At 40.5% G+C, this 144179-nt stretch overlaps 7 protein-coding genes and 3 long non-coding RNA genes across 14 annotated transcripts; 3 read left to right on the forward strand and 7 right to left on the reverse strand.

Annotated features, from left to right (window-relative positions):
- Nucleotides 1-7450: 7450 nt before the first annotated feature.
- On the reverse strand, nt 7451-11427 carry LOC145448101 (tetraspanin-8-like). The gene is made up of 8 exons (XM_080326417.1): nt 11186-11427; nt 11019-11109; nt 10813-10910; nt 10299-10373; nt 10128-10214; nt 9245-9370; nt 8735-8818; nt 7451-8052 (listed from the first exon to the last, which is right to left on the reverse strand). The coding sequence occupies exons 1-8, from the start codon at nt 11240-11242 to the stop codon at nt 7987-7989; spliced, it is 684 nt and encodes a 227-aa protein (XP_080182543.1). The 5' UTR covers nt 11243-11427; the 3' UTR covers nt 7451-7986.
- Nucleotides 11428-26233: 14806 nt separating this feature from the next.
- Nucleotides 26234-32613, reverse strand: LOC145448203 (CD82 antigen-like). The gene is made up of 8 exons (XM_080326554.1): nt 32474-32613; nt 32325-32415; nt 30539-30636; nt 29771-29845; nt 29617-29703; nt 28050-28184; nt 27467-27550; nt 26234-26825 (listed from the first exon to the last, which is right to left on the reverse strand). The coding sequence occupies exons 1-8, from the start codon at nt 32528-32530 to the stop codon at nt 26760-26762; spliced, it is 693 nt and encodes a 230-aa protein (XP_080182680.1). The 5' UTR covers nt 32531-32613; the 3' UTR covers nt 26234-26759.
- Nucleotides 32614-46363: 13750 nt separating this feature from the next.
- Nucleotides 46364-70569, forward strand: LOC145449159 (CREB-regulated transcription coactivator 1-like). 4 transcript variants are annotated; one of them, XM_080327630.1, is made up of 15 exons: nt 46364-46544; nt 50944-51057; nt 51485-51672; nt 53797-53915; nt 53971-54058; nt 54183-54292; nt 54894-54970; nt 55043-55151; nt 62112-62191; nt 62257-62296; nt 62921-63105; nt 63625-63717; nt 64130-64259; nt 65602-65715; nt 67762-70569. In XM_080327630.1, the coding sequence occupies exons 1-15, from the start codon at nt 46437-46439 to the stop codon at nt 67950-67952; spliced, it is 1746 nt and encodes a 581-aa protein (XP_080183756.1). In that variant the 5' UTR covers nt 46364-46436; the 3' UTR covers nt 67953-70569. The 4 variants fall into 4 exon arrangements, with proteins under 4 accessions (XP_080183756.1, XP_080183757.1, XP_080183754.1 ...); XM_080327628.1 differs by having other exon boundaries at nt 46365-46544; nt 53782-53915; XM_080327629.1 differs by having other exon boundaries at nt 46367-46544; nt 53782-53915; nt 65617-65715.
- Nucleotides 70570-76974: 6405 nt separating this feature from the next.
- LOC145449160 (guanylate kinase-like) lies at nt 76975-78917 on the reverse strand. The gene has a single exon (XM_080327632.1). It carries the CDS (start codon nt 78285-78287, stop codon nt 77580-77582), a length of 708 nt encoding a protein of 235 aa, XP_080183758.1. The 5' UTR covers nt 78288-78917; the 3' UTR covers nt 76975-77579.
- A 2321-nt stretch (nt 78918-81238) lies between these two features.
- LOC145448494 (uncharacterized) lies at nt 81239-86317 on the reverse strand. Its single transcript, XR_013917934.1, has 2 exons — nt 84814-86317; nt 81239-82501 (listed from the first exon to the last, which is right to left on the reverse strand). It is a non-coding gene; the product is annotated as an uncharacterized LOC145448494 (long non-coding RNA).
- A 152-nt stretch (nt 86318-86469) lies between these two features.
- On the reverse strand, nt 86470-92365 carry LOC145448493 (transcription factor A, mitochondrial-like). The gene is made up of 6 exons (XM_080326886.1): nt 92107-92365; nt 91694-91833; nt 91198-91256; nt 90352-90501; nt 90129-90290; nt 86470-86937 (listed from the first exon to the last, which is right to left on the reverse strand). Exons 1-6 carry the CDS (start codon nt 92163-92165, stop codon nt 86797-86799), a joined length of 711 nt encoding a protein of 236 aa, XP_080183012.1. The 5' UTR covers nt 92166-92365; the 3' UTR covers nt 86470-86796.
- A 4063-nt stretch (nt 92366-96428) lies between these two features.
- Nucleotides 96429-100251, reverse strand: LOC145448925 (uncharacterized). Of its 2 annotated transcripts, none has more exons than XM_080327380.1 (8): nt 99588-100251; nt 99266-99416; nt 99050-99208; nt 97863-98987; nt 97616-97801; nt 97303-97551; nt 96731-96880; nt 96429-96670 (listed from the first exon to the last, which is right to left on the reverse strand). In XM_080327380.1, the coding sequence occupies exons 6-8, from the start codon at nt 97475-97477 to the stop codon at nt 96471-96473; spliced, it is 525 nt and encodes a 174-aa protein (XP_080183506.1). In that variant the 5' UTR covers nt 97478-97551; nt 97616-97801; nt 97863-98987; nt 99050-99208; nt 99266-99416; nt 99588-100251; the 3' UTR covers nt 96429-96470. The 2 variants fall into 2 exon arrangements, with proteins under 2 accessions (XP_080183506.1, XP_080183507.1); XM_080327381.1 differs by adding an exon at nt 96966-97137 and having other exon boundaries at nt 97863-99208.
- Nucleotides 100252-114859: 14608 nt separating this feature from the next.
- Nucleotides 114860-116347, forward strand: LOC145448382 (uncharacterized). The gene is made up of 2 exons (XR_013917888.1): nt 114860-115060; nt 115184-116347. It is a non-coding gene; the product is annotated as an uncharacterized LOC145448382 (long non-coding RNA).
- An 11211-nt stretch (nt 116348-127558) lies between these two features.
- LOC145448411 (uncharacterized) lies at nt 127559-129411 on the reverse strand. The gene is made up of 2 exons (XR_013917899.1): nt 128846-129411; nt 127559-128722 (listed from the first exon to the last, which is right to left on the reverse strand). It is a non-coding gene; the product is annotated as an uncharacterized LOC145448411 (long non-coding RNA).
- A 3799-nt stretch (nt 129412-133210) lies between these two features.
- Nucleotides 133211-141779, forward strand: LOC145448410 (beta-1,4-galactosyltransferase 4-like). Its single transcript, XM_080326790.1, has 5 exons — nt 133211-134606; nt 136519-136683; nt 137016-137153; nt 138839-138989; nt 141273-141779. The coding sequence occupies exons 1-5, from the start codon at nt 134036-134038 to the stop codon at nt 141403-141405; spliced, it is 1158 nt and encodes a 385-aa protein (XP_080182916.1). The 5' UTR covers nt 133211-134035; the 3' UTR covers nt 141406-141779.
- The last annotated feature ends 2400 nt before the right edge of the window (nt 141780-144179 follow it).

The following is a 144179-nucleotide window of genomic DNA, read 5'->3' on the forward strand; positions in this document are numbered from 1 at the left end:
TATAAGCGAAAATTAAAAAATAAAATTTTTAAAATTTTTCTGCCAACCTCATGAAATTGTTGAGCTGTCTTCAAAGACGATGCAAAACAAATTTGACCCAATTCCAACCAGTAGAAGCGGAATTATTTCAGTTTTTCGTTGATAATCCTCGGATTATACACCAATCAATGATAATCCGAGAATTTTCAACGAAAAACTCAAATAGCTCCGCTTTTAATTGGATCTGCGGAGTCCTATACACTTGTTAGAATTGAACCAAATTTGGTGTGCAGCGTTTTTTACGGTAACCTGACAATTTAATCAGTGAACGGCTGGAATCCGAAAAAAAGAAGTTATTTTTGAACAGCCCTAGTGCACACTGCACTGTAGGGCAGTAAAGCATATTTCGATCAAAGAGATTAACTTGGTTCTTGATCACTATGTTGAGTGATCTTGACCAGTATGGATGCGGACCAGTAACAAACTCCTCCAGGACCGGCGCCGGTTCACTGACCACCTGTGGCCGACCACTGCATGATATAGCTGAGGCTACATCCGATTTGCTAAGCTCACCATGCACATTAAGATTTATCAAAGATTTATCGTCTAATCGTGGCGTCGTTTTCAAATGTGTCAGCTATACAGATCGAAAATCCATGTTAAGCGCAATTTTCATTACATTGGATGTGATGAATGTAATGCGTCGTTACAAATGAATGCGAAAGGGTAAACATTGTAGCCTAACCTACAACTCAACCCTAATCACCGAATACCGCGGAAATTGGCGATTTTCAATTTTGTCGAAACTTACCTTCTGGTTATGCATAGTATAATTATCGATAATTAACCGTAGTATAACTCGGCGGTTCTACTTGTATCCGCATTAGAGACTGTACTGTTCATTGTTATGTTCGTATACAATGCGACCCACAGGTGACATAAGACACATTGCGATGCAATGAACAATGAACATATAGCAGGGTGTCGAAACAATCATGTACGGTTTCTCAATCTAACATCCATCTCGGTATTGAGCAATCTTTTAGACGTCGTTCCTTGCTCTTGTATATTCGCTGTCTTCATATTCGTTCTTCGTTGGGTCTTTCTCTATTTTTCTTGGTAAAGACGCCGTAACAACAGCCACTTTGAGGAGCAGAAGACCAGATAAGCCATCGACACTTCGAGATGTACTAATGCCGAGACGCGGAACTGGGTTGTTCGCGCCGATGGCGGTGGATTTGGTGGTACACCAGCTTCCTCATTCATATGCGAAGAAAACATATGAATGTACATTGTACAACGTACATTGCTAAGTTCACAATTAAGGTCGTGCGCTGTCCTATAGCTTCAATACCTTCTTTGTGGTGTTTCGGGGTTTCGACTTATCGAGCCAGGACATTTAGTGCGTGGGTTGAGTATGGGTAGTCCCCGGACTTTACGGTTCTTCAACGATGTCAGAAAACTTGGTACATGGTGCCAGATGAACCTTACTATTCAGGAAGTTATCGTGAAGCAAGAGTAGGCGCGCAGAGCAATGGCTTTTGCGGTAAAGTCTAGCCATACAATGGCTTCTATTATCACCGGGAACAATAAGCTACAAACTTACGCACATTTAAAGTATTTTGCGACTGAATATAAAAGTATTTTTGGTGTCATAGCATAGCTACTATGCAGGACCAAGACAGCACTTTGTCTACTTGTGGGAGCTAGTTCTTATAGTCAGTGATCAGTGAGCTATGGCTGTCTGTCTATAGTCGCGCCATTCGCGATTTATTTTAATCCATGATTGAAGTTGTTCAATGATATTGGTAATTGCATAGATATTGCCATAAATATTTATCCACTCTCAGCCCACGTCAGATTTACCGGTAAAGATGGGGGATGCGGGGTTTCTGAAATTTTATACATTTTCGGGCAGGCCCGTTTTTACGAATTAATATGTTGACAGAAACTTCATATGTTTTGTTGTGTCGGGCGCGGTAATGGCCGATGCCGAAATGCCTATATATTTCTACATACAGTATACATCGTACGTATAGCCTATGATTTCTTGAGGGAGGTAGTGTACCCATATTAAAATTAAGTCATTTAGAGACATTAAATCTCGCGAAAATTTAAATAAAGTTGTATAAATCTTTAAAAAACAACTCTATAATTTATGTTGATTCACGAATTCAGTCCCTCCGGATTGGAGGATTTGGGTTGCGGCAGTTACGACCCTATAGCTATATGCGTGTGTACTGTGTATATCAGGGGGCGGTCACCTTTGTGTGCAGCGTGCCAAAATGTCAAAAATGTCAAATTATTACCAGCATGCGTGCCGAACATTCAATTTATTAATATTTAGTGTTTCAAGCAAGGAATATCATCAACCGTTTTTCTGCAGCTGGCAACGACATGCGTTACGTCGGTGATTCTTGAATTATTGGTCGCGAAGGGAATAAATTTTGGTCGTTACCGCACCCAATTTATCGCTCACATGTACGTAATATTTACATAATTTTTTTCAGTCGTGCAATGATCGCTCTTCTGTGGCTAATTTGGTCGTTTCCAAGTCCACTGTGTTCGGTACCATATCCAATAAGTGACAGTCCAATCAGTGTTGTTACGATGATATGGTCTGATGATGATGAAAAATGTGCCCACCCCTGTATCATTCAAGTCGGTTTGGTGTCACATTAAGGTTGGTCCGACACTGGATTTGTCTGCAAAGGTCGTGGTAAAGCGGTAAAGATTTTCGTTGCTCCGGATGTATTGGAATCGCTTGCACACCAGACGAAACTAAACGAATATCTCCTTCCGAGAGACGAACACGATTCCAAATTCGCATTTCGACAAGGCGATAATTTGATACGTATCATTTGATACGTGCGGCTCAAGCTGCGGGTGCTGGGCTATTCGGCGCTGGTCACTTCGGCGCCTTGACACTTGACAGTGGACATATCAATGCCGAACGTTTTGAACAGCATGCGGCGGTTATTTTGTTTCAAGGTTTTATCGCCGCCAATCAATTTGGCAACGCATACATCGAACGGGAGTCGCATGTTGCCCGAAACTTTATGTCGAGGTCGTGTCTTCTATAACGTGAAAATGTCCAACGCCGGAATGCCGGTTCATCAAGGGTGAGCATACCTGCTTCATGCGCGAGCCGAGGATAAAAAATCTTCAACTTTAAAAGAGCCACAACACAAAAATTCCAAAATACGAACTTATGACGTCACAATGGAATGTAGGCTATCGAATGAAGTTTGGTGCGTCTTTACCTAGGCTGTAAGGCAGGGCTGGCCAACCTTTTTAGCCAAAGGGCCACATTCGATTGACGAACTGTTGCGCGGGCCACTAGCCGCGCAATGCGCGAAATTTTTCTGAAGTTCACAGGTCAATAATATTGTCGCCTGACTATCTGCTGTATATCGCTGAGCTCAGTTTGCAAGGACTGGGCAATCGGCGTCTGGACATATCGATATCGAAAGTTTCGACCAACATGCGTCAATCATTTTGTGCCTAGGTTTCATAGTCGATGGTCTTTCTGCGAGTGCAAACGTAAAGTCGCATATGTTTAACGACACTCTGTCTCGTAATTGCGAATATAGTTAGATTCAATCTGATACATTAAGCGTTCTTTCATTTGCACGAAGGTGCAACAATATTAAAAGCAAGAAATCGAGTGACAACATGTTGCGCGAAGCGTGTAGAAATTTTTTTACTTTTGATAAATCTATCGCAAATCATTCTGATTTATTGTAGTGTACGAAGATCTACCAATATGTGACTGGCTCATGGATCTGCCAATGCGTCGGAGCTGATATATTTGTCATCACATCTCAAGTGTTGCGGCCAGACCAATCAAATGTTTGGTTGGCCTCACACGTTCACAATCTGTGCAATCCATTTTTGATAACATTAGGAATTTCGGAAATTACCTCGCGGGCCACTCAAAACCTTCTCGCGGGCCACGGGTTGGCCGGCCCTGCTGTAAGGTGTTTGAAATCGGACTGTTATGACCTCTCGAAATGCCGATGAGAATTTAGGCAAGATTTCAGCTCGGTAATCTCGACGACATTTTCGTGGCCAAACTCTGCAGTTATTGCTTGCCTTTACGATACAAATGAAAGAGTCGCATTCATCATTGCTAGTCCGGAAATGATTGTGACCTGACCGGCGTAATTAATTACCATTCAAGTTCATTGTTAAACACAATGATTTGTCATTGATTGATGGCCAGGCATCCATTGTTGCGGGTGAAACGTTTATGTGAACTCCATTCGAGAGTCCAATTGCAAATTTCTAACCCTGTAGTGCCACCTCCTATACCCCAAAATTTTACCAGTCTTGCATAAACAATGAGGAAAGAAACAACACGTTAGCAATACGCATATTGGTAATACGCGATAAAATGCATCATTTTATATTCAGGTTATCTAGGCCTATCTAGCAAAATAACGAAACGTACGTGGATTGTGGAATCATTAAAGAGCCGCAGTCAAAGGCGGTAAGAGCCGCAGTTTGGCCACCCGTGCACTAGATCTTATGTCGTTTTTGCACCTGCATGATCCCCTCATCATCAGCAGCCTACTGTAGTTTAGGGCTTTCCAGCAAATCTTCGGAGCCCATGCGGGTACAACTTTGCAGCTAGGGACTCAAATATCGTATACATCGGGTATATAAATTAGGTACACATACACACACAATCTACCTTCTGCCCGTTACCGTGACAGAAGCGTTCCGTTATCTTAATCATAGCCAGAATAGCGTGGATTTCGTGTGGAATTCTGGGAAACCAGTATAATATTTGACGATTCCCTCTTTTGCTGCCCCCGGGATGCAGCGAGTGATAAAGGAAATTAAAAAACAAGTTTTGATTGCAGATGTTGAGATTACTAGAAAACTCTGGTATTTCACAAATAAGGCTCACAGGGAGGAACCTATCTCACTGACTCGGATAGAGTAGCCTACATTTGTCGCTCGTCTGAACAATCTTCAATATGAGGAGACATTACTTGGGCTGAATAGGCTCACAAACGACCCCTGTAAGTAGAATAGGAACGTAGCATAGTTATAGTAGTCGTAATATGTTTGATCATGTAACACATGGCGTTATTTATTTGTGTTCTTGCTCGCACAAACCGGGATTTTTTTGGGGTTGACACTATCCCAATCGGCTTTGCGTCCCCAAAACGGTACCATGAAAACCACCTGATGCAAATTAAAGCTTACTATGCGCATTGCGCATGCTCACGGGCACAATAAGCCTGAGAGCATTGGCTTACGTCGTCCAATCTTGTATTATTTGCATCCAGTTAGCTTTCACAAAATAGTATCGGAACAGTCTTCAAAATTCGATAGGGTCAGAATTGCACCGTGATTTTTCTCGTTGAATTTGAATATTCGCCAAGCCAATGCGCTACTACCCTACGTAATGGAAACTGCTCGGGACCCACCAGAACAGTGGTTCTCAACCGGGGGTCCGCGAAGCATTTTCAGGGGGTCCGCGAAACCTCCAAATTTGCAAAATGGTTGATAACCTACTTTGTATTTTTTAAATTAGAGAAATGAACAGACAGTTTCGCTTCATAACCGGTAAAACTTCATAACTCACATAAACACAACGGTCGGCTGAGATGAAATTTTCTACTGTGCAAATTCGTTTTAATTTCCAAATCGCCAATAGCCTGCTAATACAAACATATTGCTGTTTAGAGGCGCTTTGTTGGGATTTTCGAAAAAAATAGTTTGCAGCAATCCACTTTCTCCTATGTGATATACATAACCGCTATTCCAGAATAACTTTTAGATGTGCGTCTAGATAGAAATGACTATATGCTGGACGTTATATGTTCACTAAAAGTAAGTTTCTCAATTGGAATGTCATATATGCTGCGATCACACCCGAAGGTGTCGACGGAAGCGTTGCGCGTTATTATTACATTCACCACCAGCTATATTTATGGAGATGGATTTGCGGCACACGTTCATATCAAATAGACGGGGCGCATTTTCAAGACACGTCCACGTTTCAAGAAATTTAACTACAGAATTTTAATTGAAATATTTATTGACATATTTTTTCACTGTTTATCAGTAGCCTACCTTTGATATTTGCACAGGACAGATGACGGTTGCACGATAATTGAGCTAAATTTGAACTTAAACTTTGGGGATCCACGGGGTCCGTCACGGTCCAAAAGGGATCCTCGAAGACAAAAAGGTTGAGAACCACTGCACCAGATTGATACAGCGTTTCCTAGGCTCTCAAAAAGTGAGATCAGTGTTACCTCAGATCGCATCACAGTAATGGATGTCGGCGAATAACCGCCAGATTCAACCTTTCGCCGCAACCGCAATCTATACCAAAAGTAAACTCGTAATTATTTTAGTGCGGACGAAGACTATATCTCGTCGTGAATCGTGAGTTGTTGATATTTATATATAGTATTCAGCATGATCCTTCGGCTATATTCGTGAATGGTCATAGGTCATGTTAATATTACACTATCCAGGGGCTCTCGACTTCCCATGTAGAACGGGATGCATTTTAACAGCAAAAGATTCTGTGGGCCGCAGAACATTATTACCATGTAGATAGGCCATTTTGTAGTCTAATATTGAATTCACTTTATTTATCAGTCGTATGCCGTACTGACGTTTAATACATTCCAATACAGTCTAAAACATTAATCGACAACATTCGAAAGTTTGCAGCTGCTGTTTTTTTTAATATTTCATCTTCCAGTGGCACAAGTGAATCACGCCGATTCTTACAGGTAGCAACTTCATGAAGCGTGCATATCATGCATTTTCCAAGATCAGATGGACCAGGTGGATATGTATTTTTAACTCCGGATGAAAATGTCAGTGGCGTCTTTTATAGGCTATTCCCTCGCTTCGTTGCGACAGCTGCTCTTCGGCAAATAATACATATCGGTTTTACAATTATCTCTGCGAAAGCAATCTCACTGTTCCACGCAGAGTTGAAAACCGAGTTTTCGGCGTTTAATTTCCCTTCCCTTGTAGCGATCTCTTTAAGCCAATCGTGGTGCGTGTAAAAATACTCATTAAAATTGTACTACACAGCGGGACCAATACCGATTTATCAATGCAATAACAAATTCAACACCAGCATATCAAGACACCAGAACACATCAAAGAATGAGTCACCTCATCAAGAAACAAAACTGATGCGGTTCGATGAGAGAGCTAAGTAGCTTATTCTGTAACAATACCATATCAGTAGTAATTGAGTTTAATCCAAGATGTTGCGGGCCACAAAATAAGTGCCTATGGGCCGCGTGTTGACAACCCCTGCACTATGCCGATATTATTTCCTATAATTACAGAATCGTGAGTTAACAAAAAAACATCTATCGCTTACCTGATCGCGGGGCTCATTGACAACTTCTCAAAAATCAAAATTCAATCAAAGCAATTATCGGTATGGAACTCATTTCGATTCGACATTGATTACAGTATGTATAATCGTGCAAGATGCAACTTTATTCGAGATATTCATCATAAACAATTTCATTTTCAAGCGTGCATGGAAATGCGGCAAAAGTATTTTCACATGATATGATGAATCATTTCTTGATGTTTTAGTTCTTGGATGCGGTGTGAAAATAATTCTAATCATCAAAACATATACAAATCAATCTCCTTTACTCAGAACGACCATACGTAGGTTTTGAAAAAATGAGCACATGTAGATGTTGACTGTGTTTTGATAGACATCATGTTTGTCAGTTTACACGAATATATTCGATTTATCCACGCCATGCGATCATCGACTACTAGCAGTATAGGTAGCTTAATGCTTGTGCTCCGTCTACCGTAAAGTGGCATTGACAAGTGACCGCAGGATTTAGAATAAAATATGCACCAATAATTCAATTACAATTAACGCGAACACTATATGAATACAAAATCAACTTCTCTACGCACGAGGGAATCAATTATTGCGAGTATTTCTCCCAAATGTGGTCTGATCAAACGCCTTTCATTTCACGACTCTTACGCGTATCCATTCTTCTCCTTGATAGATTGGCACATGCAGTATGAAAATATGAGACCCAGGATCTATCGAACAAGAAACAGTAATTCAAAACATTGATAGGTCAGCGTATGCATTATTTTCAAAGCAAGAAGTCAAATTGACAAAGCAGTCACTGATCATGTTCCAGAGGAATGGTCAAAGTACAGTTGTGAAATTTTAGGTACACGCACATGAAATGGTGTTCAACGTTCGCTACAACGGTCGTCCTATATACCTCTTGGTAGAGGGATCACGACGTCATATATTTCGAACGGTGGAAAATATCGAAAAAGAAAGTGGCCGCAAGACTGCTGTGCAATTCGTAAATATTCATTTATGCAAAATTATCGCTTCGCCCGCAAGTGGACCATGGGCAACTGTGTACGATAGAAATGTCATTGTTTCTATTTTTCCGACATCACGTCGCATTCCGACATCAATACGCATGCTATACTAGAATATCACTCCGACTGGAGACGGGTAGCTAGCTATACCTTGCTTGTCTCGCATAATTTTTGCGCAATCAGAGCGTGCGATTAATTCCAACAGCAGGCCAAAGCCTAGACATTATATGTCATAGCCTATGTTGATAAACTTTCAAGTAACATAATATTCAACTAAAACAGATATACATCTATACTCATAAAACTTTTAACGGGCCGCCGTTAACATTAGAAATTCGTTCAGTGAGATTATAAATATCCTTCCATAGCAAGAAACACTCACCTCAAGCAGTCCGATTCCAATACCAATACCGGCAATAATTTTCATGTTGTCATCGAGGGCATTAGTAATAGCGTCCGCGCATGTCTAGAAAAATGTGTTGGATACGAATAAATACGTCGCAGGCCCCAATTCGAGATGGTGTGATGTTAGTTTTGTGTCTTGGGAATGACGTTAGTGGCAGATGGTGGTCATAGTCAGTGTGGCAGAAGTAGGAGTAACGCCGTGCAGAAGTAGTAGAATCTACTACGTGTAGAAGAAGAGTATGAATATCTGAAAAGTACTCGGGCAAGTAGTTTCGTAAAGTACATTGGTCAATGTGTCGCATATACCCAGTAAGTAGTACAAATAGGCAAAACTTACTTGCGTATTCAAAATAACATCACAAGTGACCTATTTCGTTACTGAACACATCAGAGCTTAAGCAACAAGAAAAATAAAATCTATAAAAACTATTTGCCCTTCCGTGGCGACTTCGGCTAATCCGAATCATCAATTTGCACATTCCTATACCTGGTTATAAGTCAGAGCTACCGATGACCCAGCACATGAACCGCAAGTCGGGCCTGCCCTGTCGCATCTGCAATCCAGGTCGACTGTATTTCCGCAAGGGTCGTCTGTGTTGCCACAACACTTGAACTGAAAACAGACAAGTCAATCAATAATCACATTAGAAGAGTAAATTTCGCAACAATGCTGTGACCTGGGAAGATTGCCAATATTACTTATAGGTTCCATTACAGTACAATGATTTGGTTAGGTTAGAATTTGGGTTAGAATCACTGCATCATAGTTTTAAAGTTTGTTTAGTTAACAAAGTTAGGTTAACAAAGTTTAGTTAACAACGTCATGGCCCAGTAACGGCCCATGCCCCGTAGGTTTAGAATTTGAACCTACGGGGCATGGGCCGTTACTGGGCCATGACGTTGTTTTCAGTGGACCACAGAGCTTCTTTTGGTATGCAGCTGTGATTTTCAACATGATGGGTTCACGAATGAGTCGACCTTTTTTCTTTGTTTAATAATCAGCTTACCAAAAAGACCAGTGAATAGGTCTGAGCGACTAGCCCTCATTTCAGTGGCCAGTAATTCAATGGGCGTAGATACTAGTCTTTTTGTAGTATAATCAGTAGGTTTGGTCTCTCGAAAGTGCTGACCTTTTTTACTGGTTCAGAAGCATGATGGCGCAGAGGATTTTATACCCAATCTTTACAGCCGCATTTTACCGCTAGTGAATGATTAGGTGCAGCGATTCGCGATTGAAATGGGTTTGGTGATAAGGCCAACTCTTGGTCAATCAAAAAGTGTCACGATTCCATCATTAAAAAGTTATAACGTTACAACTTCCAAACTATGAATAATCACGCGACTAAAAAATAACTTCATGATCAGTGTACCTCTTCGGATAAGCTGTCAAGTGTATCTACGTCGTCGTCAGTAGTCACATCTAATAACGCCAACGAATCCTTCACGACACCTCCAACCTGAAGCGAATGAAACGCGACTTAACGTACAGATGCGAGATACATCCAAGTGAATCATAGGCGAATAAACTCGTACTATCTCACCGAATCATAGTTGACAGCTGCCCATATTCCGACGGCGATTTCCGCTATCACGATGATCAAAAGAAGGAAGAAATACTGAAACAAAATGTCGGAGAATAGGCATGGTCGCTATCAACATTTGGGTTACCATATGACCTCCATTAAAGCATAAACATAAAGCGTGTCGAACACCAACCCCCAAGATCTACAAACTTGACCCAAGGCATTGCAGAAAAACTCATTATTGCCGACTTTAACAAAATGAATAGTCTGAAAAGGTGACCCAGTGATAATGGAATTTTTGGCGATCTCGCCTGGGCGTCCGTCAAATGGGAAAGTAACTTAAATCTAAACGACAGTGAATCAATCAAGCGTCAGAAATTCCGGCACTGTCGTGCTGGCTACCCCATGAAATTGTTGGGTGATGATAAAAATTTGGCTATAGTCAAATAGGAGTATCAATATTCTTTTATTTGAAAAAAGGAGTATTAACTGTGGGAAATTCTGTCAATGCATAAGTTGTGAATTCACGTACCAATCCCAACAGGCCTGTATTTTCTTTTTTTGCACCGCAACAGCCCAAGAATCCCATGCCAAGTGTAATACCTCCCGTAATCATTAGTACGATTGCACCTGCAAGCAGCAAAAGATATTTACTCCGTATAGGATGCATGCATATGTATATTGTATATGCTGGGCTACAGCACTACGCTCCTTCAAGCCTTAAGATTTGTGACTAACCATGCTGCGATATCGTAACTCCAATTACTTCGACGGAGTCACTGGATTCGGAAATCCATATACCGACTCCAAGCGTTGCCGCTCCAGCAGCCTGAAATCGTAACAAAGCGAGATGAGCAACTTTCGTAATTTTTGCAGCTGTCGCATCGATTCGATAGTTCACTTACAAATAACGCAAAGTTGAATACGATCATGAAGAGTCTTGCCATCGAAAACCAGCACATATTGATTGTTTTGTTGTTATGATATATTACTTATATTATATACTCTGAAAGGAATCGCAGAAGGTCATTCCAACAATTTAGAAGTGACGTAAAACGAAAAGACAATCAAGCTGTGCTTACTGGGTAGGTATGTAAACTTCTATATAACGTACTGAGTTATTATGTTGCTCTCGGTTTACCTGAAAATATCATATATCTCTTATCTGCTGTTATGTTCTGTATACCTTACCTACCTCATCACCTCAACCATGAGAAACATAACATAACAGTAACAGTAACACCTAAGTGTTGGAGGTTTACCTAGGCTCCTCCTCGCCACCTCATCCGCGTCAGCGGTGTCTTACAAAAAGCCTAGAGGTGGGCCGTGCTGTAAGTCGGCAGTTACGGAAAATAAGAAGAATATCGGCCTGGTGTAAATGACCATAGTAGTCGACAAACACCATGAATACCCCAAAACAAACAAACAAATAACAGTAAAGGGTGCACACTGCAATGTAAGTCAGTAAAGCACATGGTTCGATTAAAGCAGTGGTTACCAACATTTTTTTTACCCACGTACCATTTCGAGGTTTTATGCAGTGCTCGCGTACCACCTGCATAAGATACGCGCGTTCAAGGCGGTCAAAAATGTTTCCGTGATTTATGACGTCATAATGACGTATTTGACCTATGCAGGGCGTAATAGCAAATACTATTAAACTAGGCATTATCAGCCAGGGTTGATGGGATGCATGGAATTGTTTTTCACCACCCGTCACAAGAAGAACAACACAATGAAATAACAGCAAACAACAAACGTCAATTTATAGAATGCAATGGCTGCATTTGTTTATTTTCCACTAACTCAGCGGTTCTCAAACTTTTTTAGACACGCCCCCATTTACGATAGTGAAAAATTTCGCGGCCACCCCTATCGTCATATCACCAAATGCAACCAGAATGCTAGCGATCCCAGCGAATAATTTGATGGCATGGACTTTTATGACGGTTGATAAGAGAATTCTCAATTATGCAATTAGGACTACACACAGAGCCAAAGAATGAAATGAAGGTAAATCGCGCGGAGCGCGAAAAAATTTTTCAGTTGGCCGCAGCTTCGCTCCCCCTTCAGATGCTTTCACACCCCCAATTTGAGAACCACTGCACAAGCTGGTCGATGCGTGGCATCTGTTTGCTCACAGCGCACCGAAAGTCATGCATGGGCGCAACAAGTCGGTTTCGTTTCTTCGACTTGAGTGATCGGAGATGAAAATCCTTGCTCCCACGTAGAAGGGAAAATTAGCAGCTATGGAATAGCATGAGAAGCTAGAGTCGAGTACGAGGAGGCCATGCTAAGCCAGAAGTTTATTGGAGAGCAATATTTGTGTTCAACGTCACCTGATCTAATAAACTCCCGTCGGTCGAAAAAAAAAGACTATATAATCGCGTACCACCTGGCAGACCTTCGCGTACCACTAGTGGTACGCGTACCACAGGTTGGGAACTATTGGATTAAAGAGATTAACTTACGGTGGACCAGTAACAAACCCATCGAGGATCGCCGCCGGTCCGATAAGTTCACCATGCAAGATTTATCACAGATTTATCGTCTAATCGTGGCGTCGTATTCAACTATGTCAGCTACAATTCTAAAACCAAGTTAAGCGTAGGCCTGATTCTTATAACATTCGATGTGATGAATGTAATGCGTCGGTACAGATGAATTCAAAAGGGTTAACATTGTAGCCTAACCTACAACTCTAACCTTAACCACCGAATACCGACAAAATTAGCGATCTACATCTTTGTCAAAAGTTACTTGTCGTTTGAAATGATGACGCTCTGCTTGTTATGTACGATATAATTATAGATAACTAACCATAGTGTAACAATAGTATAATACTCGGCGGTTCTACTTGTATCCGCTCAAGAGACACTGTAGGCTACTGTACACTATACAATGCGACCCACTGGTGACAAGACACAGTGCGATTAAGGTTGCATTTAAAACATAATGGTTGTATAAAACACTTTGTTTAAAACATGTTTTGAACAGTGTTTTAAACAGTGTTTTAAACAAAAGCGTTTAAAGAAAATTATTTTCAGTTGAATAATTATGCCATAATTATGTAAATACTTCGAAAAAACATGTTGTATGAGCCAACGGACGATTACCACCCGATATAGCCGATGTATACGATATTGGATGGTTGGAAGCCTCGAAATAGTTGGTTCAGCAGACAGGCCTGGGCAAAGTACGGCCCGCGGAGCGATTCTGTGCGGCCCGCCAAAGATTGCTTGAAATTTCAAATATAAAACCTACTTTTTAATGTTGCTGCGTGGACTAAAACCATAGAAAGTATAAACTGAACCGGAAATTCGTTTACTAACAAGCCAGCTGTGAATTAACATATCGTGATTACGCAGTCTATGCGTACCTCACATGCCTAATCCAGATTCAAAGTAAAGTCAATGTAGCAAATTATCCCGCTACAATTAAAGTCACAAGAAGTCACCAAACCTTCGTCGTTGCCATTGTCACATTATGCATTACACGGTCTGTGTTTTAAATTGTTACGTGATGTGTTTCCAAATCCATTATTCGTAAAACAAGTGAATCAGTGCTCATCATTTCTAGGAATATATCACCACCCATAAAGGATGTCCAAAAATAAAGCCGAAAGCTGAAATTCAAAGATGGTTAATAACTGCAACCTTGGCTAAACAACGAGACCATTTCGGCAAGCTGCCCAGTGCACACGTCTCGAAAGCCAGCTACCAAGACAAAAAGCTACATATTATCCTCGGGACCGTAACTCCCGCACCCCAAACCCAAAATTGGGTGGCGAGCTCGACGGGCGCCCAAAATTATTTCCTGAATGAACATAAATTATAGGGTATTTTTTTGAAAATCTAAGCAACTTCATTCAAAATTTTTTCGCGCTCGGCGCGATTTAGAGAATAATGGTTTTTAGAATCGCGCATTTCGGCGTTAGCCATTACCGCACCACCAGTCCACCACGCACCAAGATAAATTAACTTTAGGCCAACAGGAATTCCGAGAAGGCACTGCAATTGCAATTGCTGATCAAATTAACTAGGTAAAGGGAAAAAAGCTCGACAGCGAGAGAACCTTGGTCGAAAAGGACTACCCTTATGTTGACCGAAAACCACGATGTCCAATTGTCCACAGGCAATATCGGCCAGTGAAGAAATACCAATCGGGAATCGAGTGCGACTTTTTAGTTTGGTACGCTTTGGCGATTTCAATATCTTTTCACGTACCAGACGGGGGGTCACGAAATAACAACATGTAACGTACCGTAAGTAATTATACCAACGGGCCCTCCCGAATATTTCCGAGACAGTACCTCACTCAGCTCCAGCGGTAAAACTGAATAGGCCACTACGTGGGCTGAGAGAGGTTAAAAAATATAGCAATATATATGCAATTACCAATATTATTGACCGATTGAATCATGAATCATGAACAGATTCTGTGCTTCGCGCGATTAGGGCATAAACGTTGCCAATAGTGTATACAAGACATCTCGTGCATCGTGCATCTCGATGAGGGCTGATCTTGGTTTAGAACTCTATAGGGGGCCCAATAGCAACGTTTGGGGGGATGACGACGGGTTGTTTCGGACATACCAAATACATTTTAATGTATTCATAGAAAAACGCGGATAGGGGTTTAAAGAGACTTTAATATGTATCATGTTTAACATTGTTTCAAAATATGTCGGCAAATAAATAATTTTTGGGTAATTAACAGTCACTTTGTCGTTCCCCAATATCAACACATCCACTGCATGAGTACCAATTCGTGTAATTCACTGCTCCCAATTTAGATATAAAATTGATACGCTGGATATTCTAAAATATTTGACTCGGCCCGCTAACATATTTCTGCTTCTCATTTGGCCCGCGGAGAAAAACATTTGCCCACCCCTGGTATACAACATATAGATCAATGGTACGGGACGAATGTTCCGATGATGATGACCGCGCGCCAACAGTAAAAAATGCTGCATGACGATGTGATATTTTTGGTCCGTATATGACAGGGGTCGGAAGCCTATTTCGTCAAAGAAGCTATGGTTACCCTATATTCTCAAGTGTCAATATCAATCCAGTATGACGTCACAATTGGATATTATTGACGTCATGGCTTTAAAAAAATGTGTTAAACAATGGCTTGTTTTAAACATGTTTGCTTTAAATTGATTTTTGTTTTAAATGTAACCCTAAATGCGATGTCTTGAACATATAGAAGGGTGTCGAAAAATCAAGTACGGCTCTCAATCTAACATCCATCTCGGCCTAATGTCCGATGTAACCATGTAACAGTATTCGCTAGTGATCTTTCAGCTATCTTTTACACGCATTTTCTTGCTCTTGTATATTTGCTTTCTTCAAATACGTTCTTCGGCGGGTCTTTCTCTATTTTCTTGTTAAAGACGTTGTTAGAACAACCACTTTGTGGAGTAGGAGCCTAGATAAATCTCCGACACTTCGAAATGTAGGCTACTGCCGAGACGCGTAAGGGTCGTTCGCGTCGATGACGGTAAGTTTAGTGGCACGCCAATTTCCCATTCATATATGAGTAAAAACATGAATGTAAGTACATTGCTAAGTTCACAACGACGATCTAGCGCTATCCTATAATAAGTTCTTTGTGGTGTTTCGGGGTTTCGACTCATCCGGCCAGGACATTTAGTGCATACAGGTATTGGTGTTCCCCGGCCTCTTACGGTACTTCGACGATGTCAGAAATTTTGGTAAGTAGTACTACCGTAATGATCTTGCGGTAAAGTGTGGCGACACGGTAGCTTCTATTATTGTCAGAAACAATACGTTACGAGCTTACGCACATTTAAGGTATTTTGCCGATTGAATGTAAAGATATTTATGCCGGCAAAGCATACGGCAGTTAATAGCTATATGCAGGACCGAAAGAGCACTTTGTCAGCCCATTATAGAGTTTTGCCCCCCCCCTAAGGGTGACAAACCAAACGTACGGGTGAACATTTTAAGCACTACTTGTGAGCGCGAGTTCTTATACTGAGTGGTCAATGAGCTATGGCTGTCTAGTAGGGCTGTTCAAAAATAACCTTTTTTCCTGAATCTTTCTGGTTACTTGATTGAATCGTTATGTTGCCTTAAAAAATGACGCACACCAAATTTGAATTCATTCCAATCAATATTCGCGGGTTTCGAAGAGTTTGAAAATTTTGAATTTGCCTAAAAATGCAAAAAAAAATTTTTTTTTCAAGTTTCCTTCCAACGTTATGAAATTGTTGCGCTGTCTTCAAAAACGATGCAAAACAAATTTGACTCAATTCGAAGCCGCAGAAGTGGAGCTATTTCAGTTTTTCTTTGATAATTCTGGGATTATCCTTGATTGGTGGATCATCCCAGAATTATCATCAAAAAACTTGAATAACTCGGCTTCTGCACCTTGGAATTGAGTCAAATTTGTTTTGCATCGTTTTTGAAGACAGCGCAACAATTTCATAAGGTTGTGAGGAAAATTGGAAAAATTTTTTTTTTGCATTTTTAGGCAAATTCAAAATTTTCAAACTCTACGAAACCCGCGAATATTGATTGGAATGAATTCAAATTTGGTGTGCGTCATTTTTTAAGGCAACCTAACGATTTAATCAAGTAACCCGCAAGATTCAGGAAAAAAGGTTATTTTTGAACAGCCCTACTGTCTAGCAGTGTTGGGATGACTCGAGTCCTGACTGGAATCGAGTCAGACTCGAGTCACTTTTTCGAATGACTTGACTTGACTCGAGTCACTTTGCTAAAATGACTTGACTTGACTTGACTCGGGGTATCAGAAATGTGGATTGACTCGTGACTCGGAGCAAAATTCACGAGTCAATTTCAAGTCACCAAGTAATCAGTGTCGATAACTATCACTGTATCTGGCATCAGACATGGGGTAATCGTGATTAGTAATCGTAATCGATTACGGCGATTACAGCATTTTCAAGTAATCGTAATCGCAATCGATTACATTCGAAAAAATCCCGAAGTAATCGTAATCGTAATCGACTACTTCCAATATTTAATCGATTTCTTTGTTAAAGAACGATTACTTTTATTTGTACAAGAACTGTGACATAAACTGAACACTCGTTAACAAGGAAGATACATTACACCAGTTATTGAGAGCGTAAACGTCTGATTTTCAAAAGCCACTGGTCATTATTACGTCAGAGGTAGCCTATTAGCTTTGCTCATCTTTGCGTAAGAAGTGTCCACTAGGGCTGTTCAAAAATAACTTTTTTTTCCTGATTCCAGCCATTCACTGATTAAATTGTCAGGTTGCCATAACAAAGGCTGCACACCAAATTTGGTTCAATTCTAACAAGTATAGGGCTCCGCGGATCCAATTAAACTTATTAATTTATACAGGAAAATTGAAAAAAAAAATTTTTCAAATTTTTTTGTCAACCCCATGAAATTGTTGAGCTGTCTTCAGAGACGATGCAAAAAAAAATTGACTCAATTCGGACTAGTAGAAACGGAGTTATTCGAGTTTTTCGTTGATAATTCTCGGATTATCCCCAAATTAAGGATAATTGGAGAATTATCAACGAAAAACTCCAATAACTCCACTTCTACTAGTCCGAATTGAGTCAATTTTTTTTTGCATCGTCTCTGAAGACAGCTCAACAATTTCATGGGGTTGACAGAAAAATTAGAAAAAAATTTTTTTTCAATTTTCCTGTATAAATTAAAAATTTTAATTGGATCCGCGGAGCCCTATACTTGTTAGAATTGAACCAAATTTGGTGTGCAGCCTTTGTTGTGGCAACCTGACAATTTAAGCACTGAATGGCTGGAATCCGGAAAAAAAAGTTATTTTTGAACAGCCCTAGTGTCCACACATAGTAAATATATTTGATATATCTATAGATGTTCGATGTACATTAGTGTGATTGTAAGAAAACCCACCGTGCTGTATATCGGGTTATCAATACATTTCAGACAATACTTCCTCGCAACAGGATAATTAATCACCTCTCAGCCTAAGTTAAAATAGCATCTTTTGTATTGATGTTTGGTTCGGCTTAGTTCAACTATAGAATGTAATAGTTCTAATTCTATAGTTAAAATGCAGTTTCACCGTGCTGCTTGGCGAGCAGTAGGCCTATATGGTACGAACGTACACCAGACAAAGGTTTGAAATTTTGTACTCGTCAAATAAAACATTACGGTTTCCACAACAAAGCATTAAAATCAACAGCTGCTGATATATATCATAACCGAGCCGTTGTTTTGCCGTTTTCGTAATGGAAGCTTGCATTACATTATCTGCATCAAGTTGAAGGCAGAATTTTATGTTCACTTTCTCGTATTCTCATATTATTCTACTCAAAACGGGCGCCAATCGCTATAGCCATCGGATTATATACCATGTTAGCGTGGGTTGTAGCTAGAATCAGGATTAAAAAAGCAAAAGTTTCCCCACCAAAACATTGGTCTTGGGCCCCCATAGAGTAGTCAATTTTGAAGTTGAAGATTGAATTTAATCAATAATATTGGTAATTGCATTGTATTGCGTTTTTAATCCAATCTCAGCGCCCGATGGCCAGATTTACCTGAAGAGCAGGGGACGCGTAATTCATAATTATAACATCTGGTATCCTGGAATAATTACTTTATTGTATGTTGTTAATTCGTGACCCCCGGTCTGTTATATAGCCAAAAGATATTGATTGTAGGGGCCCGAACATAGCAGAATAAAAGAAAAACTTACGTGAGACGCACACACAAATAGTCATGTCTAATGCTCTGTGGGTGCCCGGGTGGAATTTGCATCGTGGGCTCAGATTGAAAGGAATAGACTGTTAGTCACGCCCACCCAGCGCGGCTATTGACAATGGACATATTATCTAAGTTTCGGCCAATAGTAGTCCACATCGTGGAGTCTCATGTTAGCCGAAACTGCACAAGTGCACATGTCTTTTGATGTGTCGAGGAGCGGTATTGACTGGCACCTAAATTCCTATTACTATGAATTTTACAAGCCTTATTTTTTTAGGGGGGAGACATATGCATTTTGAAATCAAGCTATCTAGAGATATTTAAATCGCAAAGCTCAAAGAGAATTTCCAAGTTAATGAAATGTATCGATAATACTCTTATAATTTATGTTGGTTTACGACAGGGGACGGCAACCTCTTGCTAGTCGCGGGCCAACTTTCGGGTGTACAACTTTTTGGCGGGCCGGAATTTTTCTTAGTACTATATTTTACGCTCACTTGGGTATATTATCCTACATTGCTGCAATCTCAATCATACAAATCAGAAGACATATGTATTTACACTTCAACAACACAGAATAAATGTGACAATTGACGCAGCTTGCTTGGTAAAAGGTTTTCAACTTCTGGTAACAAGTCAGATGAAACAAGAATCAGACCCTATTCAAAATGGACGTCCGAAATACGTGATCTTAGCTTGCTCTTCGTGAATTTCATTGTTCAAAACTATTGTTCACATGCGTACGTGCTTCCAAAAATCGATGCAATTTCTTTTGCATTGTTGGTCAAGCTGGGATAAAGACCAATTTCAAGAACGTACTCTTTGTCAAAGTCACGCAGCGATATGCTCTTTGTATGAAATTTGTCATTCAATTCAACTGCATCGCATTTCAGAAAGGCCCATTTGAAATTTTCAGGCAATGGTATTGGCATCCACATTAAACGGAGTACTGAACAGTGAGAATTCATTTTGTACAGAAGAAATGTCGGAAAAGCGGGTGAATATTCAGTAGTTAAATTTCGTATCACAGTTACAAATGTAGTGTTGGTACTAGGTTTCCTCTCCTCCAGTATATAGGAAAGTGAGCATAATTTTCTTTGTACTGTTGACATTTCCAGAGTCACAGATTTATTTTGAATGCGCCTCAACATTTATGTATTTAGTTGTTTTCCCCCTGAAGTTGCAAATTCAATTTCTTCAGATGTGACGGTAAATGCGCCAGGAAAGCAAAATAAGATACCCATTTTCAATTACAAGATTATGAGTCGGCTATATTTTTTTTTCGAGGAAAGTTGCTATTTCATTTCTCAGTTCATACACTCGTGTAAGCATAGCTGCTCGAACATGACAGATATAGGCCTACATGACATCGCCATATTGATTCTCTGCTCCTAGTAATATCTGGCGTAACTGATTCAGTTAATGAGACAAAAATCATATTAACAGTTTTCACCATTGTGGCCAAAACACTATTCAGGTTTGTTGTCTTGGCACACAATGCCTTCTGGATAATTAAACTATAAATAGACTAACTAATATACGGAAGCTAGTTATCTATAATTGAACAGTTTGAGATTCCGTCCTTGCGTCTGAGATGTTCCAAGCGTTTTTGAAGCAAAGGAAGGACACCTTTATTGTAACACCCCATTAGAGGGGTAAAGCCTTGAAAAAAGTATGGAACACCTTCGGTTGCGAGATACACCCGATTGGTAAGCACTGATCCAGTCTAGTCTATCTCCATCTCCTACTTCAACCAGCTTCGTTTTATTGCGTAACAATAGACTAATACGATGTAGGCTACTATTATATCGTAGCAATGCCGCATTTTTTTTTCATGCAGTGCTGCACTGCAAATTGAAACTCATTATGAAACGGCGGGCCGTATTCTTGTGATAACTAATTATTATGTCGCGGGCCGGACGATTTCGCTTGGCGGGCCGGATACGGCCCGCGGGCCGTAGGTTGCCGACCCTTGGTTTACGAAATATTTTTGAGTACCCTCCAACCACGCTCCCCACCCTATTAGGAAATTTGGGGTGCGGCAGTTATGGACCTGGCAAGAATGCAAAACGTTGTGTGCGATAAACCGTCTATAAAATGGGCAATGGGTACATTATGACGTAATAAGGAAATGTCCCGTCTTTTGTAAAGACAGTTGTTATATTATTAGGCCTTTTCAGCGCCAGCCATGTATTGTCTTTCAATATAACTGCTACGATGCAAAATGAATGTAATCGTGAGTAATCGTGATGACTTTTCCAATGTAATCGTAATCGTAATCGACTACTTCCTGATTTTGCTGTAATCGTAATCGTAATCGTAATCGCGTGATTCAGAAGTAATCGTAATCGCAATCGATTACATTCATGAAGTAATCACCCCATGTCTGTCTGGCATATGTTTTATTGTTCGCGCAACGCTGGTGTAACCCGTGAGAGCGACCAATCATTCAATTATCGTGCGTTTTACTGAGCCTCCATTGCTCTCTCACAAATATATTGATCGCAAACGAAGTGATCGAAGCTTACAGCCTACGTTGTCGTAAACTAGACTTTAGTAAAGTAGTTTAATGGCAAAATGTCCATTTCTGTTCTGTGTTAACCAAACCTCGTGTTTTATTAAAATTGAATTCGAAAATAGTTTATAGTCCTCAACCATTGGCGCAGGCTCGCATTCTATCATATCAAGTTGCAAAATGGTAATGCGTTGCATCTTACTAATTTGTTTCTCTATTCTCTATTTTGGCTGGTAACTATAAGCTGAGGCTGTGCAATTACTTACGTAGTTTATTAGTTCTACTTATATGTGAGCGATACAGCGTCTTACTTGCGTGTATATTTAACTCTATATTCCTTCATCAGTTCAAAATCAATGACCACTCAATCTGTGTATTTCAGACAGCTAGCAAAATACAATGACGTAACCACGCCTCATACCTCGAAAACGCAATTTGACTTGAATTGTGACTTGACTCGTGACTTGACTTTACTCTACTTGACTCGAGTCACCTCCAAAAATCGAGTGACTTGACCTGACTCGAGTCACCTTCGGAAATCGATTGACTTGACTTGACTCGAGTCAAAATGTGCAATGACTCGAAATGACTCGTGACTCGAAGGTAGTGACTTGATCCCAACACTGCTGTCTAGTCGCGTCATCCACGAATTTTTAATCCATGCTTGAAGTCGTTCAATGATATTGGTAATTTTATACATATTGCTATAAATATTTATCCACTCTCGGTCCACATACTCAGATTTACCGGTAGAGCAGAGGGATGCGGGGTTTTTGAAATTTTAGGGCACGTAAATTATACATTTTCGGGCAGGCCCCATGTTATTAATTATTTAGTTGACCGAAACTTCATATGTCTTGTTGTGTCGGGCGCGGTAATGGCCTGCGTCGAAATGCCCATATCTATACATCTTGCGTAGCCTATGTTTTCTTGGGGGAGGTGTACAACTGTACATTTATTAAAATCAAGACATTTAGCGACATTAAATCGCGCCAAAATTTGAAGAAAGTTTCATAAATCTAAAAAATTCATGTTCATTCACGAGTTAATTTTAGGCGCCCTTCGAACTCGGGAACCTGATTGGGGTATTTGGATTGCGGTAATTACGACCCTGGCTATATGCGTGTGTGCTGTGTATACAGGGCCGTAACAGCACTTCGTCAGCCCCCCCCCCAAAAAAAAACTTTGGTCTTGGGCCCCCCATAGGGTTATAGACCGAACGTCTGGGGGGCTTCGCCCCCCACAACCCCCCTCCGGCGATACACTGTTTACCACTATTCATCATGTTCATTGGGAGTTTCTTTAGTGAATCAGCTTTTGTCGCCTAAACGCGCGAAGGACGCAAAATTTCTAGAATTCATGACTGAATCGGTCAGTATGATCGGGAATTGCATACATTGTTATCAATTTTTATCTTCTCTCTGCTCACGTAATCAGATTTGCCGGTAGAGCTGATTGAGGTGTGTTTGAAAAGGTAGGACCACTCAATAATAATTAAACATCTTCGGGCGTATACCCGTTGGCAGAAACGAAACAGCACCTCGTCAGGCCCCCAAAAACGTGGGTCTTGGGCTCCCATAGGGTGATAAAACGACCCCCCTCCATCACGTTGTTCGCGTTTGTCACGAAATTACCTGTACTGTATTGTGAGCCAGCGCGAAGTGCGAAAATTTTCGATAATTTATGATAAAATCGGTCAATCAGATCAGCGATTGCATATATAATATGCTATCAATTTATTGTCCTCTCTACTCACGTAATTAGATTTACCGGTAGAGCTGAGTGAAGTGTCTTGAAAACGGGAGGGCCCGTAAATAATGATTAAACATCTTCGGGCGGGCGGAACCGTTGATATGACTTCGTTACATGATGTTATTTCGTGACTTCCAGTCTGCTATATCAAAAAATATAGAACCGCCCAAACGTAGGCTTCTGAACTAAGAGACGCACACGATTTCAAATTGGTATTTCTTCACTGGCATAAAATTTTTCCCAGCGGGATGGTATTTGTCTTGTGAGGTTCAGATTGCAAAGACAGGGACATTCGGCGCCAGTCATTTAGGCGCCTATGGACAATTAAACCTATATGTATTTTGTACATATAGCGAAGTCTTTGGTCTGCATAAGAGCATAGACCTTTTCGACCAAGCTTTTCTCGCTGCCAATCGTTCTGGCACACTTCTTGGAGTCGCATGTTATATGGCCTAAAACTTGATTGTATGTCTTGGTGGGTCGTGGCGCGGTAATGGCCCAATACCCAATAATAAAGATAAATGGCTTCTTGAATTCGCGCGCAGCGCGAAAAAATTTTGAAAAGTTGCATAAATTTTCAAAGAATACTCTATGATTTATGCTAATTCACGAAATAATTTTGGGCCCCCATTGAGCTCGCCCCCCCCCCAATTGGGGGGTTTGGGGTGCGGCAGTTACGGTGCTGTGTGTGTATATATATGTACGTTTGTATGGATGAAATATATATATATCATGTAGGCTTATTCCGTACATTTGCTGTACAAGTAGAACCACACTTACGACTAGAGCTTAGCACAATGATTCAAGTACTCGAATCTGAATCAAGTATTAATTTTAATGATTCGAGTCGAGTAGTAAAATATGATTGATGAGTACTGAAATTATACGCTACTTGCAACTGAAAGTTAATTTATCAACGAGAATTATAGTTTCGGCGTTAATTTTCACTGTTGAAGACTTGAAACCTTGATTGGCGCTATCGTAGCATACGAAACATAGAGTACAAAGCTACGAAGGTTACTGGACGTAGCACATTTCCGAAGTCATGATTATCCCACAACATTGACACCAAGTGGAATGAAATCAGTATGGTCGAAAAGATACCAAACTATCTTTAATGTGGCGGATAACAGGCATTATATTTTTCGTGGGGACATGAACGGTACATATTTGAACTTTGACTATTACATTCTGTTATGATGACGTCATAATGAGTGATACTCGAATACTCGACTCGAAGCATATTACGTGATTCAGAATCGAATCACTCAGGTACTCGATTTTGCCCAACCCTATATACTTACGACGTGCCGTGCAGAGCCTGTGATGTGATAGGTGCCACTATATATCACGATTTTAATAAATATAATAATAAGTTTGTATAAATTATGCCCAACAAATCATTATTTAGAGCGCCTTGGGATGGTAACATTCGTAATATGGCAAATTGTGACTTTTTGAGTCGTGACGATATAATTGGAGCGAAATGTCTCCCGATCATAGATAGGATCTCATTATCGAATGTTTACATTTGATAATCTCATTGTTGATCAAATTGCACTAGATCTTATGTCTCTTTTGCGCCTGCATGATCCCCTTATCATTTGCACCAAGTACCGTAGGGCTTGCCAGAAAATCTTCGGAGCCCAGGTACAACTTCGCAGCTTGGGACTCAAATATCGGATACATCAGGTATATACATTAGGTACACAATCTACCTCCTGCCGGTTTCCGTAACAGAAGCGTGCCGTTATCTTAATGATAGCCAGAATAGCGTGGATTTCGTGTAAAATTTTGCGAAACTGGCATAATATTTGACGATTCCCCCTTTTGTTGGCACCGTGATGCACCGAGTGATATAGGAAATATAAAAACGAGTTTTGATTGTAGATGTTAAGAATACTAGAAACCTCTGTTATTTCACAAATACGGTTCACGGGGTGGAACCTACCTCACCCCCCACACTGCACTGACTCGGATAGAGTACATTTGTCGCTCGTCTGAAACAATGTTCAATATGAGGAGACATTATTTGGCCGGAACGGGCTATCAGGGATTGTGCGAACGTTCTGTTAACGCCCGTGTTCGCAAACGAGCCCTGGACGGTTCTATAGGTATTCGGATGGCGCTCACGCCAAAAAAATCCAGGTTTGTGCGACCATGAACTCTTATATAAGTTCGCTGTGAACGCAAACATATACGCGATGTGGCATGTGATCAAAGATATTAAGACTACTGTCATATTATGCCATGTTACGAAATATTCCCGTGTATACAACTCGACAGCTACGGAATTAAAATGAAGCACATTGGTCATAGTAGTCGACAAACACTATGAATACCACAGAAAAACAGACTTCAAAATTCGCTAGGGTTCAAATTGGCTGCAATGGTTTGTCACGACAACTGACTTTCCTCTTTCGCAGTAAACTTTGCATTATCCTATATCCCTGTATGATGGAAAATAATAGGATTTTCTTTTAATGTGGCGGTGATTTTCTCGTTGAATATTAGCAAGCCATTGAGCTGCTACCTTACGCAACCGAAACTGCTCGAAACCCAATTATGGTACAGCGATCCCTAATCCCTCAATAGGCGATATCAGTGATGGATAATGATGGATGGATAAGAACCGCCCGATGCAGTCTTTCACCGCAACCACAGTCTACCAAAAGTAAAACTGGAATTATTTTTGTACCGGCGAAGACTATACCTCGTCTTGAATAGCGAATTTTTGATATTTATACATAGTATTCTGCATGATCAGTCGACTATTTACCAATGGTCGTAGGTCTTAGTCATTTTACACCAGGCCAATAGTGAGTTAACAACAACAACAAAAAAACATTTATCGCTTACCTGCTTGTGGGGCTCATTAACGATTCCTCACAAAATCAAAATTCGATCGAAGCAATTATTGATAAATCAGAAATCATTTCGACTCAACATTGATTACAGTATAATTGTGCAAGATGCAACTGTATTCGAGATAATTATCATAAACAGTGTCATTTTCAAGCGTGCATAGAAATGCGTTGACAGTCTTTTCACAACTGATGAATCAGTGAAAACAATTCTAATCATCAAAACGCATAGAAATCAAATTTTGCCACTCACAATCTCTTTTACTCAACGACCATAAGTAGATAATGTCTGAATGAGCACATCTGAATGTAACTTGTTTTTGATAGACATGATGTTTGAGAAGTTACACGAATATATTCATTTTTTTCACGCCATGCGATCATCGACTAATAATAGCAGCAGGTCAAGTAATGGAGTATGTTAATACTTGTGCTCTGTCTCCCGTAACGTGGTATTGAAAGGTTAAAACAGGAATTAGACTAAAATATACATCAATAATTCAATTACGATTAATGCGAACACTATGAATACAGAATCAACTTCTCGATGCATGAGGGAATCAATTATTGCGAGTATTTCTCGTCAATTTGGTCCGATCAAACTCCTTTCATTTCACGACTCTTACGCGTATCCATTCTTCTCCTTGATAGATTGGCACATGCAGCATGAAAATATGAGACCCAGGATCTATCGAACAATGAACAATAATTTAAAACGTTGATAGGCCTGCGTATGCATTATTTGCAAATTAAGAAGTCTTGACAAATGTTCTACGATTTAACCCGCCACTATGAAAGTAGCCATTGATTTTGTTGTTGACGGTAAAAGTATAGTTGTAAAATCTTACAAATGTACAAGTGAATGTATGTGACATTATTTTCAACAATCGCTAGAACTATGTAGAAGCAAAATGTTATGCGTTGAAAAACTAGTTCGGAGTTTTAATATGACGATGTACGGAAGATTCTCCATGTGAAGTAGAGGCAAGTTTCAAAAGACAGATTTAATTTTCTGGCTCAGAATGGCTACTTGTAATAAAGGAAGACTGTATAGCAAAAGGAATTGCTGTTGCGATACAGGCTGTAAATTCTGGCAGTAGTTATGAGATTGCTATATTAAATAATGGTATGGATACATTCATAGATAGTTATAACTGCATGAGGCATCAAAAGCCACGTCACAATCTCTGGACCGATATTTACGGGAATGTGCGAATAAGCTTGTAAACATTTTGTTATTGTTCCGTACACAAAAAATGGTAATCATAATCGCAATCTCGCAATATACATTTCACATTTCAATCATTGATGAAAAACTGTCTTGCTTACCTCGGCCAGACCAATGGCTATTCCTATGCCAGCGATAATTCTCAAATTGTCGGTGATGAAGTTGGTTACTGCGACGTCGCAAGGCTAAAATGTAATTAATTAAATTGTTTCATTGCGTCAGAGGCGTCGGGGCTGGTCAGTTATTCAAGTATTCGCTATAACGATGGCCTGTTGCTGTCAAACAGCAGTATAGGCTACATTTACGGAAGTAGTTCATTCCTATTGAATTACAGAGTTTCCACGTTGAGTATCTGATGTCGCTGCATTCAGTTATCCCGTAGATCGCAGATGGAGCCAAGTGAACTCGGTGTATTCAGAGAATGGAATTTGCAATAGTTTTACATTAAACTATAAGACCTCCACTGCCTTGGAAAAATGGATCTAACAGAAGCGGTTGCCATAAATTGTGGCGGATACTCTTTTTCTTCGTTGCCTTGGACGGTTCGATCCTTGATTGCCGCAAGCTTTTACAGCAAGTTATCACGGAATAATAAAATACAACAGCATATAAATTCGTCAAAAAATCTTGTTAAGCATGAGAATCTTCTTAATTCCGTCATTGTCCGTATAAATGATATTTCACCTGTTCGTATATTGGACCCGCTGCACACGAATCATCGCACGCATAGTTCGTGTTCACGCAGGCACAGCCCTCCGTTGTTTTGGACGTGTACAAGGCGCAAGCGTCATCGGTGCTATTGATACCGCAGCAGCCCAACTAATTTGAAATGACAAAATATAACTTCAATTACGGCGAGTCAACAAGTCTCCAATAGTAGAGGACACTCCAGTGGCGGCTCACCCCGTAGAGCATTTCCCCACCTATAATTCTGTGCTATAACAATATATTAACAACAATTTATTATTTATAGGCGCAGAGCACGGGAATAGCGAAACTGCGATGAAAATTGAGGTATTTTCTGTTTTTGCATGTAAATGCCTGGCCGGATCATAGTTATCTGCGAATAATTTTTGACGGTGATGTAGTCAACCGGCCCATAGTGTTTTGAATTGACAAGCTATGTAAGAGTAAGATACGGCATTAGTTCAGGTGCTCGTTCACATCGAGCTTTTTATAAATTTCGAGTTCAGGTGCGTGTTCACGTCGAGCTTTACATAAATTTGGAGTTCAGCTTCACACACTCGCGAATCGTCTGTGACTTTCATTATCTCTATACACTGTATAGACTATATAACTGGATACAGATAACAGGGATAACCAGCAACAAATGAAAGGAGGTGCGATTGCGTGATGGTAGCCAACCTGAGGCTGAGAACATCTCATGGTAAAGAGTTCATGGGACGAATCCCGCAAATTGTCCTGTTAGTTAACGTCAACTTTCGAAACAACATCGTTCACGTATCAAGCACGAACGTGAAAACAGATAGCTTGGCACTTATTTCTTATATTTCAATCGCCACAATGGAAATAGCAGATATCATAAAATTCCCACGATGTATTGATGTACTTATAGTGAGTTATACACGATGGTCTATTGTATAGTATTCACTATAGTTAGTCTATACAAGAGGTTCTTAATCAGGGGTCTGTGGACCCCTTGGGGTACGAAGCACTCCATCAGGGGGTACGATTTCACGTGAATATTCTTTTTCATTTTAATATAGGTACTATCGAAAGTTGCGTTGAAAATGGACAGGGAGTACGAGAAATTTTATTGAAAGCACAAGGGGTATGAGCGCTAAAAAGGTCAAAAAACACTGAGTCAATACTTATTACCTAAGCATTGACGGTCAACGTATAGTTAACGTTGCTATCTACGTAGAAGTAGAAGTAATTCCGTGCATTTTAGTCAATTACAAGTAGAAATGGCGATTCCCAATACATTTCAAAACTATTTCAAGTGGAAGTCGAAAATCGAAAGTCTGGAAGTACGAAATGGAGTAGCTACAAAAAGTCGATTTAGTCTACGGATAGCATGGTTCTAGTAGTATCACCTGAAAGTATTAGTCTAAAATCATAACCACTTGAATAAGTATCGCAAATAGGCTGAGCCAAATTGGGTATACTCCGAAAAAGTGCAAGTACTTCGGTACCGACCAGTTGGGACTGTATCAATAAGCACGATGCAGCTAAACCAGAAAAAATACGAGAAGATCGTAGGTTGGTATATGTATGATAAGTTGATCACCTGTTCCGAAATACTATTTAGCGTCTTCGCATCAGCTGTATCCGTAAGATCCAGAGCATCTAGCGACGTATCAACGGCTTCACCAACCTTGACGATATGTACAAAGTGGTTAATCGAAGTGCCCGGTTTCAATGTAATAATCGAATGTGCTTACCGAGTCGAAATTCACGGCGGCCCAAATTCCCACTGCTACTTGCATGATCACAAGAATCAGAAGTAGAGTGAAGTACTGAAAACAGACTTGGTGATTAATTCATTCATTTATATTATAATCCATTTCCGCTTGGTTATGGGTGGAAAATCCGGAGCAAGAAATATTTTTTATGTTGGTTCTTCCGGAGGAAAATAGCGTTTTAGCAACACTTTGAAAAGTCACAGTGTGAGATGAGCTCACAGAGATGAGCTACTTCAAACTATAATAGGGCAACCGGTTAACAACCACTGGGTTATATATCCGATGACTTTGACGACAAATCTACTTCGAATAATGCAACTGAACGTGTTTTGCGGTTTATTCTATAATTCTGTATTATCGTCCATACATGAAGTTTAATTTGTATTTTCTTACACAGTTTCATTTAGTCTGAAGTCCGCATAGTTCGCTGTAGGACCACACATTTCTAAGTTCATTTTATTTTAAGAGGTGGTTAGGCGGGATGACGCTACGTCGGGTTAGGTGCAGTTTCTTATTCGATCTCGAAGACTCAATCGGCATTGAGTTCCGTCTACTTTGTATTATATAGGCTATACTCAATATAAAAAGGTTTGAGAAAAGCTCAACTTCGTCATAGTATAATGGCTAAATTCATCATTAAATAAATAGTAACAAAACATGTTATCATTGCTGTTATTGTCCACGAAGCCGTACCATATAGTGGGAAAAAGTAACACTGTAAACGGATAGACCTTGAAAAATACCAACCAGGCCAAGTATTCCTGAATTTTCCTTCTTTGCTCCACAGCATCCTAAAAATCCCATGATACACGCAACGGAACCAGCAACTATCAGCACAATTGCACCTGTATACGAGATAAACAGTGATAATTTCTATTAAATAGGAAATTTATATAATCATTTTGAAATCTTTATATGGAAACAAAATAATATAAACACGTTCCTATCCTGTATGAGAGATTTTTCTATGAGCAATAAATGGTACGACTTCTGTGCGTTGGGAGTGACGAGTAATAATAAGGCCTTTACATATCTTATCGTCCTCTCCATTCAAATTTGTTTTTGACGAAGCAATAGATTGTCTGTCTGCTATGGTTCAAAAGCCACTTTTATATCGGTGAAGAGGGGGCATTATAGACCTTAACATGTGACGATATGGGTGCGCTTTTGGTGAGTATTGCAGCGCAAGTGCAATGCACAACCATTCATTTTGAATATAACTCAAATGATCAAACGAAGCTCAAAAGAATCTACTGAATTGCACTGAACTAACCTACAACTTTGTGAAGTGCTCATCAAACTATTTTTCAAGACTCTTTCTCTTCGTACTGAGTCAGTAGTGACGAAAGATCAGCGCCAGTCCCAAAATGCAATGCAGCACTTTGCCGATGGCACATGATCATTCTTACAATTCTAGACTGCATACCTGGCGGCAACCGTCCAGTTGAGTGACCAGGGACGCAGGGTTGTAATGACTCTTGTCATGACTCGACTCGAGTCGCGATTTTTTGGTGACTCGACTTGACTCGAGCCAATTTGTGTAATGACTCGAATTGTCATTGCGCATGGCTCGGACCAACTCATATGACTCAAAACTGGGTCTCCAAGACAGGCATTTCAGGTATTTCGAAGAATAGTTAAGTTATCACACTATTAATATTTCGTCTATCAGTACTGGTACTTTAGAATGCTACCAGAAACTGTTAAAAGTGAGGGAAATTAGCACATTATGAATGCTAAGCATCCGATATCATCGAGCAGAGTTGTGTAAAGTGGGTTTCACATGACTTTAACTCGGCAATGAACAGTCAACACAATGACTTGGACACAGTGACTTGGACACAGTGACTTGGACACAGTGACTTGGACTCGGACTTGACTCGGTGGTGAATTGAAAATGACTTGACTTGACTCGAGTCAAAGCTGTATAAATGAGATTGACTTGTGACTCGGAACCTTGTTACTTGGTTACAACCCTGTGGCTGGACCAGCCACAGGCTAACGCTTTACGGCAACAATTCGGGTGTGGCGAGATATCGCCGTGGTATAATGTACAGTTGTAGTACCAATGTGGATTCGAGTCCGATCGAGGTCGACTCCAGAATTGCTACCCAAGAGTTGAAGGTTTATTTAGGCTCCTCCTCGCCATCTCATTCGCGTAAGCGCTGTCTTTAAAAATCCTCTAGTAGTGGGCCGTGATACAAGTCAGCATATATGGAAACGTTGGCCCGGTGTAAATGGCCATAGTAGTTGATAAAAGCCATGAATACCACAAATAACTACAACAATAGCAGCAGCAGTAATCTGGAGAATTCTATCTAACGTTTCAAACATAGTATCTAAACAATTTAATATTCCGAAAACCAATTCTCGTTAATGGGCGAAGACTGAAGGGTTGCATGACAAATAGTCTACTTCCATTTTACAGATTCTATTATCAACTATGGAATGCAGCAGTGAGCTGGTGTGAAATTGTTGGCAAGGCTATACGACTGCTGGTGACTTGACAAGCTTTTTAATATGCCATTCTCACCATTCTCAGAAAAGCTCAAGTCTCCTAGTGTAACCTCTGAGGTGCTGTTCAAGATCCATATTCCAACTCCGAGCGTAGCTCCTCCGGCGAGCTAAAAGAATAATATCGTAACACATGAAACGATTGTCATTGCATGTGAGTGTACTTACGAACAGCGCCAAATTGAAGACATACATAAACAGTCGTGCCATTGAAAACCAACACATCTTGGATTTTTATTTCTGATATATTTCTCGGATAAACAATAATGGTTTAGTACCTGTAATTTTCATGAAATCAGGCCGTATTATTGAATAATAATAATGGTATACCATTCGAGCAAAGTCAGTGTTACCCAGCGGCAGTTCATTGTAGATGTATAGTACAATATTGTATCCACTGTTCACAAAATAAACTCGATATTAGGATATAAGAAAGATGAGTAGTGATTCCACTCAATTAAGCGAAGCACTTCTTGTGCGATCCAGGTATAACTAAAAATCCATGCACCGTGTAGTAGGAGAGAATAAAATATTTTCTCAAGTAATCAGGTCAAAAGGTCGAAAATTACCTGAAACGTTGAATCCTGGAAAGCATGGTGATATATATAGATATATCTTAAATGTGTCTTTAAATTCTCAAAATCATCTTCGGCGCTATTGCTACAATACAAGGTTCACCAAGGAGTTGCGGAAACTAGGACAATTACTTTGTGAAACGATTGCAACAATTGTAGCCATTAAAAAATGCAAATCTTTCTAACTCTTAAATAGGAACTGTATATCCAAAAAAATCTCTAAGTGGCGGTATAATAAGTAACAGTGCCAAATCAAAGCATCTTGGCTCTTGGTGGTATATTTGATATAATTTTCATATGTGCGCTCTGCACATTTGCAATATGAGCAATGAGCATTCAAAGTAGCAACATATCTTTTACAAACATAGTAACCACCTTCCTTATTTTCATCAAGCAGTCAATTTAATTAATTGATTGAAAATATAGAAGAATATACCCTGAATCTATTGCGTCATTCGTTGTACTTCCATACGTGAGGAAGATCAACAATAAACAGGTAACCTGTGTGAGTAGGCTACAATATCAAGTCACGTGGCCAGTTTGCTCCTCTTATATTTAGCAACACGCCCTCAGACCGAGTAGAAAGAATAGTATCCTTCCTGTAGATTTGTTGTGGGTTGTTTACATTATGAACCAATATTTGTATGCAGATCAATTTCTCGAAGAAAGCATTAGAGGCAGTTTGGCGAAACAGAACACCGGGAATGACGTTGTCGCTTAATATGTTAACCATTAAATATTTTTAGAACAAGGGAGCCTTTAGCTTGGCGATAAACAAAGGATGTTGTCCTAGCGACAGGCCACCGACTGTTGTCACAGCGGCGGTAGTTTCTAATTGCTCTGGATCGCTGCATTTGAGATTTACAATATCATGGCAAGCACTATAAAGCACGTTGCGTAATATCGTCAACAAGGTCTAGGGATTACTGTGACTTTTCCTGGATTCATTACGGCGCAGTTTTTCTGCTATGGTTATGATACCCTTGTTGCAAGTGGAAGTGATTCTTTTTAGTAGATACGATGTCGTATTGGAACTGAGACAACTATGTGCATATCGAGGTTTAAAATGTGTGTATAGATCCACATCTTTGCAATTTTAACAATGTAGTTATGTCGTGGATTCATTGTGGTGTAGCATTGTGCTCAAGCCGATCGTTTGGGGGGCTGAATGCGTATTTCCTCCTCGCTGCGCCACTCAGAACCAGATTTAGCCATGCATGCTAAAAGATGAGCGTGAAATCGGAATCTACTACTCCTGTGTATAGCCACAACATTTTGATGCCGACTTCATTAGATATCATCACGCTTAAAAACTTTGCGAAACATTGAAAGCCGCGATTGTGTGTCCTGCCGATCAAAAGGTGTTAATCTGTGTCACTTTACCTTCATCTTCAAAGTAAATCACTATGTAATATAATTTTCGACTTGGCCTATCATCATGTGAGTCATATCCCTTTATCACCAAGTAGTCTGTAAGATGAGCGTTTTCGACAACTGGCCCTATAGTTGACTATTTTTCCCTGTTATGTTTCACTTTGGGTGCATCACTACTGCTGCATCTCATCGGATCCATGTATACAAAGGTTACTGCAATTTGACACACCACTAAATGTCTCGCGGGATACCTCAATGCCCGCTAGATCAAACTGGAAAAATCTTTTCATTGTGTTACGTGGCTTAAATGAGACAATTTAGGTTGTGTTATGCGTTGCTGTGCGTGACTTGCAAAATTATGGCAGAATCTGATATAGTTTTATTGCGATACCAGGCAACTCAACAGTGGAAACGCCTGGTTCAAGTCATTATCGACATTTTGCTGTTGTGGCGTATCGCATTGCTAGTTTTCGTTGATCATGCCTTGCCCCACGAATAAGTCACTCATCAAATGACTCACCAAATATATCCACGCCCTTATACTATACTGAATTGGAGAAGATAGCCTATGACGATAGCGCAACCATATCCTCTTTTAAGAGGATTTTTTTCTCTTTCCAAAATATGGTAACCCTAATATCAGGTTCCATCTCTGTTATCAGAACACATCCATCATCGAATGCGCCACCAAATAACCGAATTAGACTAATTTTTGTCAAATTGCCAAGTATAATTGTCAGCGCTTCTTATAACTATACCTAAGGAGTCCAGTTTTACCTATCTCTTTTCTAAAATAAGATCAATTGATGGGCGATGTTTCGCGCATTTTTACTGGAATCAACTATCATATTCTGCTGTGCAGTGAACTGCAAATACGCATCAAACAATCCGTAGTCCGGTTTCCAGAATAGCATAACTAGAATTCAAATGGAAATTCCATGACAATGCGTTGATTATTACTAAAATTAACGCGCGAGCTCAATACGACCATCGAATTATCACATATAGGACTCACTGCTAGTCTAATCGTATGATGAAGCCGCTACCTCCATTCACTGAGCCACCATTTCTGATGTTGTCTGGCAATGCGCGCAAATCACACTCGAAGCAACGCTTTTACATCAACGCCTAACACTTAAAAACACAGTGAATGATTAACGAAAAACAATATTGAGCAATCATATAAGTGCATCGCAAAGAATGGCTATAATTAAAACAAGGCGGGAGGGAACAAAATTTCGATTACCAACGTCGATATCTTCGCAAATATTCGCACTGGGGTTCCTGGTGGTATTGGGGTTTTTTGAAGTGCGAACTTAGCATGCAACAAGTTGCGACCTGCATGCGTTGATCGACTTGTCTGTTTGGCAAGGTCGTAGCAACTACATAGGTAGGTACATTGTCAACTTTAACGATGTGGCTCCTCATTTGAAGAAACGTAGATTCTTTCAATTAATATCAGTTACAGCTTCAGTATGGATCGAAATACCAATAAGATCACGAGAACTTCTATTCCCATTCTTCAGCGATGTTTCCGTTGCATTACCTGATGTAGGGCCTACAATACACGTTTCTATATCGTCAGTCTATTGTCCATTAGACCGATAACGCTCACAGCCACAACCATCTAGTTCAGGGGTGGGCAACATACGGCCCGCGGGCCGGAACCGGCCCGCGAAGGGATTTTGTCCGGCCCGCGGACAGTTTTCCGTTTTACATGATAATGTGACCCGCGTCCCTAGTCTGCCGAGATTTCCCACTACTTGCTTACAACGTCAAATTTTAGTGACTGCATAGTGCATGTTATTATATACGTATATGCGCAGCGTGCTAGAGTGGAGCTTACGCGTAAGTTCGTCGAAGCGAGAAAACTTGCATTATCGGCATTTGGGATGTACTCAACCCTAATGTCGTTTGTGGTAATCATGGTGTTTGTCGACTACAATGATCAATTACACCAGGCTGATATTTCTTATTTTTCATTCTGTAACCGCCGACTTGTAGCACGGCACACTTCTAGGCTTTTGTAAGACGAATACACTGCTTATACCAGGGATCGTCAACTCACAACGGGTCGCGGGCCACTTTTCAAATTTCGTAGAGGTCGCGGACCGCATGAATTCATTATCGAGATTTCTCAGGCCACACAGTTGAACAACGATGCTATCTCGTCACCTACTCAACCCTAACGAATATATGTGTTGGTAAATTAGGGGTACCGGGGTTATCGAACTCCTTGAAATCTTAATTGAGGATTGCACCGTGTGTTAATTGATCAGATAGAAGCAGACATGGCGGAGCCTGTGTGACAATGCTATTCTCAAAGCCACATTGTCTTCGTCATTATCGGCGAGAAATGGCTTTGAAGTGACATTACTGTCGTTAAAATGTATTTATTAAATGCGATTTATTCCTTGTATATGTGGAATGTGGATAAATGGGCGAATATTGTATCGATTCAGCAATCCGGCCCGCCCAGTACTTAATTTTCCTATATCCGGCCCGCCGACTCGAGAAGTTGCCCGCCCCTGATCTAGTTGATTCGCTTTCATTTTATTATACGGGGCGAATACCAAACGAAGGTAATCACGATATCTGTATTTACCATCCTTGAACCGAGCCGAAATGATTTGTTAATCTTATAGTCCGCCACCGACGCGAGAGAACCCGATACGTATCTCCACAGTAGTTTTGGAATGCGTTTCGTCGGCGGTTCTACTCTTCTCCTCCATTATGTCGCTCATTCTTACGGATTCTTCACAAAAAAGCCAAAGAAGACCCGATCACAGACGTAAACAGGGAAACGAATGAAAAGAGCATGGAAAAGCGTCCACGGAAGGACAACCGAAGCATTGAGACCGAGCACTGTAGTCGGCCGTTTCGACACTCTCTATCAGTTCAATTAATTGCATTGTGTCTTGCTTGTCGCATCGTAAATTGTACGTCTTGAGATGGTGAAAATAACACAACCGCTGATTCTGATTATTGTTATGGATCAGTGTTTCTTAACCTCGTATCCGGCCCCGAGGGGCGATTTGGATTTTGAAGAGGGCAGAAACGTTCAAGGTGCAATTTTGGGGCGATGGGGTCAGGGGGTGATATGGGTGGCGTTGAAGAAAAGTGGCGTCGCGGTGGAGGGTGCAGCAAGGACATATATGATTATAATAGTAGAGCAATAGTTCTGTAAATCCCTGCAAATTAACATTCGACAATATCTGTCATACTTCAGAAAATCTCAAATCTTTACCGCTCTCTCAGTTGATTTACTAGTCCCACAAAGCAATAAATCAAAACCGGGATTGCCAGTCACAGAGGAATGTGTACAGAGGGCTCGAACCAGACGGTATATGAGTACGTATCCAATGGTTGCTATAACAACATTGATTTGATCCCGAACATAGCACATGCAATTACGGTTGCATTTAAAACAAACGGTGTTTTAAAACACTTTGTGTAAAACATCTATTAAACAGTGTTTTAAATAAATTCCCTTTTTACAAAAAGTAGTTTTTTTTTTTTCACACATTGTATAATTATGCCTTAATTGTGTAAATGCTTTCGAAAACATGTAGTATATAAGTATGAGAATACCGACGATTTGCACCCAGTACAGTCGACGTTAACGATATGGAGTGGCTGGAACCCTCGAGACCGTCCTTGATTCGACAGCTTTCGCGAGTAGCTGTAGATAATTGGTACGGAATGGGTGTTCTGATGATGATGACCGCAGGCCGTAAATGTGCTGCGTAACTGTTTTGACAGTGGTCGGAAGCACTTTACGTCGAAGGATCCATATTTACCCTATATTATCAATTGTTAATGTCAATCCCCTGTGACGTCACAAGTAAAGAATCGTGACGTAATGGTTAGAAGGAAACAAAAGAAAACAATAAAAACACGTCTTAAACAAGGGCCATGTTTTAAACATGCTCGATTTACATTGATTTTTGTTTTAAATCCAACCCTACATACCATTATTATAGCGTAAATTAATTGAGTGATCCTCGGGCGTGATTCAAGCTATTTCTGATAATATAGTCCTCTTGTAATGGGGTTTATTGATGATTATTTGATTGTTCTAGACAGCAACCTTTAGTGTTCCCCCTTTTCATTATATTCATCGTAGGCCGCGGTGCACGTGCTATTCTGCTATCGTCATCTTTCCTTGTTTATGCTGCTGCGAAAGGAATTCGCGTTCCTGCCTTGATAATAAACCAGCTCGCACTTAGTAGTTGGAGCGTATCTGCTGTTAAAATGCAACAAGTCCCGACCTGGCACTGCAGGAAAAAAGGTTATGAACTATTGGTATAGACGAAGTGAACTAAACAATCGATCAATGGACTTCGTTTGTACACTGCTTCCATTTCATACTTGAACAGTTTTTTACACAACACTATTTAGTTTTACACTTTGTAATTTGAAAAGTGCAAAGTAGATAAGTTGATATAAGTTTGCATTCATTTTATGTGAGAAATCGTCATGAGAACAGCGTGAAATAGGAATCACAGTAACTATGCTGAATATTTATTTTCGAGATTGTACTTATTTGCAGCGTCATATTGCTTTAGTCGCGAAAATGAATATTACAATTTCGAAAAAATCCGTCTGATTAGCTACTACTTACTTGAGTAGTTTTATACCTTTCATTTTCTAGTTCCACTTGACGTCATCATTTTGTGGTGTATTATGGTCTCGCTTTACTACTTGTATTGGAATAGAAATTCACGGCGGCACTTCTACTTCTACGTGGCAGCGCAACGCTGACTAGCGCATCTTTGTCTACACAACATTCATTGCCAAGACATCCCTAGTGTCGGGATATCAACCGGTTAGGGGTGTAAAGGGTATATTACATTTACTGAACATCCGAATTTTTTAATCGCACATATCACAGTACGTTTTAAGGCAGAAATAAATGCCGGTACCGTCATATGATAGGTTCAATCGGGCATCCCTAAAACGCCGCAGTAGCGCTAAGGTGGAAAGCGTAGCTTCCAGTCATTGTCTTTTGTGTACACTGTACATGTACAATGTACATGTACAATGTGTACAACTGTACATATATCATAGCAACTCTAAATGCGGGAATGGCGGAATATTAACATAAAATGAAAATGTGAGATAGCACAAACAAAGCCCAACAGGAAAAAGCGTATAGTTTAAGAAAGTAATAGCGGAAAAGTCAATCATGCAAGTTCAAGGTGAATACTGAATATGGCCGAATTGCCGATCGATGTAATTGTGAACTTAATTTGGCGGAGCGGAGCCAGTGGTCGGATTCAGCAAGTTCGTAGCGATTCTATAAAACAGTCTCACGACATTTTAAAGCCTAACAGATAACTAAAAATCATTTTTTATAACAGAACCGGATGAAATATTTGACTCTTGGATATTGAATTGCGGAATTGAAAAGATTTGAATCCGGCCACTGGGTGAAGCCCCTAAATCGGAATACGCGATGATCAATTCATCATATCATGCCATGAAATGGGTAAATTCAGGTTGCAAGTCGTAGGAAAAATTCTGATGCATGAATTTAGCTACTTCAAAAATACCTAAACATCGTCAAATTTCGAGATTTCGTGTTTCGGTAGAACAGGCATAGTTTGGCATGAAGTGGTAATTCCGGACATCAAACGCATGTTTCGGTCTTGCGAGTACAAATTTTAGAGCAATATGAGGTGGAAGCATTTTAAGAACACAAACAATCACATATTACAGTTTTACATAGTTGTCATGGAAATCTGCTTGTGATTGGTCAAACTGCCAATTTTTGATGCTGCGTCAGTTACAATATTTCTAAGCAGACACCGCGCATGTACAGTACATTGTACAACGTACATGTGTGTGCGTGCATTTGTGCACTGCTGCAGGTAGCACTGAAAGTGACGCAACAGAAATGTGCCGACGCCAGATTGCACATTTGGCTAGCTGTAGCAAACCACACGCATAAAGTCTCAATGCAAACACCTTGTCAGTCGGAAGTCGGTCGTCGAATTCGAATCATCGCCGAATGCATGCAGAGCATGTATTTCGGAGGAACGATGCCTACGACCCCAGAGGCCAGAGGAAGAAATATTCAATATTCGGTTGAGAGGTTACGGCTCACTCAAAAAAATTATGTTTTACTGAGCACAACATTTTGGTCCATGCAGCATTTCAGTCAGTAAACCTCGCTTATATTGAATTATACACTCATATGACGCGGTATTTCGTATGGTACCTCGCGAGCAGAGATATCGGCAACTTGGAAACATAACCTAAACCGTAACTCATATTGTCACAGTTGTTTAAAAATTGTCTGGAACCAAGTTTAACAGATGTAGAGATGTCTAGCTAATATACATCTGCAACGGCACATTGAACGGTGCTAACTGACAATATTTGATGACTTGCAATGAGCTCGAAATCGGAAAATTTGAGGTGACTTGACTTGACTCTGGTCAGTTCGAAAATTTGTGTCGCATTGCCTCTTGCGGTGACATTGAAAAGTGTTGGGATGACTCGATGTGTGTCGTGTAATAAATTAGGGTGACTCAAAATCGCAGGCGACTCGCAGTAGTAACTTGATCCGAAACTTGGCCTAAGGAGAATACATACATATTGTTTGGTATCCAACATGATGAAGCATATCGACAACACGTGTCTATATGAAGCGCACTGCCAGCATTATTTACTCTGTTATTAGTCACTCATTGTCTCATGTGACTGTTACGAGTACAAACACCGCGGACGAATCGCATGCTTACTGTTACAATCTCAACTTCATTCGAACTTTTCCGGTGAGCAAACTTGAGTCTCGTGACTTTTGACGTATATATGTGTGGTGTGTGCCCACTGCCCATGTATATTTATATCGTTAAGGCGAAACTTGTCGTCAATTGGATAACGCAGTATTGAGAACACGCTCCGTTGATAATAAACGACGAAGATGCTTTTCCAATTATAAGAAATGAGAAAGAGCTCCTCTATAGGTTACATATTAAGTCAATAGTATTCTGAAACTCTCCCCTCAGTAAAACACTGTCGCTAGATAACGGCGGCTGCGACTGCTACTATCCAATGCGACACGCTCGATGCGATGAAAATATGATTTTGTAATTTAACTGATCAATATGATGTCAAGCAGCATTATTCTTGTCAGACATATGATTACCACAGTTAGATCCACATATGAACAGGAACGGGATGGCACTCAGTCTTGCAGGGGTGGGCAACCCGCGGCCGTATAAGGAAATTTGTGCGGCCGTGGACGTGGACACGTAATTCAATTGGTATGTGTTGGCAGCCGTCGACGTGAAAATTGAATTTACGAATTGTCTCCCGAATTTTCGAGAGAATGATAAATCATTTAGAGATTTAATTGATCTTGAGAAATTTTCTTCGCGCGATGCGCGCTTCAATCGATTTTAATGTAGTAGCGCCCTTTGCAATCTGAGCCCCTAGAGTACAGATGCGAACAGCGGTGGAAAATGATCCACCCCATATAGGAATACCAACTTGAAATCGTTACGAAAGAAATTTATTACCGGTACGTTTGGGCGATCACAATATCTTACCACTATATACCGACAATTCTGTATCCTGGTGGAAGGTCAGGAAATAACAGCATGCAACAAAGTGACTAATGACATTGGCCAATCCGAATATGCATCATCATTAATAACTTGCCCTGAATTTTCGAAAACACTCCTTCTATAAACTCTACCGGTGAATCCGATCACATGGGCTAAGAAAGGATAAATATTTGATAGTGATATGTGAAACTACTAATATTAATGATTCTGAAAATATTTACGTGCTTCGCGCGACCATAATCACTCGCAGTAACTATCACTAGCGATTTCGATGCGTAGGCCTACTGTAAGACGGTATGAAAAAGTAGATTAGTTCGGAGTTCACCGGCGATGGACATGGACAGTTTAACATGGGTATTTGGTGCCCAGTTAGTTCATTGCGACTATGTCCCGGATGCGGACGTTGGCTACATAAGTAATCGACATGCGACCGTGAAAGGTTGCCTCCTCCTGATCTTTACACTCCATAAGGAAGTATTACGGTAATAGTAATAATAGTCCTATTTCCATCTGACCATGCAGGGTCCAGGACATACCGTGTACAATGCACACACAAATAACGTCGAAGTAGTCACCGTCGATACTCAAGTAGGATTAAAAGTAATGCCGCGAATTTCTACTCCAGTAAAAGTAGAAGTAATGGTTCACGAGTAAGTAAAATTGAAAGTATTCCAGGTCTAGTTTTGCCTCTAAACTGAAAACTGACAAAATCACACAGGGTAGGAGGAACCCAGAAAAACCACCAATGCTTCGGCTACTGGCGAGAATCGAACCATTTGGAAGATGCCATCACTATTACAACCTCTCTTTCGACATTTTCAAATCCGTTACTAGTACAATACGATATTTGGTAATGTACGATTGGATTTTGGCGAAAGGTACGGCACGGTACTCATATTTTTTCGTGAAGTGCCGTTCTTATTCAGTACTTCATGTTGCGCATTTGGAAATGTCGACCAATACTATAATACAGTTGTATCGCTTTCCGTGGCAACGCAATGTCTTCCACTGCGTTGTGCTGATATGCATGCACTGGCGCACCAGACCAATAAGGTGATAAGCGCCTCCATGCGTCGTTTTCTATATCTACGTTGCTCAATTGTCTATTGCCATCGAGAATTATCACTAAGTAGTTATAGTTATTATGGCCTAACGTCAATTGTGAAAGTGGCTGCGACGCAGACAACAAAGAAATAACGCGGTATATACTTTGCTGATTGCGTCACTGAATAAAACAATTGATGTGATGGGATCAGTGACGGTGTAGCGTATAGTGCCATGGTATTATAATCCACATCAGCTGTAAAACCAATCGTTTGCGGCTTCGAGTCCGACCGAGGTCGACTCCAGAATCCCTTTCCCAAGTGTTAGACGAGTTAAAGGTTCATTTAGGCTCATCCTCGACATCTGATCTGCGCAAGGGTAAACTACGGGATCATAACAAAGAATATCTGTTTGTTGCAAATGACCATGATATTTGTAGTCGGAAAACACCATAACAGGGTTGTAACCAAGTCATAAAGCTCCGAGTCACAAGTCAATCTCACTTTTATGGTTTTGACTCGAGTCAAGTCGAGTCACGTTCAATTCACCACCGAGTCAAGTCCGAGTCCAAGTCATCGAACAGAGGTTCGAGTCCGAGTCATGATATTATGACTCGAGTCCGAGTCCAAGTCATTGTGTTGACTGCTCACTGCTCACTGAGCTCAGTTTCCAGTTAAAGTATTGTTAAACCCACGTATATAACTCTGTAACTGTTTGATGATATCGAATGGTTCGCATTCATAATATATATATATTTTCCTCACTTTTAACAGTTTCTGGTCGCATTTTCAATCACAAGCACCAATATAGCCTACGAAATCCCAATAGGCTGGTTACTTTACTGTTCTTCGAAATGACAATGAAATGTCGGTCTTGACCGTCTGAGTCTCAAGTCATATGACTTGGTTCGAGTCATGGGAAATGACTCGAGTCCAAGTCGAGTCAATACACAGATTTATGGTGCAGGGTTGTAATGACTCGAGTCATGACTCGACTCGAGTCATTTCCGTATTTTGAGAAAACGACTCGAGTCAAGTCGAGTCATCAGAAAATCGTGACTCGATTCTGACTCGAGTCGAGTCATGACTCGAGTCATTACAACCCTGCACCATAAATACCACCAATGTTCCTTGTACTTTTTCACGGGATTACGCAAAAACACCACATCACCGCGTGGTCCCTTGGACAACATAGCGAAGTGGTGACGATAAGCGCCTGCCACCTGGGGGGGGGGGTATTTCAGGTGCAATTCGAATACGGTGGCATTCTGAAGAAAATGGCTGCTGCCAAAAATGTGTCACTTTATTGCTGCATGCTGTTATTCCTTGACCTATCATCAGGATTGTTGGAATAGTGGAAATATATTGCAATCGCCCAAACGTAGGCCTACAAATTTCTCTCATGACCAGCACACTATTACAAATTGGTATTTCTATGTAGGGTCTATCATTTTCCTCTGCTGTTTGTATGATGTTTCGACTAAAGTGGTCATTTTACACCAGGCCTACTTCATTCCGTATTTACAGACTTGTAGCACGGCCCACTTCTAGGCTTTTCACGACACCGCATTCGCGGATAAAATAGCGAGGATGAGACTCCAACACTTAGGAAGGAATTCTGAAGTCGACCTCGTTTGGACTCGAACCCGCAACCCATTCGTGTTGCAGCTGTGGAACTAGCCACTAACTACGCTATCTCGCCACCGTTCGCATCTGTACGGTGGGGCTAAGATTGCAAAGGGTGCTACTATATTAAAACCGAAAAAGAAGTCGCATTGAATCGCGCGTAGCGCGAAGGAAACCATCAGGATTAATTAAAATCGGGAGTCAATTCGTAAATTCAATTTCTGTGCGCGCAGACAGTGTCAGATGCAGCAGCGCTAGCGCACGCGCAGCTTGGAAGGAACAAACCACAAATAACAGCAGTAATGGGACGAAATACGCATATAGTTTTTGTGATGTTTAATTTTCTACGGCACGCTGAAAACTCCGTAGAAGTAAGGAAGTTAGTTTGAATCTATGTTATATCATATCGTCGCTGTGGAATTAAAGTACCTTATGTCCATTTTTCAAATTTCGAGGTCCATTAGCCTACTTTTTAAAGTCTGAGAAAATCAAGTTATAGCTAAATAGATATTGCGTGATGATCATCCAAGCAAAGCACAGGAAATGACTTCAAAGTTCAACAAATTGATATAAACACTCATGTAACTGCTACATTCACAGAGTCTACGATCTTAAAACGCCGCTGGGTTATTATTATATTCTTTATTCACAGTAAAACTGGCAAATACACACATAGTCCGGGGAACAACCTGCCTACAAAGGAAAATGGCGAGAATGAAGTAAATTTTTAAAATTTCAGTAATACAGTCAAATTGTTATTCCTTTGCAATAGATAGATGAAGAGGTCACATTGCAGAATTGCGGTAGATGAAGATTGGCAAGGGCTGCAGAGGCGAAGATGATTGAAAATGAAGAATCGAAATTACAGAAATTATGCTGTGATTTACTTACACAAGTGTAATTTTCTTAGTATTGTAAAAAGTAGCAGTGGTGCTTATCTCCCGAAAGGGTCTGGCGCGCCACGGTCTGTTATTATTTTCTGGTATAAGTTACTTTGAAACATATTTTATCTTCGACTATACGGATCAAAAATTAAAGGAGTCCGTGAGAAGAGTGATATATATAGCGTCGGTCTACCCCCTGTTACGCGACAGCGGTCGAATATCATTGGTTTTTATGATATTCCGATTGGAATGATTATCATTAATATTATGTTCCTTCATATGCTAGTTACTTAACCTTTTTGTCTTCAAATATGTATGTCGACCGGGGTGGGTGAGTCCGAGTCGTAACGAACTTGTCGGATCCAATGTATATATTGTATGGAATAGTATTTCGCCGGCTATACGTCAGTCATCGAGCTCTAGCATATCCACGTCCACATTCATGTCGCAATACAAGCAATTTCTACTGAATAACTACTAGTCATACGTCTACTTTACCGCACCACGACCTGATATATCTATATCTCGCCTACCATCACATGCCGCCTCATTTTGTCACTTTGCTTGTCTTTTTATATTACCTTCTCTTCCTTTTCCTTCAGTGTACAAGGACATGCGTCCTCTTTACATCACCTAGGCACAGCTCTCAAAGAGTACTCCAAGTCGTTTCGACACCTTCTTATCTTTTCATTGTATCGCAGTTTTGTGATGTTTTGAGATGATACCTGTCAAGTGTCAGTGAACGATTTTCTGAGATATGCAATCGATTTGACAAATCGAAAGTTGGATTATCGTCATGGGTATGGCAAAATGTCAAAGTATGAGTTCCCATACCATGCCCTGGCTCTCAACACCCCAGTAATTTTAGCAATTTGTAGCAACTACGCACTCTAGTGTCACTATATATCATTGGGATGATCACTAGAATATTTTTGGACGAAACACAAGCTTAGGTAAGATTTGCGAGTTTGCGGATCACGTGACCGAACAAAGAGCAGCGATTGGTTGCTTTGTCATTCTAGCCTTATTGCTCGCAAGTTGGCTTAGGAAACATGGCGAACCCGCGAAAATTTTCGGAAAAGATTGCTTTACACAATCAAAAGCAAGCCGAAGAGACGGCTGCTTTTGAAAGGATTATGCAAGAAGTATCAGTCACAAGAGTGAGTAACATATTATGCTCTTGCACTTGTGAATATAGTGAGCAAGTCGAATACTACGTTAACTGTGCTTGACTTGCAAAAGCTGTAGCATCACGTTGCATATTTATGCAGCCGTACGGTAAACCGTTTTTGCATTGCAACATTACGGGCAACCAGACACTGAATTCTATTTCATCAATGAAAGTTTCAGTACAATTTTAGCGACTGATTTCTTATTGTTATGCTACTTATTTCACAATTGAAATAACCTAATCCAAATAATGATTTGTGTCGCCTTTCGATAGGATATACCTAGTTATGTGTTGTGTAAATATATACTGTTTGAGATAATCCCTAAACATTTAGTGACTGGGCTAGGCGGAGCCTCACTATGCTACAAACTGTATATAACTAATCTCCTTATGCCTAACCTCTAAGATTGTGACAACTGATGAGGGGACGGGAGTGGAAACCCTTCCACCTGCTTCTGCAACTGTATTTTAGGCAAACTATTTGTGGATATGAATATATGATGGCCTGCAAAATGAAAATCATAGCCTACTATTGAACTGTTTTTTATGTTGCATTTTCAATGGTTACTTGCATAATGATATGCTTACAAATGTTGAAATGTTCGTTGCAGCAGCTCTCATTGCTGAACTGTGTATAAGTGTGTTTGCAATTGAACAATTGTTCTCCGTATAATGAGTACCATACAACATTCAACATCAAAAATGGGTTGACCCAATAATTCAATCACCATAATTTAGAAATCGCTTGCTGTGTAGCCTGAAAATTACGTGTGATTGCTCTGAAGTACTGCACTTGCAGCTGCGGGTCTCAAATTGGTTCAGGTCAACCTAGGGGGCTGTGTATAGCTCCACTTTTTGTTCAACAAATTTGCAATGTGCAGGTTTATCTGAGGAATATGTAGCATCAAGTAGAAAAGAGCTGTTTCGGGGTATGGTCAGCATTAGGACTGGGCATAATGATTCGAGTACTCGAATCTGAATCGAGTAGTAATTTTAATGATTCGAGTCGAGTAGTAAAATACGATTTTTTCGAGTACTGAAATTATACGCTCCTCGCCGCTGAAAGTTACTTTATCAACAAGAATTATAGTTTCGATACTAATTCTCACAGACGAAGCCCTGGGACCTTGACTGGTCGTACCGTAGCATACAATACATATAGTACAAAGCTACAAACGTTACTGGGAATAACGCATTTCTGAAGTCATTATCATTCCACGACATTGCCACCCAGTGAAATGAAATCAGTGAGGTCCAAAAAATACCTAGCTATCTTTAATATGATGGATAACGGACAGTATATTCTTTGTGGTGGAATAAAAGGTACACAATTGTACTTTGAAATACTATATTCGGTTATGACGTCATAATAAGGGATACTCGATTACTCGACTCGACTCGAAGCAGAATACGTGATTCAGAATCGAATCACCCGGGTACTCGATTTTGCCCAGCCCTAGTCAGCATGTGAAATCTTCATTAGCTAGTGAACCATATGTAGTCAGTGCCAGGGTTGTAGGTATCTAACTATAGCCTATAAATACACCTTAAACTTGGCTTGAACATTTTTTGTCATAAGTTGTTTTTTTTACTGTAAGGATAAGTGACTACCGAGGCACTTGTGAACCCGTTCCCAATAAACATATGTGCAACAGGATTTTCATTGCTAATTTGCCCAATCTTCATTACGTTGATTTGGAAACATGAACATAATGCCAACACAAATTGTTAGATTATATATCTTATTAGTTGTGTATTATTCGAGAGTCATCAAGATTAATGCTCATCAAATCTCATTGGCGGTACGACAAATCTCATTGAGTATTGCAAAAATATGCTTTTAGTCAATACTTACTTCACTGTTATAAAACTGGATTAAACCAATTCTGTATTCGTGTATTCAATGGCAAATGCAAAATTTAGATGCTGTCACGTTAATCAAGCCTCTACGCTTTTGAGTTTTGATTTTATTACTGCATTTACCTCATCATTTAATGAAGCACTGTTTTCCACAAAAGCTAATGAACCAGGTGAGGTATCCACCGACACAGAATCCAGGGTAGTCAGTGGTTATAATAATTGAATAGCAGTAGTGATTTTTTCGTATGTGTTAGGATCCTTGCTCTTTGAGAGACTACCAATTTGGTATAATAATTAGGCTGTTAATTCTCTTTCTTGGGTGTGACAAAGTGACTATTCACAATATTAAACTACTGTTTCATAGCTGTTTTTGAACTTTTACATTTTCTATTCGCTATCTAGCCCTGTCTTGAAATTCATCCAGTAATTTTTCATGGAATTAGACAGGCCATCCCCTAAAAGAAAAACATTTCTTCCTTTTGAGAGAGGCATCCACTGAAAGTGATGATTGTTTGGTAATTTTATAAATTTTGAATACAAGTCAGCGGCGACACTTGATTTATGTAACTGCTCATTAATTTAACCTCAAGTCCTTCACATGCATTACCAGTTGCCAAGGGACATGCTAGTTTTGTTATCAATTATATATAGTTCATCTGTCAATGGTATAGTTCATCTGTCAATGGTATTCCGTCATTAGCCGAGCTTGTTTATTTATTTGCTATATTCCTTACTTTATTCTCCCATCTTTTTTCTTACTATGTTGATTGGTGCTCCCCTATAAAATTACTCAATGACTCATAAAGTCAGTGTTCTGTAGTCATCGCCACCCTTGTATCACTTCCTTTCATTTGTCAGTGGTGTAGTCTCGCGCCTGGAGATCTGTGATTCGTAATAGACTGAATGGTGTGTTCTAGGGATCAGCTGCACCTGTATTGTTTTGGATATCAGCTGTTCGAGATTTGACCACTATTGTGTTGTGTTCAAGTTTTACATTTCCGCCCAAGCACAAGAATCTTAACAGCTGGTAATCGTTGGACGCTATTATTGTAGCTGTAGCAATTACATTCCAAATTAATCACTATATTATACTCAATCAAAACCAAATAGTGGGGGTTATTGTGTATGTAAATCGTATGCCATGAATCAGCTTAACATTTTTGATATCTTATTTTTGAAAGATGGAATATGTATGGTTTCTGATGTTTTACTCAAAGTATCAATTCAGCCACTTTCACTGCTATGGTGAAAAGCCAGACTACTAAAGATACTGTTTATCATGGATTCGTATTTTTTCAATTGTAGTGAAAATACAAATTGTAAGGTGGGTTCGTGGAATTTCAATATCTCATAAATAATATGCACATACCGGTAATAGTTATATTACTCTTATCTTTATTGATAATTATAGAATTTCATTTATCGTCAATTATGAGTTCATAATCCAAGCGTCTTCAATCTCAAATGTTCTCACTGTTAATTGGTTAAATTTTTTTGCGCTGTTTGTAGTTATCAGCCAAATATATCTTCTTGACTCGGAACTGACCACAGCACTTTCCTGCATTCCTCCAATTTGAATTTACATGACTGTTATGGTAAGCTTACCTTGGTGTGTTCATAAAACGCAGCAAAGCAGCCTTCCCAATAACATATGAATATTAAAATAGGCCTATTGGATAAAATTTTAGGTGAACGTTGTCCAATTAATAAAGTGATGAAATTTTGCAAATGACCCAACTTGTGGTTACTAGAAAATGGTCTGTACTGTCACTGATATCAGACATAGGATTTTTTAGGCTACAATAGTGTAACTCTGTGTACTACCATCATGCAGTTGAATGAAAAACGAGCCCTTTGAAGGAGTCGAAGCAATTTTGCATCATAGGGAGGGACTATTCCAAGTAGATGCAACTAATTTTATTGATTAATTCGCAGTCTTAACTTGGCTTTAAATAAAGTCAGAATCGCAACATCAGGTTTCAGCAATTTCATTTCACCACGTAGTCAATCCTTATTGTAGAACCGATATTGGTATTTATTAAAATAGAATAGGACGGACCCCGGACTTTGTGTTCTGTCATTCAATATCTGTGGATGCGGAGCTTAATTATCTCGTGACATTGCACGGAAGTTGTATCTGCCAAGCTTAGTTCTCTATGATATCTCGGTAATTGAGTGTTGTCCAGACTAAAATCACATAGTGTTTCGATGACCTTCTCGCTACTTCGAGTAACAAATTCTTTGCTGCACTTGAACTGTTTGTCGCACTTCTATTGCTGCTAGTTCAGACTGAACTTTTGAGCTCGATATTGAATTATTGATTAATTTTATAATTGAATTGCAGCGATCATTTTTTTCGGTTTGCATCATGTATGATCGCTAATTTATAAAAAGAAATCACAAGTCATTGCTGGAACTGTTGAATTCTGCTATCTTTATTAAACTATTCTTAGGCAATGCAGAAATAATTTTTGACTTTGTTATGTTATGCCATTCTTGCATGATTAATAACTCCTAAATTGTTTCAGCACCCGCAACAACGTATGCTCAGTCCCCACTCATTTCTGAGGCCATCTCTTGGCGGGTCGCTGCCCAATGTTAACCAGATGTCTGGACCTCCTATGGAAATGCCCATGAGACAGGTTTGAGCATGTTATTCTATAACAAACGTTTTCAATTGTTTGATTGTGTCTCTGCTGTAGCTGATAATCTTTCAATGTGCAAGCTACGAAGGCACCAAACGTACACAACATGTAGGGTACTTTGTTGATTTGTCAGCATTTGAGTGAGGATCTTTATTGTGCGGGAAAGTAAAATGATATCTTCGCTGTCATTGTTTCATTTGAAAGTGTAAATTTATTATTTCGATGATTTTTGATGGAAACACCTGTATGTTTATCAAGTTAGCGAAGTGCTTGGCCAAATCATGTTCCTTTATGTTTAAGTGTGATACCGTATTTGACTGAATAATGTCATGAAATCAGATGAAATAAATTGTTGACAACGTAATCAGCTACAGCTAGCTCATCGGCGGTTCCCGTTGTATATTGGACACTCAATTTTTCTCAGAGTCCATACGATGACTTCAAACCTCCACATTATCGTCACCAATTACGGTTTGACTCGCGACCTCGTCCTTATGACCCGAATCATCGAAGACAAGATATGCAAAATCGGCACCCCCGTCACATTGGATTATCGGGCAATCCTCACTGTGGTACATATCTATCGCCGCCACCTGACTCTAGCTGGAGAAGGTATGTTGATAAGAGACAAGAAATGAAGCTGTGCAGTGGAATATTCTTGTTTCAATTGTATATCTGGTGTTCTAAATTTGTGTTTTGCAAAATCATGAAACGATATCACTCAGGTTGGGTTGGTTCCCTCGTCCCGGTATATTGCTTTTTAGTTGACATTGAGCGCATGTTGATGTGACTGTTACAATGTTTATAGTAGCTGTCTTGCATGACTCAACAATGTCATCATGAGTAGGTGTTTGCATAGCATGGATGTATAATTTGCAGTGCAAGCAATGGAAGCTAGTCTCGGCTCATAAGTTGCTTGCAAATTCTAACGTTGTAATGACCCCATTACCTTTCCTTTTGATCTCCTGTTCCTAATGCTTTGGTACTGGGGCAAACAAATTGCTCAGGTTGATGCAGCTCTTGAGTTGGTTCAAATACTCCTGACTCCGACTCCCATTACTATGAAATCAACCCAAACACTCTCAAATGTGACAAGACAGGGCCAATTGTATCAAAATTGTATGGTAGAGTAGGCTAATTATGGTAATAGGGTTTTGTTAGCACCACAGAAACACTGCGCACCACAGAAACACTGCTGAAATATATTTCACTATCACTTATATAATTGTGGAATATGTTGAATTGTGCATACGGTATATTGTTTGCAATAACATTAACATAGAGAAACGTAGAAATGTTAAATAACTTGTCAGAGATGCCTATTTATGCACTCTTCAGCAAATATTTTGAAAAAAAAAGAATTTGACTCAACTCTAATATATACCCATACATTTTAAATATTACTTGCAGTTACAAAAGTTAACAATGTACTCAATTAGGTGAAGATATGTTGAAATTTCCTGCTGCTATGCCTGTTTGTCATTAGTGATATAGTCCAGGGATTTGTGCCCCTCTCTGTTAATGTTTACTGTGTATTGATTACTTAATCTGTCATCATCACTACACTTCTATTGCTTTTGGGCCACATTTATGTTGTTTGGCTACATAGCGGGACCTGGGGCAATAATTGTTTGTATTTTTACTTTCTGAATGTTATAGCAGATGAAACGAAGAAGCGTTTTCTAAGCACAATAAGAATAATGAGTGTACCTGCTTAATATAAATTTTAATTGTCATGGGAAAGACATGTTACTGCGACTTGCCGTTTTCTATATTGAAAGAGCTCTCAGCTCTGACCCAATTGATGCTGCAAGACCTGAAAAAAGGTTTTAGTTTAGACATCTCTACACTGTGTTTTGTGAAATCATGACCATACACTTCAATGGATGTAGGAGCCAGTAGAAACCCAGTAACGTGTACCGGTGTGTTGTAGCACATTGTTTTGCTTTTTCCAAGTTTACTATTGAAGTACCAGACGTCTTTACGACTCTGTCTTGGTTTTGCACATTTATCTGTAATATTGAATCAGTGCCGAAATCATACACTTTTGTTCAGTTGATATTCAATTTTTTTAGGAGTTTAGAATTCATGCAGCATGTCAATAAGTAAATTTAGACTACTAATCTATAGGACATATATTAGTTGATGTCTCATTAGCGTACTAATGTTTTTGTTGGACCAGTGGACGGAAGTATGCCGCCTGGCCTTTGCATTTTAGTACTGGTAGTTTGTAGTTGCATTCGTATAATGGTAATATTTCTGATGTTCGGATTGATCTCTGTAATCTGTCATTAATATGTTAAGGGATGTTGAATCCGCTATTTTCTTTCAAATTCTAGCATAAAGCATGTGAAATGTAGATTAGGTATTGTGTCGAGTCTAGTTGGCATAAGCTCATAGCCATTTTAGCGCCGACTGCCTGCGTGATTTTTCGCACAAACTTACAATTTGCTCTCTTTTTTTTTTGTTGCTTGCTGTCTGTCATATTCTATACCCCCTGCCTGTTACCCCTTACGCCCGCAAAATCCTACCCTCTTTCAATCACTTGCCCTGTTTGATACCGTTCGCTGGTGTTACCCAAACGACATTTGCTTGTGTATTGCTCGTCGGTAATTGTAATTGATGTGTTGGTGTTGTGTTCGGTCGTGCTCACCCTCGTCTGATGTCGTTGATGCTCTTGTGGGTCTGTCAATCCTTGTTGGCGGTGCTTCGTCACTATAGCTTTGGCCTCTCTAGGACCCATTCTGACTCTGCCCTACACCAGAGTGTTATGAACCCCGCCTCCCAGGAAACTTACGGCCAGATGGGTAATCAACCACACCTGAACCCGTTGATGCCTCCACCACACGCAAGAGGTATATTGCTTTGAGCTGTTTTATCTTGCGTACGTTATATGTAGTGACGTTTCAGATATGATGCCTTTAGTAAACCAGACGAAGCTACAGGAGCAATTAGCAGGGGTTACAAGGCCCAAGTCTTGTGAAGATACGCACATGAAGTAAGAGCCGCTATATTTTTGTAGCATATTCTCAGCCTGTTTGATCCTCGGCATTAGTTTTCTTCATTCACAAAGGTTGAAAAAATATCAGTTTCTATTCTCTGACAGCTAGTTTATTTTACAGCGTCATGTCCAATACAGAAGCCAACCATAGACTGGGAATGCTGCCTAATCCTACCAATCCCGGTTTGTCTCACGTCACACAAATTGGAAATAACACGGGATCCTTGCCAGGTAAATGGTCAGCCGAAGTGAGTTCCGGGGTGGGATTCATAGTTCTCTGCGCATCCTCGTATTGATCCCAGTTAATGGGCTGAAATTGATCTAAATGAGAGAGATATTGATTTTTTTACGACTATCCTCATATTTTACGTCCAACACCCTTAAAATAAGATCATGTTTAATGCATAAGCTGAAAATTAGCCCTATATTTCACCTGGTATTGATAAACGTGTTATTTGATGTCCTGGTGAGGGTGGGCTTTTTGGATGCTTGCAAGAACAGATGCGAGATTTGTATTTTTTTACGTTACTGGGAGTATCATGGCAACTGTGACTGAACGTAAATTCATGTATGATCAAGCGGGCCTCTTTGGACATGATTTAGTTACGTGCGCATCGCAGCACATTGATAAATCATAGACTTGTATCGTAGTCATTTGCATTACTATTACAAATTTGGCCATGGGCCAATCAAAGGTGAAGATCTGATCAACGAAACATCAGAGTTATCTTTTGAGAAACATTTTGTACAGCATGATAGGCCTACATTGTTTATCCCACTGTTATGGTTTGCAAAGCTTCGAATAATATCCTTCGAATAATATCCTTTTCAGACCTGACGAGTCTACATATTCCCTCGCCCTTATCAAACCCAATTGATTATGATGAGCATCAAAAGCAAGTGTCTCAGGTAAATGCCAGTCTGTCATTTGGTTCAACAAACTTAGTATGCTTGATAGGCATGTATTTGCCGTTCCGTTAGAATCATCATCCGAGTGGAAATTTACAATCCCCGGCCTCTATGCTCTTCAATCAGGCTAGGAGCACAGGAAATATTCCTGCAGAGTCGACCGTCAGCCCACACATTGGAGGTACGTCACTTAAATTTACTATGTCATTGCGGGAAGTTGTTGAATATCTTCTTCACTAGACAGTGACAAGTGCCTTCAGATATAATTCCTTTCTGTGGTCGCTAGTAAGATAGCAGTGTGTGTCGTTTAGCAAAACAAAATCTCGAATGTTATTAAACGAGGCCACTGTTATTGTAGGTAAATTGTAACAAACTTTTTTCCCTCGAAGCTCTCTGTACCCAAGAATTACATGCTACCCGTGATGTATTTGAGGAAGTGTGAGGCATTCTTAGGTACATAAGGAATTGAATTAACCATTTTATGGTATACTATTCAGTCTGATTATTTTGTAAGCCTTTTGCATGGAAGCATGAATTTTGTAGTAGAGTCAAGCGGTCAACAGTGTGTATGAACCATTCTTGATACATTTGATGGATCGAAACAGTTTGATAACTATTGCAGTTGTACACACTTACACACTACTCAGCATGGTTACAATGATGGAGTCTGTAGTTTATTTGTATATTGTTACCGAATAGTGTCGGCTTGTGTCATTTCTCTTCGATAATATTTTTGATTTATTGACTTTGTAAATACTAACATGTTTCCTATTTGTTGTGTAAGTTTTCAAGTTGATGCTTCCGCTCCTGTTTCCTTACCTTGCAATTTACCATGGTATAATCTGCACTGTTACTTTGCTCTTCAGGAAACTGTTATCCTTGCAATAGATATTATTTCCTTGGTCTTTAAAACGTGAAATTGGGCAATTGCGCTTGACTTGCGTTTGACATTCAGCTTGATTGTTGGTACAGTAGTTTAGACTTTTTAACCTTGCTCCTACTGGTGATGGCTCCCGGTGCTATTGTATTGCAAATAACAAACATCGAGTAAAAAGCAGAGGACCATTGTCGAACTATGACTTGTCTGAAACTTAGAAAGGCTGGATTACAAATCATACTTGTATCAGGATGAAATAATAACCAATGTCTCTTGTCCTTCACACGGTGGTTCCCAACCATCTCCACTGTTCTTACCCCGTTGAGATCTTTAACCAATTCTCATATTCCCATATACAAAACAACGAAAGCTATATTGTTCTTGTGTTTAACCGTTCTACTATGGATTATATTTTGTTATTGTTTTTAGGCATGCAGGAGAATATGTAGTAGTCGAGGAAGGCAGCCATATAATGATGATCTTTATTGGTTTTGTATGTGTTTCCAACTCAGATCATATACCACCACGTTCGTTGGTGATATTTGCATCGAATTTTCATAGTTTTATGTACTTGCATGTGCTAACGTGGTGCCTGCCATCTTTTATCAGGGAAGCACCCAAGAAGCATAAAACGGTATGAAATTCGTAAAACAGTTCACTGGTAGTGACTTTTACTAGAGACCAGTCAGAGCAGAGGTGTGATGTTTTTGACGTGCATGTATGCGGCGAGGTACCTTTGTACTGAATTCATGTTACTGAAACCGTGTTCTTGTAGTTTTTGTCGAGATACAGAGTCGGTACGTCACTTAACGCATGTAAGCATGGCATCACAAGAGAAACAACCGAATGCGAATTTTAAAGTAAAACAAGGCATGGAAGCATGCATCAGGAGGATTGTAGGGTCGGATTAGTGATAATAGTGAAGGCACTTTAAAAGTAAACCGTTGTTGAGTTTGCAACCTCGAAAACCCCGCGGCTCTTGATATATTTTAGTAAAGGCAGTCTGACTGATCTGGCATTGATTTTGACCCACCAGACTGGGTGATGTTATTTATTATAGTTAAGTATGCAAGGTAGACCATGTGTAGACAGTGCTCACAGATTTATCGTGCAAGTCTGCAAAAGTGTTAGATTTAGCCGTACATTTTGGAATAGATGCCTAGGAAATTCCGCTACCAGATACGAGCAATTAGTCCTGCCTGACTGCAAAATTTTGACTAATTCACAGTGTGTTGCTGTTGTTCAGATGGCTGTTTTCTGGAGTGTCTCCGGGCAAGATTCTATGGGATGCAATAGCAGATTGTGGCAGCGTGCGAAAGTTATTTGGGGTGTGCAAATTTGAGGTATTAGGATAATGTGTCATACGCTGGATCCCTTATGTTTCAGACAGGAAACGCGTGTGATACCTATGCGAGATTTTGTTTGTTGATAAGGACGGATATCGTATTAGCCACTGTGGTTTTCTGTAATGGAAGAAGTTGAGGAATTGCAGGAAGACACATGTTCTTCAAGATTGTATCAAGGTTCATGTCAGTTCGATATATATAAATTTACTAGTAATTTTGGAGACTTAGTCATGAATCATGGCAGAGCCGCTATTTACAGTTGGGATTATTTGATATCCCGCTCCCATAGTACCTTCAGGCGTCTTAAACACTGTAATATTCCTTTGTCGGTAAATTAGCAGTAAACTTTGCAGCAGTTGCATCTGGTGTTGATTCAGTCCAATGAGTAGATCATGCTTCAAGCATTCCCCTGAAATGGCCAATTGACGATGTTACTTGTAAAACTTTGTCCATTGTATAGCAATGCATATAAGAGAGAGTATTATCTCAGTCTTTTGAAATTGTCCAAATAGCTACAAAGCGAAATTGCCTTGTAATGTAAGGCTGATTTCAAGCAATCAAATAATTACTTGTGGTCATTTTAAAGACTGTCAGGCTCTTCTGCTAATCCTATTTGATTAGTAGAAGGCTAGAAGAGCGTATGACGTCTGGTTGGTTCGGTGACGTAATCTCGGCCGTAGTAGTAGTAGTCTGACCCAGTATCTGAATGTTGCCTGTGGAGCCGGCGTAATGTTGCCTTTTATCGATCCAGATTTAGGTACACTTCTATGTTTATTCATTTTGACTCATAGATATTGCTTTTCAATTTTTATTGCTCCAGGTCATTCGAAATATTACCCACACATATGATCAGGCGCGTATCCAGAGCGCGAAAAAGGGGGGGTTTTGCGTTACGAAATTTGCTATTGTGACGTCATCATTACGATCACTCGTCTCCACGCCCTGGCGAATATTTAATATATTATAGTTTAATAATAAACAGAGATTTGCGGTGAGTGGGAGATGTACGAATACGATACGGACATTGCCTGAAAATCGCGTTTCTTTTATGGTCTGATTGAAAGAAATTCGTAAATGCTCACATTTAGTCATGAGCCGGCAAACGCCGCCCGTCTTCAAGCGCCTAGTTCCGGTCAGAGATGCGCGATTTTGTTGGGTTTTGACGATATTATGCGCACGGTCGGTAGTATCGCAGCGGACGAGCAAGCGCGGAATAGGGCGGTAGCATAAACGAGGGCGATCGCCACAGAGAGGTGTGGTGTGAACAGTGTACGTCGTACACGAATGTGTGCTTTTCAATGGCTTTACTAGCCATACGGCTGAGCGTGTAGTACGCGCGAAGGCAATTAGACCTTAATTGCAAGCACGCAAGTCAGTCAACTAATACCGAGTACACACTGGAATAATAACTTGATCGACAGAGAAACTTGTCAGCCGATATAATTAGGCTTTACTACTATGCCTACTCAATTCTCCCGTTCAGCGACAACATAGGCCTGTATTTGGACGACAGCAAGCCACCTAACAATCGGGAACGTGGATTGCTAGGCTTGTATTTTGAAATGTGAATGTCAATCCTAGGCCATTTCTCGCCAATAATCGCGAATGCAATGTGGATTTGACAATAGCATTGTCGTACTGGTGCCGTCGTGTCTGCGTCTCGCTGATCAATCAACACGCCGCCACGTGCAATTCTTAATTAGGATTTCAAGGCGAGCAGGCGGAGCGGACTCGCGAGCGATGTTGATTGCCGACAACTTCGTCTTTGCAATTACGTATCGCGTCGGCCCATTAGATTAGATTTTCCTAAAATGAGTCTCTCGTTTTAGCAAGGCGAGAGAGAAATCGAGGGAAGAAAGTTGAGAACGTCGGCAATTGCCACAGCTGAAATGTAGCTGAACAAGTGCAGAATTCGTATGGAATTAGCGAATTATAATGACCTATTTTATCCTTTCGACTAATTTGGCGCATAATTCCAATATTTTGTAGGGGTGTTAGTCCCCTTAAATAACATTAAGACGCCATATTCGCCTTCTCATACGTAAAAACGAATATGTTAAACTAATAAATTAGCAAATGTTAGAGGCTATATTTGACATCAATTTTTAGGATTTTGAAAAGGGGGGGTTCCGACCCCCTAACCCCCCCCCCCTGGATACGCCACTGCATATGATGCACAAGCGCCAAGCCATTAGCTTTCTTTCTATAATTGACATAACATAATGTAATGTACTCTGTTGTCGTGTCATTCAATGGGTGTTGCTTTACTAACTGTTTTGCCGTTGTATGTTTGTGGTGGTGAGAATAACTTTTACTTTACCTGGCCCCCGCAGGATTGTCCCGCGGTAACCCAGCGAGCCCTAACCGACCGCGCAGACACACACACACAGACACACTCAGTCCGCTGATCGATCAGAGTAGAAGATTGAAATATCAGGGTGAGTATCGAGTCTACGGCATTGCGAATAGTCCTGACGTCGGCCATCCGATGTCAATGGAATCCATACTGGCTAGTGGTTTTGATTCAGTCCAGGCAACTAGACCGCTGTACCACATTCTATAGAGATAATCGCCGCTGTGATTCTATTCTTGCCCTGTTGTGTGATGACAATGAGCCAATGGTTGCTGAGTCTCCTCTCAATCATCTGAATTAGTCCCTTCATGGAAAAGTCATTTTCCAGCTGTCATCTCATTCTCAAGTCATTATAATGAAAGAGCCTTGTGCATTATGATTATTCAGTTGCTCAGAATCGGAGAGTCAGCGGCTGGGTGAATTTGCATTCAGCAAGTCTGCCATCTGGTTGGGTCTTGTACTTGAATTAAACTCAATAGAGCTTCATTGTACTGCTGAACAAGACCTAGCAGATTATGGACGTCCAATAACTGCCAGCTACTGTATTCCAGAACTGGTAGAATATCCATAACATGTCAAACGATATGGAATGCAACCTTCCTAGCCCGAGATATTGGTACCACGACATTTGGGAATCATCCTAGCATGGCTCTTAATTCAGTACTCAAGCAATACATGCACAATTCTGAACTAATAACATTCCCTGTACTCTCATTGATTACCTATTGCATCACACATGTCACCTCTGTATTACTCACTAGTTTGATGTACTGCATGGCTTACCGGTTTTGTATCATAATCCAGTGTATCAATGCTCGAGACTGTCGGTATGAAGCATGCTGAAATTTGTGTTGAAGTGTTATCTGTGTCCCAACACTAATTCACCGCTTAACTATATGTTGCATGGAGGAATAATACCGCCTCATTACAAAAGAACAATATCATCCCTCTAGCGCTTGGCAGTAAATCACTTGCAGTGCACTTGTGTTTTATTGATCACATCACAATACTTATGTTGATATGGTTTTGAGCTTATTTCAGTAATGATTGCACTAAGCTTTTTTTCTATTTGCTAAACGTCGCAAGTACGACACAAAAATTGTGAATTCATTATTCATACATTATTGAGAAGAGGATTCTAGAATGCCAGTCGACCTATTTGCCATTTGTTAATTCTAGTACAAGTGTCTGGGATAATACCAGTGTGCTAATGCCAGTGTTGCCGATATAGTTTATCAGTGTCTGCCAATATGTTTTGTTCTTTCTTGATAGGTTTTGATTTGTCAACCCAATCACGGCTGCTTGCTTTCTGTTAATGATTTGCGGTCTTACGATAGCAGCAGAGTACTCGTACCTAATAATTCTGAAATCCGACAGCTGTTGGGCGTGGTCTGTGGTGCTTTGTGAAATTGATTAATACCTTTCTGAGGACATTGTGTCGGTACTTGTGTAAAGATAAAGACCTGAATGGGTTCTGTCGATATCAGATTGGCATTTCACTAAGTGTACGGTCCCCATGTCGCGCTGTGTAAACAGCCGATGTCCAGACATGTTTCCTGGAAAAACTCGGCCCGGAACTGTTGGATTTTGAAGATTTTGTTGATTCAACTGCAGTCGGGTTGAAATCTGTTCAATATTCTCGAGTGTGTGTTTGCCTAATTCTACTGGGATAAAGTATGCATTCAAATTCATATATTCTCTCTTTGACATGCTGGGCACGATTGCTGTGGCACAAATTGTTTGGCTTTTATTTGGGATGATTGTATGATATCGATTCTCACTGCATCAGAATTAACCCACGACTGTGTGTCCGATCAAGCATAGGTAGACTACTCCTCGCGCAAGGCTGTCAAGCCACATAGACTTCTGTATTTGTAGCTTGATTTCCTCACTCCAACCGTGCTCTAAAGCTAGCCTAGCCCATGCTTATTACGATGATTCTATGTTTGGAAAAAATATGAAATTTAACCTTCGGATGTATAATTACTCAAGAAAAAGTCGAAATGTTGATTCTGTTTAGGTTGAAGTATGATATATCTGTTGACGACAATTCATTATTATGATTATGATATCTGCAAAATGTGACGGAAGAGCTGTAAATTCACGAAGGTTACTTACGGTACACTTGCTACAGCGCTACGACAGTACACACACACTCATCCGTTTTATTCACCTGTCGCAGGCTGTGTTCTTTCTTGTGCTTAATCGTTTGAGTGCTAGGAGGGGACGGAAACTGGTAAATTAAATTATCGAAACGATTGTAAACCGACTCTCAAATCCAACAAAGTTGCAGCTCTCTATCATTTCATCCCGGATACATCCAATTTACACTTCTGTTCATTTGGTGATGAAATCAACACCCTATGTACGGTTTGGGTCCTCAAACATTTTATGTAAACGCCCACCTGCACTGAAACTAGTTTCAGATATTTTGTACCAGTGTCTGCTCAGCGACTTCCGCATAAGGTCATGATGCTTTCAATGATAAGCCACATGGCTGGTCCCACCGCACATTATTCACAATATACAACTCATGTTTATTCTGCATTGCTTTGCTTTCAAAAGGTCTTCATTCGTCAAAGATGGGAGTGAAGTCGGAACTGAAAAGTCCTCCCATCGGCGGGCCGTATTCGTATCAATATCAGGTACGCGACCTTTCGCTCCATTCGTAATTCGCCGAGTAACGCATTTTGCGGCTGTTATTTTTTAGGGTCCGGTCCATCAAGAGATAAGACACCATCTACAACACAGTACGTATACCAATTGTGGGGGTGTACTCCAGCGGACATATGATCATGTGACACTTGAGCATATTGGTTGTAGTTGGGGTTTGGGTTATGGCAGTGATTCCCAAACACCGTGGCGCCTTGTTTTGGAATTTTGTAAGAACTGGATAAATAAACTGAAAACCTTTGAACATCTATATTGATTTACGAAACGAGCCGTTTTTAAAACGCTGTTCCCGCCAAAAACTTTTAATGAATGTGGCTCTCTGTTTCTAAACCCTATTCCATGATCGGTGCAAAAGTAATCAAATTATATCGCCATTTGCATCATGGCTATGGAGTTTCTGTTTTGACTGAAATTAAAAGTTATAAACGTGAGACGCTGCTTGGAATCGACAGCTGAAGAATGCGGATGTCTTTGTCAACAATGCAGCTTCGTTTTTAAAGCCACTGTTCTTCTCGTGTGTGTTTGCCGCAGTCATTTTATCCTTTTTCTTTCAAGCTGAACAAGTTTGGGAACACAGTGTTAGGGTAAGAGTTTTGGGGGGTGTTTGGGATCGCATCTCGAATGTAGTTTTTTTCATTGCGCCGCTCGCATGTCATGCGACCCATTTTGAATCTCTGCGCTAACATCTCGCTGTTTTTCAGCGCCAAATAATAATCATCAGATTTTACGGGTCGATGTCAATGCCGCGTCGAAAGTCGGGCAGTACTCGCAGAATCACCCGTTGCCGGGGCACAGGCAGTCCACCGGGCCTAACATGTCAAGTCCGATCACGTCACCGACGTCGCCTACTTCGCAAAATAGCTTTTCCCCCGGCGCCTCGCCACAGGTTAGTCCATTTTCTCACTGCTTTTTAAAAAATAATTGTCGAGCTTCTATTTTATTGCGATGCAGCGAATGATTGTGATATTCTGTGAGATTCAGATTGACCGAGTGTTAAGGTTACTTGGCCTTTTTGTAATTTTAGTCTTTTCACCTTTGAAATTACTCGTCAGTCAGCAGTGACAATCTTTATATCGTTTTTCCACTCGAAATTCAAACCACTTGCACCAAACGTGAGGGAATCTGCAAATTGTGAATCTCGAGAGATTTTGACAATCTGTTCTGACGCATTGTGAGATTCGGCTTGATATCGCGGTTAGTAATTCACACTCGGTGATTTTGCATCTCGTATTGAAGATTTGTAGAACATGACACGGTATTGGATAATCCTTACGACAATGCTATCCGCACCGGAAATTAATCATTGTGTGACAAGGTTACGTAACGACCTTTAATTGCTTACGGAGGCGGTTTCGCTTAGCTCGGTAATTTGCCTGACTCGTAATCGGTGAACGTGTTTCGACAGCATTTACCTGAGCTTACCACGTCTGGCAACCCGGCTCTGTCAGAAGCCTATTACAGAACGGAACCGCCGAACATGCAGCCCTTGCAACACGAGGTAACGGCGCCCGTGCATGCGTGATGGAAATATGTGCCGTATAGGCATCGTACTTTGCTGTTTTTGCACGTTTGGCTTAGATCTACGGGCAGTATGTTGAACAAGTTGGTATGATTCTGGTCATCAGCTCTCTACAGATCATCGAAGACAGAGAAAGCAAAAATTGATGTCTTTTGCTAATAATCACACTTGGCATTGATATTACCTAATAAAACTTGTAATTTAGTAGTAATTTCTTTCAATGTGATATACTGTAGGTGACGTCAGGCCTTGGAGTTTTCAAAGTGCGCTCTTCCGTTTATGGTCTGTGTAGATAAGGGCAGATTTTAGTTGCATAAATTGTGACCACGGACCCGGTGGGTGACTGTGACCTGCTGCTCTTCTGGCTGATCTAACCTTCTTTTTTCTCTAGTTTGAGCAATTTCACTTCGTGAGCGACGCGGGTATGTCTCAGACGTCGATGCTTCCATCGGGTTACAGCAATTTACAATTACTTGGCGATAGTTCGTTCCCGCAAAGTTCTCCATTTGGAAATCAGAGAAGTAAGAGCCTGCGTCTGGTGTGTGATATATTGTAAATGTAACTCGAATAGCCAACACGAATGCTCCGTCTGTTTTCTAATACCGAAGCTTACATTTTGCATCCTTGTTGTAATGTGACGGTCTTGATCAGTGATTCCCAACCGCGGCTCCAAGCTAGCCTTCTTGCCAATCTTGCTGCTCTGATTGACCTCCGAATATAGCACAAAAATATAATAGACAGTTGTTGCTTGTTTCTATGCATAGTTATAGTCTGTATGTGAAAGTGAATGCTAAAATAGGGATATTTATTATGTCTAAAGCCGCCCAAAGACGCTTCTGAGAACGGGAAAAGAATTCTTGCAGACGAATGCATGGATGAATTCCTGTCAGACGATGATATATCTTCGAGTTCTGGTCATAGACCTTTATTGATCGTCTCCCGCAGAGTGAATTTCGACACAATTTCACTGACATCAAAGTGACGACTCAAGTCCAGTATAAATTGCAATATTATCATCATATAATTCGCATCAAACTTGTGCATTTAAGTGCTGAAATGTATGAAGAGCTATCACATAAACGACATATATAGTATGCTGTAGTAATGATATGCATTTTCAGTTTGTTCCAACGTAGAGCAGTCGCCCATCTGCGTCTATCAATGCTAAAATAACTGATGTAGAATCTGTAGAAGTCTATGTGCAATGTACTTGCTTTTGAATTATCTGGATGGTGAGATCCAAAGGTAGGCTAGACGCCTTTAAATTTTCGTTAAAAGTATACTCAGGTGTTTTCATGCGGCTCCATAAGTAGTCTGAAGTTTGCAATGCAGCTCCGACATCCAAAAAGGTTGGGAATCACTGGTCTTGATAGTCGTTCTCGTTTACATCCCAAATTCTTGCTCACAAAACTACGTTGTAAAAGGTGCTACTGTCTCACACCAAAAATGCTAACCCAGCATTTATAAACTTCTGCGTAGCTGAATAATGATTTTATTTCCGTCTATTCCAGAGTTCACCCTTTCATACTGTGTTTTATTATCTTGTGCATTGAGATGTATTTTAAGTATCACTGGACCGTGCGACTAAATCACTGCGTCATTGTAAATAGTGTGGCTAATTTTGATGTGGAGTAGTCGTCTTTGCGTCTTTTTTCTGTCATAAAGACCAGCGAGTTGAAAGATGATATTGCCAATTATTGTTTTGGTGTATTTGGATTTGAACCTGGTTTGAGTCTAGAAGACGGCGGATAGTTAACTTGATGTTCATATTCAACGTGGAGATCTATAGCGAATAGATCTGTTTTATTCCAATGCGGTTGCCTTTTATTAAAGCCAATGTTATTATAGGCATTATTTTTATAGACTGTGGCTTCCTAGGTTCAGACAGCAGCATCTACGCGTACAACAACGGAAGCAATCTATTATATAAGAACCTGATTTCACCAACCGCAAAGATACCCGACATCGTATTCACGGGTATGTGTCTCGCTTTATCTTTGTCACTGTACGACTGATGTATATCTGAGCGACAGTTTTTTTGCATTGTGTGTCTTGAGTGCGATGTAAGAACGTTCACGACCGTCAACTCTATTCAATCGCTGACAGCGGCATCACAGTAGTATTTGCTTAGCACTTAAATGTGCCACTTAAAAGCAGTGTTGTTAGCAGGGAACAGGCAATGCGGCACACCCCGTTTGACAATCAATCCCAGTTAATATGCTGGCCTTATTGCTTTTCCTGTTGCGACTGGCGTGTTAATGCGATCTGGAAAGGAACTTGTCGCAATGTGTCATTATAGTAACAGTTGTAATGAGGATTTTCTGTTCATTCCTTCAGCTTCGATTAGGATGTCGCAGTCTGCGGTCCTGGCATTTTACTGACTGGTATTCTGTATACTGAGAGCGATTCGCCAACGCCCAACGGGGTCATGGATATTGTGAAAATATATTTCGGCACAATTTTTTTTTTCATTATTGCAGGGCCTTATTTTCGTATATTGATGCAATAGTTGTGATTGTAATTGATGGCAAATAGTAGATTTGGTCGCAGTAAATCTGAAGTCTGTTTTCGAACATGAAACATGCATCTTCGTAACTAATGCAAAATGACTGGTGGCTTCAGAATTTATAGAGCGAAATTCTGCTACCCTGATACAGAGGAGCACTTTCACCTGTAAAAACAATACAACAAACTACCGTCTACTTCAGAAAAGTCAAAGTATAAAAGTTTTGTGTCAAAAATGTCGAGCAGAAGTGGCATCGGTGTGGAAGCGTAGCTAATAGGTAGCGCAGTAGGCAACTGCTATTTGAGAATTGCATGGAAGGGTAGGGTATGACTGGAACATGATGTTCCGTCGTGTCGACGTGCTGAAATTTGCAACCGTAAATACTAATATCTCGGAAAATGTTCGAAATTTCTATTTGATTTGCGCCGGTTTCTTCTACTGGTTGGAATTGTGACAAATTTGATGTGCTGTGTTTTTTTGACGCTTCTTCGATATAACCCCGAGATCAAACATATCAAAATTTATAAACGGAAAAATAAATTTCGTGTTGGTACGGAATATTAGGGTTTGAAATTGGAAGAGGGTTTGGGTATGCCAATATTAGGGTTGTGGGTGAGAGATATTAGGGTTAGGGTATGACAGATATTAGGGTTAGGGTATGACAGATATTAGGGTTGTGTGAATGACGTATATTAGGATTGGGTGTGAGGAATATTAGGGTTAGGGGTGATAAAAACCCCGAACTAATGCCTGCAACCTCCAACCCAAGCATCCGCCATCCTCCAACCCTAATATCTCCCACTCACAACCCTAATATTGGGATACCCTAACCAAAACCATAACCCTAACCCACTTCAAACCCTAACATCCAGCAACCACTACTTCAATCCCATCCCAACACGAAAAAGAATTTATTTTTCTGTTTATAAATTTTGATATGTTTGATCTCGGGGGTATATCGAAGAAACGCCATTATTTAGGCAACCTAACAATTTGTCCAGTAGGGATAGGCAAAATTGAGTACGAATTGTGATGTGTTAAGTTCAAAGAGCTACATTTTAAACGACCACAAAGAATACAATGCCACAGCCCATCTCTACGTCACATTAAAGATTATATTGTGTTTTTCGACCATACGTATTTCATAGCATTTTGTGAAAATGCTATGTCAATTCCACTAACGTTCATAGCTTTATTGCTACATGTCGCGATACGAGCGATCGAGGTTTACATGCTTCCCACGGTGAAAATGGTATCGAAACAACAATTCTCAATGATACATAATTCTTGGTGACAAGGAATATTAATGTCCGTGCTCGAAGAACTAGTCCTATCTACTCCCAATTATTATAATGAATACTCATTTCAGATTCGAGTACTGAATCATTGTGCCCACTGTACAGCCCTATGAATCCGTAAAATTCGGGAAAAGGGTTGTAGTGAACAGCCATATTGACCAGACGATAATAGCAATTCGCGTCCAAGTTGACTGCATTGTATGTGGTATTTCCGTTAAGGTGACGACGGACACACGTCGAAAGTGGGTGGCGAGACGCTTCTTTACCCCGGGGCGGACCTGACATCCGACTACTTCCCCGGAGACGACCTAAAGAGCAATTTCGGCATCGAAGAACTGCAGATGTTAACGGAGGACAAGCTGATCGAGGACCCGGTGATGGAGGACGAGCTGCGGATGAATTCGACGTGAGACGGGGCTCTTTTTGCCAGACCTGTCTCTATCGCAGCCGGCCAGGGGCCGACTGATGTACAACCGCGCCGCTACGCAAACTCGACGGTGGGGGGCAGCGGCGGGGCAATCTCGCGCCGACGTCTTTTAGAGATGCCTTTTCTACGTTGTTCCTGACTCGAGTCGCTTCAGTCGTGTTCGAGGTGTGTGTCGCGAAATGTAGACTCGCGGATTGCACTTAGATCGCGGCGATAATCATGTTCGAGAATGCGTTATTTGTACGTGGAGCGTTCTGTGACCTGATACTTTCTGCGACAGTGGTTCCCAACCTTTTTATGGCCGCGACCCAATGTCGGATTTGAAAATGTTCCACAACTCTAGATTTGGTAAGCTGATTACTAGGAGAAAGGTCAGCACCTTCGCTCAAACCTACTCACTGCCTGTTGGAGAAGCTGATTACTTCGCGGCATTCGGATTGGAAAGTGAATTTCGATATTGACACAGCTTTGTGTCGTTGACTGTTCCGAACGTGCCGTAACCGATACGATATGTTTTCGGCAACAAAAAACGAAGTACGGAAAGTCTCTTGAAAAACTCTTACTTTATGCAACTCTGAATGAGCAACACAGTTCCCGGGGCGATAATAATTCCAGCACCGTTATGTGTTATCGTAACGCCAATAGGCGCCCCACCTGTTTCCTCCTTCGTTTGTTTGTCGTAAACTTGTGAAAAGCGTCGGTGGCTTGAGGAGGCGATTTTTTTTTCTGGCAGAAATATTGCGGCAAAATAATTTCAGACTCGCATTTCTGAATTGGTACCGGCAAACACCATAATCTGGCGCTTATCCGTTGGACCGCGGGTAAATCGGTTAGCAGGATAAAGTTCTATAACCTCTTATTTGTTCATAGTACATTTTTCACGGCGGACATCTCGCGCTCGCTGCGGTTTCTACTACGACTTGGTTTTTTTGTATCGATGCCATTTGTTGCGCTAGTACCCGGACTGATACGAATCTTTTATCATTTGTGCCAGAGACGAATTAGTTCAATTTCTCCCTGTCGACTTTCTCATCTTCCCTGCACTAATGTCGCGACGCGGATACGCTTTCTGTTCGGGGTTGTCCTTCGGCGATTACTGCCATCTTTTAGCGTGTTGTTCTCGTGTTCTCTTCTGTGACGGAACACCGGAATTGTTCGAATGTAGTGGCGGGACTTTGTTACCAAACCTGAGCCAACCGCAAGCAGACAATCTACCGAAACAGCCTGCTCCAGTACTGCGGCTCCCACGCTTAAATTGAAAAATAACTTTTTGAGTGTACCCACTTGACAGAAAATCAAAAATAACTGTCATTGCTTTCAATTCTCGGAGTGTCACGAAGGTAGTTGAAACACAAATACAAAACATGAGCTAATGCAAATGCTAAATCAGAGTTTAGTGGTATTTGATTGCGTCATGCTTTTGTGCTGGTATCCGTCGGCCCGTGCAAGCCAGCGTTTGTGCTTTGTCTGCGGTCGCTGTTGGCAACTACGGATCCAGGATCCTGCATTCGAACGATTGCGGCGATGTTCTAAAGCGCGATTTCCGACGTCGATTACGAAAAGGGTATGCGGATTCTCTTCGAGATTAGCGCTCCGGCGACCTCCTCGATTGACTTCTTTTTCTTTCTTTCTACGTTTTTATCGTTCGATCCCGATGAGATTATGATTCCCGGCATTTTACTTTCCGTTTCCTTTTTACTGACATCTGTAAAGTTTCCCGCCAGGCCCGTATCGTATTACGCTCGTTGAGGTGCTCGGCTTGTTCCTTTGCGCTGCGTCGTCGCTGCGCCGTCTCGGTCACAGTACGCAGTACGTTTTTATCTTGGTTCCTGGTCTTATAATTTCGGCAATACGCTGTAAGCGGCGATTGCGAATTGATTCGTGCTGTGTTATAACGTGCCCTTTTAAGCCGTTAGCAGAAAAGTTCCCGTTTTTTAACCACTAAACGTTGGGTTGAATCCGTCTTCGAAGCCGCGAAGTTCCATTTAGAGTCGATTTTGCAATTTTTGCGTACGGGCCGTTATTGATATGGATTAGTTACCATCTCGTTTCTATGGTCTGTCTTGGAGAATTCGGCTACTTTAGGCGCCGATTCGACCCGAATTCAATGAGGATAGCACACCCAGCCTGCGCATGGGAACGTGAATTCGTAGCTATATTTAATACGCACTTCGAAAATTGAGCAATAATCGCGTTGTTTTGTAGTATATGCGTGATCTGTTTACTATCAAATTTCCCGTGGCATTTTATTCGTGCGACCGAGCGAAATCCGCAGTATGGTAGCTTGTTGGTATGTTTAGAGCTGAGAAAACTTCGAATGCTAGTCAGTTTTTATGCGACATTTCAGCGGCGCCCCTGTGTTTCCTTGTCGTGAAATGTGGGCGTGCGGCTACCAACGTGTAACGGCTGGTATGCGACTTTTTGAAATAACTTTCCCATTTGTTCCTTTGCGTTTAGAAGTTTCCGCTTTGAACTACTAACAAGAGAATAATGCTTATTTTTGTCGTCGGTGAAGTTTGTCATATTCTGCCGTTTGTATATTGGTTTCCTTTCGATTTTCTCGTTCTGATCTTACGAAAATACAAATCTTATTATTGCAAGGCTTTCTGCTAATTTGGTCAACGGTGAGGCGAGTTAGGGAGGAGTTGCGGTGGATTTATGTTGTCAATTGCGCTTGAATTGTACTATAAAACGGAAAATAGCGCGGTAAGAGGAATAAACTAGCCTATAATAAATGAATAAAATACTACGAGTAGAGCGGTTTTCAACTTTTTTTTGGGGGGGGGGGGGCGCGTGGGCCACCTTCCGTTTTGAACATGATGCAGGAGCCTAGCATCGGCAATCTGGACGTTTTGGCAACGTCAATTATTCACGATTTCCACGTTGAATCATTAGCCGACTATTCATTCCATTACACCACGTACGAATGGGACTGTCGACCCCGTCTACGAGTATTTGATACCGATTCGTTTGTTGGTATCACATGGTCGGAAAAATGCACGACCCGTTCTGGTAGCATTCCCGTGCGTATCTGCATGCGTGCATGCATCTCCAAGATAACACTGCCAAACTCTATCACAATGCAAAATTCGAGGCTGATTTTGGGGGGTTCCGAGACGATGAGCAGAATAAAATTTATATATTCGTAATCAGCACAGCAGTAGATTTCTATTGATGCCCGTTTTATCGAATTTAGCGCTCGGTAAGCCGGTCAAAAATGACCGTAAAGTTGCCTTTGGTCAAATAGAAAGTATGACGTAATCCAAATGCAGTGATCCGTTCAATATCGCTGTGTCCACACTCCACACCATATAGGACAGTATAGTGCAATCCTTAATTAACATTTCAAGGCTTTCGATAAGCCCGGTACCTCAAATTTACCAAGACATCAATTCATTAGGGTTGACCAGGCCTACATCGTAAATCCCGATAATGTAAGTCTTCTCACTTCGACGAACTTACGCGTATAAGCTACACTCTCGCATGCTGCGCACACAAGTAAATAATAACATACAGTCACTAAAATTTAACGTAGTAAGCAAGTAGTGGGGAATCTCGACTAACTAGGGCCGCAGGCCACACTATCAGCTGTAAGACGGTAAACTGTCAGCGGGCCGTATGTTGCCCGTCCCTGGCCTATAAAGTAGGCTACAAGCTGTAAAGTGTCAAATGATAAGTTCACCGACAGCGAAAAATCTACGATACAAACGAAATGTAGGTTGCAAAAAATTTTTGACTTAAGGCCTAACGCCAAAATTTTGACATGTCAAAAAAAAATCACGCTACTGATGACAATACTGTTATTGTAGGGCCTATTTGGCAAAATCGGAGTGTCTTAGGTGTTGTTCGACGGCGGAACTGCACGCCATTATCTGGTCATAGTGAAGACTGTGATGTTGGGCTGTGCCATCTTCCTGGGATGTTCTGATTTGATTTGCAATCTGTTGACGAACCCCTTGTTGTAAACCAGGGGCGGGCAGCTTCTCTATCCGGCGGGCCGGATAGGGGAACATAACATGAGGCGGGCCTGATTCCTGATTTTGTTTTATGAGTTTAGGAGAGCTCCCCCCCTTGAAAACGCGCCACAGATCCGTCGGTCCTACCCTGCACTACCATTTGTATATTTAATTAAGAGACGCACACATTCCTGCAGTTGTGAACTATATCTGGATGGGCAATCGATTCACGGGCGAGCCCAAATCGGTGATATCAATGTGATTAAAAATCAGAGTATATTGGGCGAAGAGCCGCGCGAAGCGCGAAAATCTTTTCCATAAATAAATGAATTTGATCAATGATATTTGTGAGTGTATGAGCAAGTGGTTTCTTCAAAAATTTACAGCACGTATAATTATAATTTTGAACATTGATCATGGCATAAGAATATACATTCATGAGCTTATCGCAGATAATTCACTTCGGCCGGGTTCATTCTTATTAATTACTTTGTTGAAAACTCCTGCAACCCAACGGCCCCGGGCTATTCTGATGTATATATGATACTATATTCTTATAATGAAGACACGCAATTAAAGACACTAATAAATCGCGCGAACTTTTTTAGTTTGAATCCATCTGCCCGATAATATTCCACTGTTCATAGATATTACGAATATTCTCGAAAAATGTGAGAATGGCATGGCCCCATTTGCCCCTGGCTACGTCAATGCGGTGAACATCAGATGTATTGCAAGTGTGGAACGCCGCTTTGTCTTGCTAATGTTCATGCTCGAAAATGTTTGCGTCTAAATGCCTGTAGACGGCGACGCGGGCCTCATCAGTCATCATCACGTAAGACCGCAAACTGTCGGCGGACCGTATGTTGCCCGCCCCTGTTGTAAACGCTGAGATGTGCGACCCACCTACCGACTGTCATATTGACTCGTATATTGCTAAAATTATGTTACTCTGATTAATCGCGGGCAGCACATCCCCTTACGCGTTGCACGCCATAGAGATTTTTTAGTATATATAACACGCGGTTCAACTTATAGATGACTCACGTAGAATTTGCTTTTCTGTATCATCTGTCCAATCGCGGTTTCGGGGCTTCGATAGTGGGTAGAAAATGTCGAAATGGTAATACTTTTTGATAAAATTTAGTTGTTTATCTCAATCGCAAAAACCAGAACAGTGTTACCGATGCACACCACAGAGTAATGGTAGTTGTGGCTTGCGTATGACTTTCAAACATCCTTTTCATGATCGACCAATGCAGGAAGTAGGCTAGGTAGCTTGTATAGCCAACTATCGAATTTCTGTAATTTGCCCTGTTTCGGAAACGAATTGGCACTAACTGTGCTAAACACCATGTTGGTTGGTGTTTATCCTGGCAGTTATTAGCCTACACCGGCAATGATTGTAATTCACGTACAAAGTGAAATTGTAGTCATGCTCGTGTATTCACCGCTGATTGGATTTTTCAAAATGTAAATCACATGTATTCAACCTTTATATTACGCTATATATTTATGTATATAAGCTCATAATCACGATCTTAATATTAATATTGGCATGGTCATGGTCAATGGTCATTGGTCATTCACTGCAATAAGCATATACGATACGCCAGCATTGTACAATGTACGCGTACCAATTATTATCGCTAACGCTGATATGCAACCGCGCGATAACTGGCCAACAGAAATAGATTGTGTTCAATTCGGTGATGAACCACGTAGTAATCATCTTTTTCACAGTAAATCGGCTGCGTGTCGACTTGAAATAATTTTTTCCTCAAACTAGGGTATATCAGGCGTGACATCCAAAGTTGCGGAGTTTTCATGGGAAAATGAACCACTAGCTAGTTATTCATAGAGGAGGAAACGTCAAGGATAAACCGTCGTATGCAAGATACAGTCCTCAAAGTATACAATGCAAATATCTGTGGTACCACAGCTACATAACTTCAAACACAATAGATTCCAAACTGGCAAAGTCGATGGGTCTAACTCAATCATCAAATGTGCAATTGTGCATTGTGCACTTATAAAGCAGCCTATATGTCAAGTGCGGAAAGAATAATCTTTTCACATATCCCGATCTTCTTGATTATGGGTTGCATCTAGGGCTACTGTTTTAAACAAAAGCCTTTTTTTAAAAATAGGTTTTTTAAAGTTGCATAACTATGCCATAATTGTGTAAATACTTTCCCAAAAACATGTTGCATGAGCCAACGGGCGATTACCACCCGACATAGCCGAAGTATACGATATGAGATCGTTAGAACCCGCGAAATAGTGGGTTCAACAGTTATAGCAAGTTGATATAGATCATTGGTACGGAATGAATGTTCTGATGATTATGACCACCGACCGTAAAAATGCTGCATGCCGACGTATAGTCCTGGTGAAAGATATCTGTCTGATATATGTCTGTTTATGACAGGGATTGGAAACCTATATCGTCAAAGGAGCTGTATTTACCGTATATTTTCAATTATCCACGTCTATCGACTATGACGTCCAAATGGAATATTCATGACGTCATTGCTTACAAAAAATGTTTTAAACAAGGGACTTGTTATAAACATGTTTGTTTTAAATTGATTTTTGTTTTAAATGCAACCATAGTTGGATCAGTGCGGAGGTTCCTCAAACTTTTTGCCGTGACTCAAAATCGTATCCTTCGAAACCAGAATCTTCATCCAATAATCATATTAACCAAATTTGGAACGCCCGCGTTCACAGCTACATCCCTCCTCACAGCGCATACGCTGGGCCAATCAAGGTATGCTATAACAGAATACTTATGAATATGATCTATGACGTTTTGTGATGTATACGGTATATAGTACAGTAGGCTTACTCCGTGTTGGGATCAAATCACTACCTTCGAGTCACGAGTCATTTCGAGTCATTGCACATTTTGACTCGAATCAAGTCAAGTCAGTCGATTTTTGGAGGTGACTCGAGTCAAGTCACCATTCAAGTCAAGTTGCTTTTTCGGAGTATGGGGCAAGATTACGTCATTGCAATTTACTAGCTGTCTGAAATACAGATCGAGGGGTCATTTATTCTGAACCGATGAACTAATATAGTGTTAATGTACACCGAAGACGGTGCTATATCGCTCGCATATACGTAGAACTGTTAAATTACGCAAGTAATTGCATAGGCTCAGTGCATAGTTACCAGCCACAATAGAGAATAGAGAAATGAATTGATGAGATGCAATACATAACCCATTTACAAATTGATATGATATAATGGTTGAGGAGTACATGAACTATATTCGAAGTCAATTTCAATAAAACATGAGGTTTGATTAAGGGAATAACAGAGAACAGAAATATACATTTTGCTACTGTATTTCTTTACTATTAGTTTACGACAAGGTAAGCTGTAAGCTTCGACTACTTCGTTTGTGGTCAATTTATTTGTGAGAGAACATTGGAGGCTTAGTAAAACGCACGATCATTGAATGATTGGTCGCTCTCACGGGTTACACCAGCGTTTCGCGAACTATCCGACCATAAGCAAGATACAGTGATCATTATCGGCACCGATTACTTGATGACTTGAAATTGACTCGTGAATTTTGCTGCGAGTCACGAGTCAATCCACATTTCTGATACGCCGAGTCAAGTCGAGTCATTTTAGCATAGTGACTCGAGTCAAGTCAATTCATACGAAAAAGGTGACTCGAGTCATCCCAACACAGGCAACACTGGGCCTGCTGCTAATCCCACGAAAACAAAGGATTCGGAGGTAATATTTTGGCATCATTTGACAGGGGTGGCTCACACGCAATCAAAAGGTCTGAATACCGCACCCGACCCAAATTGACTTTGACATGCCTGGCCTATAGGGTGTAATCCATTGAAGACATGTCCCTCTTACACGCTTAAACGTTTCTCGTAATGTTTTGCAGCGGGTTTACTTTCACTATTTTATGTTATTCTGATGTCCAAATCCCCATGAAACCGCGCGAATGTTACGGTTGTCGCTATTTATTTGGAGTATCGGACAACCACTGCCCTTAGCACGTATATATTAGACCAGTGGTTCTCAACCTTTTTGTCTTCACGGACCCCTTTCCCATCGTCACGGACCCCCGCGGACCCCCATGAAGTTTAAGTTCAGATTTAGCTCACGTGCAACCGTCTTCTGTCTTGTGCAAACGACAGCTGTAGGCTTAGTGATAAACAGCAACAAAATAACCGTTCTTGAAAATAAGATCATACTATTCGTGTATAGAACTTGGGTTTACTTCTATTATTTCAAAGCTAATTCTGCAATCACAATTCTTGAAATACGTGGTCGTGTCTTGAAAATACGTGCCTTCGATTTGATATGAACGAGTGCCGAAAATCCAGTACCACAAATATGTGTGGTGAATGTGGCAATAACGTGTAACGCTTCCGATGACACATTTGGGTATGATCGCAACAAATATGTGACCAAAAAGATTTTTTAATGAACATATAACGTCAAGCCTGGTCGTTTCTATATAGCAGCTTATCGTGAAGTCATGATGGAAAGACCGTTGGGTATATTCCAGGAGAAAATGGATTTTATAAACATTTCGAAGTCACCGTGATTGACGTTACTCATCCAACTTTTTTTCCACAATCCCGAACAAAACATCTCTAAACAGCAAAATCTTTGTATCAGTGGGCTATTGGCAATTTATCAATTAAAATGAGTCTGCACAGCAGGATATTTCACCTCAGATCGGCATTCTGTTGATGTGAGCTTTGGAGTTTTACTAGTAATGAAGCGAGACTGCCTCGTGATTTTTCTAATTAAAAAATACAAATTTCTTGGTTATCAATTATTTTGAGGCTTCGCGGACCCCCTGAAAATGCTTCACGGACCCCCAGGGGTCCGCGGACCCCCGGTTGAGAACCACTGTATTAGACGCTTTCCTCAATAGATATTGAACTATGAAAATTCAGAAGTATCACGCTTAGGACTACAGCGAATCCTTAATATAAATATAGGTAATATGAAAGAAGTGGTATAGGACAAAGTGGATATTTAGCTATAAGCATCACGAGATAATAATGAATGTAAATTTACTTTTACGAAAAGTCGTATATATTCATCAAATCAATTACTCTGTATGATAATTAATTCGTTGAATAATATCAGTACCGCTGCGTGTAGCAACTTGATGGATTTCTCTTTTTCGAGTGAGGATTTACAATACCAAAACCCACAGTTTCACGTATGATGAGCGATGTACCGAGCCGCCGATTTGCCAGCCATCAGTTGTTAGTCCCCGCGAAGCAATGCGACGGCTGGCTATCACAAAGTATGTATGCCGAGCTCTTGGCATCTATGCTGAATAAGACGATGCATGTTCGGGAATCGGACATAGGTGTTTCCGGGATGAAAAGTTGGGGGCGTCACAGTATCTTTGCAATATCATCACTCCATATATATAACACTGACACTGACAGTATGTCACATTACCGCTACCAATGAATATGATATCATAATGTCGGTATTACTTAATTCTGATGCGGGAGAAAGGGCATCTATTGCATTTGGTCCCGCAGGTGTATACGTAGCCTCTTCCATGCCACTTCGGTCAAGTGTCCCCCATTAACAGTGTTTGATCACGTGGATGAGGTAAAGCGGAAAACAACAATGTTCTAAACTGACTATTGAGACTGCAAGTTTTTTAGGGACGGAATCTCTGTAAGCAGAAAGCTTTCCAGCTCCTCATAAGCTTTATCCAAATCGTCATTAATAATCACGATGTCGTAAATACCGCGCGCTTCACTGAACTTGATTGCTGACATCGCTGTGTCCATTCGCTTTTCGAGACTCTCCTTCGTTTCTGTGCCGCGCCCGCCCAGCCGCTGGCGAAGCACTTCAAGTGACGGCGGCTTTATAAATATATATAGCGCGTTCAAATCGGTTTCCTTAATGTTCCTCACCCCTTGCTCTTCGAGATCTAGAACGCAAATTTGCTTTTTGTCCATAACGTATTTTATTGCGCGCTTGCTCGTGCCGTAAATATTGCCCGAAAACTCGGCATGTTCAACAAATCGTCCTTCGTTGATTTCTCGTCTCATATCTTCTTTCGTTGAGAAATGGTAATGAACCCCATTCTCCTCTCCCGCCCTGGGTGATCTAGATGTGTGCGAAACGCTAAATCCGAATGCATTTTTAAACTTGCCGAATAATATCTTCAGCAGGGTGCTCTTGCCACTTCCCGATGGACCGCTAATAACAACCGGCCTTGCCGCCATATTTGTAACCAGAGCAGACTCACTATGCAAGATTGACTTAACGCTGCTTATGAAATAACGTATATGGGCAACGCTATAGTGAAGTGCAAACAATATAATACGCTGGCAACTCATCGACGCATTTCATCTTGGTTTGTACAGAGCCCTTATTCCCTCTATTGTGCTCTATCAGTCTTATCTCTGACCGATATAAATGATGCCACGATTAGACAAGATATCCATCCAGTTGGTATTACTTAAATATCTATATTGTATAAGCACTAGTAGCCAAACACGAGGAGAGATTGACAGTCATTCCTACTACACTTATAGCTCTCCGCCGGCAAAGTTATGAGTTGCAAAGACAGGATTCCATTCCTAAAGTGAAGATACCTAAAACTACAGAAGTAGTGTATAAACACTTAACAGCTGCATTGTTTCTTATGCGAAAATCTATTTCACTTACTACAGACAGACTGCTTAGTGCTTACAGCAAAATGTATGTTGTATCACGCAGGCGCAGCTACGTACACTTCCCGCGACATGAATGAGTAATCATGAAAGCAAAGCAGAACGAAAGAGGTTTTCTGTCACTAAGTAGCAGGCACACTAGTGTTAGATGGTTATGGATGCAGATGTAGCGTATGCATTATGCATAGCATCGGAAGTCTGAACGACACACAAATCTAACCTCAATCCTGCTTGCGGATATGCATTGTGCATCTAATAACTCTCACCCACGCATTATATATCCATCGGATATAACCAAGAGACAATACTGTCAAATAGAAGTCCAAACCCGATAAGAACATTATCGATTGGGTTCAGAATATATATTTAAAGTTCACTTTAATGTCACTACGTTTAATGTCGAGTTACGGAATTTCGCCTGGGGGATCGTAGTCTTCCGGATGATCTGCCGTAAACCAATAAGTTCAATCCTCATTGCTCATGCGTGATATATTCGACGTCATAGAAAATCGGCTTACCCTTTCACGGTGACTTGGCAATGTGCAGTCGCTTTCGGAGCACCGCACAATTTTAGTAACACATTAATTTATCATATGATTTATGAATCAGGATTAACCTATAGGATAGGTCGCGCGGGTTCAGTTAGGAATCTCTGTGACCGCCGAGAAAGGCAATATGTTAAAACCCTAATCCAGTGGTTCTCAACCTTTTTGTCTTCGCGGGCCCCTTTTGGACCGCCACGGACCCCCGCGGATCTCCCGAAGTTTCAATTCCAATTAAGCTCACTTCTCGTACAATCGTGATCTGTCCTGTGCAAATAATAACTGTAGGCTAGTAATAAAAAGCGACAAAATGACTTTTCTTGAAAAAACACCGTGCTATTTATGTAGGAATTGTGTTGACTTTTATAATTTCAAAGCGAATTCTACAACTGCATTTCTTGAAATAGGTGATCGTGTCTTGAAAATCAGCGCCTTCGATTTGATATGAACGAGTGCTGAAAATCCATTTAAACAAAGGATTGGTGGCGAATGTGATAACAACGAGTAACGCTTCCGACGACACGCTTGGGTAGTATCGCAACAAATATGGCCCCAAAATTTACAAACAATTGTTTTTTTTATTGAACATATAACGTCAAGCCTGTTCATTTCTATCTCTAGCAGCTCATTTCGAAGTTATGATGGAAAATGGTTATGTCTATCACAGGAGAAAATGGATTTTGTAAACATTTCGAAATCACCGTAATTGACCTTACTAATCCAACCGTTTATTTTTTTCACAATTCCCAACAAAACATCTCTGTACAGCAAAATATTGTATCAATAGGCTATTGGCAATTAAGCAACAAAAATGAGTATGCACAGCAGGTTATTTCATCACAAGACGGTCATTCTGCTTATGTGAGTTCTACTAGTAAAGAAGCGAAATGCCTCGTGATTTTCCTAATTAAACGAAACGAATGTGGGGATATCCGAAATCAATAATAGGGTCAGCTCGGCTCATGCTGCTTCCCAAACCTATAAATACCTGCTTCGAAACTTCAGAATTTGGATTGGTACAAGAATAAAATTTTTGAATGCCTTTGTGCGAAGTCGACTCACATATGGCTGCAGTGTATGGTCTCTTTCGGAAAATCAAAGAAGCGTCCTGGATGTCTGCTACAGACAATTTTTGCGAAAAATGGTACACGGCGGCTACACTCGAAGGGGAACCGATCACGCATTCAAAATTAGCAATCAGAATCTTCATAGAATCTGTCGCACTGAAGACCTTTCAGTATTCATTGATCACCAACAAGCTAAATTTCTTGCACACATAATTCGAAAACCTAATGACAGTGTCGTGAAGTCAATAACGTTTGAAGATGAAAGGAGAACGAAAAAAGGAAGACCCTCCGCAACGCTGATGAGCAATGTCCTCAATCGGAACGACACCGACATCAGGACATTCTCAAAAGCAGCACTTTCAAGGGAAATTTAATTTATAACTTAAATCTTTGATGCTCTCTTTTTTGATGGATACTTCCATCACCTCGGTGATGGTGCTCTAAGTCTGAACGCAGACAGAGCTAGACCTATATATATAAACTAGGCTTACCATACGTCCTCTTTTAAGAGGATTTGTCCTCTTTTTTGACTTTTTTGAAAGTGTCCTCGGAGGACGCCCTTTTGTCCTCTTTTTTGAGATTTTGTCCTCTTTTTTGAAAATTTAGGTCAGATTTAGAGGAAATTGCGAGTGATATGCCGCAAATTAGCGCAGAAGTGAAGCTCCGGCGGGTATTTCGGAGGGAGAAGCGGTGATTTCAGCTCTGAGCGAAAAGAAGACCTTTTTTTTTTTTTTTTAGTCATCCACCTAGCAATGTGGAGTGAAAAACGTGATTTTGAGCTCTGAGCGGAAGTGATGACCTTTTTTCTTTTTCTTTTTTTTTTTAGTCAACCGATCATGAAGTGGGAGAAATTTACCGGTTTTTGAGAATTCTTCTCCAGTTTTGCATGTCTGAAATTTCTGAAAAAGTGTCCTCTTTTTTCATTTCCGAAATATGGTAAGCCTAATATAAACAAAAAATACAAATTAGGATATCAACTATTTTGTAAATTGAGAGGTTTCGCGGACCCCCTGAAAATGCTTCGAGGACCCCCGGTTGAGAACCACTGCCCAAAACCGATACTCAAAAACTAATATCATGATCTCTATATCACCCATAAAGCCTAGTATATGGCTTAAGCCTCCTACGGTAAATTTTCAAGCACCACCCAAACTACTATCCGATCTTTACTTCGTCACTATAGTATCTTGAGCGGACTTGAGATCTATCACCAATTTTGCTGTGGTTTGCTATGTCGCGACCTGGCTTGAAATTCCATGTCAGTTATGGTGACATATGAACTATATCAAGGTTTGATGTTACTATAGAGCAAAATCATCTAATGCTAGCTTCCGAAAAAAATTTGATTGTTCAATAAATTTTGTCTTTATTATTTATATTCGTAGTACACAAAAACAAGCTCAACACAACCGTGTGAGTTAAAGAATACTGTGAGTATATAGTAGGCTTAATAATACACAAAATAAAGAGCAATATAAATACCAAAAAACAAGAAACTGCGAGCATCAGTATAAATGGCGTCACAACCACATCTGCGATATGTCGGTTGTGAGTTATAATACTGTAGTTTGTTTCGGATGCGAACATGTTCTGATGTTCCCATACAGGTATCCTTTTGACAGCATCAATCGCCTTAGCAAACTGATGTCATGTCTGTGAACCGCGCCTCCTCAATGAAAAAAACATCCAGACGATGGCGTTGGTGGGTAGCCCACGTTTAGGCTCCTGTCGCGGTTACATCAATTTGCGTTGAATGTCGAATATAGATCTAACCGAATGTGGGTGGAATTGAGATTTGCAAGTTCGCAAAACCAGATAGCAGTTCCAAGAGGTTTCGAATTTACGTGTCACCTTTCATCCGATAAGAATTATTACCGGCCGAGAACTTGTTATTCCATCAGGAATCAGTCACTGGATTTGTATTCGAAAATATTTAATGCTCTCATGTCTCAACATCTCAGAATTTAGGTCAACACTGAAGTTTGGTCAATACTACCGAAGCATCCTGGCATCCCTGCTGGGTAAGGCGTTTCATGCTTCACGCGATCAGCACGACTCTCCTATTACTAGGCTAGTGGTCGTTGAAACGCCTTTCAAACGGTTTCCTGCGTAGTTGTGATTGTTGTCACTTGTTGCGATTTCTCCTGTCTGTTGAACTGGCATCCGACTCCAGAGTTGTGGTAGTCCCGCTTCCTTGCCTGACGATAGGATATGAAGTATCGGATGCAGCGGTACAGAAAAGCCAAAAGAGCAATCAGGGCGGCTAAATCTGAAAATAGTTATACTTGAACAATTTTGCAGCGGAATATAGTCGGTAGGCTAATGGGCGTGCCTAGGGTTGCATTTAAAACAAACGGTGTTTTAAACAGCAACAACTGCCATTAATTTTTTTCAACGTTGTATAATTATGCCATAATGGTGTGAATACTTCCGAAAAACAGGGTAGTAAGAGCCTACGGACGATTTGCACCCAATATAGTCCACGTATACGTTGTAGAGTGGCTGGAACCCTCGAAATCGTCGTCGGTTCAACCGTTACAGCAAGTAGATATAGTTCATAGGTTCGGAATGGGTGTTCGGATGATGATGGCCACTGACCGTAAAAGTGCTGCATAACGATGTAGTCCAGGTTAAAGATATTTGTGGTCTGTTTATTTAGGACAGTGGTCGGAAGCCCCTTTCGTCGAAGGAGCCATCTTTACCCTATATTTTCAATTGTCAATGTCAATCCACCGTGACCATTAAAGATTCGAGACGTCATGGTTAAAAAATAACAATAAAAATATGTTTTAAACGAAGGCCATGTTTTACACATGTTTGTTTTAATTTGATTTTTGTTATATGCGTAAACCAGTAAATGGAATTCGGAATTGGCGATGTGAATTAACCATGCAAAAGTGACGTCAAAATATTCACAATCATAACATGTTAGGGTTGCCATACTTCCAGATTTTCCTGGACATGTCCGGAATTTCACTGTAAAAACTGCGTCTGGGAGGAAATTCCAAAATATGCCTAAATGTCAGGAATTTGGAAGGCTTGAAGGACTAAAAAATTTCGTAAACAGCATAAGCAATATTATTTTTAAGCAGATTTATGCTACTTGAAATTTTTCTTCGCGCTGCGCGCGATTTAGCGTACCGTATATTGATTTTAATATGGGGACTACCGACGTCGCAAAAAAATGCAATCAAAAATGAATAAAAATAAACATCATTTACTAAAATAAGTCTAATTGTAATCGCAGTTATAAGATAATGGTATATTCCTAGAGTTAGGTAATGTCGTTTAGATGCAGGTACAACAAACACCACGGGCTGGTCGGATACAGCCGGCCAGACGATTTAATCTGGTCAGTGAAGAAATCTGTTGCAGATCCCTGCAATCACCAGAGCTCACACTAGAGATGGCCTGATTCAGGACCTATTGTGTTCAATGCTCATAGTTCATTGTAAAACCCGCTAGTAGGCGCTAAAGAGGGCCCGGAATTTGAGTCACAAAAATGTGGTAATCCTATAATATGGACACATTTATGTGGCCACATCCGTATTGACATGGCGGTGGGTAATTGGATATACGCACCAGCGCAACCAGTGGGCCAAAGATCCTTTGATATTACCAGAGGTGGTCAGTAACGAAGTACTTCTACTTTTTAAGTACTTGAAGTAGATTTTGTCTACTCACACTACTTTTTAAGTAGTTATGATTTTAGACTACTTCTACTTGACAGTTTTCAGTTTTGTAGGGAAAAATAAGCGTAGAATACCTACTTACTTACTTACTTACTTGTGAACCACCACTCCTACTTCTACTTGAGCAGAAATTCTGGCGTTACTTCTACTTCTACTTGAGCAGCGATGGTGACTACTTTGACCACCTCTGGATATTACATTACAAACACTGAGATTACAACGTAATCTGTGTTGCCTACCTCTCCACAGACCTGTGTCATATGCCACTGCTAAAAGCTTATTCATACCTACACCCGGAAATTTATCAACTGACCCTACCATTGACATCTTAGCTATGCCTGTAGGTGTGCACTGTGCATCTCAAATTTTTCTTGCTGATGATCAAAAGTGTTTTTGATCTGGTGTGTTATACTACTGCGCTTCATGCATCATGCGCATCATGCGCTCGGTTCTATTTACAAATAAGGCACAAGAGTGGGAGGTTCCGTTAGATATGTTAATAGCACAAAGTTACAGTCACATATATGCTCTCCACCACGTAGCAAGTCAATATCGAAAAGCTTTATATACATTTATGGAAATGAAGACCTTCGTAAAAACAGGTTTGCGCTGGTTTTCAAGTGGTGCCGATTTGTCGGATCTTTGTTTACGAATATACCGATGGCAAAATTCCTACGGACACGCTCTTTCTGATGTTGATCTTTGAAGTGGATGTACTTATACTGTAGAATAGACAACATACACGAATATTTTGGCAATGTTATGTTATGTTATGTAGGGCCTACACATGTTTTCATCACAAAGATTCTATTAAATCTATCTCTCTGCAGACATTATTATTGTAATAATGTTTTGTCACAGTCACAGCGTAAGAATAGGTTGCACTTACATGATGGAGGAGTAACTGACTCGCATGACATCTTCCAAGTAACTCACGTAATTCTCGATACAATATAGTCCTATAACACCCTGTGTTACAAAAGTCTGATTCGTTTTTTTTATATATATTCCCGTGAGATTCTACTGTTGAAATGTAATTTACGTTCATTGTCTTGCATTTATTGGATTTCGCGGCGACGTGAATATACCGCGACGATCGACCGAATGGTTTGAAACAAGAAGAAATCTAAGGGATAACAATGCCACTTCCAGCTATCCTGGACTGAGCTTTCAAATAGGCCTACACGAAGTAAGCGGTATTACACGGTTATCACAATGTTGTCAATTAATGGCAATCACAGAAGCACCCACGATACAATAGGCTCTATACGTTTCGCATTTACTCTAGCCTCCTCTTCCCTAACCTAAAACTTTAAACCCAACATAACATCTAGCATTAACCTTACCGTAAACCTCAACCAAGTTCCGAATTCACCAGGTGTCGTATACCGCAATTCACGCTCATATTCAGCGAAATAAAAATTTCTAATTTCTTAATGCATTATATGCATCGATTTCATAATAATAATAATAATTATATAGTCATTACATTTTCGATGCCGGATTCAACAAGTGCCGAATTCACTAGCAACCGTTTGGCGACTCAAATCAAATCCCATCCTGGGCCTCATCTCGACACCTTGCTAAAAAGTGGTAACCATGTGAAATTGTGCTTATCTAGTTCAAATCATTTGGTCAATTACACCCGCCTTTACGATCTATTACAGAGACTATGTGGCGTGACTCCTTAAGAATTTGTCTCATCGAATTCGCTTCAATTTCTCAGGCGCCTGAACACTTTCCACTTTCCGCTACGACTCAGAACTCCTTTCAAGCGCATCGTGAACCACCCAGGCAAGGGCAAGTCAGTCGCAAATATATTCGCCGGAAAGATAGCCGACTGGCCTCACGCTTTCGATAACGCAAGCAGACATCAAGCGCACATTTCAGTAACTAATTAGGAGCAACCATCACCACAGAATCAATCTAACGAGTTATTCCATCTGCATCACAAGACTTCCATCTAACTGCAAACGATGTGTGGTCGATCGCCCTCAGCGAAGTCCCCACTGGGCGCTCAGATGATCTAGTTTGCTTCGTTATCCTCGGAAAATCAATAGCAATGTAGTCAGTTGTAGAGAACTTGAACGAGATGTGTGAAGAAAGTTTGGTTCGAATCCATAGATCGAAAATGTGACCTGAAGACGACAGCAAGAGGCACGTCCGGTCTGTGACGTTGCATTGCAAACTTCATTGGCAAGCAGAATAACTACAAATATCATCCGATAACATATCTGTATTTTGCATCTCATTTTGTATCCACCCCGTAACTAGGATAGTCACTCGTACATCAATCGGTGGATATTGAAAATCCCTGGTGTACCACAGAACGCACACCCGCACAGACGAACTTCCAAAGTCCTATGACGTCACAAAGACAAAGATTCAGAGGCTTGTCGCAGCCTCCACCACGCCTTTCAATCTGATCATGAAGCAAACTCGTGCTCGCAAACTTGACTATAATTGGCAATTTGGCATCACCCTGCGTCTACTACGCAGCGAGACCGACGTGTTTATTCGTTCCTGACAATCTCCAAGCCAAGAATCTCTTTGCGGTTGAATGTAATTGGATTACAGTTAAAAAAGTAGACATTTTCACGAAACTGTGCACTCTCGTTTACGCCACGGCTATTCGGCAATCGATCGAAAGACAATTGAAACTTCTGGTACGGCGGGCGAACAATCGATACGCACGTCGGAAACAAGTCAAAAGCGGCTTTTTCTCTGGTCTTCGACAGCAGACATCAAAGCGCGTGAACCCTTTGAAAACACATCAGTGCAATAACAAAAGCGAGCGTATGTCGTCAGGTGAATCAATCCGCGACCGGACGATTCAGCCTACGTCGAGCCAACAGCGCCCTTTTGCGCGCACTCAACCTCGCCGTCGCTCCGCGATCTTCTGATACTTGGAAGGCAGGAGATGCGTCTTCTCCTCGCGCTGCATGCGTAGGACGTATTCTTCCATCTCGCGCGCGTAGCGCTCTTTGTCTTCGCGCGCCTTGTTCACGAAGGGCTGAAATACGCGAAATTGCGGTCAACGATGTGAGTTGGATTTAAAGTCGATTATCGCGTTCATCAGGATTGAACAGCCCAGGATTGAGGGAAAATGATGATGATGATGATGATGATGAAAAGGTTGATCGTAGCGCATAAAGTTAGTGTTAATCTCATGTTTTAACAAACCGGAACAAACTGCGTACACTGTAACAAATATTTCCTCTAGGTAATGGCTTCGCAATAATCAGACAATCTACGAATTATGTACGCAACATTACAGAGAGATATATCAACAGAGATTTTGTTAAAGTCGGCAAGAGTGAGTTTCTCTCTGCAACGCCATGGGTCAAGTTTGCAGACCTATGGGATTTGGGGTGTGTTATATGACTTGTTTTTAGGGGGAGGGGGTTATAGCTATGCCGTTTGGCTTTTTATGGGAATTTATTCCCGCATTGCGTAATTTTCTTGCTATGCGCCGGAAAAATGAAATTTTTTGCGGTTGCGTCAGACCGTGCGCTAAACGGCAATAAAGTAACAAATTCGACAGCTCTGCAGGAACTAGGTTAGACAACGGAGCCTTCGGGGTATCTCAAACCCTAATAATTCAACCAAAATTATAAATGCAACATTTTACTGCAACTTTCGTTAAAAATAAATGCAACTTTCTCGCGATTTTAGTGCAACAAAAACTTGCCCTAATCATGACACATAAATAAACACCACTTGATTGAAAACTCGGGACACCTCGAGCAATCATCGCGCGTAAACTTAGCCAACTTAATGCGCCGCCATTAATGATTAGCAGTCTCACGGATTAGCCGAGTTTATGATCTCCACCCTCTGTTGTGCAAATCGCAAAATTTTCATTCCGCCCACAAGAGGTGGTCATTAACGAAATACTTATGCTTACTCGAGTAGATTTTTCCACTTGCACTACTTATGTGCAATTTTCACTTCTATTCACCTTTAATGAGTGAAATTGTAATAAGAGCCTAGTGAAACACACCCTGTATCACGGTAATTGAATACATCCTGCAGCAAGAATCGCCGACTGCTTAGTGGACTACCACCGCCAGCCACGCCACTGGCATATCAGCGGAAATTACTTCACGAGCATTTGCTCTGATGAACGTGGCTTAACCTCGACCCTAATGTTATTTATAATAGCCAGGATGAAGATTGGGGGGGACGAAATTTTTTAAATAACAGCATCACTAATATCGATTGCGGCACAATGAAAAAGAATGATGATGCTGAACACATGGAGGGGGCATTCGTACCTTCTAATTCTACTCAACACATTTTTAGGAAAAACTAAATACTTTATCCCCTGAAGATTTTGTAAATGTAGTGTTGGGATATGTTTGCATTGCATTCCATTCATCAGTGAAATTGTCTTAGCAACTGGGCAAATTAGTCCACGATTGTATCGCGGTAACCAAATATATTTTCAAAGAGTACACCGTTCTTGGTGTCGCTAGCAATTTTGCACCTGTTGCAAATATGCATTCTGCAATTCTCAATGCAGCCACCAGTGGATCAACTGCTTAAACTATGCGACCCCTCTACCCAATCTACTTTCCGGAACTGCATTTCTGCTTTCACTTAAAGTAGTTTTACCATATCTTTGAAATACCCATTTCTAATTGTAATTGAGTACTGAGTAGCGATTTATGGTCTTACTTCTACCAAAGTACCAAGGCCACTGGTGTAACCAAGTCACAAGTCAATCTCACTTTTCTAGTTTGGACTCATGTCAAGTCGAGTCATTTTCAATTCACCACCGAGTCAAGTACGAGTACAAGTCAGTGAGTAGAGCAGTGGTTCTTATACTTTTTAGACCGCGACCCAAATCTGACTTTTAGTGGTATCTCGCGACCCAAGCAACACACACCAAAATGAATGCATTTGGGTGCCGACCAATTATATCAATAACGAAGGGTTTGGCCACCCAGCGACGGTCAATTATCGCCACCGAACTTTTTGGCACCGCACTTTGACCAGCCGTATGTTGGCCCAACGCCATATTTTCATGTCTCCAAGCGTGGACGGGTTTTGGCCTCATAAACCGGCAACCGCTCGTTATGCAACTCTACACTAAAGCGTCCCAGGTCTCCGAATGTGTTTTCCAGAGAAACCAATGTTGAAAAAATCTTATCATGAATTCAAACCAATTTGTTTAATACAAAGGTCGGCACATTTTCATGATCAAGTCATGTTGTGGTGGCGACTTCTCCGCGTGTATCGCTTATTGGCCGTGGTACCAAACTCAGTGACCTCTGATATGCTCAAACCAACTACAGTAAATCGCGCGAAAAGCAAACATATTTTGATGTTGCAATGACCTCAAATAATATTACATACATATTAAAGGACCGCTCTGGTACCGTCGCGACCCAAAATTATACCCTTCGCGACCTATGTTTGGATCGCGACCCATACTTTAAGAACCACTGGAGTAGAGGGTCGAGTCCAAGTCATAGTGTTTTGACTCGTGTCCGAGTCCAAGTCATCGTGTTCACTGTTAAGTTTTGAGTGCAATCCAGTTCAACCTACTATTTTCAACTCTGCTCGAGTGATATAAAACGACTGGCCTTCATAATATCGTAATTTTCCTCAGTCTCAACAGTTTCTGGCCCATATTTTCCAAGTATCAGGACTGACATACGAAAAACCAATATATGTGGTGACTATACTATTCTTTGAAGTTGGATGAAATGTCCGCCTTGGCCGTTTTAGTCTCGAATGATATGACTTGGTTAGAGTCATGCACGATGACTCGAGTAAAGATCTAGTCAATACACAGATTGACTCGAGTCCAGTCATTTTACCCATTTGATAAAATGACTCGAGTAACTAAAAAATCGTGACTCGAGTCATTCGGGTCATTACAACCCTGACAACTTTGGAGGAACGAGTGATATTCCTGGTATATGATAAGGAGCGTACTAATTGCGTTGGATACTCTCGAATGACATTTATTAAATTTTGTCACGTGTCGTCTCCGACTCACATCCATCCGATACATTATATCAGTGTCTGCAAGGAGATTGAAAGCATGGGCTTGAACAGGATGAAAATTGTTTTTCAACAATGATGTCACTGAATCGTAGTGACGTAGGGATGAGAGAAGTGCACAGTGCTCAATGCGAGGATCTGGAAGTAGTAGGTTTCGCTCCTCCAACTTCTAATATTATGACAACTTACTTGTTTTTGTTCTGGAAGCATACTGTTCCACAATGCGGTCGCATCCTTCAGCACATCAGCAGCTTCCCTTAAAGAGTCTACCCTCACAGCATTGAACCTCGATTTGATAAAGTAATTCCATGCACTGCGGCCTCGTTTCGGAGGGTCCGTCAGCTTCTTTTCCTGCAAACGTGACCGTTAACCAGCTGTTGCGATAGGAAGAACTGGTTTTTCAATTGCCTACTTTCTTGTGTATTCGCTTTTGTCGCTTCAATTTGTTCTGCCTAAAATCGTCCAAATATTCCGCTCTTTCGGTCGCAGTTAGAGAGGAGTAAAATGCTTCCAAATCTTTGCGGTACTGGGACGCGAGTTCCTTATGTTGATCTACGAATGGCTGAAAAATTGTTGTAACGCGAATATATAGCTTTGCTAATGCTGTCCAGAACTGACAAAAATTCCAAGATAATTTTCTATGTAGCTGAAGGATTAAGCATTGAAATGACATCAGTTCTATTGCGGAATTGCCATACTGATTCAGAATCTATTATTCATGAATGTGTCCTTCTCATTGCCGTGCTCTTAGCTAAACATATCTTTGAGTACAGTATGAGGTCCGAGGCAGAGTGGGGCAAGGACTCAAACAGACGGACAGACGTTTATTGATTCATAAAATATAAACATCAATTTGACTGGAGATGACGATATGACCTGTAACGCCAGAAACTATGGAACGGATTTTTATATTTTTGGCTGGAGCCGGATTTATACTTTTTCTGGTACGGCCAAACTACTAGCAAATAGTGTGCAGCAAGATTTTATTATTTGTGGCCGGATCTATGGATTCTAGCACAATATATACAAGTATGCCTGCTGGGTTCAGTTGCACCTGGAAGGTTATCCAGCATAAAACCTTATCGAAACTACAACGTGATCTGCTATGGCAACCCTCGCATGAGAAAAGTTGAATGACAACTAAGAAGAAAACAGCTAACTAATGACATGTGCATAATCATAAAAAATACTCCATAGCATATTTTAGAGATGTTGTTGACAGAACAGAAGACTCTCTCATAGACGGAAGAGAACCTACTTGCTTTTCAACAGGTGACATTGCGCGCCATCTTTGAGCAACTGAGCTGGTAAATTGAGCTGAAAAGTAAATCCAAGGTCAATGCGAATTTTTCAAAGTGATCAGTCTCAGAACGCATAGGTAGCTTATAGAATGGTATAAATAAATACAGCTATAGATAGATATAGCTTATAGATATCTACATTTCCCTGGTAGAATGAAATCACAAGCTGTCTAAAATCGTGATTATAGGCACCGGTGACGTGAATTGAAGAATAATTCAGGCCTCTATCAACATGACAAAATGCAAATATTTCTTATGCACACTTGTGACTCATTTATTCTAAAATCAATACAAAAGGAGCATTAAATAGGGACCAAGGTAATGCTTTATACACAACTTTCCGACTTGCAACCATGAATTCCGGTATATAAGTCAATGATGATGAAATGACAATTATCCTAATTCCTAAGACAAAATGAAAATGGAGCATGTTACAGTTTAATTTATACCTACTTGCACTCAAGTTCCCATCCCTGTGTTGCTCTTTAAGAAAAAGAAGGTAGGAGTTGGCAGGTTTCTTCGGTTTACCATATTTGCTTGAATGCAATGTTGCAAAAAAGCTCGGTATCGTTAGTGCTTGGTTGGATGTGAACCTAAATGTTTACAGATATATTTATGTGACATAAATTATGTCATATGTGCTGATTAATATATTCAAGAAGTAGTATCTATCTAGCTAGGCCAAAGAGCAGAGGCCAATCCTGATTGGAATCACTAGCCTTTTTGCCTGATATATCAGGTGAGCAGCGATGATTTCCAAGTTGAAGTAACTTGATAAAAAATATTTAAAAAATAAATCATGGTGTGAGCACAGGACACCGATTCCATACAGGAGGCCAATGCTGCAATTATTTTGGTCAACTCACCCATACAAATTTGCTTGGCTAAAGCTTTTTATTATTTGACGAATCCCACCGTTCATCATCGACTAGAAGTATATGCACACAAACGCTATATGAAAAAGAAATGCAAATTGCAATATACACTCTGGCTAGAATTCGAAAACATAATATATTCTGCGGGCGCCGTCGGTTAGTCTGCCATAATAGTATGTCATTTTGAAGTTCAGTTCGGATTTGTAAATCAAACTCATCTTGTTTAGTGCTAGCAATAAGAGGATAACTAGTAGAGCTAGCTAGTAGATTCTGCAGAGAAAACGTTGCAGATTGTGCAAACGGCTCGTCGGCAACTGATCTTCAGAAACTGTGTTGCCAGTTCTCAGCCACCGTAATCGGTGAGTAGCAGAGATGAGCGGATTTGAAATTTCTATGTCCTAATCGTATCCAAATCCGAAGCTAATCCTAAACTTAATCCAGGAATCTTGTATATTCGAATCCTAATCCTGATCATAATCCAATTCAAACTTGGAGTTCCACTTTTTTTTCATCATCATCATCATTGTTTTATTAGCAATTTTATCAGTTCAATCATAGCAATTTACAACGTAGGCTGTCGCAGACCCAACGAAATCGTCTCGTGAACCTCACTTTATCATGGGGTGTAATAGCTACGGTAGGCATTTAAACATATATACTTATAGCTAGAAATCCGCCAAAGAAACATACAATTGTAAAGAACTAATTTCTACTTAACAGTTCTATACCATAAAAATGTAAAAATCTTGTGAACCCAGTGTATCTTCCGATACAATGCCAAAGCCAGATTCCCCCCTAAAAATTTCAAAATCACCCCCAAGGGGAGAATTCCTCCCCGGTTGGGAACCACTGGCCTAGGCAATGTAAAGAGGAGGCATGCACACTGGATGAAAGTAAAGAAGATAGTATGGAAAAGGAAGCGACGAGAAATAGGGCGGCATGTCATGGGAAGCGAGATCGATAGGTCAGTCGTGATCCGGTAATCTTGAGGATGGACTGTATTTATTTAGTAGTAATTGCTTGTATTTCGACTTGAATGTGGACATGCTCGTCGACTGCACTTAAAATGCCTACATGGCTACATCTTATGCATATAATTCTGTAAAAAGAAATAAAACGCCTAATGAGTGCCAAAATACATGAAGTAACTTTGGTATGACGAGAAACGTTGTCGCCATTCCCCACAGGACATCAATTTACCGAAAATCGGTAAATGCAATCCTAATCCAAATCCATTCAGAAAAAATCTCAATTCCTAATCCAATCCAAATCAGCCAAAATTTCACAAATCCGCTTTTCCCAAATCTGGTGAGTAGCACTGAGCTGTATAAAGTGGTAGTGCCACTGCCAAAAAAGCCAATTTCTGCGGCCATATCAACTTCAAGGGGAACTGCGCTCTAAATATGATGTGGTCCCAAATTAAAGTTAATGGTGTGAAAACGGCTGTTTTCCTCGGGCGGCCGCCGTATTTGCAGCTAAAAGAAAATATCAGTGACTGTCACACTGATTTCGAAACTATGAATAAAAATGTGGTCCTCTATTTAGACTTCCAAAATATGGTAACCCTAGATAATATGACTGGGGGATATTCATGTCAGGGCACCCTAATCTTGGGATACCCAAACTTGAACCCTAACCCACCACCAACCCGACTATCCCCTCCACCAACCCTAATATCCCCCTTCCCCAACACTAATATCCCCTTCCCCTACCCTAATATCCTACTCCAACCCTAATGTCCCTCCTCCCCTAACCCTAATCTTGGGATTCCTTAACCCCAACTTGGACCCTAACCCCCCACCAACCCTAATATTCCCCGCCCCAATATCGCGCTCCCTCAACCCTAATGTTCCCCTTCCCCAACCGTAATATTTCCCTCCCCCCAACCCTAATGCCACCCCATACCCTAATGTCCCCCTTCCCCAACCCTAATATTTCCCTCCCCCAACCCTAATGCCACCCCAACCCTAATATCCTACCCCAACCCTAATGTCCCACTCCCCTAACCCTGATGACTCCCTTCCCCCTAGCCTACCCAACCCTAACACCCCACCTCAACCTACAGTTGCAATAACGAGCAGGCCACGCGTGGTTGATATGTGTGCAATCGTTGGGATATATTTTTCATCTGAACAAGTCACACATAATGTACAATGCGATGTCATGAACAGATACGAGGATGTCGAACGTCGCACGTCCGCCCCTCTCCAAGTCAATTCAACACTGAGCCGACCACGCGTGGTCGATATGTGAACGTCGCGTTCTTTCCCGCGCTTGGCGCTTGCGCAATCCGTGATCACCTGATCTGATCACGCCGTGACTGCGTGATCTACGCATGCCCTGACCTCCTTACAAGATTGACAAATCAGTTGATAATAACATTATTAGTTTAATAATTCATATTAATGCTTGTTAATATACTTTATTACAAAGTTTCCCGAGGGTCGAGTTTGTAAGGCCAAGTTCACCGAGGTCCGAGTTCACCGGCAACCCTTGGAATACTTCCAGTTCTACCTGGAACAGTTTTCAGTCAAAAGTCCTTTTCACAATATGGATTTCGAAAAGTATAAATTTGATTTGGGAAAAGTTTTCATCACATTTACAAATTTTCCTAAGAACCACGTGATATAGCCGTACCAAGGTAGCTGAATAGATTTTCGAGGAATCTACGTGTTACATCATGCCCGTATTGAAATGAACTCAAATATTTTCAGCTGGCACTCTCGTCAGTAGGGTAATCCTCTGTAGTCGAACCTCACAAAATCCATCTCCCGAAGAAGCCTCTCGCACAAAAAGACAAAGTTTCTGCTGGACAATGTATGATTCTGCTGCCCGAATTATTCCACTTCCTCATGTAAGTGATCAATGTCATAGAAGAAATAAGGCTGAATTCTTTTAACTGACACACATCTTTCAACGCAGTAGCTCTTCAAAAAATTCCTCTAACGTTGCAATTCTTCTGTCTCTCACTGTACGGACAGGATTCTTGGTACCAGCCACATGTCACATTTTGAAAAATTATAGTATCGTCGGATATATTACTTGCCTGACATGACATACAGACATGTTGGCATACATATAGCATGATGACGATAACATTAACTAGGAAGCTGTGACAGGTTACTCCAGTTGCAATATAACACGATAACATGCCGCTTACACTGCCTGAAAAACCTTACCGGCAGCAAAATTTGACATCTTAATTTAGAAATTGATGTCTCATCATAAAGAATTGCGCACAGAGAACATACCGCGCTAACCAATTAGCTTCTTGCATCTGATTAGAACACAACTTTTCCCTATGCTCAAGCGGCAGAGAATGCATCTTGGCGACAGCCTTCCCAAACTGCCGAAGCGGAACGATCGCTAGTGTCTACACCACCCTAGAACACTATATGCTTAAAGGTCAACTGCATCTTCATAGACAACTTTGTGGAATCATGTTCAGAATTTTTTTTCATACCGAAATTACCGACTTTCCGTGTTTCAACTCAATCGGAAATTGACGTAATTTTGACTCAAAGTCCCAATATTGGTATGTTTACAGAAAAAGCAGAATGTGCATTGTGACGTCAAGTAGGCCTACATGACACATCTTCTCGCCACCGGTCACAGCGGCTGTTTGTGTTCTCGCAGTTTTCATTCTAGTCAGTTATGGCCGAGGTTTCCATTGTAACGGATTCGCCATAACTGATTATGAAACTGAGTCCGAGTACTCGGATGTCCAATGTATCATTTTTGCACTTATACTTATAAAATTAACGTTCAAATACGGCAGCGGTTGAGGTGTTGCTGCGCTCGATCCCACGTCAATGGGACCCCTTGCAGCTTCATATGATGGGTCATTTGAGTATGATCAGCCTAGCTTGCTCAGCGTAAGCCGCTAGTCGAGACTACATTAACTACAGTGGTATCTACGGTCTCTAGTGCAATTGCTCGTTTCAGTCATGTATCTTGATATCATGAGTAGCAGGTGTCAGTGTGGATGTTGCCAGCTTATGTCATCTATAAGGGAAAGTTTGGGCTGTAAGGAGGTTCCGAGAGTTACTTGACGTTGACGTATTGGAGATATTAACATCAAGTTCGATGCAGGAGCGAGACGGGGATCTGTTTTGGTTGCCAAGTACTTTTCTCGCACTATTACACTTATTTTCACTTTCCAGGAAGCTGAGACATACGGTATTGCCTACAGAAATTTTGTTCGCTGGGTATGGGGATTCTGTGGCAAAATCCTGCCTTCATGCGTTGCTACTACTGTCCGAACAACATTTACGTCAAGTTCTTACAAAGGATCCCAGTTCAGTAACGCCACATTGTGAATAAACAGTTTTATTGTTAATAATAAACGCATATAACTAATAGACCAAAATAATGACTGTGTCAGGCAGAGAAGCATATCGGGTTTTATGTCGGGCAATAGCTTCCTCTCTGTTAATTTTTATTATGCTGCTAGTCAGAGGAGGTGGAACGGTCTCAGCGGAATCGCTTAACTCAACAGTTTCTGGCCCAGTTCTGATGAGTGCTTGCACTTCTTCGACAAGCTCATTGCAGTAATCTAGAACAGGCATAAAAATGTGACGAAATTTTATGACGCGGTCAGATCAACGGCAGTTACCAAATGTTGAATTTTCAAGTATCTTGTGGACAGTAAATTCGCCGTTCATTGTACTTTGGATATTTGACACAGTACCGCGGCGCTCCTTCCCTTGACATTTTCTGAGCTTTCGCGCAATTTTCATTGAAGTGTAGGATTGCCAACTGCATCCTACAAAAATGAATATTGATGAGGCTAGTAATTATGCCAAAATCTGATATAGGTTGTTTTGAATAACCAAGACAATGAAAGGTACCTGGCTTTTTGACTGTTATGGTGGTAGTGATATAACTTCGGGCAGAAATGATTAAGGAGGGCGTTGAATGATTCACTTCCAGCAGTGTTTCCATTCGGAGATAGATGGCGTATGTCATTTTCCATGCGAGTGGAGTAGAGAACATCGCAAACCCTTTCATATGCTAATGAATCTGAAAATGGATTGTCATAATGGTAAAGAACAGAATGAAAGATGTTATTCATTGTAACTAAACTTGAGCCTATATGTTGTATAATATATAGAAGCTGAATGGAGCAATTTTGTTTCCTTTTCATAGGATGTAACTGCATCTACACTACAACATAAATCACCTTACCTTGATGAAACCATAACCTTGGTTCCAGCAGATCTGCATGTTCGCACGAAGTAAACTGCTGGTTGCTGGGATGCTGATGAACATTTACAATATGATTACCAACTGCTCGCCAAATTTCCAATGACAAATCCGGGTCTACATCACCACGGCGTGCGCAAAAATAAACTTGACTCATAATAGCTTTGATCCAGTGCCGAATTATTCTGCAGTCAGCTCGATTTGATAGTGCTAACAGCTTCTTGCGGAGGCCTGGTGGAGTGTATGATGTGTGAACAGAAAAGAATGACTGTTTAGAATAGATAGCCAGTCTCACCTTTGGCAAGATGCCATGTGTCAAATGTATGTTTTATTTCTGGATGCGTTTCTCTGATATGCTTTCGAATCTGTGGATGCCGGTCGTAACAATTTCCGCGACGTTCAGCTGTTCTTCTTGTACAACAGCCATGCACCGAATAAATCCTTCTTTCTCCATTTTGGTACTGCCAGCTACTTCATTTGACTGTAAATTAATACAAATAAGAATTAAGGAGAAATGCAAGTTTTCAAAACACATTTTTCACCTGAACTAGCTTTCCACACAAAATTTTCCGGCTTTCGATATCCATCATGGTGTAAATACCATACTTTGCACAATGTCCAGGACTGTCCGCCCTTCCATCTCCCGATAATGTTACCCTGTTTGATTTAACATTCTCGAATTCCTGTCGACTTTTGGCTTGAAATACTTTGTTAACCGATGGCACCAAAAACAAATTTTGATACTTGAAGTAGGTCTTTAACGATATCATTTTTACACCAGCAATCTTCATCATCCGCAATGATTTCGTAGGAGAACTGCCACTAAAAAACACTGCAGCACATACTGCCATATTTCCCTCTGCTATCTTGCCGTCACCAATTTCTTCCTGACTTTGCCAATATCTGGAGTATGAGCAGTAGGGCTGTTCAAAAATAACCTTTTTTCCTGAATATTGTTGGTTACGTGATTAAACTGTTGGGTTGCCTTAAAAAATGACGCACACCAAATTTGAATTCATTCCAACCAATATTCGCGGTTTTCGTAGAGTTTGAAAATTTTGAATTTGCCCAAAAACGCAAAAATTACACAACAACAAAGTACAAACAAATTTGACTCAATTCCAAGCAGTAGAAGCGGAGTTATTTCAGTTTTTATTCGATAATTCTGCGATTATCCTTGATCGGTGGATAATCCAAGAATTATCATCAAAAAACTGGAATAACTCCGCTTCTACGGCTTGGAATTGAGTCAAATTTGTTTTGCATAGTCTTTGAAGACAGCCCAACAATTTCATGGGGTTGGCAGAAAAATATGGAAAAAAAATTTTTTTGCGTTTTTGGGCAAATTCAAAATTTTCAAACTCTACGAAAACCGCGAATATTGGTTGGAATGAATTCAAATTTGGTGTGCGTCGTTTTTTAAGGCAACCTAACAATTTAATTACGTAGCCAACATGATTTAGGAAAAAAGGTTATTTTTGAACAGCCCTAATGAGCAGTTTCTGCAGTCTTGCGTGATTCTCAGTGTGCTACCTAAACCAGACTCTTGCACGTCTGATTCTGATTGACACATTGGACAATGTTGAAAATTGTTCATCAGCCTATTTCTGTCCACAATCACAAACTGGGTCTTGCTATTTTCCAGACATTCCTTTGAATCTGAATGCCTGTAAATCAATATCTCAGTGAAGACTTCGTACAAATATGATCACACTGTTCAAGTACTCACTCTGACTCGTCATCTAACTCTGTTGGATGGAAGCTATCATCACTATAGAGAGGGAATGGATATCACTTTCACAGTCTTCATAATCCTCTCCAGCAATAGGTAAATAACTGTCTCCGACCTGACATCCAAAGCTTTTCAATTCAACTGAGGTGCCAACATCTTAAGAGGTGCATATATAACATTTACAATACTGTATCATCGGTACTATACTCTTACTTTTGCTTCTAACATGACATGCAGGCTTCCGTACTTGAACAGCTTTATCAGTATACGACTTGGGGCTTGGAAACAGATGTTCCTCTGACTGTTCCTCATTCTGTGATCCACCTTTTGCTCCTTCTACATCATTTGTTTTTGAAGATGTGGCCTAAAGCGTTACAGTAGCCTATCAGTATTGCTAGGGGCCCCAGGGCGAATTCTTGTTGCACTCAAATTGTGAGAAAGTTGTACAATTGACTTAATATTAACAGCTGCATCAACCGCAAGATCGGTTGCTTATACTCTTGTAGCACTAATTGACACAATACATTTCCCTCACTTGATTTCGGACACTTTGTAGCTTCAGAAGAGCATTCCTTCGACATTTTCTTTTCACAATTTTACTGGTGCCTGAAAATAACGTAGGAACGGCAGTACGCTTGAGAGTTACCTGTGCTCGATAGCCTAATTGCTTGTGTATCTCAGATACTTCATTGAAACAGGATGGTAAAAAGTGATCTGAGCATGAAAAAAAAACAGTTTGCCTTTCGGTGTATGGAAGTCCGCCCGTTTGGTCTTCACGGCGTTCGCCCAGGCGTAATACCTTGTCCGATCGGTGTTAGGGTTTGGACAGCGATGAAAAGACACTTTGGGTACCGAATAGTGCGTATTCGAACAACTATACGCGACACAAGATGTACCTCCGTGCCTCATCTTTTTCATACCTTCCATAATCGCAATCAAATCCAGTATCAGTCTCCAGTATCAAAATCAATCCCAACAGGAATGAATAACTTTCTGTTTACCAGGTCTTTCGCCGTGTCAGTTACATGACGTCATTTCATAGCTGAATGATTTCATATCCGTTTTTCGGCTTTTCGATTTATAATTTAAATTACTTGAAAACTATAAGGTATTTTCAATTTTCATTATTTTATTCATATTCCTAACCACATAATGTACGAAATAAGGCAAAGTCATTTTTGAGATGCAGTTGACCTTTAAATCTCTCTAGTATCGTGATCACGCTCCATCGCTTCTTAAAACTTGCTAAACTTCTGCCTGCATTTGGGCATTTTCATGTCATTTTTATGTTCCCAATTTTATTATAGGATTAGTAAGATCATAATGTCATCGGGTGCACGCACTTCACGAGTTTCAGGTCGCCATTGTCAATTGTTTTCACCGTTGTAGCATAGTGTTCTTAGAATACTATGGTTATAGTAACTACAGAGTGTTACGAGTGTTTAGGCCGGTTTACACTGAGTGGAAGCTAAGCTAAGCAAAGCTAAGCTAAGCGAAGCTGAAGTTCACACTGCCGGCGTAAAACGTATCCAGCGACGCATGACCTGCTAGATCGTTCCGCCGTAAACAGACATTCCCGGCTCCCGGTCTCCACTCGCTCGCCCAGTTTGGTACACATATGCCCTGCACACCTCGTCGGTGGCACCGAGCGATTAATCGAATCTATAAACTAATGCAAAGTCGCACAGTCTTCTATCAACAGATGAATTATTCCAAAAAGATACAACCGGTTCAAAACTGATGCTATTTTGGGTAGACTCAGCAAGATGACTAGGATTTCTTTGTGATCAAATCTGCTCGCCTGTATACTAAATTCCTTACCAGCAGTTTCCCCCTTGACGTTGTTGAACGACTGTATATAACAAATCCAATTGAATTTGATATTAAGAACATCACGTGGCATCAGTAGTAATATAAAAACAGTTTACACAAACATAACAGATAAGTTTGCATTGATTTCCCTGACATTTCCTATTGAAATTTGTCTCAAATGGTGATAGCAAACAATTTTTTTTCTTACATAAAACATTTAAGTAAAATTGGAAAATGGTGAATTATTGCATTGACCACAAAATCTATCAATGGTGCAGCTCATAGTTCAAAATAAAATGACGTTTATGATCATGATATTTCTTGTTGTATTTTGAGTACTTTAATGTTAATTCTTTTGCGCTTAGCTTGAGCATCGCCCATGTAAATCAGCACGGCGCGCTGTACTAGCATAAAGTATTTAAAACTAGAATGTTGTTCGCAGACTACAAGCTACTATGCTAATAGGCTATTATTCGTCACAGTAACTACTGTGTAAGTAAGGCGATGGCAGCTTGGCACTGCGCGAGAGGGATATTCTTGTTAACTCGCCGCAAAATGCCTCGGACAAAGGCATTTTCAGGAAAATAATAATTCAAATTGGAAATGAATTTAAAGCATAGGAGCATTTCACTAATTAGATTAGAATTAGAATTGAAGCATTAAGAACATTTCACAAATTAGATTAGAATTAGAATTAGAGCATAAAAACATTTCACAAATTAGATTGCTGGCATTTTGTTCTAATTTAGTGAAATTAGACAACTAGAATTATCTAGTTGTCCAAGTCTGCTTTGGTGGAGTTCCCAGTGACAACGGCATCCCCGGCATCGAGACCTCCGACCAAAACGCAAAATCAGCGGCCTCGTCTGTCCCCAATCGTCAGTCACAAGGTGTCCATCGGAGTCGCGAATTCACTTGTCCGCCAGTATTCGCGGACTCTCTGGTAGGAACCGTATGTATGTGAATAGAAAGGGACGTATTATAAACGTTTCCATGGTTGCGTTGCAACAAAATTCCCCTTAGTACATGCGCCAATATTGTTTTGTGTTGTGCTGAAACGGAGCCGAACGTCAGCTCCTGTTAATCGATTGTCCGTTGATTACGATTGATTGGCGCGATCATGTAATTATCCTATAGAGCGGTTACTCGCGGTGGGTGTGGGTGGGTATGGGGTATTATGGCGCTCAGCAACTAGGGCTTTGTGCGCCAGGCCTGAGTGGGAGGGTTGATTGGGGGTTATATTCCCCTTCCGGTCAATATCACATAATCTATTAATGGATGTACCATTATAGGATTGTTCAGTAGTACATGAAGGTCCGTTGGAAGTTGTTCTAGATTACATCTACCGAGTAGGTAACCTCTTTGTGATCGGTAACGCGTGGATGTAAATATGAAGTGTTCTAACGTTTCGGGCACATGACATCGTTCACAGAGACCACTGTCATGCTGACCAATACGGTGCAGGTGTGCATTTAGTCGACAGTGACCTGTTTGAAGCCGAATAAGGATAGAGTTTTCACGCTGAGTCAGTTCGTGTAGCTGGGAGGCTGCACCGACCAAATTCACGTGGCGAACATATCTGGAGATCGATTCCTGATCCCGTATCTCCTTTTGCCATTTTGTGCGACAGAAGTCTGATATAATGGACTTGCATTCGCTAAGCGTCAGCGATATCTCTTCCATTCCATTGTTGACAATGTTCGCTGCAGCTTTTGCAAGCCTATCTGCCAATTCGTTGTTTACTATTCCTTTGTGAGCCGGGATCCATATAATTGTTGTGCGGCTGCCGCTTGACGAGAGGCGAGAAATTCACTGAATGATGTCATCGATAACCATGTTGCCTTCGTTGAGTCTTTGTTCGATTGCTTTGGTCGCACTTTGACTGTCTGTAAAAATGGACAGCTACTGTATGCCCACAACAGGCTTTCCTTGATGGCGATAGGCTCCGCAGAGTACACACTTTTTAAACTACTCAAGGAAAGATTGAAAGAGACACCAAGTGTCGGGATGTAGTAGCTGGCACCGCATCCCTGGCCAGTTTTTCAACCGTCATTATATATAGCCAAATGATGATTGTAGTATACTCCTCGCACTCAATCCTGATCGCATCGGGGTGTTCGATGTTTAAGAGAGAGAGAGAGAGAGAGAGAGAGAGAGAGAGAGAGAGAGAGAGAGAGAGAGAGAGAGAGAGAGAGAGAGAGAGAGAGAGATTTCTTCGTCAACCGGAATAAACAGAATGAGTAAGCATGAAAAATGCTCAAAACAAAACAAAAACACATACACAGTAATAATAGTGTGTAATTGCCTCTATAACGGTATAGACGGGTGCCGGCGATATGATCCTTACGATCTTCATGTCAAGCCGGAACCTAGGAGATTAGAAACAAGTATATAGATACATACACTCATGCTTAAGGTCTTAGAGCCAAGACTTAGGTCTACTGAAATTTCCAAAGGAATCCATGGGGGTACAGAAGCAGGTTCAATTCGGGTGAGTTTTATGTTTCTGAGCGGGTCTATATTAGATATCATATTGAATGTCTTGAAATTTTCTGAGCGGTGTTGGGTTCCTTTTGCTGCAATAAACTTCTGTCGTAAGACGACATCGTTCTTGGTGCTTATAGGGAATACAGGCTATGTTCTGGCGTGGTAGCAGGGGTGGGATCCGAACCCACGCCATCAAAATGACTGGTGTCTCAAACCAGTGGCTTTTACAAATTTCAGTTTCTGTTACAGTACGTCCGTTACCATACGTCCTCTTTGAACAGGATTTGTCCTCTTCTTTGAGATTTTGTCCTCTTTTTTGAGAACTTTGTTTAAATGGTAAAATTTGAGTGAGATGTAGTAAATCAGCACTGCAGTAACACTCCGGCGGGTTATGCGGGAGGTGAACCGGAAAGCTGGATTTCCTTTCATGAAGTGAGAAAATTTAACATGTTTTTCAGGATTTTTCTTCGGTATGGCAAGTCTGAAAATTTTAGAAAAGTGTCCTCTTTTCAGATTTCCAAAATATGGTAACACTATGTTACATTGTATCAGCAATATTTAATTTAGGAAGATGATTCCCCCGCCGGCACATTGATCAGTAAAACTAGGGTTATCTAGATATCCCTGTTAAATAGATGACCGGGGTTTGAGCGGTGGGTGTCTTACCTAAATGCAGGTATTTCTATGACACAGTTTGCCCATTCTTTATAAGCGCTGAAAGGTTTGATAGGACAACTCTGCGTGCAACGCTATAGGCTGTAGCGAAGTGATTGGGAGATAATCGAGTCAACTATATACAGTATGGGAGAATGGTTGTAGCATAGAACAACAGAAGACAGTTCTGACTTTGGCCTAACATGAAAATACACCATATAGTAACTTACAAAATAGAACAACAACACCACTCGTCGGGTAACGTAATGAAAGCAAAGTATAATGGAACCAGGAAGCATGCATTAACACCACACACAGTAACTGCAATTAGCTGGCTAAAATGAATACGACATATTGGCACGAATTAACAATCAAGGGAATGAGTCAAGTAGGTTTACCATATTTTGTAATCGGGAAAGGAGGACACTTTTTCGAGATTTCTAACTTAGAATACCGGAGATAAATCTTGAAAAAATAGTGAATTTTTCCCACTTCGCGGTCGGTTGACTAAAAAAAGTATACTTTTTCGCTCAGCCTTGATTCCCTTCCCACTTTACTGTCCGTGTAATAGGATTTTGCCTCCGTGACAGTCACTAATAAAAATGCGCATGGGGTCATAATATTAGAATTCTTCATTCACGGAAAAACTGGTAAATGCACACATAATCCGGGGAGCAACCTGCCCCGAAGGAAAATGGCGAGATTGGAGTAAATTTTTAAAATTTCAGTAATGCAGTCGAATCGTTATTCCTGTGCAATGCATGAAGATGTCACATTGCAGCAGAGGCAAGGGTTGCAAAACACAGGTAGAGATTATATTGAAAATGAAGAATCGAAATTACTGAAATTATGCTGTGATTTACGCGCACAAAGGTGTATTAACGTGTCTTTTGGATCATGTCAAATCGAACGTTTCCGGAATCCGTTGGATATGTATCATGAGTTTTTTGCTTACGACCCCTGTATTATTATTAGTAGTATAGTAAAATCGTGATATTGACGCTGATCATATCACCGGTTTTGTCAGTATAAGAGTTATTACAGGGAATTTTTATCATGAATATATATAACATCGTTTAGTAAATATCATCGATACAAGCGTACCTGTACAGTGTACATATAAATTGATATAAAATAATAAGGTCCTGGGTATATTCTAGGGTTACCATATTTCTGCAACCAAATTCCGGACAGTCTTTAGCGCCCATCAGTGGATTTTAAAACGAGTTACGACGTCACACTAGCAAAGCTATGCTAATGGGCCAGAGGTGGTCACGATCCGGTTCAGGAGTATGTGGCTACGTGTTGTGTAACCGGGACCAAAAGCACATGTTTTCAGCCCCTTCCTGCCCGGATAAACAATGATTTTGAGCCCTACACTATAGGGTAATCGATGCAACTTCTGGGGGGGGGGTGCTTGCTATATGAATCTGGTTTCTGTATGCATCTGGTCGTTAAATCATTTCAATGAATTCTGTCAGTAATATTGGTTGTTCCATATATTACTATATAGATAGCCTACTACTCTCGACAGTAGTTAGATAAATGTGCATTTGGCGCCCATTCGCGATTTATAATAAACAAACAAAGATTATCAATATAATAGGTAATTAAAGAATTAGCTCATTCTCAATTTTGCAGCAATACTCGAGGGGAATTCCCTTCTGACTGCGCGGCAATCAAAAAGGGGGAATAATTACCAATAGAGAGAAAACGAACAAAGAATCTGGATTGACCTTTGTACTCAGACATGAGACTGGAGTCATTCTACTTGTACTTTTCCACTCGCCTCCTGATTATAATACATTGTAATTTTACTGTATTTTTCCACGATCCATAGCTGACCTCGGTCGTACACGACGGTGATAATAGTTGCCTGCCCTGACCCGTTGTTCCGTGGTCCAATTTCATGACCTGGGAGCAAAATGCGGGCCTAGATTACGAAAGTCGGGGTTTTAGATAGACAAGTCGAAAAAATGACGCTATGATGGCATCGTGCAGGCTATCACGTGGATACGGGGGCTGTGTAATCATGTATAGGTGAATAGTAAAAGCGACCCAAACTACCGCTACATGAAAAAGATCGAGTGCACTCGACCACCCCTGTCGGGGTATACCCACCTTAGCACAGCCAAATGATCCAATGTCGTACCGAGAATAGCCGAGGTGGTGGTATATCATTCTCACAAGATGTACTTTGGAATGCGTGTGAAATCGACATCGCCCGTGACTCGACTGAAGCAAGTCGCCACTGCAGCCCCTCTCTGTGTATACACAACGTGCTGAGCACTGCAGATCCAGACGAAACTAGGCATTCTGGCGAGGTTATCGAGATAGCTGGAGCGATTTACAACACATGCTAAATTTACTTCAAAACGGAATGACAATATATAGCTTTGGAGTACTCAAGTAACTTTAAAATTAAACGTCGGTATCGTGAAATCGCTTCCTATTCTAATTATAAAAGAGTAGGTCCACATAACACTGTCGAGCTAAAGTACGTTGGTAACTGTGATAGTAGATAAAACTGACTCGAGTACCTCAGAAATAGTGACTGTATTTCGTTTGCTGACCACGCGCCTGTTTATTCACACCGACTGACTCTCCTAGTAAGCAACTGCGCCCCCGCCATCTTCATATTGCTCAAATAATTTTACAATTCACGAAATCCATTCTAATTTGTCGGTAGTTTTATCAGCACAAAAGTCACAGTTACACAAGTCTCGTAAATATGTGTCGATACACTACAATCGTTTTATCGCCACTATTCAACTCATAGCCCGATCACACGACTGACGTTTCCGCAGATCAATTTTTGACGTTTGATCAACTCTTGCCTGGTTATGGGGTTTCTAATCACAGGGCGATTGAGATTCGGGTGTGTCTTTTCGATACGTTGCGCAAACTCGATACCTTTCGTTCGGAGTACGTATTCACACTGCGGAAACCATTTTGCATGTTCTGTCCAAACCTCGTCTTCACGGTCCCAACGAAGCCCGCCGTCACAGTAAAAGCATTTGGTTCTGTCCGAATCAATGTAGTAAAACCCCGCTTTTGCTAACTGTTCAACACTAGCTCTCAAGCAACTTATCCGAATTGTCTCGTTCGTACTCGGTTAACGCCACATTCCCCGAATCGTCGCCACGTGCGAAACAATAATCCGGGCGATACGTCAAGTGTATTTCAGATATATCGTCTGTAGGCCTCCAATTGCGTAGAACGCCGGAGCAGTTGAAGCACTACGTTCTGTCCAGGTCACCGAGGTAGAATAAACCTTGTTTTGCCAACTCGCCGACCGCCCGTGGTATGGGATAGCTGGGCCATTTCTCAAAGGTTTCGCGACGCTTCGACTCCTTTCGCAAGTCGAGATTCCTAACCCGATACTCGTGCTCTTGATCAACGATATTCGCAAAGTTGATGTTGGCGTTTCCAATGGCTTTAAACTGTCTCAATAAACTTTTGAAATTCGATTTCACAATAGGTATGTTCAACGCGTCTCGTACACAATTCGCGTCATGACGCCGTGCACTCGACCCGGTCCATCTTTCTAGGTACACACTGCATCCAAAGCATTTGATTTTGTCTTCAAATCCTAGCCAGTAGTATCCCTCAGACGCTAAATCGGTGCGTGTACATCTTGTGAGAATGATATACCACCACCTCGGCTATTCTCGGTACGACATTGGATCATTTGGCTGTGCTAAGGTGGGTATACCCCGATAGGGGTGGTCGAGTGCGCTCGATCTTTTTCATGTAGCGGTAGTTTGGGTCGCTTTTACTATTCACCTATACATGATTACACAGCCCCCGTATCCACGTGATAGCCTGCACGATGCCATCATAGCGTCATTTTTTTCGACTTGTCTATCTAAATCCCCGACTTTCGTAATCTAGGCCCGCATTTTGCGTTACTCGTGGTGATTTTTGGATATGTTAAGCTAACAAGGAGAACAAATTGACAGAAAGAGAGTATATTTGGGGCGAAGGGGTGACATATCTGGGAAAAGGAGGACATATGCTCCCCTAAATGAGGCCGTATGGTAACCCTATTAAAATAGGAGGGTCGATGGGGACATCAAATTTATCGTATTGTGTTGCTGTCAACCCGAAGACGCGAGTTTTGTCAAACAGGCGAATTGATGACTGACATCGATTGTGTCACGCTCGATTGATCACAGCTGATTGGCGTTCATCACACCCCATCGAAAATTACAAGTATTCGAACGACGAGTGATGGGAACCAGTCAGTGTGATCACCGTTCCCGTCGAAAAAATAAGCAATCGTGTGAACGTGGTGAATTATCTTTTCGTATTATTATGAGTGAAATATACATAGATATATCCCGTTGGAGTTGTTGACGGGTAGAGTTATTATCGTTGTGTTATGGATAATATTTTACCCATATACTCCTTGTGATGCCAAATCTGATTGCACTATAATGATACCTGTACAGACGAATCAAACAGAATTCCGCCAATGAGTCGATACAAAGTTTCGCTGTACGCAAATGAATGCACAACGACAACCACATTACAGCCGAACTATTTTGTCTGGACCGGGGGGTTGGTCACGATTCGTTTCTGGACCCGGCGCAGATTTCATCAGTTTTGGTTAAAGCCACACCGGATGCGGCCCAGTGTCTTTGAGAGTCGGATTTATGCCACATTTTACCAACCCAATATATGGAAATACCAGGACTTTACGTGCCAGCCGGATTTTTTGGACTTTTATTTGGCAACCCTAGTCGCGGTGGATTCCGATTTCGAAATCTCCCACTCATCTCTACACCTCGCCGAAAGCAGGCTATAGATCGCATCACGTATGATCTGTCGCAATTCATTCCCATTATTGCACCACCGAGCGCGTTTCAGCCAAATAAGGTCAGTCCACTGATCCCCGATGAAGCGAGCTACCCGGATTCGTCACTATACCACTGAATCTGACATCGTACTCGCAGTTACCGAGTTCGAACGGGAAATGCGAGGCTCGAAGACGTGACACAGCAATTCTCTGATGGTAACACTCCGCCCGAATTAATATATCCGTAGTATGATGCTGCAAATGTGACATAACATGTGTTGGGGATATGTTACGGTACACGTGAGCACAACTGATTTTCTGCAGCGAAATGAGTCGAATTCGAACGACAGCGCGTGGCTGCCGAAGCAATATATCCTTAGTATGATATTGTGAATATGCTTGGAGGTGTTGGTATAACAAGTGTTGAGGATATGTTACGGTACACGCGAACACAACTGACTGTCTATAGCGAAATGAGTCGCTCTCGAACGACAAGTGCGTCGTGAGCTCGTGATCCATATCTGTCGTACATACGGGTAAAGCATTAGTTCGCCAACTGATCGATTCAAGTTGTATATCATGTACAGCATACAAAATTATTATGCCGCGGTAAATTGAATATCATTTACAGACACCGGCATGATTACGCTTGACCAGACGTGAAGCAGTAAAAAGAACCCCCCATAAATACATTGTTTGGTTGGGACTGTCTGTCCTAAGACGCTAGAAAGCGGTAAAGGTGTGGAACAGTAGTTGTTGCTTGCACCAATTACAACAATACCGGAAATTAACACGTTGATGCGAGTCAAATTGAGAATGAGCTATTTCTTTAATTACTTATTATATTCTAAATGTTACTTTATTTAAGTTAATCTATGTCGGGGGGTCCTAATACCTATTTCTAATACACGACATTCTTCCTGGTTCTCGATATGACTCAAAATGACACACATACTTATAACCAGAACAGATCATTTCTCCTTACTATTTGCAAGTACGACAGTATGGAACAGACTGAAAGCGTCACTATGCACAGCCGAACGTATAGACACCTAAAACACGCACCAGGATCTCACCGGTCAGGAGAAAACTTATTGACGTCACGACCGGCAATTATTCCTATGCCCCCACCGTACACGAAATCGAGTCAATCGCGAAACGACAAGTCAACCAGTTTGACGGGCTATTGCTCCCAGTTCATGAAATTGGACCACGGAACAACGGGTCAGGGCAGGCAACTATTATCACCGTCGTGTACGACCGAGGTCAGCTATGGATCGTGGAAAAATACAGTAAAATTACAATGTATTATAATCAGGAGGCGAGTGGAAAAGTACAAGTAGAATGACTCCAGTCTCATGTCTGAGTACAAAGGTCAATCCAGATTCTTTGTTCGTTTTCTCTCTATTGGTAATTATTCCCCCTTTTTGATTGCCGCACAGTCAGAAGGGAATTCCCCTCGAGTATTGCTGCAAAATTGAGAATGAGCTAATTCTTTAATTACCTATTATATTGATAATCTTTGTTTGTTTATTATAAATCGCGAATGGGCGCCAAATGCACATTTATCTAACTACTCCCGACCCACATGATCAGAGTTAGCGGTAGAGCTGGTGAGGATGATGAGTTCGAAAATACAGGGAGCGTAATTGCACATCGTTAAGTCCTGTTCATGTCCCATCGATAAGATTGTTCATCAGCCTTATGCCGGTGCGCACCACGGAGCTTCATAAACACCCCACATCCGGTTTCCAACCTTTTACGGTCGCGACCCCATCTGCAATTTGAAAATGTTCCGTGGCCCAGATCAAAATTTGACGAGCTGATTACTAAAAGAAGTCAGCACCTTTGCCCAGACTTACTTACAGGCTATTTTGGAAGCTGAATACGTTCTACATATTCGCAAGCCCCAGAATAAAGGCAAACGACCCTCCCCTCGTTTGAAACCAGCACTATCTTTGAATAAAGCATTTAAACGGCCTTAACGATCTCTAGGAATATACCGTTCTCCTATAATTGCGATTACAAATAGGCTTGTTCCAGTAAATCAAGGTTGTTTTCATTGATATTTTATTGCAGTTTTTGCGAGGGTGGTAGTCTCCATATTCAAATCAATAAATGTGATAGTAAATCACGCGCAGCGCAAAGAAAAATATCATGAATCAGCATAAGTATTCCCAAAAAATATTGTTTTTATGCTGATTTACGAAAAAATTATGAGCCTACGTCAAGTCTTCAAAATTCCGGACATTTGACATATTTTAGAATTTCCTCACGGACGCTAGTTTGAACAGTGAAATTCCGGACATGTCCGGGAAATTGCGGTCGCATGGCAACCCTCGGTTACGGAAGTAAGCCTATACTAAGACCAACACAAGTCAACAACTAGCGACCACGCACAACGTAACTAACAACATAATGATAGCTAACTAAAGAGGCGACGCCACATTACCTAATAATTACTACTGCAGACTACTGCAGTAACATATATCATTGCTCATTACCAGGACGCTCCACGGGGTCGGCTGCTCGTGATGGATATCAAAGAAGGCTGGTTCCCTTTATGCGATTTCTTAAATCACCCGATACCGCAAGAGGTCTTTCCTCATTGCAACAGAAGGGCTTGACTTCTGCATGAACAAAGAGTACGACACCCTCTATTCAGGAAAATGTACTTGGAAATGAACGTTACATTGTTATCGATTGCAATCACGATTTTTGTTACTGTTATATTATGTATTGCGTGGACTGGAATATGATTTTGATTGCTAACACCAGCTACTACACTGAATCCGACTTTCGCCCGTGCTGTCCACTAATTTATTGCAAGTAAAACAATATCACCAAGTCTAGTCACGCAAAACTGCCAATTCAAATTATACAATACTTTTTTTCATGAAAGTAGAAAATGTCAATTCAATTGGTATGTTTAAACTGGGGATCATAGGATAGGTTTGATAAATAGGTTTCAACGCTATCCAGAGATCATGGTGAGAGCATATACTTGTCAGACTATTAGTAGAAATAGTCTGTGATCGATTTGATGCTAAAGATCGAAATTGGATCGGGCGGTATGAACTGAATCCATATCACCACTGCCACGACAGTACCATGATATTCCAGGGTGTATTAATATGTTAAATTGACATAGTAGTATAGGACAAGGCTCTCCAATCGGGTTTATCGTACACCCTAGGGCAGTGGTTCTCAACCTTTTTGCGTTCGTGGACCCCCTTTGGACCATCACGGACCCTAAAGTCTTAGTTCAAATTTACCCAATTATTATCATTCAAATTTACCCTATTATTATCATGCAACCGCCATATGTCTTGTGCAAATATTAACTGTAAGCTAGTGGTAAAACACAGTAAAATGACCTTTCTTGAAAACAACATCATACTATTTATGTAGAAATAATTGGGAAGACTTTGTATTATTTCAAAGCGAATTCTGTAGCTGCATTCCTTGAAATACGGGGCCGTGGCTTTAAAACCTGCGCCGTTGATTTGAAAAGAACGAGTGCCGAAAATTCATTTCCCCAAGTATAGGTGGCAGCGAATGTAATAATAACTCGTAACGCTTCCGACAACACCTTTGGCTATGATCGCAACATATACAAGATGAACCAATATAACGTCTAGCCTAGTCATTTCTATCGAGCAGCTCATCTTAAAGTTATTCTGGAATAGCGGCTATGTGTATCAAAGGAGAAAATTATTATCTTCAAAAATTTGTTTTCCACAACCCCAACGAAATATCATTAAACAGCAATATGTTAGTATAAGTGGGCTATTGGCAATTCGGCAATTGAAATGAGAGTTTGCAGTGGAATATTTCACCTCAGACGGCCATTCTGTGATTTCTCTAATTTAAAACAAAATGAAAATTAAGTCATCAACCAGTTTGCAAATTTGCAGGTTCGCGGACCCCCTAAAATGTTTCGCAGACCCCAATGGGTCCGTGGAGCCCGGTTGAGAGCTACTATCCCAGGGTGTACCAACCCTTAAAAAGTGTGTACCACTCAGATGAGGTGTACTGGGATGTACCAGATCCACGTTGAAATGGACCAAATGTAACACGAGAAATGGCCCGCTTGGTAAATGAGCCAGCATCACGCTCACTGGCGCCCATTGTGACAACTTTGCCCTCGTGGTTTCAGAGGCATTTCCGTCCCAATAGTGTGCTTACTGCTTATCCACGTGATTCCTTAGTGATTTGCAGTTATTTGTGTTAGAAACTTTCGGAGACTAGAGAGAGATATGGTAGTCTTTTTCGCCTGCGCCATCGAGATGCTTTGACGACGGAGATGCGATGCGGCCTTTATAGCAAGGTCATCTAGTCTGCACCCCGTTTTTTATCCTCTATGCTCTCCGCGATTGCTGAGTGCCTAGCAGGATAGCCGCGGATACCAGTTTTCGAGTCATTGGTCTGACCCGGCCGGGTATTGAACCCACGACCTACTGATCAAGAAGCCGGGCGCATCACCATTACACTATCTAATTTGACATTATTCTGTTGATTCACTGGATTGTAATGTTATTGCATTTAGATTATAGATTAGCCTAGGGAGTTTACTGTTGGTAACCTGTTGCGATTGCGACTGCTACCTTATATTGGAGTGAACTTCGTTAGCTATTTAATTACTTTCCTATCTGTAAACCATTGGTTTATATTGACAGGGTTTCAAGGGTAGATCTTGATAGGTAGGAAGTGATTACAAGCAAGTTAGGGTAACGACCGTTTTGGCAAGCTTCTCGACTAGCCAAACTTTATATAGCCAAATATCCAATCCAAATATCACGTACGGTCGTTGACTAGGCAACGACTAAACTTACGTTACACCAATGACATGCTATAACAATAAAGAGGTTTATTCTTCAGAACATGTTGACCGGATGTGCAACATCGTACAATTTTCATAGCAGCCGTACGTAGCATGTATATTAAATTCCTTTTTTGATGTCATAAGCAAATTCTTCACATCATGTAAACGTTGGATATGGGCTTATAGTTTCCTTTTGGAGAGGTGGATGTTAGATTAAAAGGATCGCAACTGCATGAGTGTCGTTCGACATCCTCCTATCTGTTCATCACATCGCATTGTGTCTCATCACATTGTACATTGTGTGTGACTTGTTCAGATGAAAAATATAACCCAACGATTATTATTATTATGAGAGCAGGATGGAGTTGACATGTGTTCAGCTTGCGATATCTGTCTGAAATGATTCTTGAGGAAACCACCGCGAGAGCTCAGACATATACTATTCCTGCGAGATGCTTATAAATACCGCAATAGGGGCGTTGCCAGGGTGTCGAGCTAGAGAACTACTGTGCTAGATGGTGGTCGGGTAACCTCGAGCCCTGGATTAGTATTTGGCATATCCGATACGTTGCAGCCTTGTTCATCCTTATTTCAACAAGCCAGAGGTCGTCATGGTCAACCTGCAGACGTACGGTCGCATGAAGCCGTAAAGGCGTAAACATTAATTATGCAGCCCCATACACGTCATTAAATTAGCGTGTGTTGCCGACCGTCAATAAGGAATGTGAATTAACGAATTGGTTCCCAAACGTTTGAGAGATTTTAACTATAGAAAGTGACTATAGAAAGTGCACTGCTTTGTTTAGTCTTGATGTCAGGTTTTACCAAAAGATACTTCCGGTGTGTTCAGCGACATTGTTTTAGGTCAGCACGATAGCAGAGCCCACAGTATATTCTGATCCTTGCAGGTCTCAGCTGCTTCAGTCCAATTTTCCATCCAAAATCAGGCCCCACAACAGACATATAGTACTACTTGAACTAACAAATACTCCTACCAGAATATAAACCAATCGCTCTACTTCAAATGCCAGAATTTAAGTACATATGATCAGAGTTGAGCACCGTAATACGACTACGATACCGAGGGATTTCTGCGTAATTCTGACGATGCCATTCGAAATGCTTTGTACAGGATTGACGTCTAGCCTAGGTGAATCTCTGATGACTTCCACAACAGATTTCTGAAACGTTAGTAGTATAGTAGATCGCTCGCATGACGCCATTGGTTCTTATGGGCGGGGTGGTGAGGTGCCTGAAAACCGGGGGTGGTGAGGTGACCCTTATCTCTTATGGCGGGGGTGGTGAGGTGCCATTGTGTCTTATGGCGGGGGTGGTGAGGTGACCCTTATCTCTTATGGGCGGGGTGGTGAGGTGCCTGAAAACCGGGGGTGGTGAGGTGACCCTTATCTCTTATGGCGGGGGTGGTGAGGTGCCATGTGTTCTTATGGATGCGGTGATGATGACACCCTTTCGGGTATAGGCTGCGGCGATGATATACCTTGAAAACTCGTGTTGGTGATGGCACCCTTTTAGACCCCCTCTCGGCGGTGAGGTGCCATGTATTCTTACGCGATATGTGGTGACTCGCCATGTGTTCTTATGGGTGCGGTCGTGATTCGCACTTTCAACCATCTCTCGCGTGGTGTTGAATAGTCACCAACAATAACCGCACAAACGGAAACGTGGCTTGCAAGAGGATTAAGCAGTGCGACCTATATTTCGAATGACCTGCGCGCTGAATTATTTCTCGTCCAGCCGTGTGCTACTATCGATTATTACACTAATCCAGTCAGTGCGAAATAGTTTGCTAAATCTAGGAATCACTTCCAAGGTAATATTTTGGTAATTAGTTTACCGCAGAGCCGGCGTAGACGGCGATTCGAATATCAACAATAACCGCGTTCGCAAACTAACACTTCAAAAAGATGTGAAATATTTGTAAAATCCTACGGTCGCTCACAAGATACCACTTCCGGCATATCGATCTATCACTCAATACACAACCGAAGTTGAATTGTAATTGAATGCGTAAATTTATCACCTCGACATCAAAATTCGAAAACAACAACTTGATGCTTTATGTTCTCACTCTAATTTCGTGATAAGTGTAATAAGTGTCGAATAACAAATACACCACCGGCGAGACTTGAATACCAACAAATTGTCACTTATTTCTATTCTACCCGTAATCCTTTGTGAAGTTAACGCTTATTCAAAAAGGTGTGAAATATTTGCAAAACCCCGCGATCACTGACAAGATAATGTCTCGGACATAACCATCTTTCACGACTTGGTGTCATAACCATACCGATCGCTCACGCGGTGAAATTTTAGTAATCAGTTTGTCACAGAACTTGATTTCGCTGGTAAGATTTAACAAGTAACGAATAACAGACCGCCAGTGTCGGTAACTTGAATAGCGACAAATTGTCACTTATTTCCGCTCTAACCCTAATCCTTAGTGAAGTGAACGCTTATTCAAAAGGGTGTGATATAATTTTAAAATCCAACGACCACTCACCGGATAATGCTTCAGACATATAGCAATCCCTCATACCCGCTCACAAGGTAATATTTCGGTAATAAGTTTGTCACAGAGCCGTCGCAGACGGTGATTCGAAAACCAACAATTTGTCACTCGCCCGCGATCGCTATATGTTTCACGCCTCCAGAATAGTGGCTGACTTTAGTTGCGTGATAAGATCCATGAAAATATTCAATCAATGTGTTAGTTTATCAACTTGAAATGAAACTCACTACACAAATCAAGTCGATTCGTATCTGAATGTTTTAAATCGGTACAACTCTAATCCTTTGACAAATCCCTTAACGCGTTTTTGTTGAATCGAACGTAACCCGAATATTACTGACGCCGACTTTCAGCCGCATCGAATTATTCGCACATTCCGCGCCACTGTTTTCACACTTATAGAATCAATACCAACTATAACTCTACAAGAATCAAGAATCACAAGTATGTGCATTACACAGTTATTGTCTTTATTAACTTGAAATCAAACACTTAACAAAAACACGCAACTAATCATTTGGCAACTCTAGCATTACCAAAAAATTCCAGTATTGTTGATTGAAAATCCTTGAGTCATTATTATCAAAAATGTTATAGTACCGCATCGGAATCCATTCGCGGGATGTACTAAAGGTAAATCCAGATAATCCAAAATGAAATATTTGGACTTTGACAAACATGACTACCAACTTTGATCCAGTCACATTTCAAGATCATACTTTGAAACAATCCTTGAAACTTACAACTCTATTCACGACTGAGTTTTCCGTTTATCAAATAGAGTTTCAGTAAATACTATCGCGATATTTTAATGTGTTACTACACACAATAGAATCAATCAATGAAATAGCACCTGTTGTAAATATTTCTAACTTGACAACCACTTGTGCATACCGCGATCGACTTGTGACGCGATGAGTTAAATCGTAAATCGGAATATTTCAATCTATTTGTCGAAACCTTGAACAAACTATCAGGTTATTTTTTTTTTGTTGTAATCGAGTGAACGGAAATAGTATTACGTCTCAACATTCTAACATCTTCCCATACACAAAAGAGTAAAATACAAAAAACCTTGTCAAGTCAATCCGTTTGTAACTTACCCAACCAAAGCAAAAAGTATCCTTATGAAAAGTAGACAAGACTACGCGAGTAATCACCACAATCCAAAATCCATAGCAAGTTCGGTTGTATTCATAGTCCACCAACTCGTATTTTTATTCAACTGTAAAAGTCGTTACTATTCCGCAAGACAAAGAAATTACTATGTGGTATATTTTGTAAGACAAAAGTAATTACTTCTCGGTGTCGGCGACTTGAGATTAACATATGTTTTGAGTATATGATATTTGAATGTCTGATCAACGTAGTTAAGAATTCATTTCTTACGATCGAACACCGGTATTACATTGAAAGTTATCATGCTGTAAACATAAGGATTGACACATGGATTTGACATATGTAATAGTTGATCATGACTTGATTATTAAATTATTCGCGTTAATTAGACCCGGCGTTGTGTTGAAAGTTACGACAGCAACAAACTTTTCACCACCGTGGTTATTAACATATTGATTTGTAAAACTATACTTGTCTGAAATGTTCTTGGTTTGAAAGATATTCCGTGTTGGTACAAATCACTCTGTGTATTACGGATATCAGAAAATATTTTTACAAATGTAGTTGTTTCTAGTAACCAAGACTAAAGATGACACAACAATTTCGTTTGGAATATCTTTACTGGACGCATCCTATTCTACTAGACTTGAGTAATACACAAAACTCATAGCATTAACAAAATCACAATAGGCGCTACACTGAAATCTACAAAATGTGTTTGTATTGTTACTCAAAGTAGTGATCATAAATTATCATTTAAATAAGTAATTGTAATCATAAAACCAAACTTGTGAAAGTCATTACCATAACAAAAGAATATTGTAGGTTGCTTGCTAAATGTATGCCGGAAATATTTGTAGAACGCTCACGATCAGAGAAATTGGAAATTTTCCCATTGTCATTCGTCAAAGTAAATGGCGCCACAATACTCATCCCGTAAAAGATCTTACTTGTATGTGATTGAATCGCCGGTAATTAACTCGCTAAATCAAACCATAAGGAAATTTCACTCACTCATTGGATATTAAACAGCGTCACTTAATCGGCGTAGATCGTTTTACTAAATGCAAATCATACCTGACCAACAGAAAACAATTTTCACTCACCTTGTAATGAAACCAAGTGGTGGGCCTTCGTTCAATATTTTGTCTGTGTCAAATACTTTGTAATAAACACAATGGAGTGGTTGAGCTTTACATCATCAAGCTGTCATTTGTAAATCGAAATCACATCCGACTTGTAACTGTATTGTTTACCTAACCGAGTTGTATGCACAGTTTGATATTTTTGTCATTTAGTGATTGCTGAACATACCACTTCGAAATACTGCGTTGATCTCAATTCCCTTTGTCCTGATAATCGAAGTACTTTTGTTTTGAATTCATAACAATCGGCTTTTCTATGACATGATAAATTAGAAGATTTAGAAGATTGGTTGCATATCACTAAAAATAAGATACCACACATATTATTACTGTTACTCCATTCATCGGTATTTTTTCCGTTGTCGATTTTCAAACGAGTAAAATTTATTACTTGAGTTGCTCTGCTTACTATATTTAAATGTAAACTCACCATTCTTTCAACAACAAACAATGTTAAAAAATATGCAATCAAACACAACAAGTTTTACGATACTAATTATTATCGCACATAACCCATTTCTTACCGAAGACATATGAAATATATTCATGTTACACGAAAATATTCGCTCATGCTACAAACCTGTACAATGATTGGTGGTGCTTTCAAACTGTTTCGATACCTCAAGAACTTTATTGTCTGAATGGTTGTTCATGTATCGTAATAATCAAGTAGTTCAACACAGAACTAGTATTAACAGAAACACCAGAGTTGTTTACACAAAAGTTTGTATGTGTACAGTATGCGAATACCATGTGTAAGTCCAGCACAATTGTGCTATCCATACGAGTTTAGTTAACACAATTTACGACACCGAGGTCGCCTCATCTTTCGTAAGACAACAAACCAAGGCTTCAGGATATGTCCATGTCATAACAATAAATCAGCTACTCCAACAACAGAGTACATATGTTTTCTAGTTACGGTGCTTACATCTTACACACAAATCGACCTACTTTGCTAACGAAAAGCGCTGAGTCATCACATGGTTATCCTCACAACAATACAACTAAAACATACTATCATACAAATTGGTCGTTATAGTTTGCCCACCAACGATACATCGTACAAGTAGCAAGTCTCGAGAATCCAGTTATTCAAAAAACGTGAAAGTGTTTCTACACCAAGTCGTTATGTTGACGAAAGCGTATATTGTAATATCATGATCGATTTGCATTCGTTGGTCACAAACTGTCACTACTCTAAATAATTATTTTTCACTCAAACACAAAAGCATACTTGTCACCATTCGTTTTCATCAAGCACGAGTTCAAGAAACCCGCTACGACATGAATTGTTATTTTTATGTTGTGTAAATAGGTAATAATTAATTTTAGTAACACTATATCAACATCATCGAGTTGTGCTAATAGATTTACATGTGGTCTTGTGGTTTTCGTCGGGACATACAGCACGAACTAACTGTAGACTCCTCTCTGTTGTACAGCTACTCGGTAATCGAAATGCATTAACATGTAAACAACGATCTTGTTTCGTCACACCAAAAATATGTTCACTGTCGCGATACTCCGCACAAGACGTGCATAGCCTTTTCACACTCGTAATAGTATACCAACGGCTACCGACGACAACGTTTAACAATACCAACGACACTGAACCCACGACGTTTACCTATGTAAAATTACCACTTTCACTTGCCAGTCCATCGTTTACCTGACTAAACATATTATTTTCCTTTGGAGATCTGACGTTTACCCAGAGTAAGAAACCATTTTCACTTGTAAATATATTTTTTCCTCGGCTAACAAACCTTTTTTCACTTGGAAATATATTTTTTCCTGAGCAACAATCCTTTTTCACTTGGAAATATATTTTTTCTCTGGGCAACAAACCTTTTTCACTTGGAAATATTTTTTTCTTCTTGGTAACAATCCTTTTTCACTTGGAAATATATTTTTTCTCTGGGTAACAAACCTTTTTCACTTGGAAATATATTTTTTCTCTGGTTAACAAACCTTTTTCACTTGGAAATATATTTTTTCTTTGGTTAACAAACCTTTTTCACTTGGAAATATATTTTTTCCCCGGGTAACAAACCTTTTTCCCTGAGCAACAAACCATTTTCACTTGCAAATATATTTTTTCTTGGGTAACAAACCTTTTTCACTTGGAAATATATTTTTTTCCCTGGGTAACAAACCTTTTTCGCTTGGAAATATATTTTTTCCTTGAGCAACAAACCATTTTCACTTGGCGGGTCGTCGTTTACCTGACTAAAAATATCATTTTCCTTTGGAGATCTGGCGTTTACCCAGTGTAACAATACATTTTCTCTTGGTCATCTAGCTTTTCCTAGAGTAACAAAACCATTTTCATTTTGAAATCTGACAAACACACCTGACAATTTGGTATTTGTTGTATTGACGATAGTTTGAAATAGATTACAACGAACAGTGACGGAAATATACACGGACTACCGGTTTCAGAGTATACCCCCTTCAGTCGTATCACATCAATATCATCGGTTACCCACATACAATATCCTCTTGTACACCGAAATGCATGTTTTGGAAAATTGGACAATAGACTTCGATAGTTCTGTGATGTCCGGGTTCGTGCTTTGGATTTTCCAGAGTCAAAATGTCTGAATAAAACACCTCCTCGACGATGGTTGGTATGTGGATAACGGGGTTCGGAAGACGGTTGGATTTATGTCACCCATCGCGATAACAATTCCAGGTCGAGTTTTCCCCCGCATGTTTACTATATTGTGTCTTTATTGGTCAATGTATGTCTCGACATTCAGTTTGAAATCGGAAACCCTGATAAAGTATGTAACCGGATCCGGATATCAACTCTGAATCGATAAACCAATGAACAATATTCAAAGTAAACATGTTACATTCCACGAAAAAATACCATCCAGACATACGTCGCGCTTGTTTGCCCACAACAGTATACGCGTAAATGGAGGTGTGTGACATTGCATGCAATGTGTTGGTATACAAACATCGATCCACAGACATTATCATAGCCGGTAGTTTTGATGTAGATCGAATGTCATCACACCCGATAACAATAACAATAAGCCACATTGCAATGACTCTGAGTCCGCGCTATTACATCGATATTTCGACACCGTTCACTGATTTACTCGATGGTGTTATCGTGTTGTAACATTACAAGATAGTCATAGCCCTATCTCCGGACAGACCACCCAGACCAATTGGATACATCGGTCAATATCCATCGTGTTGTCGACACCGAAGTTTTCTGCTGAGACTGCAGCGTTTGACCAAGGTGAACTATCGAATCACGGGTGCTCGAAATGATTGCGATCAGTCTTTCACTAAATCACGATGCATGGATGTCACTACTCCCACATAACGACTCCAGATAAATATCGTGAACAGTGATTCTGCAAATCTCGGACTGATACTGTGATCCAATAAGGTGTGTTTCTGTGGAATGAAGACTGCAATCGTACACCACAATAGAACACTACCTCGCGATTCCACACGCAATCATAAAACACATCATCGTAAGGGTCCAGTTCGTCCGGTGACATTTCGAAACGGTCGTCGCCACAAGAGATCGGTATCATTTTGAAACGACATCGTCACAAGTCTATTGACGTCGATTCTGTTGGTCATATCAATCCGTTTCACAATCCACCGTTTTTCAACTCCCCGCACCATAGTGTTACGACACAGACAAGAAGCGTCGGTGGAAATAATAAAACACGGAAAGCACACTTTTGTGTTATTTGACATGGATTTTACACCCGACGAACCTTACATTCGAGCGATGCATTGGAATGACGCTTGTATTATTGACGTAGAAGGAACTGAAATGTATCGATTTATTGGTTTCGTACATTTCCTACAAAAACCAGGGTATGTGATTGTGCGTGGTTCGCATATTCGACTGTGAACGCTCTATTGGTATATGCTGTATAGTTCACTTTCACCATCGTGCGAATAACCCATGTTACGGTTCCATGTTTGTGTGTCTGTATGTCATGCTTCAGATTGACTCAGAGTCATTGCAATGTGGCTTATTGTTATTGTTATCGGGTGTGATGACATTCGATCTATATCAAAACTACCGGCTATGATAATGTCTGTGGATCGATGTTTGTATACCAACACATTGCATGCAATGTCACACACCTCCATTTACGCGTATACTGTTGTGGGCAAACAAGCGCGACGTATGTCTGGATGGTATTTTTTCGTGGAATGTAACATGTTTACTTTGAATATTGTTCATTGGTTTATCGATTCAGAGTTGATATCCGGATCCGGTTACATACTTTATCAGGGTTTCCGATTTCAAACTGAATGTCGAGACATACATTGACCAATAAAGACACAATATAGTAAACATGCGGGGGAAAACTCGACCTGGAATTGTTATCGCGATGGGTGACATAAATCCAACCGTCTTCCGAACCCCGTTATCCACATACCAACCATCGTCGAGGAGGTGTTTTATTCAGACATTTTGACTCTGGAAAATCCAAAGCACGAACCCGGACATCACAGAACTATCGAAGTCTATTGTCCAATTTTCCAAAACATGCATTTCGGTGTACAAGAGGATATTGTATGTGGGTAACCGATGATATTGATGTGATACGACTGAAGGGGGTATACTCTGAAACCGGTAGTCCGTGTATATTTCCGTCACTGTTCGTTGTAATCTATTTCAAACTATCGTCAATACAACAAATACCAAATTGTCAGGTGTGTTTGTCAGATTTCAAAATGAAAATGGTTTTGTTACTCTAGGAAAAGCTAGATGACCAAGAGAAAATGTATTGTTACACTGGGTAAACGCCAGATCTCCAAAGGAAAATGATATTTTTAGTCAGGTAAACGACGACCCGCCAAGTGAAAATGGTTTGTTGCTCAAGGAAAAAATATATTTCCAAGCGAAAAAGGTTTGTTACCCAGGGAAAAAAATATATTTCCAAGTGAAAAAGGTTTGTTACCCAAGAAAAAATATATTTGCAAGTGAAAATGGTTTGTTGCTCAGGGAAAAAGGTTTGTTACCCGGGGAAAAATATATTTCCAAGTGAAAAAAGGTTTGTTAACCAAAGAAAAAATATATTTCCAAGTGAAAAAGGTTTGTTAACCAGAGAAAAAATATATTTCCAATTGAAAAAGGTTTGTTACCCAGAGAAAAAATATATTTCCAAGTGAAAAAGGATTGTTACCAAGAAGAAAAAAATATTTCCAAGTGAAAAAGGTTTGTTGCCCAGAGAAAAAATATATTTCCAAGTGAAAAAGGATTGTTGCTCAGGAAAAAATATATTTCCAAGTGAAAAAAGGTTTGTTAGCCGAGGAAAAAATATATTTACAAGTGAAAATGGTTTCTTACTCTGGGTAAACGTCAGATCTCCAAAGGAAAATAATATGTTTAGTCAGGTAAACGATGGACTGGCAAGTGAAAGTGGTAATTTTACATAGGTAAACGTCGTGGGTTCAGTGTCGTTGGTATTGTTAAACGTTGTCGTCGGTAGCCGTTGGTATACTATTACGAGTGTGAAAAGGCTATGCACGTCTTGTGCGGAGTATCGCGACAGTGAACATATTTTTGGTGTGACGAAACAAGATCGTTGTTTACATGTTAATGCATTTCGATTACCGAGTAGCTGTACAACAGAGAGGAGTCTACAGTTAGTTCGTGCTGTATGTCCCGACGAAAACCACAAGACCACATGTAAATCTATTAGCACAACTCGATGATGTTGATATAGTGTTACTAAAATTAATTATTACCTATTTACACAACATAAAAATAACAATTCATGTCGTAGCGGGTTTCTTGAACTCGTGCTTGATGAAAACAAATGGTGACAAGTATGCTTTTGTGTTTGAGTGAAAAATAATTATTTAGAGTAGTGACAGTTTGTGACCAACGAATGCAAATCGATCATGATATTACAATATACGCTTTCGTCAACATAACGACTTGGTGTAGAAACACTTTCACGTTTTTTGAATAACTGGATTCTCGAGACTTGCTACTTGTACGATGTATCGTTGGTGGGCAAACTATAACGACCAATTTGTATGATAGTATGTTTTAGTTGTATTGTTGTGAGGATAACCATGTGATGACTCAGCGCTTTTCGTTAGCAAAGTAGGTCGATTTGTGTGTAAGATGTAAGCACCGTAACTAGAAAACATATGTACTCTGTTGTTGGAGTACCTGATTTATTGTTATGACATGGACATATCCTGAAGCCTTGGTTTGTTGTCTTACGAAAGATGAGGCGACCTCGGTGTCGTAAATTGTGTTAACTAAACTCGTATGGATAGCACAATTGTGCTGGACTTACACATGGTATTCGCATACTGTACACATACAAACTTTTGTGTAAACAACTCTGGTGTTTCTGTTAATACTAGTTCTGTGTTGAACTACTTGATTATTACGATACATGAACAACCATTCAGACAATAAAGTTCTTGAGGTATCGAAACAGTTTGAAAGCACCACCAATCATTGTACAGGTTTGTAGCATGAGCGAATATTTTCGTGTAACATGAATATATTTCATATGTCTTCGGTAAGAAATGGGTTATGTGCGATAATAATTAGTATCGTAAAACTTGTTGTGTTTGATTGCATATTTTTTAACATTGTTTGTTGTTGAAAGACGGGTGAGTTTACATTTAAATATAGTAAGCAGAGCAACTCAAGTAATAAATTTTACTCGTTTGAAAATCGACAACGGAAAAAATACCGATGAATGGAGTAACAGTAATAATATGTGTGGTATCTTATTTTTAGTGATATGCAACCAATCTTCTAAATCTTCTAATTTATCATGTCATAGAAAAGCCGATTGTTATGAATTCAAAACAAAAGTACTTCGATTATCAGGACAAAGGGAATTGAGATCAACGCAGTATTTCGAAGTGGTATGTTCAGCAATCACTAAATGACAAAAATATCAAACTGTGCATACAACTCGGTTAGGTAAACAATACAGTTACAAGTCGGATGTGATTTCGATTTACAAATGACAGCTTGATGATGTAAAGCTCAACCACTCCATTGTGTTTATTACAAAGTATTTGACACAGACAAAATATTGAACGAAGGCCCACCACTTGGTTTCATTACAAGGTGAGTGAAAATTGTTGGTCAGGTATGATTTGCATTTAGTAAAACGATCTACGCCGATTAAGTGACGCTGTTTAATATCCAATGAGTGAGTGAAATTTCCTTATGGTTTGATTTAGCGAGTTAATTACCGGCGATTCAATCACATACAAGTAAGATCTTTTACGGGATGAGTATTGTGGCGCCATTTACTTTGACGAATGACAATGGGAAAATTTCCAATTTCTCTGATCGTGAGCGTTCTACAAATATTTCCGGCATACATTTAGCAAGCAACCTACAATATTCTTTTGTTATGGTAATGACTTTCACAAGTTTGGTTTTATGATTACAATTACTTATTTAAATGATAATTTATGATCACTACTTTGAGTAACAATACAAACACATTTTGTAGATTTCAGTGTAGCGCCTATTGTGATTTTGTTAATGCTATGAGTTTTGTGTATTACTCAAGTCTAGTAGAATAGGATGCGTCCAGTAAAGATATTCCAAACGAAATTGTTGTGTCATCTTTAGTCTTGGTTACTAGAAACAACTACATTTGTAAAAATATTTTCTGATATCCGTAATACACAGAGTGATTTGTACCAACACGGAATATCTTTCAAACCAAGAACATTTCAGACAAGTATAGTTTTACAAATCAATATGTTAATAACCACGGTGGTGAAAAGTTTGTTGCTGTCGTAACTTTCAACACAACGCCGGGTCTAATTAACGCGAATAATTTAATAATCAAGTCATGATCAACTATTACATATGTCAAATCCATGTGTCAATCCTTATGTTTACAGCATGATAACTTTCAATGTAATACCGGTGTTCGATCGTAAGAAATGAATTCTTAACTACGTTGATCAGACATTCAAATATCATATACTCAAAACATATGTTAATCTCAAGTCGCCGACACCGAGAAGTAATTACTTTTGTCTTACAAAATATACCACATAGTAATTTCTTTGTCTTGCGGAATAGTAACGACTTTTACAGTTGAATAAAAATACGAGTTGGTGGACTATGAATACAACCGAACTTGCTATGGATTTTGGATTGTGGTGATTACTCGCGTAGTCTTGTCTACTTTTCATAAGGATACTTTTTGCTTTGGTTGGGTAAGTTACAAACGGATTGAATTGACAAGGTTTTTTGTATTTTACTCTTTTGTGTATGGGAAGATGTTAGAATGTTGAGACGTAATACTATTTCCGTTCACTCGATTACAACAAAAAAAAATAACCTGATAGTTTGTTCAAGGTTTCGACAAATAGATTGAAATATTCCGATTTACGATTTAACTCATCGCGTCACAAGTCGATCGCGGTATGCACAAGTGGTTGTCAAGTTAGAAATATTTACAACAGGTGCTATTTCATTGATTGATTCTATTGTGTGTAGTAACACATTAAAATATCGCGATAGTATTTACTGAAACTCTATTTGATAAACGGAAAACTCAGTCGTGAATAGAGTTGTAAGTTTCAAGGATTGTTTCAAAGTATGATCTTGAAATGTGACTGGATCAAAGTTGGTAGTCATGTTTGTCAAAGTCCAAATATTTCATTTTGGATTATCTGGATTTACCTTTAGTACATCCCGCGAATGGATTCCGATGCGGTACTATAACATTTTTGATAATAATGACTCAAGGATTTTCAATCAACAATACTGGAATTTTTTGGTAATGCTAGAGTTGCCAAATGATTAGTTGCGTGTTTTTGTTAAGTGTTTGATTTCAAGTTAATAAAGACAATAACTGTGTAATGCACATACTTGTGATTCTTGATTCTTGTAGAGTTATAGTTGGTATTGATTCTATAAGTGTGAAAACAGTGGCGCGGAATGTGCGAATAATTCGATGCGGCTGAAAGTCGGCGTCAGTAATATTCGGGTTACGTTCGATTCAACAAAAACGCGTTAAGGGATTTGTCAAAGGATTAGAGTTGTACCGATTTAAAACATTCAGATACGAATCGACTTGATTTGTGTAGTGAGTTTCATTTCAAGTTGATAAACTAACACATTGATTGAATATTTTCATGGATCTTATCACGCAACTAAAGTCAGCCACTATTCTGGAGGCGTGAAACATATAGCGATCGCGGGCGAGTGACAAATTGTTGGTTTTCGAATCACCGTCTGCGACGGCTCTGTGACAAACTTATTACCGAAATATTACCTTGTGAGCGGGTATGAGGGATTGCTATATGTCTGAAGCATTATCCGGTGAGTGGTCGTTGGATTTTAAAATTATATCACACCCTTTTGAATAAGCGTTCACTTCACTAAGGATTAGGGTTAGAGCGGAAATAAGTGACAATTTGTCGCTATTCAAGTTACCGACACTGGCGGTCTGTTATTCGTTACTTGTTAAATCTTACCAGCGAAATCAAGTTCTGTGACAAACTGATTACTAAAATTTCACCGCGTGAGCGATCGGTATGGTTATGACACCAAGTCGTGAAAGATGGTTATGTCCGAGACATTATCTTGTCAGTGATCGCGGGGTTTTGCAAATATTTCACACCTTTTTGAATAAGCGTTAACTTCACAAAGGATTACGGGTAGAATAGAAATAAGTGACAATTTGTTGGTATTCAAGTCTCGCCGGTGGTGTATTTGTTATTCGACACTTATTACACTTATCACGAAATTAGAGTGAGAACATAAAGCATCAAGTTGTTGTTTTCGAATTTTGATGTCGAGGTGATAAATTTACGCATTCAATTACAATTCAACTTCGGTTGTGTATTGAGTGATAGATCGATATGCCGGAAGTGGTATCTTGTGAGCGACCGTAGGATTTTACAAATATTTCACATCTTTTTGAAGTGTTAGTTTGCGAACGCGGTTATTGTTGATATTCGAATCGCCGTCTACGCCGGCTCTGCGGTAAACTAATTACCAAAATATTACCTTGGAAGTGATTCCTAGATTTAGCAAACTATTTCGCACTGACTGGATTAGTGTAATAATCGATAGTAGCACACGGCTGGACGAGAAATAATTCAGCGCGCAGGTCATTCGAAATATAGGTCGCACTGCTTAATCCTCTTGCAAGCCACGTTTCCGTTTGTGCGGTTATTGTTGGTGACTATTCAACACCACGCGAGAGATGGTTGAAAGTGCGAATCACGACCGCACCCATAAGAACACATGGCGAGTCACCACATATCGCGTAAGAATACATGGCACCTCACCGCCGAGAGGGGGTCTAAAAGGGTGCCATCACCAACACGAGTTTTCAAGGTATATCATCGCCGCAGCCTATACCCGAAAGGGTGTCATCATCACCGCATCCATAAGAACACATGGCACCTCACCACCCCCGCCATAAGAGATAAGGGTCACCTCACCACCCCCGGTTTTCAGGCACCTCACCACCCCGCCCATAAGAGATAAGGGTCACCTCACCACCCCCGCCATAAGACACAATGGCACCTCACCACCCCCGCCATAAGAGATAAGGGTCACCTCACCACCCCCGGTTTTCAGGCACCTCACCACCCCGCCCATAAGAACCAATGGCGTCATGCGAGCGATCTACTATACTACTAACGTTTACAACCAGAAATCAACAGTACAGTATGCGATATTTAGCACTGAAGCAGGGGCGCGAGAAAGTAGCTTGCTAACCAATTTGTGGTTGCTATGCGTATCTACTAGTCACGTGATCGAAGTCCTGCAAATGGCCTATTCTGGGTGACTTGGATGTTTTTAAATGAAATATTGTATAATCTGAGAATCACCGTACAAATGCGAACCGCAGATGAAAAACATCAGCCCCATGAAGAAATAGCCAGTCGGAATCGTGTGCGTCTCACGAATGAAGGTTTTTCTCGTACGTTTGGGCGAATCCTGAAGGAAGGACAAAATAAGAACATGCAACAAATTGATTATTTAAAACCGAAAGATGAATCATCATTAATTTTGTGCCCAACATTTTCAAAGACGCAGCCCCACCATCAACTTTACCGGTTAATCTGATCACGTGGGCCGGGAATGGATAAATATTTCATTGTAATATATGAAACAAACAGTGTTAACGCGAATGAAGTCCGCAGATGGGCCATGACGACTCTCAGTCGGAATGAGGCCGTATGCTATATATGTGATCGAAATAAGGCCGTTAATAGCAAAAAGGTTGAACAGTTGAACACTCCACGATTAGGCTTAGTATACGGAATCAGTGTGTTATGTGGTCAAGGATGTACGAGTTTCGCGTGAACGTTAAAATGGCGTACCACGACGGAAAAGGTTGAAGAGCACTGGTATAGGACATGGGTATTCGATTTGTCGGCCATGACGCTATTTTAGTGTGCCGTAGAGCTTGCATGGTATAGCCTAGGGTTACCATATTTTTGTTTCACAAATTACAGTCGCTCTTCAGCGCCCACTAGCGGATTTCAAAATGAGGTGTGAGCGCATTGTCGATCAATATGACGTTACACCAGCAATGCTTTGGCTATCGACTAGAGGTGGTCGCGATCCGGTTCAGGAGTATGTCGTTGTGTATTGTATGTAGTAACTTGGGCCGAAGCCACATATTTTCAGACCCTTCCCGCCCAAATAAACACTGATCTTGGGCCCATCGTAGGGTATTCGATGCAACTTCTGGGGGTTTACTATATGCATCTGCTCGTTAAATGATTTGAATGAATTGTGTCAATAATATTGGTTCTTCCATATATTACTGTATAACTTTAATCCTCTCTCCGCCCACATAATCAGAGTCAGCGGTAGAATAGAGCTGGTGTAGGATGATGACTTCGAAAATGCAAGGGGCGTAATTGTACATCGTTAAGTCATGTTGATGTCACGATAATTAGATTATTTATCAACCTAATGCGGGTGTGCACTTCACCACTGAGCTATATAAACACCGCACATCCGGTGGTTTCCAACCTTTTATGGTCGCGAATCGATTTCCAATTTGAAAATGTGCCGTGGCCCAGCTCAAAATTTGATGAGCTGATAACTAATTTAAGGTCGGCACATTTGCCCAGACTTACTCACAGCCTATTTTGGAAGCTAATTACGTTCAACATCTTCGCGAACCCCAGAATAAAGGCAAACTATCCCCAGGTTTGAAACCATCATTTTTGAATAAAGCATCCAAACCACCTAAAACGACGACTCTATGAATACCGTTATCTTGTAAATTGCGATTACAATTAGACTTCTTTTTTGTAAATGTATGTTATTTTTTATTTATTTTTTGATCACAGTTTTTGCGAGGGCGTTAGTCCCCATATTAAAACCAATATATATGATCCTAAATCGCGCGCAGCGCGAAGAAAATCTTCATGTACCAAAAATCTGCCCAAAAATAGTCTTGTTTAGGTTGATATAAAAAGATATGAGCTTACTTCAAGCCTTCAAAATTCCGGACATTTAGGCATATTTTAGAAATTCCTCCCAGACGCAGTTTTAACAGTGAAATTCCGGACATGTCCGGGAAACTCCGGACGTATGGCAACCATAGTATATTCCGAATTCAACAACATTGTCCAATATCTTTGGTTCTGTGAGAACATCTTTCAAGTCATAAAAAGTGCAACTCCTTAATAACGTTTCGTCAGATCTGAGGTCACTTCTATTTGGCCTGCAATAACCCCTCATTCCACCCGGCATTATGATGGGGTTGCCTGAAAAACGTCCGGGAAGATTCTTCAGAGCACACGCAGGAACAATTTTGCACAGCAGAGAATAAATGTAATATACGGTTGTAAAAGGCGTGGAAGTAACTTTGCCACTGGACGGATATTTTGGCTAATGATCTTGCTCATCCCGTTTCCTGGTGAAGCACTTGATACTGACGGAAACGAGTCATTTAATCACCCGCATATCGAATACCGTGATGTGCCAAGCAGGGGTCGCACGGTTCATCTTAGTTTTGTGTTGAACTTCCCTATTTACAACGAAGAGTGCCAAATCGAGTGATAAGTTTTAAATTCACGGGATTTTGACCACAGATGTTGATTTGATATTACCGGAATTTTCTCTCATTCCACTATGAAAAGGGTTCACAGGGTAGCGAACGTGAACCGAATTTTCGCCCCGTCCCTAACAAATGTGTTAAAATATCGCATTGCTGCTAGGCTGAACTCAACGTGAGATGAATGACATTCTGGTCAAATCAGAAGGTTAGATGTGGTGATCCCAACCTTCAAGTTCAAATAGCAATCAATCGAAAATTATTAATACCAATTGTTGCGAGGAGAAAGTGATTGACGTGTGGCATTATCCCAGATAACGACTCGTAAAAATGCATGCAGTCTCATAGCAGAAGTCGGCTCGATTTCGATAAGTTTAAGGAGTACGGACAACAATAAATGATATGACTGCCGACATTAATGATGATGGGGATGTCGCATTGACGAATTGACACAATTAAATATCTCCTATCCGTCACAACACACGCGCAGCAGGGCCAACGGCTCATCAGTGTTAACATTTAGCGAAAAGCGAGCACAGAAATATGCCAACTTATACCGTCGTGACAAACAGGTTCGAGCCACAGTTGTTGGCCCCTAGTACCTAGTGGTTTCTAACTGCATTCAATCAGCCAATCATCGCCTTTTTGTCAATCCCACTGTTTGCGAATAATCGCGTTGCTGTTGAAATTAAGGAGCCTCCGTGGGCTGTCTTCCATAGTAGCAGACTTGGACAATTAGAAGACTCTGAGCGTTTCCAAATTAGATTAGAATTAGAATTGGAGCTACACAGTTTTTTACAAATTAGATTAGAATTAGAATGAGAGCTTCACAGCTTTTTTGAAATTAGATTATAATTAGAATTAGAGCTCCACAGCTTTTTCCAAATTAGATTAGAATTAGAATTAGAGCTACACAGTTTTTTTCGAATTAGATTATAATTAGAATTACTGAATCCGCAAAAACTTGGAAATTGAATTTAATTATGATTGATAAATAAATGCAGCAAAAATCAAGTTCATTTCAAGTCACAGTGCATTCACATAACCAAGAGAATGGTCAGCGACTGTATATCAAGCTTGGCTCGTTTTGCACGATAACAGGGGTCACTGACACGCGGCTCGCGAGGTCACATTTTGCGGCGATCTGATTTGTGATTTCGGAAGAATGCGAAAGTATTTACACATGCTGAAGCAATCATTCTCCTTTTCTGGTGTAGTTGCGGGCATGAAAGTGAATAAGCCTGGGGTAACTACCTCTTTTTCTTAGCTGTCGTTCTGTTTGTGATCGAAACTTATAGCATGTTGTTCGCCGACTACAATCTATTATGCCAGCATGGCTATTATTCCCCACAATAACTACTACGACTGTACGGTGTATAAGCAATGCGAATGGCAGCTTGGCACTGGATTTCCCTGCGTGAGAGGGATATTCTCGCGGCAAAATGCCTAGAAAAAAGAGGCATTTTCAGGGAAACCGTAAATTAGATTAGAATTAAAATTAGAGCATAGGAACATTTCACAAATTAGACTAAAATTAGAACTAGAGCATAAGTATATTTCATAAATTAGATTAGAATTAAAAATAGAGCATAGAAACATTTCGCAAATTAGATTAGAATTACATTACTGGCATCTCACTCTAATTTAGTGAAATTAGACAACTAGAATTATCATATTTGTCCATGTCTGCATAGTAGGTATATTATAAATTGTAGGCTTGGCAGTGTAACATCCGCATTGTAATACAATGTTATGGATTATCATCGGCAATGTTTTTGTATTATTTGACTGGTCCGATCTGCGAGCAACGAAACGATTGGAATCTGACCCGCGACTCGAATTGAGTTTGACATCCCTGACCTAAACAAACTCACGTGGCTTCCGAGCACAATGGCCGTTTCATGTCACTTTGCCTAGCCGTTCCCTTTCGAGAAACCGCTGTTATTGCTATTGCCACGGCTATTGATAGTAGCAACTAGTGGTGTTGAGCGCGGCAGAAACTTTGCTGTTATCTTGCTCGGCATCTTGAAACTGAATTTATTTTCAGATTTCAACTATACATTACAGCGCGTTTTACACCAAAATCTCGAATCAGGCGTCAGGCCGCAAGAAATGCCACATGCAGCCGGCGACATGCCGTAAGTTACAGACCCCGGCGGCTTTAGTGGGTGCACGGCGCACGCGCAATCGCACATGCAGAGTGCAGAGCTTAGCAACCCGACGAATATCAGGCAATGAAGGTTCAGAATATTGACAAACTGTTGCAGTATTGAAGGCATTGCGGAATCAAAAACCGACTTGACAGATTTAAAGGAACGAAAATAAAATGATAGTCGCGCTTTCAGATCTCCATTCAGACGACGATGTTTACTTAGCATTACAATACCAACTTAGCACCTTCTTTGGCATAGCCATTGGTTCCCATAACACTTCGAAACTGCCTTTCTTGATATCCAGGATGTGAATGTTATAGCGTGGTCACTTGTAAGCCGTTGTCGCAGTCAGTTATGTGATGATGAGACATTTTCCGTGTGCACAAGATTCGAAAAGAATTGCAAGCGATAAGTAGAATGACGGGAAGAAATATCGGAAGGCTTTTACTCATGTCATGCTCGATCACGTTAATGATGCATATGTATTGGAATGCAATATACAGAGCGCCTTCTCCACAAAGACAATTGATAGATCATTCAATTCCTATCGTGCCGTTTGATTCAATCAGACACATTCGAAGCGTGGACGATCGCACAGCGGAAAATGTAACTCGCATGCACCATTATGCTGGAAATACCAATACAACTGGTGTTAGTGAGTGCCTTGATCCTCGGCGCTTGGCAGGAAAAATTTACGTGAACAGCAACATCTCACTTGCGCCGACTTACGAACAAATTCGTCAGCTGAATGTCATTCCGCTGCAGTTTGGGCATCGCAAGACATCGTCGTGCCACGGCGAACAGGATGTAGCTTTTATAATACCCTTGCGCGGTCGCGACGCTCAGTTTCGACTATTGTTACATCATATTTATCCGATATTACGTCGACAAAGGATTGCCTTTTCGATTTACGCGGTCACCCAAGCAGGAAGTGGACTTTTCAACAGAGCGAAGCTTTTCAATATTGGGATTGAAAAGTCGTTGGAAGGTAAGCCGTTGCGGTTTCATTACAAAATTTACTTTGGACAAATATGAGTCATCAGAACACCACATAATCTACGCAATCAGTGAGTAGACAAACTGCTAACATGCAGAATATGAAAGCAACCTAAACGTACTTACGCGAAGGTAATTATATCGGTATTAGCATAGTGTCCTATATGGTGTCGACACAAGCAAATCTCACGGCTCAGTGAAATTGTATCACGTCACAATTTCCATTTGGCTACAGGCAATTTGACGGTCATTTTTGACCGGCTTGCCGAGCATTAAATTTGGTAAAATGGGTATCAATCGAAAGCTGACTCTGCACTGATGACGAAAATATAAATTTTATTCCGCTTGCGGCCCTGGAACTCCCACAATCAGTCTCGAATTTTTCATTGTTATGGAGGTTGACATTGAAACGCACCAATGCTTTTTGGACTTTTTTCTCTTGAGCTACACTCTCGTTTCGCCAGACAGCATTGTTGCGTCCCAATGCCAATCTCCATAACAATGAAAAAATCGAGGCTGATTATGGGAGTTCCAGGGCCACGAGCGGAATTAAATATATATTTTCGTAATCAGTGCAGAGTCCGCTTTCGATTAATACCCGTTTTACCAAATTTAATGCTCGGCAAGCCGGTCAAAAATGATCGTCAAATTGCCTGTAGCCAAATGGAAATTGTGACGTGATACAATTTCACTGAGCCGTGAGATTTGCTGGTGTCGACACCATATAGGACACTATGGTATTAGACTTCATCACATGTGTACGTAACGCAGATGGCGCTGAGTTTGTTTAATGAATTCAGGGATATCTAGATATCCCTGAATGAATTTTGTCAAATATTCATGCTCGCAGTGGCAGCTGTTATTTTGGCCCTTATTATCTTAGCCCAATTAAGTTTATCTTAACGTACCATACCCAGCTAACTTAGAATCCTATTTGGTGGCAGGCGTGGGACAAGCTTGATAATTGTCAGTTTTTGGCGGGCCGAGCAAATGTTTTCTGCGAGTCGCACGTTGTACACGCCATGAAGTAGTTGGTCGTATACGGCTGAAAAGTTTGACAATCCGGTCAAATTTCGTTCTTGAAACCTTCGTTTCAATATTCGAAAAATCAATAAATACGTAATGATAAGGTTCGAAAGTAATATAGTGATAAATTTTGCCTCCTATTGACCGCAGGATAACTCGAGTTCATGTATAACACGCAACATTTCGCTCCAATCAATACTACGAGAACTCGACTCTTTGAGCCGATAGGCGGTATAGCATGCCATAAACAAGATATCTTCCACTGGAATTTATGCAAAATGCTAAATTACCTATTATGTAGGAGTGACGAAAGTTGCATTTAAAGTAGGGCACTACGTACCCACGGACGTAGTTTAAAATAAGGGAGATTCCGAAAGTTTGGTGCTGATGCTAATGTCGTCAAGCCGCGCAGTGCGATATAACTATGTTGGTATTCAAAATCCACAAATCGGCATTGTTGGAAACAATCGCAGCGCCGCAAGCCAATAACCTATTTACGTTGCTCCAACGAGATGGTTTCATAAGCTGTCTACGCGGCACTCCGATTGTTTCAAACCATGTCGAAGTGTTGTGCTTTTATACCGTACTTCTACGTCTAGTAGACCGATTTTTAGGCATACCTCCTTACTTTTTACGATTTGTATTTTGAAAAGCAAAACATATATTTGGGCTGAGCTTGTATCACTTTTATGAGTGAAAGTGTCATAGGAACTTCGGGAAATAGCCCCTTCGAAGATCGCACATTATTGAAGATGTAGAGGGTCATCAGTCATTTTGCATGAGTCGCGAATCTACATATTTAAATTTCCAAATTAGCCACCTTCGATGCGGCTGAGAGAGTGACGGGAGTGGAAAGTTTCACAAACTTCATCTTTTAGATAGGAATTTTGACTGTTTCATATTCCACGACACTGATCTGCTCTTGGAAGATGGCCGGTGCTTGTACCGATGTCACGGAAAGCACCCGTTACATTTATCAAAATACGTCGATGTGCTGTCGTACAAGACGATGAATTATACACTGGAATGCCCACCGCCAGGGTGTGAGTATGATGAGTATGGTTACGGATATTGTAAATCGAAATAGTACAGGAGGATTGCACGTCTTTAGCGACCAATCTAAGCACATTTCGCGTATCAAAAGATACCCTATATTTATTATCGCTATGTTCTCGTCTAATGACGGTTGGGAATATTCATTTCCACATTTTCCACGACTTGGACGTTTTCAAGAGGATTATGATCTATTTTAAACATCGTTTTGTATTAATAGGGAACGTTTGTTAAGTCCGGAGACTTCTCATGAGTCTATTATCAAGATGATTAAGCTTAGCAACTCTTATTAAATAACTAAAAATACTATTCAACCATTCAGTCAATAACACTCTCCAGTTGTTTGGCGGCGTGTCAGCGATGACAAAGCAGCAACTTCGCGACGTGAATGGATTTTCAAACAAATACTGGGGCTGGGGTGGTGAAGATGACGACGTAAATCTGCGACTGTGGAGAAAAGGTGATATAGTGACATGTGCAGATAGTGCATAGTGCATTTCGTCACTAAGAACCGTCTAATCAAAGTCGTCAGTGAAATTGCAACTTAATTCTTGCCAAATCCCGACCAATTTGATTGCAGCGACAGAAACTGCGGTTATCACGGAACGGATTTATCTGTAGGAATACCTACAGTAGATAGTCGCATCGCATCGCACTGCGATGTATTTCAAACATCAGCGCCAATGGAAATATTAGATAGAGTCAATGCCCTCTTTAAGCTAATCTTTAGCGCCGGGCCTCCTATAAGATAGCACATTACATTAGGATTAAATATATATATATTAAAATTTCACAACAAAGGCTCCGCATGAAAAAGGATATTAGTTTGCTCAATATCATTTCACATATAGTTGTGCAGGTGCGACGAGAGAGCGTAACGGTACATTACACATCTTCAAGATGCGAATTCGAGTCCGAGTAAGGCCGACTCGATGTAATTCCTTCATTAGATTTATCTGTGGGCGTCGTGTCGCTATCCGATCCGCGGAGGCGGTGTATTACAAAATTCTGTAGAGCGAAAGTGGGTCGTGCTAAAGCAGTGTTGGGATGACTCGGGTCATGACTTGACTCGAGTCAGACTCGAGTCACTTTTTCGCATGACTTGACTTGACTCGAGTCACTTTGCTAAATTGACTTGACTTGACTTGACTCGGCGTATCAGAAATGTGGATTGACTCGTGACTCGGAGCAAAATTCACGAGTCAATTTCAAGTCATCAAGTAATCGCTGTCGATAAAAATCACTGTATCTTGCATACGTTCGGATTGCTCGCGCAACGCTGGTGTAACCCTTGAGAGCGACCAATCATTCAACGATCATGCGTTTTACTGAGCCTCTATTGTTCTCTCACAAATATATCGATCACGAACGAAGTGATCGAAGCTTACAGCCTACGTTAGTGAAGAAATTTAATAGCATAATGTCTATTTCTGTTCTGTGTTCTTAACTTAACCAAACCTTTTGTTTTATTGAAATTGAATTCGAAAATAGTTTATTATAGTCCTCAACCATTGGCGCTGGCTCGAATTGTATCATATCAACTTGCAAAAGGGTAATATATTGCATCTTATCAATTCGTTTCTTCAATCTCTATTTTGGCTGGTAACTATAAACTGAGGCTGTGCAATTACTTACGTAGTTTATTAGTTCTACTTATATGTGAGCGATACAGCGCCTTACTTGCGTGTATATTTAACTCTATATTCCTTCATCGGTACAAAATCAATGACCACTTAATCTGTATTTCAGACATCTAGCAAAATACAATGACGTAATCACGACTTATACCTCGAAAAGGCAATTTGACTTGAATTGTGACTTGACTCGTGACTTGACTTGACTTGACTCGACTTGACTCGAGTCACCTTCGAAAATCGATTGACTTGACTTGACTCGAGTCAAAATGTGCAATGACTCGAAATGACTCGTGACTCGAAGGTAGTGACTTGATCCCAACACTGTGCTAAAGTCGAAACACCGTGGACGCTAAAACAACAACAAACACAACAACAACAACTAATTGTGGGTTTTTCCCGGACTGTTTGTCCTGATGATATGCCTATAGTCGTATGTAACCTCAACGCTAGGCCACAAAATAAATTTAACTATATATGATCTGTTACGAATACCGTGGTATTTTTGCAGGATACAACGTGACGCATGTCAGTGGCGAACACTGTTCATATACCATGGTAAAGCACGGGCGTGAATCAGGGAACCCGACTAACTCGGATCGCCTCAAATTGTTGTACGACTCCACAAATAGGATGAAATATGACGGATTAAACAGTTTAAGGTGATATCTACGCGTATTTACATTTACATTTTCACGTTTCCGGGTTATTAGAGACCGATCTCATAGGTTTAATCTCGTGTTCTTTCCATGTTTTTCGGTTGTTTCGGTGGTCTGGATTTGTTAGCTTCTTGTCTATATTCTTTTGACATGGTGCTATAATGGTTGCTTGGCTCATATCGCGACATTACCGAGATTTAAATATATTGCACCTCATTATATTTGTTTCATGGTCATTGCCAAGTATAGCCTATCCATATCCGTGCCTAAGGTCAAAATGGTTATTTTTTAAGGAAGGGGCGACAAAGCTTAGCCAGAAACAGATTATGAGGTGAAGAGCTTAAGTGTATAGGGACAATTCTGAAACATGGTCCGACTTTTGGCTGTTGGCGCAGTACATTTTGTCCCTGCCGGCATCATTTATCCTCCCGTCACGGGCCGCAATATTGCAATATCAAAACATAAATATACGTTATACGTCATGCAGAGGATCTATAATACGATATTTCGTACTAAATGCAGAGTTTGACTCTTTAATTTGGGTAATAGAAACATGTGCTTACTGTAGTGAAGAAACACTAATAAAAATGAATAAAATAAGACATTGTAATGATCATATTCTATTATCATTTTGTATTATGAGCCACGCGCGAAGTTTGGCAACGCTAAGCAAGAGCAAATTAGTCAATATTGGGTCAAGTTTCTCATTGGTTGTTCTAAGATCTATTGAAAATGTTCATTTATGGCGAGTCTGGCAGATACATTTAAATTCAGTTTGTGACTTCGTTAATATTCGGGAAAAAGTTTCGTTGCCTAATCAAACATTTCCCGTGACAGAACTTCTGTTCATGTTTTGCACCAGAGTATTTTGTAATCTGTACTTCCTGACTAACACTGTATTTTGTTCTGAAAGCAATATCTCCAAAGTAGATGAGACATTGAGTTTGGTCATTGCACTCGCAAACCGGACAGTCGCACAATTTCCCGTAAAATTACATATTTTAGTCGGTAGGCTCGCCTTTCTTGGATATCATAATGAATGAGTAGAACTTGAGTAAGGACTGTGAGCCTACGCCATATGGCTTGACTTGACTCAAGTCACGTTGCAAAAACGACTTGTCTTGACTTGACTCGAGTCAAAATGTGAAATGAACCGATATGTCTTGTGAGTCGGAGGTATAGTTGACTTGTTCCCAACACTGGCCTATAGATTCAATAATGCTAAGCACCAAATCAAACTTAGCCACGGGTCGCAGAAGATTACCTGGTGGGGTGGGCCGCATGCGACCCGCGAGTTGCTGACCCCTGTTATAGTATATACACGGGGTGGAAAAAGTGTGGCTCTTTAATGATTGCCCATGCGTTTTACCATTTGCTAGAGAGGTTTAACCTGATTAAATGTTGGTGCATTCGATCACGCGCGTATAACAATATGCGTATTGTTTTCGTGTTGTTCTTTCCTGATGGATTACGTATCATTTGTATAATGTAGGGATGGTGGCACTACAGGTATACAGGGTTAGAATCGAGTTCACATAACCGTTTCACCTACAACAATGGTGCATGGTCAATGGTCATCAATCAATGATAAATCGTTGTGTTCAATTACAATCTCTATAGTTCAACTATCCATTGTGCCTTATCTGTCAAGATTCACTCACTAATTACAAAGCTACCGACTTTAAATGTCATTACGAAACCAAACACTAGAACTTTGTCACGAGTTACGTAACCAAGACAGATTTACGGAATAATAAAATAACCGTGCTGAAATCATCCCTAAATGCTCATCAGCACTTGAAGGAACTGCTCCCCATTGCTTTGACGTCATATCGGTCTGATTTGATACACCTTGCTGCTCAGATGGACACGTAACGCATAGCAACGTATCACCACACAATATTAAACGCCGTTCGATATCCTACATTCCATTGTAACGGAATAAATTTGTATTTTTCAATTTTTGTGTTGTGACTCTTTAAATTTTTTTTTTTTATATGCGACTCGCGCATCAAGCAGGTCTGCACACCCCTGCTATATACCCTGTGTTTGCGATATCATGATCATGGAAGGTCATGTCATGGATGTGCATTGTACGGGATACGTTCAGTCAATCACGTTTGAATTTCGTCAATGTCCCATTATTTAGATCGGGATAACAGTCTCCCTGGAAGAAACGATCCTGATAACTCGGCCTACTATCTGTATATCAATCATAGTTATTTAGCCTACTCGATTAAATCGGTGTTAGTATTATTTATCGTTCTTTGCATGCATATTTTTCAGGTACCGCACAATATCCGTTGAGAGGAACCCATTGTATGTCAACATCACCGTTAGCATCGGAGATGGGTCAAAGGACGCTCGATATGTCAACAAATTTTTGCGCAATGCTTGCAACGAGACACTTGGGGGTTGATTTTCACGAGTCTGTTTGTCGTCACGTCGAAGTTATTTATGGATGGTTGGACATGGACAACGGCCTATCGATTGCTAATCATTTTAGAGTGGAGTCGATGCTCAATCTCAGTCAAACAATCATACCGTATACCAGAGATGGAATACGTCGGCGTGCGCACAGCAGGCCACCAGCCCTATAGCGCTGAGCTCGAACCAGCAGGCGGTGACATTGGAACTCGAAGAGTAGAAGACAATTCGATAAGAAGCCTACAGAAATGTCATGAACCTGCCCCTATCGACATATCTCCCCACAAATTCAATCCGGATGTCTCATTGATACTGTTAGCCGTCTTCTTACAACTTTAAACAAATAAAAAAATAATTAAAACGAAACCCAGAAGATTTCTCAAATCGTATAGGAAGGGAGAATCAGGTCACCGCCTCGGCGGTTTCTATATTGAGACGACAAAGTTAATTCACAGTATACCTTACGTAAAATGATACTTGGACCGTAGGTGATATATATTCACCGTTGTTTGCGACTAAATCAAAGCATATAGGTTTGCCTGCCCTTAGGATATATATTGATAGCCGACCACATGGCACACCGGTGGGCGTTATCAAAGTCGGGTAATGCCACGGTCTACGTGCCCTGATGTGGCATTGAGACTGCCGGCTACCGCATTAAGGATTTTTCGCAAAATCGATATCGGTAAATGTGAATTTGAAATTGTTCTATATCGAGATGGATGACGGAATTTCGCATGGTAGATCTTTGTTGTATCATCTAAATTCGCGGTAAGTTTCAGGATTGCCAGTCAAAGATTAGCTTGCTAATTCCGTTATCGAAGTCGGCAATATACCGATGTGCGACGATATAACAGATACTCGACTTTGACAGCGAAATTACTACGCAAATCATCAGGGCATGGTATGGTATGGAACGTGAAGTTTCCATACTCCATACTTGCCTTACTCTCTCCATACCATACTTACAATTTTCCATACCATACCAACATTGTTCCATACCATACTTGATACATATTCCATACTTTCAAACACTTGAATATCATAAGTATAGTATCTTTTCTAGCACATGCATTATTGATATTGCGGATGTCATTATTTCTTAAACTACCCATAATGCGAATCTAATTCCTGGTAATAGTTGTACAGAGTCTGTTTTGGTGAGGTTCAGTTCACAGTGGTGAGGTGCCGTGTCGGTCTACTCTACAGCTTCCGCGAGCAAAATGAGATAGTCAGCAGATTGCTATCTAGGACCGTTCATAAAAGGGACGGGGAACACACGGTCAGCGGGCCGTATTACATGATAATGAATGTGGCCCGCGGCCCCAGTGTGCCGAGATTCCCCACTACTTGCCTAAACGTCAAATTTTAGTGACTGTATGTTACGTGTGCGCAGCGTGCGAGAGTGGAGCTTACGCGTATAAGTTCGTCGAAGCGAGAAGACTTGCATTATCCGCATTTACGATGTACTCAACCCTAATGAATTGATATTTTGGTAAATTTTGGGTTCCGGGCTTATCAAACGCTTAGAAATACTAATTAAGGATGGCACCGTGAGTTATTTGATCAGAGAGAAGCAGACATGGTGGCGCCTATGACAATGTTCTCAAATCCACAAATGTATTCGTCATTATCGGCAAGAAATGGCTCTGAAGTGACATTGCTGTCGTTAAAATACATTCATTAAATACGATTTATTTCTTGTATGTATGGGCGAATAATGTATCGATTCAGCAATCCGGCCCGCGAAGTACTTAATTTTCCTATATCCGGCCCGTCGACTGGAGAAGTTGCCCGTCCCTGCTCCATAAGAATATCATCGCATTTCCGGTACATTGGCATAAGGCACATGCACGTTTGAAGTAAATATTCGCAAAATAATTTATAATATAGGCTCACCCATAAAATATCCCAGCTGCAGGCGATCAATACTGCAGCGATCTGCGTGATTATTAGTACAGTAATTGGTTGGGGTTAGCGTGGCGAGAATTTCAAACTACATCTACCTCACTCCCTGATCTATAATCCTAATGCGAGAGCGTTCGAAATATGACCAATAAGATATCTCGGTATGTAAATAGTGTAAATGTGCGAACAATGTTTCAGAAGAAGTGTAATCATCAATCCCATTGAGCAATTAGTACGTTGCATCATGATTGCTTGTAAGCTGTCGTCACTCAAGGAATGAGGTAGTTACCATTACCAATTAATTGCGTCACATGATAGACAATGCTCGGAGACATCGTGTCTAAACTCAGTAGATTCTACTGAGTAGAATATCGGATCAACATTACTGTTGCCATTATTACATCACAAAATCATGTCATTCCAAGTGCTCCTAAAACCGTTGCACAAGCGTGTATTTGTTCCTACACAGCGTTCAATAGTTCACGTTCACACATAACAAAAGCGATCGTATTCCGTGAACTGCGAACAACGCTGCTTCATGAAGCTTGCGCAATGCGCATGCACAGGTCACGATAAAATGTATGAAATACCAAAGTATGGAAGTATGGAAATGTCGTTCCATACCATATATCAAAATCTTCCATTCCATACCATACTTGCATTGTTCCATATTCCATACCAAAATATCGATCCATACCATACCATACTTCCATACCATACCATGCCCTGCAAATCATTGAGTTACAGCTTTGAAAATTAGTACAGTGTTCGATGACAACATATAAATATACCATACCAAATCCTCTCACCCATCTCGATATGGAACACAGTCCAAATCAACAAAGACCAATCGCGACT

Source organism: Botryllus schlosseri, chromosome 10, assembly GCF_051294905.1.
Source record: "Botryllus schlosseri isolate E-star chromosome 10, Bs_hap1, whole genome shotgun sequence".
Taxonomy (NCBI): domain Eukaryota; kingdom Metazoa; phylum Chordata; class Ascidiacea; order Stolidobranchia; family Styelidae; genus Botryllus; species Botryllus schlosseri.

Excerpts from the sequence above, each read along its gene's own strand:
- LOC145448101 (XM_080326417.1), bottom strand. The coding sequence starts at position 11,242 with ATGTGCTGGTTTTCGATGGCAAGACTCTTCATGATCGTATTCAACTTT. Across the intron at positions 10,374-10,812 it reads ATACAGGCCTGTTGGGATTG|TATTTCTTCCTTCTTTTGAT; the intron begins GTACGTGAATTC and ends ATTTTGTTTCAG. Across the intron at positions 8,819-9,244 it reads TAGCTCTGACTTATAACCAG|ACATGCGCGGACGCTATTAC; the intron begins GTATAGGAATGT and ends ACATTTTTCTAG.
- LOC145448203 (XM_080326554.1), bottom strand. The coding sequence starts at position 32,530 with ATGTGTTGGTTTTCAATGGCACGACTGTTTATGTATGTCTTCAATTTG. Across the intron at positions 27,551-28,049 it reads CGGGTCCAATATACGAACAG|CCTTGCGACGTCGCAGTAAC; the intron begins GTGAAATATCAT and ends ATTACATTTTAG. Across the intron at positions 26,826-27,466 it reads TAGCCATTGGTCTGGCCGAG|ATCCTGGGTCTCATATTTTC; the intron begins GTAAGCAAGACA and ends ATTGTTCGATAG.
- LOC145449159 (XM_080327628.1), top strand. The coding sequence starts at position 46,437 with ATGGCGAACCCGCGAAAATTTTCGGAAAAGATTGCTTTACACAATCAA. Across the intron at positions 62,192-62,256 it reads CGTATTCGTATCAATATCAG|GGTCCGGTCCATCAAGAGAT; the intron begins GTACGCGACCTT and ends GTTATTTTTTAG. Across the intron at positions 63,718-64,129 it reads TGCAGCCCTTGCAACACGAG|TTTGAGCAATTTCACTTCGT; the intron begins GTAACGGCGCCC and ends TTTTTTCTCTAG.
- LOC145449160 (XM_080327632.1), bottom strand. The coding sequence starts at position 78,287 with ATGAGTTGCCAGCGTATTATATTGTTTGCACTTCACTATAGCGTTGCC.
- LOC145448493 (XM_080326886.1), bottom strand. The coding sequence starts at position 92,165 with ATGATGAACGGTGGGATTCGTCAAATAATAAAAAGCTTTAGCCAAGCA. Across the intron at positions 90,291-90,351 it reads AAAAGCGAATACACAAGAAA|GAAAAGAAGCTGACGGACCC; the intron begins GTAGGCAATTGA and ends TCACGTTTGCAG. Across the intron at positions 86,938-90,128 it reads TGCTTCCAGAACAAAAACAA|CCCTTCGTGAACAAGGCGCG; the intron begins GTAAGTTGTCAT and ends CGCGTATTTCAG.
- LOC145448925 (XM_080327380.1), bottom strand. The coding sequence starts at position 97,477 with ATGAGTCAAGTTTATTTTTGCGCACGCCGTGGTGATGTAGACCCGGAT. Across the intron at positions 96,881-97,302 it reads AAGGTTATGGTTTCATCAAG|GATGCAGTTGGCAATCCTAC; the intron begins GTAAGGTGATTT and ends TCATTTTTGTAG. Across the intron at positions 96,671-96,730 it reads ACTTGAAAATTCAACATTTG|ATTACTGCAATGAGCTTGTC; the intron begins GTAACTGCCGTT and ends TGCCTGTTCTAG.
- LOC145448410 (XM_080326790.1), top strand. The coding sequence starts at position 134,036 with ATGACGGGAAGAAATATCGGAAGGCTTTTACTCATGTCATGCTCGATC. Across the intron at positions 134,607-136,518 it reads GATTGAAAAGTCGTTGGAAG|ATAGGAATTTTGACTGTTTC; the intron begins GTAAGCCGTTGC and ends TTCATCTTTTAG. Across the intron at positions 138,990-141,272 it reads GACGGATTAAACAGTTTAAG|GTACCGCACAATATCCGTTG; the intron begins GTGATATCTACG and ends CATATTTTTCAG.